Raw genomic sequence first — 144,179 nt, 5'->3', positions numbered from 1 at the left:
GTCAGTGGGGATGTTGCACTTTATCAGGGAGGCTTTGAGTGTGTCCTTGTAGAGTTTCTGCTGCACACCTTTGGATCGTTTGCCATGAAGGAGTTCCGAGTAGAGCACTTGCTTTGGGAGTCTCGTGTCTGGCATGAGGACAATGTGGCCTGCCCAGCGGAGCTGATCGAGTGTGGTCAGTGCTTCAAAGCTGGGGATGTTAGCCTGAATAAGGCTGTTGATGTTGGTGCGTCTGTCCTCCGAGGGGATTTGTAGGATCTTGCGGAGACATCGTTGGTGATATTTCTTCAGCAACTTGAGGTGTCGACTGTACATGGTCCATGTCTCTGAGCCTTACAGGAGGGCAAGTATTACTACAGCCCTGTAGACCATGAGCCTGGTGGCAGTTTTGAGGGCCTGGTCTTCAAACACTCTTTTCCTCAGGCGGCCGAAGGCTGCACTGGCACATGGAGGCCGTGTTGAATCTCATCATCGATGCCTGCTCTTGTTGATAGGAGGCTCCCGAGATATGGGAAGTGGTCCATGGTGTCCAGGGCCGCGCCGTGGATCTTGATGACTGGGGGGTAGTGCTGTGCGGTGAGGACAGGCTGGTGGAGGACCTTTGTCTTACGGATGTTTAGCGTAAGGCCCATGCTTTCATAGGCCTCAGTAAATACGTCGACTATGTCCTGGAATTCAACATCTGCATGTGCGCGGACGCAGGCCTTGGTGAGGCCTCACCTGGAATATTGTGTACAGTTTTGGTCTCCTAATCTGAGGAAGGACATTCTTGCTATTGAGGGAGTGCAGCGAAGGTTCACCAGACTGATTCCCGGGATGGCAGGACTGACATGTAAAGAAAGACTGGATCAACTAGACTTTTCTTCACTGGAATTTAGAAGAATGAGAAGGGATCGCAGAGAAACATATACAGGTCTGATGGGATTGGACAGGTGAGAGGCAGGAAGTATGTTCCCGATGTTGGGGAAGTCCAGAACCAGGGGTCAGAGTCTAAGGACAAGGGGTAAGCCATTTAGGACCGAGATGAGGAGAAACTTCTACACTCAGAGAATTCTGAACCTGTGGAATTCTCTACCACAGAAAGTTGTTGAGGCCAGTTCATTAGATATATTCAAAAGGGAGTTAAATGTGGCCATTACAGCTAAAGGTATCAAGTGTATGGAGAGAAAGCAGGAAAGGGGTACTGAGGTGAATGATCAGTCATGATCATATTGAATGGTTGTGCAGGCTCGAAGGGCCGAATGGCCTACTCCTGCACCTGTTTTCGATGTTTTTATGTTTCTATGTTTCTATGCAAAGCACAGAAAAAAATGGTTGAAGTATCGACTCTGCCTCAGTTAGCATTTCTTTCATTGTGCAAAAGAAGGTGAGGGGTTAATTAATGATTCAATCCTGTGAAAGTAACACAAAAGTTTAACAAAAAAACATACGGTGACTGGCAGGTGAGCACTGCTTCTGATACCCGGTGGGAATGGGCGGGGATTTTAAAGCCCCTTGTATTGTGAAACCTTCATATAGTCAAACATTTCCGATGTGCTGTATCGACCTCGTGGCGCAACGGTAGCGTGTCTGACCCCAGATCACGTCGAGGTCACTGTTCTTCAGGGTAATTCGGGAATTAATATTTTCTTTGCTGTTTGGCAATAACCAGACCCTTGCTCCAAGGTCTGTCTCACTGTTTCCCAGGTGTCAGGCAGAGAGACACCTGCTGCCCTCATTTATTTCATGTGACAGGACACAAAAGTTCAAAATAAACCTGTAGTTGGCCACATATTGCCCTAAATAGTCAGGATGGCCGAGCGGTCCAAGGTTCTGTGTTTAGGTCGCAGTCTCCTCTGGAGGTGTGGGTTCACATCACACTTCTGACACTTCCTGTTTTTAATCATTAAGCGAAACTCATTGTTTGACACCACGACCAACGCCTAAAAAGTGGGATTTTGCAGTCCACCTGCTCGTTTAACACTTCCGTCTGACCTGGTGCTGAAAGTGGAGATGTTTCCGCAGTGTCGCGGTTAACACATTCGCCTCACACGTGAAAGCTCAACAGGCGGGAATATTTTCTGGAGCTTTCTCCTCATGCATGCTCAGGGGCGAGTTTGTTCTCCTGTGAAATGTCATAAGATCATAAACATGTAAGGATTAGGGGCCAGAGTAGGCCATTCAGCCCCTCGAGCCTGGTCCACCATTCAAGAAGATCCTGGCAGTTCCTCGACAGCAAGTTTAAACATCTGGGGCGGAGCTGTATCAACGACAAAAAGGTGCATTTTGCAGAAGCCCAGTAGATCATGAGATTCTAAATCTCAGGGTCAGAGGTGCGAGCCCACGTTGGGTGATTATTTTTCATAGAATTATATAATCAGAAGTTTACAGCAGGGAAGGAGGCCATTTCGGCCCATCGTGACCGTGCCGGCCAATAACAGGCTCTCCAGCCTAATCCCACTTTCCAGCTCTCGGTCCATAACCCTGCAGGTTACGGCACTTCAGGTGCACATCCAAGCACTTTTTAAATGTGGTGAGAGTTTCTGCCTCTCCCACCCTTTCAAGGCAGTGAGTTCCAGACCCCCACAACCCTCTGCATGAAGAAATTTCCCCTCAAATCCCCCCTACACTTTCTACCAATGACTTAAAATGTATGCCCCATGGTTGTTGACCCCTCTGCTAAGGGAAATGGGCCCATTCTGTCCACTATATCAAGGCCCCTCATAATTGTATACACTTCAATGATGCCTCCCCTCAGCCCACTTTGTTCCAAGAAAAACAACCCCAGCCTAGCCAATCTGTCCTCATAGCTAAGATTCTCCACTCCCGATAACATCCTCGAAATCTCCTCTGTAAGTCTCCAGTGCAATCACAGTCTTCTTCCTGTAAAGTGGTGACGAGAACTGCACGCAGTACTCCAGCTGTGGCCTAGCCAGTGTTTTATATTCAAGCATAATCCACCTGCTCTCTTATTCTAGGCCTCGGCTAATAAAGGCCAGCATTCTGTATGTCTTCTTAACCAGCTAATCCACCTTGCCTGCTACCTTAAGGGATCTGTGGACATGCACTCCCAGGTCGCTTTGTTCCTCTACAATTCTCAATGTCCTACCATTTAATGTTTAATCTCTTTCTATTGTGTCTGTAAGCACTCAAGTAATGACTCCATGAGGCAAGGTATTGTACTTGAACTGTGGTGACCTTAGTCCATTTATTGCAGCTCCTGAGTGAGGGTACAGGATGGTGAGCTCCGTTTTATACCTGGTTACCTGTCGTGTACAGGTGATCCCGAGGTCTCCACCAGTTGCACCCTCTGGTGGTACAGGCATCGTATATACAGTGTGAAGGTACATCCAGTAGTCTTATGTAACTGTACATTGAGTGTACAGGGAGTATACTTATATTATACAGACACAACATCACTCTCCCCTCAGTCTTGTGCCACTTGCCTTTGCATTGTGTGCTCTGGCCCGAGACTTGAGTGCCCAAAGCCCTTGCACCTTGTCTATGCTTTGGCTTGGTTCTCTCCCTGTGGACCCCCAAGTCCTTATTACCACGACATTGGGAAATGTTCAGCAGTGGATGGTTGGAGGTTGCAGTGGGGGTTGAGTGGGTTCTGGGTGTGATCCATGTGTGTCCATGGCTACATACATCCATTCCCCCCCCCGCTCCCTCCCCCCCCCCACACATAGACCATGTGTGTGGCTCAACACCTGCATGTGCAGACCTGTACAGACAGAAAGAACAAAAAAACATCGGATTAGTTACATCACTGTTTGGGTTCTGCAGTAGTGGAACAAGTACATTTTACAGGTAAGGTACATACGTGGTATCACAGTCTTGCCCCTGGTTTGTGTAGGTGCAGGTGGGTGAGGACACTAGTTCCAGAGTCACCAGACTGCGTCCAGGTTGTCTGATGGCGGCGCTGTGTCCCCTGCCAGCTGGGAGGGCTCAGATCGCTCACCTGGCTGAGTCTCAGAGCCTTTGCCGTTGCTGAGTGATGGGCAGAGCCACAGGAGTGTGTGGCCTTCCTGTCCTCCTTTGAAGGGTGTGGTGTCTCCCTGCTGCTCTTCAGTGATAGTGGGAGCCTGGTCATCCCAGGTCCTGTTGGGAGGTCAGGAGGGTGATATCCGCTCGCTGCCAGTACTGGCCTGGTGGCCAGAGAGGTAGAGCTGATCGGGGGCAGGGTACCGGTCGTGGTGACTTTGCCGTCCGCTGATCACTGGCCCTGCAGCTGGTATGCTCCCTCTGTGTGTGGCCACACTCCCTGGGGTATCACATTGGTCCCGGAGGGGCAGGCTACATGGTCGCTGGACCTGGGTGCTGACGGGAGGTTGCCCTTGGTTTTGTCGGCATGCTTGTAAATCCCAGCATCGCACGTCATCACTTCGTTTACTCTCACAATACTTTGGTTCTGACCGCAAGTGCCCGACTTATCATGATTAGTTACATTTACAAACTTGAAATTTTCAGTTACATCTTTTACATTTGTATCACCATCATCGCTGTATAAAGAGTGGAACTGTCACTTTAATTGTGATGGGTTGCCGCTCTCCTTTAAGAGGGTCTTTCAATCTTTACCTCAATCCGGTTCGCCATTCGGCATCACGTGTTGCTCCCTTGTGGTCTGGCTGCCGCCATCTTGACTTCAGGCGCTTCACCTCGTGGTTCGGACGCCATCTTCTTTCTCTCCATGAGGTAGGCTGCGGTGATCCTTTTCTCCCCAGGTTCTGCCACGGAAGCCAGGAAGTTATCTTCTGCGTGAATTTTCTTCTCTGGAGTCCTGCCACTGGAGCCTGGAAGGTGAGGTCTGGTTGTTTGGCTGGATCATCTCGCCGTTGGGTTGAGCGGTCTGTGTCGTCGCCTCACAGTCGAGTTGGGCGGTTGGTTTTTCAGGTGTTGTGCTGGATCCAACTTCGGGGCCGCGGAGGACGTCGATCGCTGGAGGTTGGATCTTTTCCCAGCTCCAAGTGATCTTTTTCATCCACCTTCTTCCTAATAGCTTTGGACCATCCCCAGCAATGATCCACAAAGGTAACCTGTGCATCTCGCCGCCATGGGACACCTGGACATCCACGCTGCCAATGACTGGGATGTATCGTTTGTGTAGGTGAGCAGTTTCACTTCGATTGGGATCATTTTAGGTCGTTCGATTGGATTGTCCCAGAGTTTCTCAAAGGCCGCCTGATTCATCAGTGACTGGCTCGCCCCTGTGTCCACCTCCATCGTGACTGGAACATAGTTGGCTTCAACTTCCATTTTCACCGGGGAACTCTCGGTGGTGCAGGTAAACACTCCGTACACCTCATCGTCGCTGGACTCCGGATGATCAGCCAACTCTCCATCGACTCGGTGAGTATGATTTCTCTTGCATATTCGCTGGAGGTGGCCCTTCATGTTACAGCCTTTGCAAGTATAGTCTTTATAGCGGCACTAGTGGGCCCTGTGATTTCCTCCACAGCGCCAGCATGGGGTTGGCCGGTTGGCCACATGTGGCGGACTCAGGATTGTGGGACTCGGGGTTCTGTTCTCTCTTCCCTGAGAGAGACTGCTAGCAGCAGCCCTGCCTCTAAAAGGCACCAGTCGGTTCACAGTACTTGCTGGGTTAGAGTCCTGGGGGTGAGACATCCACTTAGAATCGCAGGCCAAGATCATGAACGCCTGGCTTACATTAATTGCCTTCTGCAGGGTGACCGTGGTGTCCGCAGAGAGCAGCCTGTGGAGAAGGCCCTCGTGACCGATTCCAATAACAAAGATGTCCCTTAGTGCTTCGGTGAGGTGATCGCTAAAATCACATGGTACGGCCAATCGTCTCAGGTCTGCAGCATATTTTGCGATTTCTTGGCCTTCGGATCCACCGGTGGGGAGAGAACCGGTGTCTGGCTGTGAGGATGCTCTCTTTAGGTTTGAGCTGTTCCTGTACCAGCGTTACAAGCTCCAGATATGTTATTGTCTTCTCTGGGACTAGCAGGTCCCTGACAAGGCCATAGACGGTGGGCCCACAACTGCTGAGCAGGATAGCTCTGCACTTATCAGCCAGCGAGGTTGGGTCATCTCCCCCCATGTCATTCGCAATAAAGAAGTGTTCGAGCCTTTCCACAAAGGCCTCCCAATCTTCCCCATCGGCGAATTGTTCAAACGTGCCAAGGTTAGCCATTGTCACATGGAAATTCGTATTCTCGTCACCAGTTATTGTGTCTGTAAGCACTCTCGTAATGACTCCATGAGGTAAGGTATTGTACTTGATCTGTGGTGACCTTAGTCCACTTATTGCAGCTCCTGAGTGAGGGTACAGTACTGTGAGCTCCCTTTTATACCTGGTTACCTGTTGTGTACAGGTGACCCCGAGATCTCCACCAGTTGCACCCTCTGGTGGTACAAGCATAGTGCATACAGTGTGAAGATACATCCAGTGGTCTTATGTAACTGTCCATTGAGTGTACAGGGTGTATACTTATTTTATACATGCACAACAAAGATCATCGGTTAATTAATGGTGTTTTCCCGTGAAAGCAGGATAAAATTTATCAATTATTTAATTTCTGCATTTAGAAAGACATGGGTTAATCACGGATAGTCAGCATGGATTTGTTCAGGGAAGGTCTTGTCTGACTCACTTGATTGAATTTTTTGAGGAGGTAACCAAGTGGATTGATGAGGGCAGTGCGTATGATGTCGTGTTTCAGGATTTTAGCAAAGCTTTCGCCAAGTTCCCACATGGAAGACTGGTCACGAAAGTAAAAGCCCATGGGACCAGGGCAAAGTGGCAAGTTGGATCCAAAATTGGCTCAGAGGCAGGAAGCAAAGGGTAATGTTTGATGGGAGTGTTTGGGACTGGAAGGATGGTTCCAGTGGGGTTCCACAGGGCTCAGTGCTAGGTCCCTGGCTTTTAGTGGCAACATCAATGATCTAAACTTAAATATAAAACGTTTTCAGGTGATACTAATTTAATCCAGAGAAGTGTGAGGCTGTGCATTTGGGGAGGGCAAACAAGGAAAGAAACACACATTAAATGGTCCGACATTGAGAAGTGTGGAACAACAAAGGGACCTTGGAGTGCATGTCCACAGATCCCTGAAGGTAGCAGGCCAGTTGGATAAGGTGGGTCAGAAGGCGCATGGAATGCTTACCTTTATTGGCTGAGGCATGGGATAGAAGAGCAGGTTGGTTATGCTTGAAATGTATAAAACACTGGTTCGGCCACAGCTGGAGTATTGCATGTAGTTCTGGTCACCGTATTACAGGAATTATGTGATTGTACGAGAGGGTACAGAGGAGATTTACGAGGATGTTGCCAGGCGTGGAGAATCTTAGCTATGAGGACAGATTGGATCGGCTGGGTTTGTTTTCATTGGAACAGAGGAGGCTGAGGGGAGACAACATTGAGATGTATAAAATTATGAGGGGCCTAGATATAGTGGATAGCAGAGGGGTCAACAATCAGGGGGCATATATTTAAAGCAATTGGTAGAAGGTTTAAAGAGGATTTGAAGGTAAAATTCTTCATGCAGAGGTTTGTGGGGGTCAGGAACTCGCTGCCTGAAAGAATGGCGGAGGTAGATACCACAAGTAAAAAGTATTTGGATGTGCACCTGAAGTGCCGTAACCTGCAGGGTTATGGACCCAGAGCTGGAAAGTGGGATGAAGCTGGATCGCCTCTTGTTGGCCGGGGCGGAAGTGATGGGCCAAAATGGCCTCCTTCTGTGCTGCAAACTTCTATCATTCTATAATTCTATGAAAAATGTAAATGTCTAATGTGGGTGTCGAAACCACGACCCTGAGATTAAAAGTCTGATATTCCAGCGAGTGAGCTCGCCAGGCTTCTGCCAAACATACCGTTCTCTCACTGATTGCAGACAGGCGCCTGTTGGCTCCGCCCCAGATGTTTAAACTTGCTGTCGAGGAACTGCCAGGATCTTCTTGAATGGTGGACCAGGCTCGAGGGGCCGAATGGCGTACTCCGGCCCCTAATTCTTACATGCTTATCATCTGATGAACTTTTCACAGGAGAACAAACTCGCCCCTGAGCATGCATGAGGAGAAAGCAACAGAAAATATTCCCGCCTGGTGAGCTTTCGCGTGTGAGGCGAACGTGTTAACCGCGACACTGCGGAAACATCTCCACTTTCAGCACCAGGTCAGAAGGAAATGTTAAGCGAGCAGGTGAACTGCTGAATCCCACTTTTAAGGAGTTGGTCGTGGTGTCAAACAATGAGTTTCGCTTAATGATTAAAAACAAGAAATGTCAGAAGTTGGATTCAAACCCACACCTCCAGATAAAACTGCGATCTAATCACAGCACCTCAGACCACTCGGCGGTGTGTGTGGCCACCTGCAAGTTGATTTTGAACTTTTGTGTCCTGTCACATGAAGTAAATGAGGACAGCAGGCGTATCTCTGCCTGACACCGGGGAAACAATGAGACAAACCTTGGAGCAAGGGTCTGGTTAGTGCCAAACAGCAAAGAAAATATTAATTCTGAAAGAACAGTGACCCTGACGTGATTTGAACACGCAACCTTCTGATCTGGAGTCAGACACGCTACCGTTGCGCCACGAGGCCTACACAATGTGTGTGAGATGTTCCTCTATATGAAGCTTTCACAATACAAGGGGCTTTAAATTCCCCGCCCATTCCCACCAGGTGTCAGAAGCAGTGCTCACCTGCCAGTCACCGTATGTTTTTTTCTTAAACTTTTGTATTGCGTTCATGGAAAAGCATCATTAATTAACCCGTCACCTTCATTTGTACAATGAAAGAAATGCTGACTGAGGGACAGTCGATACTTCAAACATTTCTTCTGTGTTTTGCATGTTAACTGTTAAACCAGGTCCCATTTTACACAATTTTTGTCAGGGATTGTTTCAAAATCTTCATTGCTGATGACACCGGGAATCTGGGGCAACTTTTGTCAAATTTAACAGCATCGGTTATTCCTTCCGTGCATAGAAAATAGAATCTGTAGTGAAGATAAAATCCCACGGTGCTCATTTTCAGATCCAACGCAGTAGGATTACAAATAAAGTGAAAGAATTTTACAGTGAAAAGATTTGGAAGTTTTACTTGTATTTGTATCTTTAATTAAACTTTGTGACGTCTGACTCCCGTTCATGCCTCTGCTGAATAAGAAAGGAGGGTTTGACGTTGACCAGACTGCACTGCCCCTGATATTTGTGAGCTCATCCTTTATATTCAGTGGTTTCTCGCCCTTTGATGGGCTGCAGTGTGGCGGATATCACGTTGGCCTCACACACGAAAGGTCCCCGGTGGATCCGTTTTCTCTCACTCAAAGTTATCTATTTATTGGTTAAATAAAGAGCAATTAAGGAATAAGGGAGCCCTTTTACCAGGAGAATAAATAGCAAATAAAAACAGCAAATGCTGGAAATCTCAGCAGGTCAGGCAGCATTTTCCAGGACACTAAACTCTCCTCCGATTGTTCCGAGATAGCAAGTTTAAACATAATGTTTCTACCCAGAATCAAACCGGGTACTTTTCACTTATAAAGCAAATGTGATAACCACTACACTACAGAAACCTCTGGCACAACAGCCCCAACAGAGGGGAGCTGACCAGTGAGCTCCCTCTGTGCTGATCAGGAATGTGTTGGCTCACCTGAAACAACTTCTGTCCCACACTGAAAGCTCTCAATCCTTCTCCTCCGCTGCCCTTTACAGAAATGTCACGGATCACCCAGCCACCGTGTTCACTTCCACATCCTCACAGTGGGGCCACAGAGGCTCCTACCGTCTCCCCGCGATCAGCGAACTCGCCCAGTTTACTAAATTAAACCCCGAACACGTGCCTGGCAAAGGGCAGGAGAAGCAAGATAGTCTGTAAGCTCGGTCTATCGCAGAAAGTATTGGTATTCATGGTGATTACAGCAATTATTAATCGTCTCACAGACCTCAATTATTTTTATCCGATGAATTGATCGAGAATTGAAACCAGTTTAGTGCGCCGGATCTTAACCCCTCGACCACCAGGGAACGGTTATGATACATATAGATATATTTATATATATTTATATATGAACCTGAATATCAATGGCGAGCTGCCTAGACCTCATGGGGAAGTGGTAGTGCGTCTAACTTTGATTGAGAGAAGTTGTTCCACAGAGACACCCATTTCATCTTTTGTTCCCTTTTAAACGCTAGAAACTGAGACAGGGGAAATAAATAGAGAAATAAAAGCACAGGGATAGAGACAAGAGGAAGAGAGAAGGGGAAAGATACTGTCCCCACCCAGAACTAATGCAGAAACCCCTCTGCTGCGCTCGGGGTGGCCACCCACAGCCTGGATACACTAACGGGAGAACACCAGCGGCAGGTCGGGGCCATAAAAGGAACGGCGAGCCGCCCTGGGAGCAGCTTGGAGGTCCCGGGAGACTACTCCAGGGAGCAGCGCGAGCTGGTGCAGGAGGGCGGCGGCAGCGAAGTGTGATGTCATCAAGGTCCAGGTCGGTGATTGGAGCGTGGGCAGGTACAGCAGGAGCGGCGAGATCGGGGCAAAGGAGCGGCGAGAGACTGTAGAGGGACGTGATCGGGGCCCAGCGGAGGCATGAGTTCGGGGCCAGGGGCCCAGGGTTAGCACGGGCCAGCCCACACTGCGATATGTGTGTGCACTAGGTCCATGCAGCAGAGCTGGTCGCCTGTCGTCTTGGATAACCCTTGTCACTGGACCAAGACCTCGCTCTGTCAAGCCCGTGTGATGGCTGGGGTGCAACGGCCACCACACGTTAAAAAAATCCACGCACAGGCATCTTCCACCCTTTGGGATGTCGTTCGGGTCCTTCATTGAAACACCTGTGAACTCATCCTTTTTCGGCGTGGAAGCAAGTCATCCTCGTTTCGAGGGACCGCCTATGATGATGATGATGATGGATACATTAACGTCCCAACAGCTCATTGGCTGAAGGAGTGGGACCGTGCGATGCTTCAGAAAACATGTCGAAAAGACAAAGTCACTGATTCCGTCTCATGTGCTCCGCCGATCAAGAACAGCAACACACACTAAAAATGCTTCACTAATGGTTACATCTTCTCTCCACATTTGCAAAGCAGGTGGTTTGTTGGTCTTGGGGTATGATTCTTGCTTTGCGGTTGTTACTTGAAATTTGCAGAAAAATCCTGGCTTCAAATCACAGACGAGGCTTGAGTTTGCATTGAAATTTTGCAAAGAAGGACTTGCATTTCTGCAGCGTCTGTCAGGAACTCATGATGCCCCAAAGCATTTTACAGCCGTTGAGTTGCCTTTGAAATGTTGTCATGTGAGGAAAGATGTGCCCAAATCACCTCAACTCTTTGCAAACGAGTTCATAGAATCAAAGAAGTTTACAGCACGGAAGGAGGCCATTTCGGTCCATCATGTCCACACCGGCCAACAAGAGGCTATCCATCCTAATCCCACTTTCCAGCTCGAGGTCCATAACCCTGCAGGTTACGGCACTTCAGGTGCACATCCAAGCACGTTTTAAATGTGGTGAGGGATTCTGCCTCTACCACCCTTTCAGGCAGTGAGTTCCAGACCCCCACAACCCTCTGCGTGAAGAAATATCCCCTCTAAACTTTCTCTCAATTACTTCAAATTTATGCCTCCTTGTTGTTGATCCCTCTGCTAAGGGAAAAAGGTCCTTTCTATCCACTATATCTCGGACCCTCATAATTTTATACACCTCAATGAGGCTCTGTTCCTTGGAAAACAAACTCAGCCTATCTAATCTGTCCTCATGGCTAAGATTCTCCACTCCCGGCAACATCCTCGTAAATCTCCTCTGTACCCTCTTCAGTGCAATCACGTCCTTCCTGTAATATGTCGACCAGAACTGCAAGCAGTACTCCAGCTGTGACCTAACCTGTCCCACCGACCCCATCTCTTGTATTCTATGCCTCGGCTAATAAAGGCAAGCATTCCATATTTCTTCTCAACCACCTGAGCTACCTGGCCTGCTACTTTCAGGAATCTGTGGACATGCACTCACTGGATTCTGGGGAGGACCCAGCAGATTGGAAAACTGCAAATGTAACGCCCCTATTTAAAAAAGGAGGCAGACAAAAATCAGGAAACTACAGACCAGTTAGCCTAACATCTGTGGTTGGGAAAATGTTGGAATCCATTATTAAAGAACAGTAGCAGGACATAGAAACATCGAAACATAGAAAATAGGTGCAGGAGTAGGCCATTCGGCCCTTCGAGCCTGCACCGCCCTTCAATAAGATCATGGATGATCATTCAGCTCAGTACTCCTTTCCTGCTTTCTCTCCATACTCCTTGATCCCTTTAGCTACAAGGGCCACATCTAACTCCCTCTTGAATATATCTAACAAACTGGCATCAACAACTCTCTGCGGCAGAGAATTCCACAGGTTAACAACTCTCTGAGCGAAGAAGTTTCTCCTCATCTCAGTCCTAAATGGCTTACCCCTTATCCCTTAGACTCTGACCCCTGGTTGTGGACTTCCCCAACATCGGGACCTGTCCAGTCCCGTCAGAATATTATATGTTTCCATGAGATCCCCTCTCATTCTTCCAAACTCCAGTGATCTCTCGATCCCTTGATTCCCCGAGACTCCAAAAATCTATCTAACGCAGCCTTGAATATATTCAGAGACTCAGCATCCACAGGCCTGTGGGGCAGAAAATTCCACAGATTCATAACCCTCTGAGTGAAGAAATTCCTCCTCATCTCTGTCTTAAATGGCCGACCCCTTAACCTGAGACTGTGGCCCCTGGTTCGAGACACTCCAGCCCGGGGGAAACAACCTCTCAGCATCTACCCTGTCAATCCCCTTCAGAATATTGTGTGTTTCAATGAGATCACTTCTCATTCTTCTAAACTCCGGAGAGTATCGGCCCATTCTACACAATCTCTCTCCTTAAGACAGTCCTCTCATCCCAGGAATCAATCTGGTGAACCTCTGTTGTACCACCTCCCAGGCAACTATTTCCTTCCTCAAATAAGGAGACCAAAACTGTGTGCAGTACTCCAGGTGTGGTCTCACCAGGGCCCTGTACAATTGTAACAAGACTTCCTTACTCTTGTACTGTGGGCTATATATTAGGTACTATGGGCCGAGTGCCCTGTTTTTTTGCTGATTCGATGGTTGTATAAAAAGTTATTAAAATTGACAGTTGCTCGGCAAACATATTTGTATTTCCTTCAGTGTACTCCTTACTCTTCAAGGGCTAGATTTTCCCCAAGCAGTTTTGTCGGCGCACTGACCTCAAGCGCACCGACATTGCGTGCTGGAAACGGCTCGGGGAAAAACTCGCCCCATCCTGGCCGCTGTGTACAGTCCCCGGAGTCCTGGCGTGGTGTCGATGGTGAAGTGGGGGGCGGAGCCAAATGCCTGCGCCGAAAACACTGCCGGCACCTTCGCACATGGGCAGTAGGGAGAGAAAACTTGGCACTCTGCCATTTTTAAACAGTGTCAAACCCGATGAAAAGCACAGCAGCTTCTCAGCTTCTCCGGTCGCTCGGCGGGCTCTCCCCCCGTCCCTCCCCGATAAAACGCACAGCTCCAGCAGCTGCAACTTCTCCGGTCCACAAGCTCACACTTCTCCGGTGTGTCTTCCCTCCCCTATCCCAGGGATATAGGGACCGAGTGTAATGGAGCCAAGTTTGCTGATGATACAAAGATGGGTGGGAAAGCAAATTGTGAGACAGCAAAGAAAATCTCAATTCCGGAAGCACAATATGGAAAAGTACAGTGACCCCGACGTGATATAAACACGCAGCCTTCTGATCTGGAGTCAGACACACTACGTTACACCACGAGGTCCACAGCGCAGAGCGCCCATGTTTATATACATGAAGGTTCCTGAAACACAGTTTCATTTACCCTGAATTGGGGCAATGAAAGGGCTTTAAAATCCCCGGCCACTCCCAGCGTGGGTCAGACAGCATCAGAAGCAGTGCCCACCTGTCACTCACCCTCTCACGCCCGCTTTCATCACCTGCTGCCCGCGGACTGCAGCAAATCCAGTTCATCATCATCATAGGCAGTCCCTCGAAGCGAGGATGACTTGCTTCCACGCCAAAAAAGGATGAGTTCACAGGTGTTTCAATGATGGACCTAATATTCCAGGTCCCGAACTGCATGTTGTAGTGTGGAAGATACCTGTGCGTGGATTTTTTTAACGTGTGGTGGCCGTTGCACCCCAGCCATCACACGGGCTTGACAGAGCGAGGTCTTGGTCCAGTGGCAAGGGTTAACCAAGACGACTGGAGACCAGCTCTGCTGCACGGACCCAGTGCCCACACATATCGCAGTGTGGGCTGGCTCGTGCTGCCCCTGGGCCCCTGGCCCCGAACTCACCCCGCCCCTGGGCCCCGATCACATCCCTCCACAGTCTCTCGCTGCTCCTGCTGTACCTGCCCACGCTCCAATCACCAACCTGGACTTTGATGACGTCACTCTTCGCTGCCGTCGCCCTCCTGCACCAGCTCGCGCTGTACCTTGCCGTGGTACACCACCACGCTGCTCCCAGGCCGCCGCTCACCGCTCCTTTTATGGCCCCAACCTGCCGCTGGTGTTCTCACGCAGGTCGGGGCCTCCACGCTGCTCCCAGCAAATCCAGTTACACGCCGTGTCACCGCACAATTCTCAGCTGTGATTGTAAGCTGACTATATTTAAAGCTATCACAGAGGCTGCAAGCAGTGTTACCTGGTAGTCTAGTGGTTAGGATTTGGTGTTCTCACTGCCGTGGTCTGGGTTTGATTCCTGGTCAGGGAAAGCATTTTTACAGAACAAGTTGACAAAAATAATTCAAGTCTGTGAGATACTGAATAATTGTTTCAATCTTCATTAATCCACCCACATGTGTTGCACACTGAAGGAAATACAAATATGTTTGCCGAGTGACTGTCGAATTTTAATAACTTTTTATACAACCGTAGAATCAGCAGAAAAACAGGATATTCGGCCCATAGTACCTAATAAACAGCCCATAGTACAAGACTAAGGAGGTCTTGCTCCAATTGTACAGGGCCCTGGTGAGATCACACCTGGAGTACTGCACACAGTTTTGGTCTCCTTATCTGAGGAAGGATACACTTGCCTTGGAGGTGGTACAACAGAGGTTCACCAGATTGATTCCTGGGATGAGAGGACTGTCTTCTGGTGAGAGATTGTGCAGAATATGCAGATACTCTCTGGAGTTTCGAAGAATGAGAGGTGATCTCATTGAAACGGACAATATTCTGAAGGGGATTGACAGAGCAAATTTTGTGAAGCCCGGCTAGCTCAGTCGGTATAGCATGAAACTCTTAATCTCAGGGTCGTGCGTTCGAGCCCCACGTTGGGCGATTACTTTTCATTAAACTTTTATGTTGCTTTCGCAGGTAAATATCATTAATGAACCCATGATCTTCTTTTGCACAATGATAAAAATGCGAACTGAGGGAGAATTGATAATTTAATCAAATAATGAAAGCAGTGCCTCAGACCGCTCGGCCGTCCTTACTGTTAGATGCTCCAGTTACAAGTTATTACTCTGGAAAGTTTCAGACCGGGCGCTTGTTCAGTGTTGCTGGAAGGCCCAGTGACCGGGATAACCTCTCCCCCGGGGTTTTCCTGAGCCTGTGCCCGGTGTACGGGGAGCTTTGGCCTGGGTCTGAGGTAGCTTGCATCCCAGGGATGGACAATAACCCTCTGAGCTCTGGAACTGGGGAAAAGCGAATAATTAATGAGTTGTTTGTGGTTTCAAATGCAGCTTAGATCTGCTGGTATAAACCGATCGTGTTGTTTCACAGAATGAATGAAATGCTAACAGGGACAGTCAAAACTTCAATAAGTGAACTTTAATAATTCATGAAACTTTAATCCTTGATGAAGTTTTATCCCCGATCTGATTTTACACAATCTGTATTTGAGGAGACTGGTTTTAAATGTTCATTGCTCATTCAACAATGTATCCAAAACAGCTTTTATTTAATTTTATTGCAGACAAGTTTTTGTTTGAGAAATAATGTTTCTGCGCAGGCTTGAACCGGGAACTTTTCACGTGTGAGGGAAATGTGATAACCACGACACGACAGAAACTGCTGCTTAGCTCAGTGCCCAGAGAGAAATGTTCAGGAACAAGCTGAAATGCTCAATCCCTCTCTCTGCAAAAAGTTCCTTTCACAAACATTTCTCTGACCAGAACGGCATCAAACAACAATGTCCTCCTTTCAAAGTCATTAAACTCCCCAATTTCCACGTCTGCAATTTTAAGGACAAGGACTGAAAGCGCTTTGCGATCAGAAAATTGCAGGAAACCTCTTGCGGTTAATGACAGGGCTTTTGATGGTTGATTTCTGTACACATCTTGTGTTATGTATTTAACCCTTGACAACCTGTACACACCACCACCAGAGGGCCTACCTGTCGGAGTCCCAAGGGATCCCAGTGTCCCTTGGGAGCATGGTATATAAGCAGGCCACCCACGAGGTACCTGTACCCTGGAGTCTTATTAAAGGAGCTAAGGTCACACTTACTCATTGTTCACAATACTAAGTTTCATCCTTTATTATGACCGTATCAATTGGTGACGAGAAAATGAACAACCATGCAAAAATGCAAGCAATAGTTGGTATCCTGGAGAAATTCTCAGAAGTGGACGATTGCGAAGCCTTTGTGGAGAGACTCGACCAATACTTCGTGGCCAACGAGCTGGAAGGGGACGAGAACGCTGCCAAATGAAGGGTGACCCTCCTTACCGTCTGTGGGGCAACAACCTATGGCGTCATGAAGAATCTTCTAGCTCTGGTGACACCAACAACTAAATCCTATGAAGAATTGTGTACGCTGGTCTGCGAGCATCTAAATCCTAAAGAAAGCGATCTGATGGCGAGGTATCGGTTCTACACAAGCCAACGGTCGGAGGGCCAGGAAGTGGTGAGCTATGTTGCCGAATTAAGGCGCCTCGCAGGACATTGCGAATTTAAGGGATTCCTAGAACAAATGCTGAGAGACATTTTCGTGCTTGGCATTGGGCATGAGATAATTCTTCGCAAACTGTTAACTCTCAGAATCTGAGCAAAGCCATAAGGATAGGTCAGACAATTTCCACCAGTTCCTTTAAACACAATAACGTAATTTATTTCTCGTGGACTGGATGGAGGACCATGGTCCATGTAAAAAATTGTTATCGTTTTCCATGAACTAAATGTTCATAAAAGTATTGGAGTGGGAAGTCACTGGATAACAGCACAGCTGGCAATGTTTGCGGAATATATTCGTGCAGCCAAAACGCACAATGACAACCTGGAACTGTGCGGCACCGAATCCTCGGGGAAAAAACAGTTAAAGGCATCGTCCCTGGGTGGGCTCAAACCACCAACCGTTCGGTTAACAGCCGAATGCACTAACCCATTGCGCCACAGAGACTAACTTAAATGTAAATTGCAAGACATCCCAAACCAGGGTGTCAGTCAGTTAAAGCTTCAGAATGCTCCGACCGGGATGGAACTTGTCCACTCTCAGTTGTACTTTTCCCAAATAAAGGGTGGGACATTCATTGTGGATGTGTGGAAGCAGTCTGGTCCCGCACACTGCAGACACTTCCATGTCACCACCAACCAGCTCTCCTGCAACCGGTGTGATCTACCTTCCAGCCTTCCAGTGCCTTGTCCGTGACAAAGTATTCTGATTGTCCCGAAGCCGGTCGTAGGTTTTAATTACTTTTCACCTCCTGACTGCAGATATTCCTGTGATTAAACCTGAACAAAAGGATTACAGGGACAGTTGGATTCATCATTTCTTTGCTTGGTGAAATTTCAAAGATTGAAAGTGACGTACATCAACCCCAAACCTCGTCACCTACTCGCTAACCGCTACACGCTGCTCCCGTGAGATGGAAGCCCAGTTGCTGTTTCAAGCTTGAATACAGGTCCAAGCAGAACTCATTCAAAGAAAGTCTAAGTCCCTGAGGCACCTGATTATTTGCACCGAACTCCTTCGCAAAGAGTTGAGGTTCGTGTGGGGTGATTTGGGCACATCTTTCCCCACACTACAACACTTCAAACATAACTCAACGACTGTAAAGTGCTTTGGGGCATCATGAGTTCCTGAAAGGCATTGCAGAAATGTAAGTCCTTCTTTGCAAAAGTTCGATGTAATTTCAAAATTCGCGGCAGAATAATGGGCTCGGCCGGGATCTCTCACAAATTTCAATTAACAAGCCAGAAACAAGAATCATACCCCTTGACCAACAAGCTAACTTTTTGACAAACCTGGAGATAAGGTGTAACTTTTATAAAAGCATTTTTTGTGTGTAGCTATTCTTGGCAGAAGGAGCACATGAGATCGATTCAGTGACTTTGCTTTTTAGACCTGTCTTCTGAAGCGCCGCATGGTCCCACTCCGACAGTCAATGAGCTGTTGGGATGTTAGTGTATCCAGGCTGTGGGTGGCCACCCCGAGCGCAGCAGAGGGGTTTCTGCATTAGTTCTGGGTGGGGACAGTGTTTCCCCTTCTCTCTTCCTCTTGTCTGTATCGTTGAGCTTTGGTTTCTCTATTTATTCCCCTGTCTCAGTTTCTAGTGTTTAAAAGGGAACAAAAGATGAAATGGGTGTCACTGTGGAACAATTTCTCTCGCTCAAAGTTAGATGCACGACCGTCGCGCCATGAGGTCTCGGCAGCTAGCCGTTGATATTCAGGTCCATAAATAAATATATATTTTTATATTTATACAAATTATCGAAGCTGTTCTCTGGTCGAGTGGTTAAGATCTCGAGCTTTAAACCTCTTTCCATTCTCAATCAGTTCATCGCAGAAACATAATTGAGGTGTGTGAGAGGATTAATGATTGCTGTAATCGCCGTTAATAACCCCACTACTATCTGTTACAGAACGAGCTTACACACTCTCCCGCTTCTCCTACCCTTTGCCGGACAGGTGTTCGGGGTTTAATTTTACAAACTGGGTGAGTTCGCTGATCGCGGGGAGACGGTAGGAGCCTCTGTGGCCCCACTGTGAGGATGTGGAAGTGAACACGGTGGCTGGGTGATCCGTGACATTTCTGTCAAGGCAGCAGAGGAGAAGGATTGAGAGCTTTGAGTGTGGGACAGAAGTTGTTTAAGGTGAGCCAGCACATTCCCGATCAGCACAGAGGGAGCTCACTGGTCAGCTCTGTTGGGGCTGCTTTGCCAGAGGTTTCCGCAGTGTAGTGGTTGTCACGTTTGCTCTATACGTGTAAGGTCCCTGGTTCGATCCCAAGTGGGAGAATTATGTTTAAACTTGCTGTGGATGAACAATCAGAGCCGAGTTGAGTCTCCGAGCAAATGCTGCCTGACCTGCTGAGATTTCCAGCATTTGCTGTATTTATTGATTAAAGTATCAACTCTCCCTCAGTTAGCATTTCTTTCATTGTGCAAAATAAGGTGATGGGTTAATTAATGATGCTTTCCCGTGAAAGCAACACAAAAGTTTAACAAATAAACATGTGGTGACTGGCAGGTGAGCACTGCCGGTGGGAATGGGCGGGGATTTTAAAGCCCCTTTTATTGCAGAACCTTCATTTTGACGAACATCTCAGACTCACTGTTTAGGTCTCGTGATGCAGCGGTGGTGTGTCTGCCTCTTGATCAGAAAGTTGCATGTTTAAATCATGTTGAGGTCCCTGTTCTTTTGGGTAATTCCAGAATTAATATTTTCTTTGCTGTTTCGCAATAACCAGACCCTTGCTCCAAGGTCTGTCTCACTGTTTCCCCGGTGTCAGGCAGAGATACGCCTGCTGTCCTCATTTACTTCATGTGACAGGACACAAAAGTTCAAAATCAAACTGCAGGTGGCCACACATAATATTGAGCAGTCAGGATGGCCGAGCGGTCTAAGTTGCTGCATTCAGGTTGCAGTCTGCTTTGAAAGCGTGTGTTCCGTAGTGTAGTGGTCATCACATTCGCTTAACACGCAAAAGGTTCCCGTTTCAAAACCAGCTGAAAACATGCTCAATTAAATATGAGAAGCATTGAATAATGTGCATTTCTGGTTCAGTATTAACAAAGCACAATGTCTCCCAGTCCTGCTATATTTGTTGAATACTCTGTACAGTTCGGTACACATTCAAACTCTACAGTTTCCAGCCCTGACGGTGCAGAAAGCCCCTCTCAAAGCTGCACATTCCGGCTGCTTTCAGTTGAGTTGTGAGAGATTATTGACGGATCCTGCAGCTGTGAAAAGGAAAGATGTGTTAGAGGGGTCATCAAACGAGGCCATGTGGGTTGAATGAAAGAACAAAAAAGGGGCGATCACACTACTGGGAGTGCACTATAGACCCCCGGGCAGTTAGAGGGAGATAGAAGAACAAGTATATGGGCAGATTGTTGAGAAGTGCAAAACCTATAGAGCTGTATTGGTGGAGGATTTTAACTACCCGAATATTAACTGGGAAAATGATAGTGTGAATGGTACAGATGGTGGAGAATTCCTGAAATGCATTCAGGAGAACTTCTTTATCCAGTATGTAACAAGCCCATCAAGGGAGGGGCGGTTCTGGACTGGGTCTTGTGATCGAAGAGGGGCAGGTAGAAGGGGTATCAGTGGGAGAGCATTTTGGTGCGAGTGATCATACTCAGTAAGGTTTAGGGTAGTTATGGAACAGGACAAAGGGGACCAGGAATAAAAGTTCTCAATTGGGGTAAAGCCAATTTTACTGAGCTGAGATGGAATTTCGCCAAAGTGGACTGAGAACGGCTACTTGCTTAAAATCAGTGTCAGAGCAGTGGGAGGTATTCAAGGAGGAGATCCTGAGGGTACAGAGCAAGTATGTTCCCTTAAAACAAAGGTGGGACTAACAAATCTAGAGCTCCCGGGATGTCAGGGGACATACAGGGAAAGTTAACGAAAAAAAGGGAAGCTTATGACAGATACCGATAACTCAATACTGCAGAAACTCTCGAGGTGCAGAGGTGCAATTAAAAAATATATCAGGAAAGCAAAGAGAGAGCATGAGAGAATGTTGGCAATTAAATCTGGGAAAACCCAAAGATGTTTTATAAATACATTAAGAGCATGATGATAACTAGAGAAAGAGTGGGGCCTATTAGAGTCCATTAAGGGAATCTGTACGCGGAGGCGGAAGGCTTGGGTAGGATTCTTTATGAAAACTTTGCATCTGTTTTCACAAAAGAGAGGGGCGATGTGGACTTTGCAATAAGGGTGGAGAAGTGTGAAATATTAGATGAAATAAACATAGTGAGAGAGGAAGTATTGGTGGCTTAGCAGCTTTGAAAGTGGATAAATCCCCAGGCCCGGATGAAATGTATCTCAGGCTGATAAGAGCAGCAAAAGAGGAAATAGCAGAGGCTCTGACCACCATTGTCCAATCCTCACTGGCGAGAGATGCGGGGCCAGAGGATTGGAGCACTGCTAATGTTGTACCTTTGTTTAAAAAGGGAGAAAGGGATTGAGTAAATACAGGCTGGCCAGCCGAACCTTTTGCAATTATTTGTAAAAATCCTGAGGGACAGGATAAATCTTCATTTGGAAAGACATGGATTAATCAAGGATAGTCAACATGAATTTGTCAAGGGAAGGTCGTGTCTGACTAAGTTGATTGCATTTTTCGAGGAGGTAACCAGGAGGGTTGATGAGGGCAGTGGTATGATGTAATGTATATGCACTTTAGCAAAGCTTTTGAGAAGGTCACACTTGGCAGACTGGTTACGAATGTAAAAGCTCATGGGATTCAAGGGCAAAGTGGCAAGTTGGGTCCAAAATTTGTTCAGAGGCAGGAATCAAAGCGTAATGGTTGATGGTTGATTTTGTGATCCAGTGGGGTTCCGCAGGGCTCAGTGCTGGGTCCCTTGCTTTTTGTGGTATACATCAATGACTTGGACTTAAATGTTGAGGGTATGAGTAAGAAGTTTGCAGATGACACTAAAATAGGCTGAGTGGTTGATAATGAAGAAGAAAGTGGCGGACTACAGGAAGATATCAATGGATATCTCAAGGCGCTTTGCAGCCAATGAAGTACTTTTTGAAGTGCGGTCACTCTTGTAGTGTGGGAGACACAGCCGCCAATTTGCACACGGCAGGCTCCTATAGGCAGCAGTGTGATGATGACCAGATCATCTGTCTCTGTGATGTTGATTGAGGGATAAATATTGACCAGGACACGAATCCTGGCCACATTGATCCTCCCACCACTTCACACTGTTCTCCGAGGGACCAGCGCGATGATACTAAAACAACAAGCGAAGTTGGTAAGCTATCCATGCAGTCCATCGGAATCCAGCCACACCACCTTATACCACGGGTAACATCTCTCCATGAATTCTGGAATCTGGATCAACAAACCATAATCCCATCTTGCAAGGAATTCCGGGAGGTGCTTCAAGCTTCATTCCATATATGTTAACATTTTTAAGGTATTTAAACAAATACCGACGTTTTTGAGATGGGCGTCTGGGTGACGTCATCAAAACCCTGGTCGTCATTTTGGAGCGTGAGCAAGAACATTGGCAGGGCCCAGGTACAGAAGAGTGGGAAGGTCGGGGTGGATGAGTGGTGAGTGTTTGTGGCGAGATGCGGTGAATGTTTATGGTGGAGGAGCGGTGACAGATCGTGGAGGAGGTGCGACAGATGAGGGGACGGGGCCCAGAAGAGCCAACGGCCCAGGGGCAGCATGGGCCCAGCCCACACTGCGATATGTGTGGGCACTGGGTCCATGCAGCAGAGCTGGTCTCCTGTCGTCTTGGTTAACCCTTTCCACTGGACCAAGACCCAGCTCTGTCAAGCCCGTGTGATTGCTGATGTGCAACAGTCACCTCACGTTAAAAAAATCCACACAAAGGGATCTTCCACCCACTCAATTGGATTCAGGACTGGAACATCGGGTCCTTCATCGAAACTCCTGTGAACTCATGGAAGCAAATCGTCCTCGATCGAGGGACCGCCTATGATGATGATGATCAATGTACTGGTCAGGTGGGCAGAACTGTGGCAAATGGAATTCAATCCAGATAAGTGTGAGGTAATACATTTGGGGAGGTTTAACAAGGCAAGGGAATACACATTAAATGGTACGACAATGAAAAGTGTAGAGGAACAAAGGGACCTTGGAGTACAGGTCCGCAGATCCCTGAAGGTAGCAGGCCAGGTAGTTAATGTGGTTAAGAAGGCATATGGAATACTTGCCTTTATTAGTCAAGGCATGGAATACAAGAGCAAGGAGGTTATGGCCTTTTGGCTAAGATCATGCGTAACTGACCTGACCAGCCACCATGACCTCCGGGTGGTTTCTCCCTGGTCAGGAAGGTATATGCTTGCCTTTTTGGAAACAGGAGGTGGGTGGGGTGGCTTGACCCATCCACCTTCACGGAGGTGTGTGGGGTGGCTTGACCCATCCACCTCCATGGCACGAACCTGGTATTGCAGTACTTCCAGGAACGGTGCAGTGGCTCTAGGCCTTTTGGCTAAGAGCATTGGCGCAGAGTGATCCTTGGCATGTGCAAGGTGACCTCTGGCGTTTGTGATTTGACAAAGAATTGGAACGATTGGCTACGAATTTCAAAAAAAAAAATTTAAAAAAAAAGGAGGTTATGGTTGAACTGTACAAAACACTGGCTACACCACAGCTGGAGTACTGCGTGCAGTTCTAGTCACCACATTACAGGAAAGATGTGATTTCACTGGAAAGGGTGCAGAGGAGATTTACTAGAATGTTGCCTGGTCTGGAGAATTTTGGCTATGAGGATAGTTTGGAGATGCTGAATCTGTTTTCTTTGCAACAGAGGCTCCTGAGCGGAGACCTGATTGAGGTGTATAAAATTGAGGGGCCTGGATAGAATGGATTGGAAGGTCCTGTTTCCCTTGGCAGAGGGGTCAACAACCAAGGGGCGTAGAATTAAAGTAATTGGGGGAAGTTTGGAGGAGATATGAGGGGACATTTCATCATCCAGAGGGTGGTGGGGTCTGGAACTCAATGCCTGAAAGGGTGGTAGAGGGAGGGACCCTCACCACATTTAAAAGATACGTGGATGTGCACTTAAAGTGCCGCAGCCTACAGAGCTCTGGACTGAGAGCTGGAAAGTGGGATTAGGCTGGATAGCTCTTGGTCGGCCGGTGCGGACACGATGGGCTGAAATGGCCTCACTCTGTGCTGAAACTTTCTGATTCTATGATTCTATTTGTATAGATATATATATATATATATAATATATACAATTATCGTAATTTTTCCTTGGTGGTCGAGTGGTTAAGATCTCGAGCACTAACCCTCTTTCTATTCTCAATCAGTTTATCACATGAAAATAATTGAGGTCTGTGAGAGGATGAATAATTGCATACCTCGGGAGCCTATTATCAGCGAGGGCAGGCATCGACGACGAGGTTCAACACTGCCTCCAGTGCGCCAGTGCAGCCTTCGGCCGCCTGAGGAGGAGAGTGTTCGAAGACCAGGCCCTCAAATCTGCCACTAAGCTCATGGTCTACAGGGCTGTAGTGATACCCGTCCTCCTGTATGGCTCAGAGACATGGACCTTATACAGTGGGCACCTCAAGTCACTGGAGAAATACCATCAATGATGTTTCTGCAAAATCCTGCAAATCCCCTCGGAGGACAGACGCACCAACGTTAGCGTCCTCAATCAGGCCAACATCCCCAGCATCGAAGCACTGACCACACTCGACCAGCTCTGTTGGATGGGCCTCATTGTTCGCATGCCTGACACAAGACTCCAAAAGCAAGCGCTCTACTCGGAACTCCTACACCGCAAGCGAGCCCCAGGTGAGCAGTGGAAACGTTTCAAGGACCCTCAAAGCCACTTCATAAAATGCAACATCCCCACCGACACCTGGGAGTCCCTGGATAAAGACCACCCTCAGTGGAGGAAGAGCATCTGGAGGGTGCTGAGCACCTCGAGTCTCATCGTCGAGAGCATGCAGAACACATGCACAGGCAGCGGAAGGAGCGTGTGGCAAACCAGTCCCACCCACCCTTTCCTTCAACCACGGTCTGTCCCACCTGTGACAGAGATTGTAATTCCTGTATTGGACGGTTCAGTCACCTGAGAACTCACTTTTAGAGTGGAAGCAAGTCTTCCTCGATTTCGAGGGACTGCCTATGATGAAGATGAATTGCTGTAATCACCGTTAATAACCCCGTTACTTTCTGTTACACACTGAGTTTACAGACTCTCTGGCTTCTCCAGCCCTTTGCGGGACACTTGTTCCGGTTGTAACTTTACAAACTGGGTGAGTTCGCTGATCGCGGGGAGACGGCAGGAGTCTCTGTGGCCAACTGTGAGGATATGGAAGTGAACATGGTGGGTGGTAATTACGTGACATTTCTGTAAAGGGCAGCGGAGGAGAAGGATTGAGAGCTTTCAGTGAGGGACAGAAGTTGTTTAAGGTGAGCCAACACATTCCTGATCCTCCTCTCTTCTTCTGAGGCAGTCCCCCGGAGTCGAGGATGACTTGCTTCCACATCAGCATCGGTCCCGATCAGCACCGAGGGAGCTCACTGTTCAGCTCCCCTCTGTTGTGCTTATTGTAACACATGTTTCTGGAGTGTGGTGGTTCTCATGTTTACTTTACATGTGAAAATTTCCTGGGCGGGAACATTATGTTTAAACTTGCTGTGGATGAACAATCGGAGGCGAGTTTAGTCTCCTGGCAAAAAAGCTGATGCTGCCTGTGCGGTACCAGAACTGAACACAGTCCACCAAGTGAGGTCTAACCAGGGCTTTGTGTAGCTGCACACAACATCTGTCCCCTTGTGTTCCAGTTATACGAAAAGAAATAGGAGCAGGAGTAAGCCACACCGTCCCTCGAGCCTGCTCCACCATTTAATAAGATCATGGCTGATCTGATCATTGACTCAGCTCCACTTCCCCGCCCGCTTCCAATAACCGCTTATCCCCTTATCATTTAAGAAATGATCGATTTCTGTCTTAAATATATTCAATGTCCCAGCTTCCACAGCTCTCTGAGGCAGCGAATTCCACAGATTTACAACCCTCTGAGGGAAGAAATTTCTCCCCATCTCAGTTTTAAATGGGCGGCCCCTTTTTCTAAGATCTAGTTCTAGTCTCCCCCACCGGTTTTCTCTCTCCCTCCTTTCTTGAATAGCGATGTTACATTTGCGACCTTCCGATCCGCTGGGACTGTTGTAGAATCTCGACATCGTGGTGCAAAGGTTACGGGTCTAACTCCCGATCAGGAGGCTGTGTGTTCAAATCAGTTAATTTAGCTGTTGTTCTTCCGGAATTGATATTGTGTTTGCTGTTTCACAATAACCAGACCCTTGCTCTAAATCCAGTCTCACTGTTTCCCCAGGGGCACATTCATGTTACAATGAACATTCTGAATCAGATGCCTGAAGTACAGTGTGTAAAATGGGATATGGTTTAACAGTTAACATGCAAAGCACAGAACCAATTATTCAATTGTCGACTTTCCCTCAGTTTACATTAACACTGTGCAAAAGAAGCTGATCGGTTAATTAATGAAGTTTGCCCGAGAAAGCGACATAAAATTTAACAATAATGATTCACCCAATGTGGGGCTTAAACCCACAACCCTGAGAATAAGAGCCTCATGCTGTATCTACTGAGCTCGCCAGGATTATGTAAATCACACGTCCCTGTCGGTGATTGCAGCCAGGTGCCTGTTGGTTTCGTCCCATTTCCCGGTGTTTCCCGATCCTGTCTGTCTCTCTGGCTCTGTTCAATCTGTGTGTGGCCACCTCCAGTTTGATTTTGAACGAATACCCGTGTTTGTGTATTCAGTAAAAACAGAAAATGCTGGAAACACTCAGCAGGTCGGGCAGTATCTGTGGAGGTGGGGAAGTGGGAATAATCGATGGGTTTGTTTGCGGCTTTGATCTGCTGCTGGGAAGTGAGGCAGCGCTGCAAGATGCTTTTTTTCGAGGTGTAAGCAGAGGTTTCCGTCGTGTAACGGTTATCACCTTCGCTGCACATGTGAAATATCTTCGGTTTGAGCACGGACAGAAACATTATTTAAGCAAATATTTTTCTGTGGGATACCTTTTAAAAAGTCGCCCCAGGTTCCTTGTATCATGAGCGATGGGCATTTTAACTCACTCTCCTAAAATACAGTGTGTGTAAAATCAGATAGGGGATAAAACTTCTTCAATGATTAAAGTTCCTTAACGCAGTAAAGTTCAGTTGTTGAAGTTTCCATCGATGCATTGCATAAACATAATTGAGGTGTGTGAGAGGATTAATAATGTGCTTTAATCGTTAATGAGCCCATTACTTTATGTTATAGACCCAGGTTACACACTCTCCTGCTTCGGAAAGAGTTCAGATGCGTGTGGGGTGATTGGGGCACATCTTTCCCCACATTACAAGGCTTCATCGGTACTTCATTGACTTTAAATCACTTGGGGATATCCTGAGTTGTTGAAAGGCCACGTAAAAATGCAGTCATTCTTTGCAAAAGTTCTAACCGCAAGTTCAAACTTCGCCGGCAAATGGAGGCTCACCCAGAATTTGTTCTGACACCACGACAAAGTCCTTAAAAGTGGGATTCAGCAGTTCAGCTGCTCGCTTAACATTTCTGTCTGACCTGGTGCTGCAAGTGGAGATGTGTCCACAGTGTAGCGTTTAACACGTTTGCCTCACACGGGAAAGCTCACCGGGTGGAAATATTTTGTTGGAACTTGCTCCTCATGCATGTTCAGGGGAGAGATTGTTCTCCAGTGAAAGGACATAAGATCATAAGAACGTAAGAATTAGGAACAGGAGTCGGCCATTCGGCCCTTTTTAATGTTTTCAAAATGATTCCACGCGGGGACCTTTGGTGTGTTTGTGGAACATGATAACCACGACACTACAGACACACAGTGGTAGATGTTGTCTAAGGAACATAACCAGAGCTCCAACCAACACAGTTGGCCGATACTTCAGGAGCTGGTTTTACGAGAATAGAATGACGGTGCTATATTTAGGAAGGCTGTGAGAGTGGCAGGAATTGATCTCGTGTTTCCCAGACTTTATACACAGGAACATAGGAACAGGAGGAGGCCATTTGGCAGCGAGTGGTTAGGATCCAGAATGCGCTGCCTGAAAGTGTGGCAGAGGCAGAATTAACCTTATCTTTCAAAATCAATTTGGATAAGTATCTGAAGGTACAATATCTCAGGGGTACGGGTAAAGGCCGGAGGAGTGGGACTAGCTGAGAGTCGGCACGGGCTCGACAGGCCGAACGGACTACTTCCGTGCTGTAACCGTTCCATGATTCTATATTATGTTTAAACTTGCTGTGGATGAACAATCGGAGGCGAGCTTAGTCTCCTGGTAAAAACGCTGATGCTGTCTGACCAGCTGAGATTGCCAGCAATTCTGTTTTTATTTTTTATTTATGGATTGAATCGGTACAACTAGAGCTTTCTGATTCAGAAGATTCGGGGGGCACGGAAATTTGGGAGTTTAACGACTTTGAAAGGAACATTTTTGACTTGTGCAGCTTCGGTCAGAGAAATGTTTGTGTAATGATTTTTTCACAGAAAGGGATTCAGAATTACACCTTCTGGCTTAACACTTCTCTCTGGGCAGGCAGTTAAGCAGGGGTTTCCGTAGTGTTGCAGTTATCATGTTAGTCTTTCACACACAAAAGGTCCCTGGTTCAAGCCCGGGCAGAAATATCATTTCAGAATATATTTGCTGTGAAATAAATTGAACATAAATACCCCAGGTTCCTTGTCTTTTGAGCAATGAACATTTTAAACCAATCTGATAAAATACAGAGTGTGTTAAGTCAGATAGGGTGTAAAATGTCATCGATGATTAAAGCTCCTGAAATTATTACAGTTCAGTTTTTGAAATATCGACTGTAAGTCTGCAAAACAATCCGGGTGGGAATATTGGCCCAAAAATTCCGGTTGGAGGCTTCCCACGGGCAATTCCCTTCCGACCGGAGATGTTTTACGAACCTACCTGGTGGTCTAGGAGGCACCGTGGATTCCACTGGGGTGGCCTTCTCTTCCCGCGCTGCGAAGCACGCTCCCGTCCGGAGGGATCCCACGTGTGACTGCTCAGCCAATCAGGTACGTATTCCACAGCTTTCCCATTAATAGCAATGAGACTCGCGTACCTACGAGTTCTCAGGGCTATTCATGGGAACAAAAAACACACACACACTAAGAAATAATAAAAAACAGACATCACATAATTAAAATTAATTGAAATTAAAGTTAATAAACGCATTAGAAAAAAACAAGATTGTTCCAATTTTTTTTAAGCTTTGTAATTCGGGTTAAAAATAAATTTACCTTAGTTGGCAGAGTTTTACACAATACATTGCATTTATTTTATTTTATTGTGGTTATGAGTGTTTTTAAACACTTGCGCCTGTAAAATTACGCTGTGCACTTGATTTTTCAGCTGCAAGGTTTTTGAGGATATTTGCTGGGCAAGATATGCGTAAATCCCGTAATCCGTAGAAACTTTGTACAGGCCCAGGACGTTGGAATTTCCCTAAACTTACTGTGGATGAAGAATCGGAGGCAAGTTTAGTCTCCTGGCAAATGATGCCTGACCTGATGAGATTTCCAGCATTTGCTGTTTTTATTTGCTATTTATTCTCCTGGCAAAAGGGCTCCTTTATTCCTTAATTGCTCTTTATTTAACTTCAATAAATAGATAACTTTCAGTGGGAGAAAACGGATCCACCGGGAACCTTTCGCGTGTGACGCCAACGTGATATCCGCTACACTGCAGCCCATCAAAGAGCGAGAAACCACTGAATATAAAGGATGAGCTCACAAATATCAGGGGCAGTGCAGTCTGGTCAACGTCAAACCCTCCTTTCTTATTCAGCAGAGGCAGGAACGGGAGTCAGACGCCACAAAGTTTAATTCAAGACACAAATACAAGTAACACTTCCAAATCTTTTCACTGTAAAATGCTTTCACTTTATTTCAAATCGTACTGTGTTGAATCTGAAAATGAGCACCGTGGGATTTTATCTTCACCACTGATTTCCTGCATTGTTTCACATTGCAACATTAAGTTGTGAAAATACTGGCAAAACTGAGCCCCTGATTATTTCACGTCGGGGTCACATTGCTTTTGGATAATTCCAGAATTAATATTTTCTTTGCTGTTTAACAATAACGAGACCCTTGCTCCAAGGTCTGTCTCACTGTTTCCCCGGTGTCAGGCAGAGATACGCCTGCTGCCCTCATTTATTTCATGTGACAGGATACAAAAGTTCAAAATCAACCTGCAGATGGCCACATACAGCATTAAATAGTCAGGATGGCCGAGCGGTCTCAGGTGCTGTGTTCAGTTTGCAGTTTTTTCTGGAAGTGTGGGTTCAAATCCCACTTTTTCATTATCGTCATTAAGCAAAACCCATTTGCTTGGCACCACGACCAACTCCTTAAACGTGGAATTCAGCAGTTCACCTGCTCGCTTAACATTTCCGTCTGACCTGGTGCTGAAAGTGGAGATGTTTCCGCAGTGTAGCGGTTAACACGTTCGCCTCACACGCGAAAGCTCACCGGATGGGAATATTGAATATTTTCTGGAGCTTTCTCCTCATACATGCTCAGGGGCGAGATTGTTCTCCTGTGACAGGTCATAAGATCATAAACATGTCAGGATCAGGAGCAGGTAAAAATACATCTCCTCACCCCACATCCCCCGCCCCGGATTTTTCCTTTTACCAATTATCTTATGTCTGTGTCCTCCGGTTACCGACACTCCTGCCCATGGAAACAGTTTCCCCATAATTCTGTAAATCTCTATTAAATCTCCCCTTAACTATGATTACTGGGGTTCAATGTGGGGAAGGGTCAGTTCATCCACTTTGCACCGAGGAATGATCAACCAATGCATGATCTAAAAACATTATGTTGGAGAATATTTTTTCTGTGAAATAGTTGGTCCTGTTAATTTTAACAAAAGTTGCACCGGGTTCCTGGAGTCATAAGTGATACGTCCTGACTGTACAGTATAAATGCACACGAGGCCCATGCTTGAGAGAAGGTCAGTCTGTGACCTGTCCTTTATTCCTTTGCATTCAAGTGATGAAATTGGGTGGAGCTTCCCCTTTTATCCCTGAAGGTCCAGGTTAGTAGTGTCTCCCACAAGTTCACCACCTAGTGGTCATTGTTCTCACAGTGTACAACTTGTCAGTTTAGACATGGGTTACAATGCTGGTTGAATACATGACATCACCTCCCACCCCAAAGTCTTATTGGGATCACAGGTTGAGTCTCTCTGGTGGTTTACGCTCTCTTGTAGAGCGCCTGAGTTGGGGCTCCGGTTGTTGGGCGCTGGCCTGTGTGTCTGCTGTTTGCGGTGCCTCAGGCCTATCCGGACTGCCCACAGTGACTGGGCTCTCCTCCCTTTGGTTCCGGTGTTCAGTCACCTGTGGTGGAGTGAACTCTATATCGTGTTCTTCCTCTGCTTCTTCTATGGGGTTGCTGAACCTCCTTTTTGTTTGATCCACGTGTTTGCGGCAGATTTGTCCATTGGTAAGTTTAACTATCAGAATCCTATTACCCTCTTTGGCAATCACAGTGCCTGCGAGCCATTTAGGCCCTGCAGTGTAATTGTGAACAACAACAGGGTCATTGACACCAATATATCGAAACCTCGCCGCCCTGCGGGTGGAACCCCTGTGAGCGAGTGTGGTCGGGATCTATTGGCCAACAGGAGGCGTGATAAGTGGCTTTGTTGGGAACCCCCTTGGATTCTGAGCATCCCCTGTTTGATTATCTGCACTTTTCGTTCTGCCTGGCCGTTTGAGGCTGGCTTGAACGGTGCCTTTCTGACATGGTTAATTCCATTGCCTGCCATGAAGTACTGGAATTCAGTGCTTGTGAAGCACGGGTCATTGTCGCTGACCAAGATGTCCGGTAGACCGTGGGCGGCGAACATTGCCCGTAGACTTTCTACCGTGGCAGAGGATGTGCTTGAATTTAAAATGTCACACTCGATCCATTTGGAGTGGGCGTCTACTACAACCAAAAACATTTTTCCGATGAAAGGACCTGCGTAGTCATCATGGATGCATGACCAAGGCTTGGCGGGCCATGGCCAGGGGCTAAGGGGGGCTTCCCTGGGCGCATTGCCCAGCTGGGCACACGTGTTGCACCTGCGAACACAAACTTCCAGATCTGCATCTATCCCTCGCCACCAAACATGTGACCTGGCAATTACCTTCATCATGACAATGCCCGGATGCTCATTGTGGAGTTCTCTGATGAACACCTCTCTGCCCATCTGGGGCATGACTACGCGGTTTCCCCAAAGTAGGCAATCAGTCTGAATCGAGAGCTCATCCCTGCGCCTGTGAAATGGTTTCAATTCCTCAGAGCATGCCCTGTACGTGGCTGCCCAGTCCCCATTCAGGACACATTTCTTGACTAGAGACAATAGCGGTTCTCTATTTGTCCAGACTTTAATCTGACCGGCTGTCACGGGTGAGCCTTCGCTTGCGAAAGCTTCAACAGCCATGACGATCTCAGCAGCATGCTCGGTAGCCCCCTCAGTGGTGGCTAGTGGGGCACCGAATCCTTGGGGAAAAACATTAAAAGGCTTCGCTCGGAGATGGGTTTGGATTACCCACCTTTCAGTTACCAGCCGAATGCACTAAACCATTGCGCCACAGATACACACTGCAAGACATGCAAAACCAGGGTGTCAGTCAGTTAAAGCTTCAGATTGCTCCGACCGGGATGGAACTTATCCACTCTCAGTTGTACTTTTCCCAAGTAAAGGGTGGGACAATATTGTGGATGTGTGGAAGCAGTCTGGTCCCGCACACTGCAGACACTTCCATGTCACCACCAACCAGCTCTCCCACAACCGGTGTGATCTACTTTCCAGCCTTCCAGTGCCTTGTCTGTGACGAAGTATGTTTCAAAAGTTTTGGAATAGTTGGTTCCATGGTGTAATGGTGAGCCCTCTTGATTTTAAATCTCGCGATCTGAGTTTAAATCTCGGTGAAACCTAAATTCTTGTTGTCCCAGCTGCTGAAAATTTGGGACAAACAAGTGAAAGACACCTGGTGCTGGTGGGCAGTTTTGTTGCCTTTGTCATTGATGCTTGATCTACAAGTCTAGTTGTCAAATCGTGTGTTCAACCGTCAGTTATCTGCTACAAATCAGCGGAGGACAAATCACTTCGTTGTCTAATGCTGCCTTTGCCTGCACAATGTGTGCTGAGATTATCTGTGCAATATGCATTCCGCAGGATCAATAAAAGCAATGCTTTTTGAAATGCAGGCACTGCATGTTTTGCACTCGACAAAACGTTGCATTTTCTTTTCATTAATTTTACATTAATGCATTGCAATGCCAACGCACTTTTTACGTGGCAAGATCGATAATTAGCAGAGCAGAATGAAGAGATCGCAAAGTTTCTGTTTAAAGAATGGACTCAGTCGAGAATATTTTGTGGATTTTATTTTTATGAGGCTATTTTCCCTGTGCTGGGAACACCCTGCGCAGATATGTGAAAAAGCTGGTTTTGTTAAAACTCCAGAGACCGCATGGCAGTTAGCTGGGACAAAAGAGCTGTCAGTCATCCATTGACAAAAGAGCTGTCGGCCAGGAAGGGGGGCCACTGACAAAGCCACTCTAATTTGTAAAAGCACTTCTCACCTCCATCTCAGAAGGAGACACAGAACAATGAACCCATCAGCCTGGCCAGCCAAGGAGGAGCTGGGTCTTTCCCAACACAAAGGCTCAGAGAGATGCCCAGACTAAGGGCCATCAGCCCAATGCATGGGTGGGATGGCCCATCACTGACTAAGTACCCGTGCTTAGAAACAAAAGGGTTTTAAAGATTGGCGGGAAAGATAGGGGTAGCAAGACTCCCAGAAAGACAGGATCCTTTCAACTTTATTTTTAGCTTGGAGCTTGGTGTGAAGTTTGGAGCTTGCAGCTTGTGTCTAGAGAGAGCCCTCTCTCCCTCTCGCTCTCGCTCCACCGATTGATGTACCAGAGGAAGGGGCCGCAGTACTGCAGAAGAAGCCACCGAGACTGAAGACCAGGCAGTGACTTCCCACAGCTGAGCTGAGCAAGGAAACGGGCTGCGGTGGTGGTGAACATGGTCGCGAGTGTCCCAAGCCAGTAACCAGATATCCCAGGCCAGCTGGGTAAGGGCTCAGGGTTTTCTCAGAAGTGAAGCTTTTCAGGGCTATTCTGGGGAGGGTAATTCATTGGTAGGGGTGGGGTTAGAATCCACCAGGGAATTACTGCGTGTTACTAGGTTCATTTCTGTACTGTATGTATGTTGTTTGTAACCGGGATTTTATTCTCCACAGAGACAGTGATTTCGTTTAGCAGTGCATGTTTTAGACAGTGTATGTTAGACCAAATAAATATGCTACGATTTATCACTGAAGCATCCCTTTCTGTGACTCATTTAATTTACACTCTGAATAATAATTCCCAGATCTAGAACTTTCGTAAGGTGGGGGCGATTCAAACCGTCCGTCTGGCAATTGGGCGAGGATCACAAACACTGACAATATTTACGAAAGGATATACTTGCTTTGGAGGCAGTTCAGAGAAGGTTCACTGGGTTGACTCCGGAGATGAGGGGTTGACATATGAGAAAAGGTTGAGTAGGTTGGGCCTCTACTCATTGGAATTCAGAAGAATGAGAAGTGATCTTATCGAAACGTATAAGGTAATGAGGGAGCTTGATAAGGTGGATGCAGAGAGGATGGTTCCACTGATAGGGGAGACTAGAACTAGGGGGCATAATCTCAGAATAAGGGGCCGCCCATTTAAATCTGTGATGAGGAGGAATTTCTTCTCTCAGAGGGTTGTAAATCTGTCGAACTCACTGCCTCAGAGAGCTGAGAAAGCCACGACATTTAATAAATTTAAGACAGAGATAGCTTCTTAACTGATAAGGGAATAAGGCTTATGGGGAACGGGCAGGGATGTGGACTTGAGTCCATGATCGGATCAGCCATGATCATATTAAATGGTGGAGCAGGCTCGAGGGGCCATATGGCCTACTCCTGCTCCTAGTTCTTAAGTTCTTCTGTTCTGAATAGCGACACACAAAAAAATGCTTTGATCATGGTTACACCTTATCTTCACGTTTGTCAAACAGTTGACTCGTTGGTCTCGGGCTGTGATTTCCCTTCGGGAAATTTACGAGGGGTCCCAGAGGAGACCGGATATTTCTCGCATATTTTGAAATTGCATTGAACTTTTACAAAGAAGGACTTGCATATCTGCAGCGCCTTTCAGGAACTCATGACGCCCCAAAGCGCTTTACAGCCATTGAGTTATGTTTGAAGTGTTGTAGTTTGGGGAAAGATGTGCCCAGATCACCAAACATGAACCTCAACTCTTTGCAAAGGAGTTCGGTGCAAACAATCAGGCGTCTCAGGGACTTGGACTTTCTTTGAATAAGTTCTGCTTGTACCTGCATTCAAGCTTGAAATAGCAACTGGGCTTCCATCTCACGGGAGGTTTGGGGTTGATGTGCGTGGCTCTCAATCTTTGAAATTTCACCAAGCAAAGAAATGGTGAATCCAACTGTCCCTGTCAGCATTTAGTTCCTGTTTAATCACAGGAATATCCGCAGTCAGGAGCTGAAAAGGAATTCAAACCGAATACCGGCTTCGGGACAAGCAGAATACTTTGTCACAGACAAGGCACCGGAAGGCTGGAAGGTAGATCACACCGGTTGTGGGAGAGCTGGTTGGGGGTGACATGGAAGTGTCTGCAGTGTGCGGGACCAGACTGCTTCCACGCATCCACAATGAATGTCCCTCCATTTATTTGGGAAAAGTACAACTGAGAGTGGACAAGTTCCATACCGGTCGGAGCAATCTGAAGCTTTAACTGACTGACACCCTGGTTTTGGATGTCTTGCACCTTCTACTTCCATCAGTCTCTGTGGCACAATGGGTTAGCGTTTTCGGTTGTTAACCGAAAGGTTGGTGGTTCGAGCCCACCCAGGGAGGAAGTGTTTAACTGTTTTTCGCCGAGTATTCGGTGCCGCACAGTCCCAGGTTTCATTGTGCGTTTTGGCTGCACGAATCTATTCCGCAAATGTTGCCAGCAGTGCTGATATCCAATTAATTCCCACTCCAATATTTTATGAGCATTCAGTTCAAGTAAAACGTTAACAATTTTTTACATGGATCATGTTCCTCCATCCAGCGCATTAGAAATAAATTATGTTATTGGGTTTAAAGAAACTGGTGGAAATTGATTCTATTGATACATATATAGAACTGGAACTTCGGTCTCAAGTGCTCCTCCTGTCAAGAATAGACACACACACAATCAATGGTTTTACAACTGAGTCATAAACACTTACAATTTGAAACCATTCTCATACAGCGTGTAAATGAGATAGGGATAAAACTTCATCACATGTAAAGAGAAAATGAATGATTGAGGATACTACTGTTCCTCAGTCATTATATAATTATTTATTTCATTCTGAAGAAGGTTATCGGCTAATTAACGGTGATTAAAAGAATTCTTACTTTTGCACGTTGGCTGCATGTCGTCAATTTTATAAGGTTTTGAATTTAAAAATGGGTTACAATGCTGGTTGAATACATGACCCCAAAGTCTTATTGGGATCACAGGTTAAGTCTCTCTGGTGGTTTACGCTCTCTTGTAGAGCGCCTGAGTTGAGGCTCTGGTTGTTGGGCGCTGGCCTGTGTGTCTGCTGTTTGCGGTGCCTCAGGCCGATCCGGACTGCCCACAGTGACTGGGCTCTCCTCCCTTCGGTTCCGGTGTTCGGTCACCTGTGATGGAGTGAACTCGAAATCGTGTTCTTCCTCTGCTTCTTCTATGGGGTTGCTGAACCTCCTTTTTGTTTGATCCACGTGTTTGCGGCAGATTTGTCCATTGGTAAGTTTAACTACCAGAATCCTATTGCCCTCTTTGGCAATCACAGTGCCTGTGAGCCATTTAGGCCCTGCAGTGTAGTTGTGGACAACAACAGGATCGTTTACACCAATATATCGTGCCCTCGCATTCCTGTCATGGTAGTTATATTGTGATTGGCGCCTGCTCTCAACAATTTCTTTCATGGTGAGGTGTATAAGGGATAATGGGATTTGAGCGTCCTTATCATTAGCAGCCCTGCGGGTGGAACCCCTGTGAGCGAGTGTGGTCGGGATCTATTGGCCAACAGGAGGCGTGATAAGTGGCTTTGTAGGGAACCCCCTTGGATTCTGAGCATCCCCTGTTTGATTATCTGCACTTTTCGTTCTGCCTGGTCGTTTGAGGCTGGCTTGAACGGTGCCTTTCTGACATGGTTAATTCCATTGCCTGCCATGAAGTCCTGGAATTCAGTGCTTGTGAAGCACGGGCCATTGTCGCTGACCAAGATGTCCGGTAGACCGTGGGCGGCGAACATTGCCCGTAGACTTTCTACCGTGGCAGAGGATGTGCTTGAATTTAAAATGTCACACTCGATCCATTTGGAGTGGGCGTCTACTACAACCAAAAACATTTTTCCGATGAAAGGACCTGCGTAGTCATCATGGATGCGTGACCAAGGCTTGGCGGGCCATGGCCAGGGGCTAAGGGGGGCTTCCCTGGGCGCATTGCCCAGATGGGCACACGTGTTGCACCTGCGAACACAAACTTCCAGATCTGCATCTATCCCTGGCCACCAAACGTGTAACCTGGCAATTGCCTTCATCATGACAATGCCCGGATGCTCATTGTGGAGTTCTCTGATGAACACCTCTCTGCCCATCTGGGGCATGACTACGCGGTTTCCCCACAGTAGGCAATCGGCCTGAATCGAGAGTTCATCCCTGCCCCTGTGAAATGGTTTAAATTCCTCAGGGCATGCCCTGTACGTGGCTGCCCAGTCCCCATTCAGGACACATTTCTTGACTAGAGACAATAGCGGGTCTCTATTTGTCCAGACTTTAGTCTGACGGGCTGTCACAGTTGAGCCATCGCTTGCGAAAGCTTCAACAGCCATGACCATCTCAGCGGCATGCTCGGTCGTCCCCTCAGTGGTGGCTAGTGGGAGCCTGCTGAGTGCATCGGCGCAGTTTTCAGTGCCCGGTCTGTGCCGAATTGTGTAGTCATAGGTGGCTAACGTGAGTGCCCACCTCTGTATGCGGACCGATGCGTCTGCATTTATGGCCTTGTTGTCGGCCAAAAGGGACGTTAGGGGTTTGTGATCTGTCTCCAGCTCAAATTTCCTGCCAAACAGGTACTGGTGCATTTTCTTTACCGAATATACACATGCGAGCGCCTCCTTTTCTATCATCCCGTAGCCCCTTTCTGCCTGGGACAGACTTCTGGAGGCATAAGCTACCGGCTGTAACTGACCCTTGGCATTGACATGCTGCAACACACACCCGACACCATAGGACGACGCATCGCACGTTAACACAAGTTTCTTACATGGGTCATATCGCGTTAACAGATTGTTGGAACATCACAAATTGTGTGCTCTATTAAAAGCCCTTTCCTGGCTGTCCCCCCAGACCCATTCGCGACCTTTGCTTAGGAGCACATGTAGCGGCTCAAGCAGCGTGCTCAATTTGGGATAAAAGTTACCAAATATTTCGGGAGCCCCAGGAACAAATGCAGCTCCGTCGTGTTACGGGGTCTGGGTGCTCTCTGGATCGCTTCCGTCTTGGACGCAGTAGGGCTCATCCCGTCTACTCCTCCCCTCATCCCCAGGAATTCTACCTCTAGAGCTAGGAAGATGCACTTCGCCTTTTTCAGTCGCAGCCCTACCCGGTCCAGTCTGCGAGCACCTCCTCCAGGTTGTGGAGGTGTTCTTCAGTATCATAACCCGTGATGAAGATGTCGTCCTAAAAAACCACTGCCCCTGGAATCGACTTGAGGAGGCGTTCCATATTTCGTTGAAAGATCGCGGCGGCCGAGCGAATCCCGAATGGACATCTGTTGTACTCAAACAACCCCTTGTGTGTCGTGATGTTGGTCAGCTTCTTCAACTCTCTCGCCAGCTCCTGGGTCATGTAAGCTGAGGTCAGGTCCAATTTTGAAAAAAGTTTGCCACCGGATAGCATCGCAAAGAGGTCCTCCGCTCTCGGTAGCGGGTACTGGTCTTGGAGTGACACCCGATTGATGGTGGCCTTGTAATCACCATATATCCTGACCGACCCATCCGCCTTGAACACCGGTACAATCGGGCTCGCCCAGTCACTGAATTCGACAGGCAAAATGATACCTTCCCTCAGCAGGCGGTTCAATTCACCTTCTATATTTTCCCGCATCACGTACGGCACCGCTCTGGCCTTGTGGTGTCCTGGCCTGGCTTCCGGGTTTATGTGAATCACTACCTTGGCCCCCATGAAAGTGCCAATGCCGGGTTGAAATAATGAGTCAAATTTGTGCGAGTTTCATGCTCACAGAGGAAATAGCATTAACATTGCCCCATTTCCAGTTCATGACAGCAGGCCAACTCCTCCCCAGTAGTGCGGGACCATCCCCCGGGACAACCCAGAGTGGCAACCTGTTCTCCGAATCTTTGTGGGTCACGATTACCGTGGCGCTGCCAAGCACCGGAATGATCTCCTTGGTGTATGTCCGTAGCTGTGCGTCAATCGGTGATCATTTTGGCCCTACTGGCCTTGGACGCCCACAACTTTTCAAACTATTTGATACCCATCAGGGACGGGCTAGCCCCCGTGTCGAGCTCCATTGATACTGGGATGCCACTGAGGAGCACTTTCATCATTATCGGTGGCGTCCTGGTGTATGAACTGTATACGTGCTCCACATGAACTCACTGAACTTCAGCTTCCAGCGATTTCCCCCAGCGTTCATTTCTGCAATTTCTGTAGGTATTTTGTTCATCTCTGCAAACTCCGGCTGAGTTTGTGCCTCCATGCCTCCAACATGAGCTGTTGTTGGAAACAAAAGGTCCCTTGCTAGTCAATCGTCCCTGACTACCCCTGTGACTGTCCTTGAGTGTGTCATTAACAGGTGTTGATGGCCCCATTACTGGCCACATTGTCCCTTGCAATGGTGTGAATCGCCATTCTGCTTGCCATTATCTCTATCGAACTCCCCCTCTGGGTTCGACTACATGTTGGGGCATGCCCAATTGCCCTTGTCTGCCTGGAGAACTGTGTGCTGCTTCAACAATGTTGATTCTCTGTCCCTACCATTCCTTTACACAGTATCTCTCGTCTATTCTGCTAGCGGCCATGCTCACGTGGTTTAAATCCCAGTTTCTCGTCACCATTGATACATCCTTACTATACAGTATAAATGCACACGAGGCCCATGCTTGAGAGAAGGTCAGTCTGTGGCCTGTCCTTTATTCCTTAGCACTCAAGTGATGAAAGTGTGTGGAGCTTCCCCTTTTCTACCTGAAGGTCCAGATTAGAAGTGTCTCCCACAAGTTCACCACCTAGTGGTCATTGTTCTCACAGTGCACAACTGAGGTCCGATTATATATGGGTTACAATGTTGGTTGAATACATGACAATAAGCACTTAAAATTTTAAACCATTCTCCTAAAATACAGTGTGTAAACGAGATAGGGATAAAAGTTCATCACATGTAAAGAGAAAATTAATGATTGAAGCTAGTAAAAGATCCTCTCGGATTAAGTGATCACAGTATGGTTGAATTTGTAATACAGATTGAGGGTGAGGAAGTAGTGTCTCAAACGAGCGTACTATGCTTAAACAAAGGGGACTACAGTGGGATGAGGGCAGAGTTGGCTAAAGTAGACTGGAAACACAGACTAAACGGTTGCACAATTGAGGAACAGTGGAGGACTTTTAAGGAGCTCTTTCATAGTGCTCAACAAAAATATATTCCAGTGAAAAAGAAGGGCGGTCAGAGAAGGGATAACCAGCCGTGGATAACCAAGGAAATAAAGGAGAGTATCAAATTAAAAACCAATGTGTATAAGGTGGCCAAGGTTAGTGGGAAAATAGAAGATTGGGAAAATTTTAAACGACAGCAAAGAATGACTAAGAAAGCAATAAAGAAAGGAAAGATAGATTATGAAGGTAAACTTGTGCAAAGCATAAAAACGGATAGTTAAAGCTTTTACCGATATATAAAACGGAAAAGAGTGACTAAAGGAAATGTTGGTCCTTTAGAAGATGAGAAGGGGGATTTAATAATGGGAAATGTGGAAATGGCTGAGACCTTAAACAATTATTTTGCTTCGGTCTTCACAATGGAAGACACAGAAACCATGCCAGAAATTGCTGGTCACAGGAAGGTGGGAAGAGGGGACTTTGAAACAATCACTATCACTAGGGGGTAGTGCTGGACAGGCTAATGGGACTCAAGGAAGACAAGTCCCCTGGTCCTGATGAAATGCCAGGGTATTAAAAGAGATGGCGGAAGTTATAGCAGATGCATTCGTTATAATCTAGCAAAATTCTCTGGACTCTGGGGAGGTACCAGCGGATTGGAAAGCAGCTAATGTAACGCCTCTGTTTAAAAAAGGGGGCAGACAAAAGGCAGGTAACTATAGGCTGGTTAGTTTAACATCTGTAGTAGGGAAAATGCTTGAAACTATCATGAAGGAAGAAATAGCGGGACATCAAGATAGGAATAGTGCAATCAAGCAGACGCAGCATGGATTCATGAAGGGGAAATCATGTTTAACTAATTTACTGGAATTCTTTGAGGATATAACGAGCATGTTGGATAGAGGTGTACCGATGGATGTGGTGTATTTAGATTTTCAAAAGGCATTCGATAAGGTACCACACAAAAGGTAACTGCAGAAGATAAAGGTACGCGGAGTCAGTGGAAATGTATTAGCATGGATAGAGAATTGGCTGGCTAACAGAAAGCAGAGAGTCGGGATAAATGGGCCCTTTTCGGGTTGGAAATCCGTGCCACAGGGATCGGTGCTGGGACCACAACTGTTTACAATATACATAGATAACCTGGAAGAGGGGACAGAGTGTAGTGCAACAAAATTTGCAGATGACACAAAGATTAGTGGGAAAGTGGGTTGTGCAGAGGACACAGAGAGGCTGCAAAGAGATTTAGATAGGTTAAGCGAATGGGCTAAGGTTTGGCAGATGGAATACAATGTCGGAAAATGTGAGGTTATCCACCTTGGGAAAAAAACAGTAAAAAGGGAATATTATTTGAATGGGGAGAAATTGCAACATGCTGCGGTGCAGAGGGACCTGGGGGTCCTTGTGCATGAATCCCAAAAAGTTAGTTTGCAGGTGCAACAGGTAATCAGGAAGGCGAATGGAATGTTGACCTTCATTGCGAGAGGCATGGAGTACAAAAGCAGGGAGGTCCTGCTGCAACTGTATAGGGTATTGGTGAGGCCACACCTGGAGTACTGCATGCAGTTTTGGTCACCTTACTTAAGGAAGGATATACTAGCTTTGGAGGGGGTACAGAGACAATTCACTCGGCTGATTCCGGAGATGAGGGGGTTACCTTATGATGATAGATTGAGTAGACTGGGTCTTTACTCGGAGTTCAGAAGGATGAGGGGTGATCTTGTCGAAACATTTAAAATAATGAAAGGGATAGACAAGATAGAGGCAGAGAGATTGTTTCCACTGGACGGGGAGACTAGAACTAGGGGGCACAGCCTCAAAATACGGGGGAGCCAATTTAAAACCAAGTTGAGAAAGAATTCCTTCTCCCAGAGGGTTGTGAATCTGTGGAATTCTCTGCCCAAGGAAGAAGTTGAGACTAGCGCATTGAATGTATTCAAGTCACAGATAGATAGATTTTTAACCAATAAGGGAATTAAGGTTTATGAGGAGCAGGCGGATAAGTGGAGCTGAGTCCACGGCCAGACCAGCCATGATCTTGTTGAATGGCGGAGCAGGCTCGAGGGGCTAGATGGCCGACTCCTGTTCCTAATTTTTATGTTCTTATGTTCTTATGTACCACTATCCCTCAGTAAGCATATTATCATTTCTTTAATTCTGTAAAAGAAAGTTATCGGTTAATTGAACGTGATTAAATGAATTCATTTTTTCACATGAGCTGCATGTTGACATTTATATAGGGCTATTAGTTTGAAAACTGTGTTGTAAATATTATCTCCCTGACCAAGAATCGAACCTGTGTTGCGGTGGTACAAGGGGTGGATTCAGTGAATCAGATCTCAAGTGGCGTTTACTGTAGTGAATGTCGGCACCTTTAGTAATGACTCCACGAGGCAGGGTATGATACTTAAACTGTGTAGACCTGTAGTCCTTTATTTGAAGCTCCTCGAGTGAGGACACCAAGCTGTGAGCTCCTTTATATACTGGGTTGCAGGTAACCTTTCGGTCTCAAGCAGCAGCATCCTCTGGTGTAGGTAAGGTGTGGACAGTGTAAGAGTACATTCAGTGTTGCATAACAGTGTTACAGACGTCACACAGTAAACAGGCATGCATACACAACAGTTACTATCTGTTTCGGTGTGAATCAAGTGAACTGAAAATGACAATAATGTCATGAACTATAAAGATGCAGCAGTAAAACGGTATATCGGACACTGAGGTCGGTGAGTCGGTCAGACCCTGAGGTCGGTGAGTCGGTAAGGCCCTGAGGTCGTTGGGTCGGTCAGACCCTGAGGTCGGTGAGTTGGTCAGACCCTGAGGTCGGTGAGTCGGTCAGACCCTGAGGTCGGTGAGTCGGTCAGACCCTGAGGTCGGTGAGTCGGTCAGACCCTGAGGTCGGTGAGTCGGTCAGACCCTGAGGTCGGTGAGTCGGTCAGACCCTGAGGTCGGTGAGTCGATCAGACCCTGAGGTCGGTGAGTCGGTCAGGCCCTGAGGTCGGTGAGTCGGTCAGACCCTGAGGTCGGTGAGTCGGTCAGACCCTGAGGTCGGTGAGTCGGTCAGACCCTGAGGTCGGTGAGTCGGTAAGGCCCTGAGGTCGGTGAGTCGGTAAGGCCCTGAGGTCGGTGAGTCGGTAAGGCCCTGAGGTCGGTGAGTCGGTCAGACCCTGAGGTCAGTGAGTCGCAAAGGCCCTGAGGTCGGTGAGTCGGTCAGATCCTGAGGTCGGTGAGTCGGTAAGGCCCTGAGGTCGGTGAGTCGGTCAGACCCTGAGGTCGGTGAGTCGGTCAGACCCTGAGGTCGGTGAGTCGGTCAGACCCTGAGGTCGGTGAGTCGGTCAGACCCTGAGGTCGGTGAGTCGGTAAGGCCCTGAGGTCAGTGAGTCGGAAAGGCCCTGAGGTCGGTGAGTCGGTCAGACCCCGACGTCAGTGAGTCGGTTATGACCTGAGGTCGGTGAGTCGGTCAGACCCTGAGGTCGGTGAGTCGGTAAGGCCCTGAGGTCAGTGAGTCGGTTATGACCTGAGGTCGGTGAGTCGGTCAGACCCTGAGGTCGGTGAGTCGGTCAGACCCTGAGGTCGGTGAGTCGGTCAGACCCTGAGGTCGATGAGTCGGTAAGGCCCTGAGGTCGGTGAGTCGGTCAGACCCTGAGGTCGGTGAGTCGGTAAGGCCCTGAGGTCGGTGAGTCGGTCAGACCCTGAGGTCGGTGAGTCGGTCAGACCCTGAGGTCGGTGAGTCGGTAAGGCCCTGAGGTCGGTGAGTCGGTCAGACCCTGAGGTCGGTGAGTCGGTAAGGCCCTGAGGTCGGTGAGTCGGTCAGACCCTGAGGTCGGTGAGTCGGTCAGACCCTGAGGTCGGTGAGTCGGTCAGACCCTGAGGTCGGTGAGTCGGTAAGGCCCTGAGGTCGGTGAGTCGGTAAGGCCCTGAGGTCGGTGAGTCGGTCAGACCCTGAGGTCGGTGAGTCGGTAAGGCCCTGAGGTCGGTGAGTCGGTCAGACCCTGAGGTCGGTGAGTCGGTCAGACCCTGAGGTCGGTGAGTCAGTCAGACCCTGAGGTCGGTGAGTCGGTAAGGCCCTGAGGTCGGTGAGTCGGTCAGACCCTGAGGTCGCTGAGTCGGTCAGACCCTGAGGTCGGTGAGTCGGTAAGGCCCCGAGGTCAGTGAGTCGGTCAGATCCTGAGGTCGGTGAGTCGGTAAGGCCCTGAGGTCGGTGCGTCGGTCAGACCCTGAGGTCGGTGAGTCGGTCAGACCCTGAGGTCGGTGAGTCGGTCAGACCCTGAGGTCGGTGAGTCGGTCAGACCCTGAGGTCGGTGAGTCGGTCAGACCCTGAGGTCGGTGAGTCGGTAAGGCCCTGAGGTCGGTGAGTCGGTCAGACCCTGAGGTCGGTGAGTCGGTAAGGCCCTGAGGTCGGTTTAGTGTAGCTGCAGTATAACTTCTGTTCCCTTGTACTCTAGGCCTCTAGATATAAAGGCCAGCATCCCATTAGCCTTGTTGATTATTTTCTGTACTGTCCATGACTCTCTAATGATCTGTATCTATGGACTCGCAGGTCTTTTTGGACTGCCACTATTCTCAGCTTTTCACCATTTAGAAAGTGCCCTTTTCTATCTTATTTAGGCCCAAAGTGGGTGGCCTCCTATTTGCCTACATTCAGATCCATTTGCCACAGTTTAGCACATTCACTTCATCTATCGATGGCCCCGAGCAATTTTATGCTTCCATCAACACTGCCAACAAAGTTGCCTAACTTTTTGCCAACAACACATTTGGAGATATGACTTGCTGTGCCATCCTTGAAGTTGTTAATAAATACGGTGAATAGTTTTGACACCTGGAATTTAGTTCCTTTGTTCCAGGACCATTGGAAGATGGTGACAAGAGCCTGTGGAACCTCCACCCTTACTTCACTGAGCAAACCCTGGGATGCAGCCCAGCCGATGATTGTTCCACATTGAAGGCTGACAAATGTTTTATCCCCTCCTTTTTATCTATTTTATCCGGTACAATGTCTCTACTACCTCAACAACTTGCATTTATACAGCGCCTTTAATGTAGTAAAACGTCCTAAGGCGCTTTGCGAGAGTGATTATCAAACAAGATTTGTCACCGAGCAATGTAAGGATAAAGTCGGAAAGCTTGGTAAAAGAGGTAGATTTGAAGGAGTACCTTAAATGAAGGGGGAGGAGTAGAGAGGCGGAGAGGTTTCCAGAGGGAATTCCAGAGCTTTCAGGCCTCGGCAGCCGAAGGCACGACCGCTAATGATGGGGCAACTGTAACCGGTGATGTGCAGGAGACCTGAATTGGAGAAGCACAGAGAGCTCGAAGCTATCTAGTATGAGGTGGTTAGAGAGTTGGGACAGACGCGGGATTGGAAAACAAGAAGGATCATTTTACAATTGACGTATACGTGTGGAAACTGAGGTTGTGTTTTCAGATGATGTCGCTGAGGGGCAGCATGCAGATGGGAAATAGCAGAGTGCCTCCTCCTTTAGTGTGACATGAAGCTGTTGGATTGCTGTAAAAGCCCAACTGGTTTACCATTAGGGAAGGTAATACACCATCTTTATATTCGGCTCGAGTACAGCCTGCTGCTGAACTGTGCTCTAAATTGGCCTGCGCAGCACTAAGTTGAAGTCCCACCATCACCTTACCAAGTGCCAGCTCTGGCTCAGTGCTAGAAATTGCACAACAGAGTCAAAAGGCTGCCGTTTCAAATATCCACATGTGGGAATTTTCACATCATCTCGGCTGACATTTAATTGCTGTACTGCGGCCTATGTTCTCTGAGGTGCTTTTTGGTTTTCGGACTGGGAGCCAATGTAGGTCGGCGAGCACAGAGGTGATGAGTGACCGGGACTTGGTGTGAGTTACACTACGGGCAGCAGAGTTTTGGATCAGTTCAAGTTGATGGAGGGTGGATGATGGGAGGCTGGGCAGGAGAGTGTTAGAATTGTCAAGTCTGGAGGTAACAAAGGCATGGATGAGAGTTTGGGCAGCAGACCAGCTGAGACAGGGTGGAGTCGAGCGATATTATGGAGATGGAAGTCGGCGGTCTGGTGAAGCAGTAGATATGTGGTCAGAAACCCATCTGGGGCCAAATACAACACCAAGGTTGTGAGCGGCCTGGTTCAGCCTTCGACAGTTGCCAGGGAGAGGGATGGAGTTGGTGGCGAGGGAACAGAGTTGGCGATGAAGACCGAAGACAATGGCTTCAGTCTTCCCAATATTTTGTTGCAGGAAATTTCTGCTCATTTTGTACTGGATGTGGGACAAGTAGTGTGACCAATCTGAGTCAGTGGGGGAGACGAAACAGATGGTGGTGAGGGAGAGCTGGGTGCCGTCAGCGTACATGTGGAACCTGGTATTGTGTTTTCGGAGGATATCGCCAAGGGGCAGCACGGAGATGAGAAAAACCGAGGCCTTATACCTCCGCTCAGCTGTCCCTGAAATATGACATTATTCAACAAGAGCTGGGAAGTTCTCCCAGGTGTCCCAGCCAATATTCTTCCCCCAACCAATACCTCAAATTGATTATTCTAGCAATTGTAATGCGAGTAAATCTTCCTCCCTCGGCGGACAGTTTAACAAGGAACACACAAAAGCAACTTTTGTATTTTATTTCAGCATAACTGAGTTTTAACAGTAACATTTTAAATAATTTGAAATTGAGCAAGTTTCTCAGCAGTATGGAGGAACTATTTCATCTCCACTGTGTGAAACAAAATCTCAAATGCCTTTTTCAATTGAACTTTAATTGAACCTTAAACCTAGCGCTCAGATAGAATGTTGAATCGAGCTGATTTGAATATGGAAAAACATCCCAGTGATTCAGCGAATTGGTAAAGAGGGAGAGCGAGGATGAAAGGTGAAATGTTCACGGAAACAAGCAATCTGCTTTCTCACTGGAAAGAATCATTTTGTGGTGCAAACAAATATCCCGTCATGAATTGGCAGCCCTTGCTGCGGGTTCATTGCATTGAGGCCCGGTTTCTCCAAGGCCGGTTTGTAAACATGCTAGGAATACAGGAATATGTATTAATAATGCTAATCGGTTGCTGGTATTATTATGCTCGACTATTTTTAAATTAACTGTTGCTATAATTTAAGACAAGACAGTAATGTAAAAGATATATTGTTGGCCCCGTTGCCGAGGTCCTTTTGTATATATAGATGGTAATTCTCATCTGGAGATGAGTTGTGATAATCGGGGAGTCAGGTCCGGTTTCACAGCAACCGTTTGCTTTATTTTACTAATTTACCAATTAGTGTAAAGGGATATTTGAGTGCATTGATCATCTCCTCCCTGAACTTACTCTGGGTCACGGTGTAAATGGCCGTGTTCGTGCAGGAACTCAGGAGCTGAAGCATAGTTCCCGCGTGTTCAAAGGTTGCCAAAGGGTTATAAAACGTTCTGTAATTAAAGATGCCTAGAATGCGATAATAGAAGAAATATACAACCGTTGTCAGCCAGAGCAGGATGAAACTGCCGGATATTGCCAATAGTAAAACGATGGACTTTCTGCGGTTCCTCATCTCAGGGTCCTGGTCATTCCCACCATCGCTGCCTTCCCGGAGGTTCCTTCGGGCCCGACTGGCCACTAAAATGCGTCTGACGGTGAGAGCATTCAACAATAAAATCACACAGAAGGGAAGCACTGGGGTTAACAGCTGTTCAAACCAAGAGAAAGCTCTCCATGTGGGTGCAGCATAAAACTGTACTGATACACGGCAACCCCGCGGTATGTTAACTGTAAAATAAGGAGCATACACGAAGGGCCAAGGGACATTCTTTAAACAGAACAGTGCACTCAAAGTCACTATAACCACAGCTGCGGTTCTCTCGGTGCAATATTTGATTTTCAGCTTCTGACAACAAATGGCTACAAACCGATCAAAGGTAAAAGCGACCGTTAACCAAACAGAACTGTCTGTGGCAGTCGGAGCCAGGAAGTGAATGAATCTGCACACAGGAGTGTAGTACAGGAAAGTGTTCCACCAATACAGCACAGACATCTGAAGTAATATCACATTAAAGACAATCACCGTCAGATCCGCCGTCGCCATGGCCACCAGGTAGCGAGTGATGCATTTGGAGAGACTGCACTTTCCCCGGGACAGGATCACAATCGCCATCAGGTTCACTGCGAGAAGGAGAGATAAAGAAACAGTGAAATCACTAACCAGGCTGAGAAACCACCGATCAGTTTAACCGATGTACACGGGCTGTGAGTGTCTTTATTTCGTTATTTCGCCCCTTGTCTCCTCATACGAAGGGGCTCATGCCGGGGTTTCATTTCTGGTAGCGTTGGCTCCGTGACCCCTCATCCAACAGCTGAGTCTTCACTTGGGTCCTCGAAATTACATTTATTTGTCGATTCTGACACTGCGAGGTCTGCGGGGCAGGACATCGCCAAATTTAAAAGCGAAAGGCTACAAGACCAGTTAAATCAGGAAGTACAGGTTAAGTGACACGAAATTTGACTTAAATGCTAATGTACTTAAAAAAGCGAATGACTTGACCCACACAATGCCAGAGATTTTGATTGCAGCAAATACATTGGGAACACGAGCCTGGTGTTGAGTTGTTGCCCGCCATCTATAAGTTATTAATAAGATTAGCTTTCCAGTGCAGCAATGTGAATACATTATGACACAATATGTCAAGGAATGTAATGCAGCACATGCTCCAGTTATAACCAGATACAGGCTTCATATCTCAGCACAAGGCTCGAGCAAAACACGGGGCAGTGGGCACCTGGGAATAAGATAAATCTCACATCCGCGCTGTGTAAGAATAGATCACCGTGAGTTCTCACTCATGTTCTCCAGATAAACCCCTCCCGAACCGTATTGCACAGACTGAGCCCCGTCTCCACAATAACACACATGGACTGAAGCAAGCCGTCATCTTTTTCCCACTGGTCCTCAACATACTTTAAACATCAAACACAAAACATGTCGACAAAAGCCATTTTCCAAAATCATAATAATGATCAGAATTGAACATTTGAGAGGTACCCACAAATTTACCTTTAAGTCAGGAAGACAGTTTCTGCTCCATGTTTTGCTCATCTGATGCGCCTTCTGTGTGTCGCCTGTGCTCCTGAAGGCACTGGCTCCTGCTGGGACACACAGACTCAATCCTCTCTCCCTGAGACACATGCTGGATACACAGACTCAATCCTCTCTCCCTGAGACACACGCTAGATACACAGACTCAATCCTCTCTACCTGAGACACATGCTGGATACACAGACTCAATCCTCTCTCCCTGAGACACACGCTGGATACACAGACTCAATCCTCTCTCCCTGAGACACATGCTGGGACACACAGACTCAATCCTCTCTCCCTGAGACACATGCTGGATACACAGACTCAATCCTCTCTCCCTGAGACACACGCTGGATACACAGACTCAATCCTCTCTACCTGAGACACATGCTGGATACACAGACTCAATCCTCTCTCCCTGAGACACACGCTGGATACACAGACTCAATTCTCTCTCCCTGAGACACACGTTGGGACACACAGACTCAATCCTCTCTTCCTGAGACACATGCTGGGACACACAGACTAAATCCTCTCTCCCTGAGACACATGCTGGATACACAGACTCAATCCTCTCTCCCTGAGACACATGCTGGATACACAGACTCAATCCTCTCTCCCTGAGACACATGCTGGATACACAGACTCAATCCTCTCTCCCTGAGACACATGCTAGACACACAGACTCAATCCTCTCTCCCTGAGACACACGCTGGATACACAGACTCAATCCTCTCTCCGTGAGACACATGCTGGATACACAGACTCAATCCTCTCTCCCTGAGACACACGCTGGGACAGACAACCACAATCCACTCTCCGGGACTGCAGGTTGTCTGACTTTGGGAAACACGACAATCCCACCCTGCCCTTCCTAACCCGATCTCCACAACAGGCGAGCTTTCCACCAGGAGTCAATGGATTACACCCAGCAGTGGCACCCTGCGTGTTTTACCCTGGCCTGGCCAGGGAGCACCAAGGACACATTTGGTGTCTGGACTCGACAGTTCAGCACAGAGCGAGGATGAGTTACTCCGTGCATTTACCATCCAGACAAGAATGGAAGGCTCTCAATGTAATTAAATTTGAAGAACAACATTCTACTTCTACCAGCCTCACAGCACAAACAGCAAATGTTCTGTTACTGACACCAGAGGTGCGGATAATGACCCACCAGGTACTCCAATTGCTGCCAGGATAGGGTAATACACCAATTCGATCTCCGTAATTCGATAAAAAAACATTTATTTTTGAAGATGACTTGTTTTTGTGCTGTAAAGAGCTGTTCAGATTCCAATAGTCAGTTCATGAAGATAACGTTTCAGGTTAATATCGTTCGAGCAAACCCCTAGTGGGACAATTAGATCACATCCCCACTGACATTACTTACAGACTCTTGAACAAACAGGTTTTGGTCCCATGTGACGTTTATCTACAACACTCATTAAGCTGATGCAACATTACACATTGTCCAACTGAGTATCTTTTGGAACAATGAAATGCACAATGACAGAACCACGATTGTTAAGTTTCATATATCCCATGGCAAATGTAACCAGAAGCACACGGCGTAAAATAAAAGGATATATTGCGGATTAAAGTGCCATTTTTACTTGAATCACGTGTACTGCAGATCCCAATCCAGCCCTGTTGTTCCTTCTATCGCCCGACTATGGCCTTTAGCAAAATCTCGGTCACATTGTTTCAGTCACTCCCCCTCGTACTGTCACTCTCATTGCCCAGACCCCTTTCACACAATCCCGAGTTCCTTGTCTGGTAGATTTCTCCATGTCAGTCTTCATCTTTAATGCCCTCTGCCTCTCTAACTCCATTTCCTTCCTGTTCTCCTCCCTTACCGGGTAACGAAGGTGACTCAAAATCATTTTCTATCCTGAGCTCGTTATAAGTTTGTTGGGTAAGGGTATCGCTTCACGTGTACCTGGGATTGCAAAGTCAGATATTGAATATTGAAGGAAAGAAACACCATGGGCGCTTCTAGAGGCCTCTACTGATTGGAATTCAGAAGAATGAGAGGTGATCTTATCGAAACGTATAAGATTATGAGGGGGATTGACAGGGTGGATGCAGAGAGGATGTTTCCACTGATGGGGGAGACTAGAACGAGAGGGCACCCAATAAGGGGCCACCCAATTAAAACAGAGATGAGGAGAAATTTCTTCTCTCAGAGGGTTGTAAATCTGTGGAATTCGCTGCCTCTGAGAGCTGTGGAAGCTGGGTCATTGAATAAATTTAAGACAGAAATCGACGGTTTTTTAATCGATAAGGGGATAAGGGGTTATGGGAAGCGGGCAGGGAAGTGGAGCTGAGTCCATGATCAGATCAGCCATGATCTTATTGAATGGCAGAGCAGGCTCGAGGGGCCGTATGGCCTACTCCTGTTCCTATTTCTTATGTTCTTATGTTCTTATGTTCTTATGTCCATGAGCATCTCCTCAGATACTGAAGCAGTCTAAGCCCGCATGCATCATATTCCCATGTGGATATTTGCACCTGCAGCTCACCAACATTATTTGAATCTAAAGGATAACTGGTTTAGTCATTCACCGCCAGATCTGGCTGGATCACATAAAGCATTATTGGGTCCTGCTCCCGTCTGCAAACATTGCTCACTATTCCACAATCATTCTGGAATGTCAATATAAAATGTGGCTTGTATTCTCCACAGTTAACCATCTTTTTAAACCCCTCTCTCATGTCTCCACCCTCCGACACTAATTGTGAGAAGCTCATGGACTTCTTTGTCTCTCAGATCGTGACCATCCGTTCAGCCACCTCTGCCTCTTCCCTTCCTTCCCCTCGCCCACCGGGACAAACTTATTCTAAAGTTCCAACTGCCCTAGCCCTGAGCTCACACCTTCTCCACTTTATCTCCCATCTCCCCCCATGACCTCTCTGAGCACATCCTGTCCATGAGACCCATTTCCTTCTCCCTTTACCCTACTCCCAACAAACTGTTGACCACCCAACTTCCTTTTCAGGCTCCCATGTTAGCTAATATTGTTAACGGTTGTCTCTCCTCATGTACGTTCCCCCTGTCCCTCTGATCAGCCGTCATCACCCCTCTGCTCAAAAATCAACCCTCGACCCCTCCGTCCATGTTAACTACTGTCCCATCTCCAACATCCCTCTTCTCTCGAAACCTCTTCAATGCGTTGTCGCCTCCCGAATCCGTGCCCATCTTTCCCACAATTCCATGTTTGAATCCCGCGAATCCGGTTTCCGCGCCTGCCACAGGACTGAAACTTCTCTCATCAAAGTTACAAATGGCATCCTTTGTGACTGTGCCAAAGGAGAACAATCCCTCCTGGTCCCTCTTGACCTGTCTGCAGCCCTTTGCTACGGTTGCCTACTCTATCCTTCTCCAACGTCTCTCCATCATAGTCCAGCTGGGTGGGACTGCGTGCGCCTGGTTCCATTCTTATCTAATCGTAGCCAAAGAATCAGCTGCATCGGCTTCTCTTCCCACCCCTGCATCGTTCCCCAAGGATCTCTCCTTGGCCCCCTCCTATTTCGTATCTACATGTTGCCCCTTGGCAACATCATCCAAAAACTCAGTCTCAGTTTCCACATGTCCGCTGATGACACCCAGCTTCACCTCTCCATGGTCTCGAATTGGTCAGACTCCTTGTCCCACATCCCATTCTGGATCGGCACAAATGTTCTCCAATTGAATATTGGGAAGACCGAAGCCAATGTTTTAGGACTTGCCACAAACTCTATTCCCTCTCACTGACTCCATCCCACTCCCTCACTTCTATCTGAGGCTGAACAAAATGTTCGCAAACTTGGTGTCATACTTGACCCAGAGTTGATCATTCGACCACCTATTGACAGCATAACTAAGACCGCTTATTACTACCTCTGTAACATCGCTCACTCCGCCCTTGCCTCAGCTCATCCACAGCCGAAGCCCTCACCCATGCCTTTGTTACCTCTAGACTTGACTGTTCCAACGTACTCCTCGCTGGCATCCCACATTCTACATAAACTAGGTGATCCAAATCTCAGCTCCCCGTGTCCTATCTCGCACCAAGTCCCACTCACCCATCACCCCCTGTGCTCGCTGACCTACATTGGCTCTCGCTTAAGCAGCGCCTTAATTTCAAAATTCTCATTCCTATTTTCAAATCCCTCCATGGCTTCGCCAACTATCTCTGTAAACTTCTCCAGCCCCACAATCCCCCAGGAGACATCTGCACTCCTCTAATTCTGTCCTCTTGACCATCGCTGATTATAATCGCTCAAAGGTTGCTGGCCTTGCCTTCTATTGCCTATGTCATAAGCTCTGGAATTCCCTGCCTAAATCTCTCCGCATCTCTACCTCTCTTTCCTCTTCAGGACACTCCTTAAAAAAAACCTCTGACCAAGCTTTTGGTCACCTGCCCTGATTTCTCCTTATGTGTTTCAGTGTCAAACTTTTTACTTATAGTTTGTTGATCAATATTGCCAGGATATAGAGTCCGAACATTCCATTTACTGATGTCATGAATCGAATTTTGTTCTAATTAATGGTTAGGCTTCCAGTGCCCACCTTCGTTTGTGAGCAAATTGGACAGCAACTTTCAGGGACCCTGCTGTTCAATGTGGAAATCTGGAAGTTGCTGTGTAAGATACCCAACTCCTCACAAAGCTTCCTCGTAAAACCATTTCACCATCTGACTCAGCATTTAAAGGGAGTAAATGGCGTCAAGTTGCTGTAATGACATTGTAGATAAGAAACTCACCGAAAATGCTTTACACATGCCCGTTCCAGTGTAAGTACCCTTGTAACGGCCGGGTAAATGTTAATTACCGCCAAACAAACTATCCGGCACTGAAAATTAACTTTTCCAATTGTGGAGTCTCATTCCTTCAGTTTTTAGTTATTGGTGGAGTTTTTTAATAAATATTTCTCTCTTAATCCAATGTTTCTTTCCCTCTCCTTATTTTTCTTTCAGTGCGTGGTTTCGGTCTGAATTTAATTTCCAACTGAGACTTCCTGGTCAGACTCTGCGCTGCTCATTAACGATGCTTCAGTCTGATTGGTTGAGGAGAGACAGTTGCTTCCCTGTTCACACAGGTCCCAGATGCCCTGTAGAGGGCGCTGTGATTTTTGGATGGGTGGCTGCAGGAGGTTGTCGAGCGAAGGCCTCCGACAAGTGTAAGTCTAATAAATGTCTGACGCCGTTCTCACATCCATGTGTTTCATGGCCAGTAAAAATGTTTCCATCCCAACTCGATTCTTGAAAGATGAGCGCAGCCCTGGGAGGAGTGGGACTGAACAAAGATTTGATCTCACCGTTAACGTTGGAAGGTAGTTACACATGTGTAATTCCATATTACTTGGGTATCAGAGGGGATAATGGCCTCAGAGAGAGTATCAGGGTGGCTAAGGGATTTTTTGCGGGGATTATAAGTGCATGGGGTTCGCAGAGGCTGTAACAGAATCCAAGGGATTCCCGGGGGTGGCAAGGAGTCCGGGCCTCTCAGAAGGTCTCAGCGAGGGCAGTGTGACCAAGAAGGTATGAGAGAGGGTAAGGGGCTCAGGAGGTACCACAGTTAAGGGGGATCAAGCAGAGAGAAGCAGTGGCAATTCTGAGGGCATCGGAGAGGGTGAAGTCAACGTATCATGGGGAAGGAGCTTTCAGGGGCACTGGAGAGCGTAATGAATACGGATCAGGCATCAAAGAGGATGAGAGATTTTCAGAGCATATCGGAGAAGGTAAGAGACAGAGTGCATCGGAGAAGATAGAAGAGCCCAGGGAGAATCAGTGAGGGTAAGGGAAGCTCCGATGATATCAGAGAGGCTAATGGACCCATGTTATATTCTAAACATTGCAGCTTCTAAACAATACTTGTTCTAAATAACAACTTAGTTATAACGGCAAAAAATAAAGGAATAATGGAATAAAGGCAATTCTCAGAATAAGAGGGTAAGAGACAGAGCACATCAGAGACAATAAGGTGTTCAGGGAGAATCAAACAGGGGACGGCTCGCTCAGGAGGTGTCAGATAGTCTAATGAGTTGGCAACATCTAAATATTATATTTTCTATATAACATCGTTAATAACAGCAACAAATCAAACTGAATTGAACAGCTAATGTGCCGTGTCACACGTGGAAGGAATGAGAGAGTACAATGGGAGTGGACTGGATATTCGACAGTGCTGGCGGGTTCCTTTCATGCCGCTCAGCGTTGTGGCCATTTTTATAACTGGGTTCCATGGACTGAAGCCAAGAGATTGCTCCTGGAACCATCTGTCCCCCAGTGTGAGAAGTGAAAGATAAACTGCTGGAACCCACAATGCTGAGATTCAGAGACTCCTGCTCTACTACCTGAGCTAGCCATGCCTGCCCCAATCACTCCTCCCTGTCTGTTATTGCAGGAAGGCAGCTCTTGGCGAAGCTGCAGGGGCTCAGCTTGGCATACAATCCCAGAAGTGCTCCTCTAGCACAAACACTTTTTATTGTGGAATCATTCTCAGGCCTTTCACTTGTCATCGTGCCCCATATTGAGCAGTATAGTACCATAGGGACAGGAGAAGACCATCCAGCCCCTCGGAAGGGAACGCAAGCCGAGGGCTAAGGGAAAGCTTGCATAGTGGTTATGTTACTGGCTGAGTAATCCCGAGGCCTGCATTAATCATTTGGAGACGTAAGTCCTTAATACCACCTGGGCAGCTGGGGAATTTAAATTTATTAACTAACTAAAGCTGCAGTAAAAGGCCAGTATCAGTATATGGTGACCATGGAACCACCGGATTGTCGTCAAAACCCATCCCGTGCACGACTGTCTCTTAGGGAAGGAAATCTGCCATCCTTACCTGATCTGGCCTACGTGTGACTCCAGACCCACAGCAATGTGGGTGACCCTTAACTGCCCTGTGAAATGGCCTATTAACATGCACAGTCCCTTGATGGAGAGAGTTACTGCTTTCTGCAATAATTTGTGTAATTGTGTCCTTCCTGATCTGACTCATGATCGAATGCAGCACAGAGGGAAGCCATTTGGCCCATAATCCCTGGACTGGCTCTTTGAAAGAGCGAGCCAATTAGTCCCATTCCCCGGCCTTTCCCTGTAGCCCTGAAAATTTCCCCCCTTCAAGTATTGATCAAATTCCCTTTGTGAATAATATTATTGAATCTGTATCCATCTCTCGTTCAGGCATCGCATTCCAGAATGTAACAACCTGCTGCGACAAACATGTCTCCTCGGCTCGCCTCTGGTTCTTTTGCCAATTATATTAAATGTGTCTCCCCTGGATACCGCCCCTGCAGCCAGTGGAAACACTTTCTCCCATTTTACTCAAAAGCCTCATAAACCCCGGTATTAATTCCCTCATTCCTGGCTCCATTCTAGGAAATCTCCTCGGCACCATTTCCAAAGCTCTGCCATGATTTGATGTGGTGCCCAGAATTGGACACAATACTCCATCTAATGCCGAACCAGTGATGTGTAATGATTGAGCACAACTTCCTTCCATTTGTATTCGACCTGTGTTTATAAATCCAAGGATAGTGTATGCTTTATTTAACAACCTGCTCAATGTGTCCGGCCACCTTCACTGATTTGTTATGTAAACGCCAGGTCTTTCTGATACTGTATCCCTTTAAAATTTAGTTCATATTGCCTCTCCTCATTCTGCCTTGCAAATTGTATCACTTCACACGTCCCTGCAATAAATTTCATCCGCCATGTGTCTGCCAATTTCTCCTGTCTGTCCTCCTGGAGTCTGTTACTATCCTCCTCATTGTTTACAACATTTCTGAGTTTGGTGAAGTCTGCCAATGTTGAAATTATTCCCAGTATACACAAGTTCACGTCATTATTATATATGGAAAAGAGCAGTGGTCCTAATGCAGATCCCACTTTATACTTTATACTTCCCTCCAGTCTGAGAAACAGCCGTTCACCACTACTTTCTGCTTTCTGTCCCTTGTGTGTACTTTATCAAACGCTTTTTGGAAGTCCAGATATACAACATCTACCACAATACCCTCATCAACCCTCTCCATTTCTTCACCAAAGATCTCCTTCAAGTTTGTCAGACAGGATTTTCCATTCACAATTCCATACTGGCTATCATTTATTAACCCCTCATTTTCTAATATTTTTTCAACAGCGGTGTAACGTTTGCAACCCTCCAGTGTTCGGGCACCTGTCCCAAATTAAGGAGGATTCAAAGATTCTGGCCAGAGCCTTTGCTATTTCTCCCCTTACTTCCCTCAGTAACCCAGGATGCATCCCATCTGGACCAGTTGACTTTTCTACTTTGAGCCAACCTTCTAAATATTCCCTCTTAATTTTTTTACCAATCGAATGTCTCCACTAACTCCAGCATTACTGTGACATTGGCAGCATTCTCTGCTTTTGTAACAACAGATGCAAAGTCATCATTTAGTGTCGCAGCCCTCTGCATTAACAAGTTTATTTCCTTTTTGGTCCATAATTGGCCCCACTCTTCCTCGGTCTATCCTTTTATTATTTGTACATTTATAAAATACTTTGTGTTCTCTTTTATGTTACCAGCTAATCTATTCTCATAGACTCGATATTCCCACCTTATTTCTTCTTTACATTTCCCCTCTGCACTTTCTGTATTCTGTTTCATTATCCTCTGTATTATGAATCTGCCATTCTTTGTGTCAGTCCTTCTCGGGTCCCCTCCCTCACCTCTTTTTCGGGGACATTGATGACTGTATTGGTGCAGGTTCCTGCTCTCGCCCTGAACTCGAAAATGTCATTCACTTTGCATCCAATGTCCACCCTTCTCTCACCTTCACATGATCCATCTCTGACTCTTCCCTTCACGTCCTCAACTTCTCTGTCTCCATTTCTAGCGATAGGCTTTCGGCCACTGACTCCCACAGCTCGCTGGACTATACTCCCTAACATCCCGCATCCTGTATGGACTCCATTCCATTCTCCCAATTTATCCATCTCCGTCGCATCTGCTCTTACGATGCCACCATTCACATGAGTGCCTCTGACGTGTCTTCCTTTTTCCTCACAGTGGATTTCCCCCCACCATAGTTAACATGGCCCACGACCGTGTCTGTTCTATTTCCTGCACCTCTGCTCTCACCCCTTCCCCTCCCTCTCAGAACCACAACAGGGTCCCCCTTGTCCTCACCTTCCAACCAACCAGCCTCCACATTTTACGGACATCCTCCGCCATTTCCTCCAGCTCCAGCCTGGTCCCACCACCAATCACATCTTCCTCTTCCCTCCCCTCTCAGCATTCCAAAGGGCCCACTCCCTCCCCGACAAGCTGGTGCCTTCTGCAGTCACCTCCAGCAGCCCCACTCCTTCCCACGGCACCTTCCCGTGCAAGGGCAGGAGAGGCAACACCCACCCTTTTACCTCCTCCCTTTCAGGTATTAAATGTGTGTTTGTATCTATCTTCACCAAGGGAGAGGATGCTGCCATAGACAAAGTGAAGGAGAGGGTAGTGGAGACAAATGGATAAACATTGATAAAGAGGCTTTAAGAAGGCTGGCTGTGCTTAAAGCAGATACATCACTAGGAGCGGATACTGAGGAAATTGAGGGTGGAAATGGTGGAGGTACTGGCCATAATATCCCAATCCTCCATAGCTACAGGGGTACTGCCAGAAGAATGGAGAATTGCAAATGTTACACCATTGTTCAGGAAAGGGAGTAACAATTAACCCAGCAACTACAGGCCAGTAAGTTTTACCTCGGTAGTGAGAAAGATGTGAGAAACCATAATCAGGGACATAATTAACAGTCACTTGGATAGGGGTAGATTAATTAAAGAAAGCATGCATGGATTTGTTAAAGGAAAATCGTGTTTAACCAACTTGATGGAGTATTTGTGATGAGGTAACAGAGAGGATTGATGAGGGTGATGCAGTTGACGTAGTGTACATGGATTTGCAAAAGGCATTTGAAAAAGTTCCACATAGTAGGCTTGCCAGAAAAATTGAAGCCCCTGGAATATAAGGATCAGTAGCCTGGATAGGAAATGGTCTCAGTTACAGGAAACAAAGAGGAATGGGGAATGGTTGTTCTTCAGTCTGGAGGAAGGTGGTCTTCCCCAGGGTCACTCTGGGACCACAGCTTTTCTTGGTATGTATTGATGTCTTGGACGTGGCTATCCAGCGCACAATTTCACATTGTTCAGTTGAGGAAACTGGAAGTGTAGTGAGGAGGAAGGTGATTATCTTCAGGAAGACAAAGATGGCAGCTGAAATTTAATGCAGAAATGTGTGAAGTGATGCATTTTGGTAGAAATAATGAGGGGAGCACATATAAACTAAATGGCACAACACTAAAGTGGGTGTTCAAACAGAAGATAGCTGGGGGTATGTGTGCGTAAATCGTTGAAGCTGGCAGGACAGATCGATATAGCGGTTATAAAGCGTACAGGATCATGGGCTTCATAAACAGAGGTATAGAGTGGAAAAGTGTGGAACTGATGATAAACCTATGTAAAATCCTGGTTCGGCCCCAACTGGAATACTGGGTCCAATTCTGGGCATCGCACTTCAGGAAAGATGTGACAGCCTCAGAGAGGGTCAGAAAATATTGGTGAGAGTTATTCCAGGGATGAGGGACTTCAGTTACATGGATAGACTGCAGAAGCTGGGCTTATTCTCCTTTTTACTATTATATCATAACCCCATGTGACAACCTCATTCAATACAGCCGTGCATTTACAGAGGGTGAACAGGTCCCACTGGTTCTGTAGTTTGGTTCCACTCCAGCGGGGAGCTTGTTGATTGTGAGGTGGAGCATGGTGGCGAGGAAGATTGAGAAGAGGGTTGGGGCAATGACACAGCCCTGTTTTACCCCAGTCCGGACATGGATTGGGTTTGTGATGGATCCGTTGGTCAGGATCACGGCCTGCATGTCGTCGTGGAGCAGGCGGAGGATGGTGATGAACATTTGGGGACATCCAAAACGGAGGAGGACGCTCCATAGACCCTTGTGGTTGACAGTGTCAAAGGCCTTTGTAAGGTAAGAGAAGGCCATGTATAAGGGCTGGCGCTGTTCCCGGCATTTTTCCTGCAGCTGCCGCGCTGCAAAGATCATGTCCGTTGTGCCCCGTAGGGGACTAAATCCGCACTGTGACTCCGGGAGGAGCTCCTCGGCCAAGGGAAGAAGGTGGTTGAGGAGGACTATAGCGATGACTTTCCCAGTGGCTAATAGCAAAGAGATTGCGCCGTCTCCAGGCCAGATCCAAGACCACCCCAACCTCTGTCGTTGAGATACAGTACACGGATGAGGCCTGCATCTGCGCACATCCAGAGGCTGAACTCCTGGACATAGTCGATGTATTTACTGAGGCGTACGAAAGCATGGGCCTTACGCTAAACATCCGTAAGGCAAAGGTCCTCCACCAGCCTGTCCTTATCGCACAGCACTGTCCCCCAGTCATCAAGGTCCACGGCGCGGCCCTGGACAACGTGGACCACTTCCCATATCTCGGGAGCCTCCTATCAACAAGAGCAGGCATTGATGACGAGACCCAACACCGCCTCCGGTGCGCCAGAGCAGCCTTCGGCCGCCTGAGGAAAAGAGTGTTTGAAGACCAGGTCCTCAAAACTGCCACCAAGCTCATGGTCTACAGGGCTGTAGTAATACCCGCCCTCCTGTATGGCTCAGAGACATCGACCATTTACAGTAGACACCTCAAGTTTCTGGAGAAATATCACCAACGATGTCTCCGCAAGATCCTACAAAACCCCTGGGAGGACAGACGCACCAACATCAACAGCCTTATTCAAGCTAACATCCCCAACATTGAAGCACTGACCACACTCGATCAGCTCCGCTGGGCAGGCCACATAGTCCGCACGCCAGACATGAGACACGAGACTCCCAAAGCAAGTGCTCTACTCGGAGCTACTTCACAGCAAATGAGTCAAAGGTGGGCAGAGGAAATGTTACATGGACACCCTCAAAGCCTCCCTGATAAAGTGTAACATCCTCACTGACACCTGGGAGTCCCTGGCCCAAGACCGCCCTAAGTGGAGGAAGTGCATCCTGAGAGGGCGCTGAGCATCTCGAGTCTCGTCGCCGAGAGCATGCAGAAATCAAGCACAGAGAGCGGACAGAGCATGCGGCAAACCTGTCCCACCCACCCCTTCCCTCAACGACTATCTGTCCCACCTCTGACAGGGACTGTGGCTCTCGTATTGGACTGTTCAGCCACCAAAGAACTCACTTCAGGAGTGGAAGCAAATCTTCCTCGATTCCGAGTGACTGTCTATGATGATGATGAATTTACGCACATGTTCTCCAAACTGGCCTTTGCATTTCTCCCCCGTCTGATCCCTCTTTTTGAACAACTTGTAATTCTGATGCTGCTTGTCACTCGCCGTCCTCTGTACACCTTGTGCCTCCTCTCTGATGCATCATCCTGATTCCCAACAACTGGCAAATTAGTTTCCACCCTCCCCCATAGCACGAGTTAACCTCCCTGTGAGGACATTTGCCTCAGCCCGGTCCATGTGCATCCCTCCATCTTGAACAGGTTTCTCCTGCCGCAGGATTGGTCCCAATGTTCCAGGAATGTAAAGCCTCCCTCTCGCACCATATCACCAGCCACGCATTAACCTGATTTATCTTGTACTGTACTATCGGTGTATTTAAGCCGATGAGGGGGGTGGATGTAGAGGGTTATGCTGATAGATTTAGATGAGGAAGGACAGGAGGAGGCTCCAGTTGAACATAACCGCCGACATGGACTGGTTGGCCGAATGGTCTGATTCTTTGCTGCATATTGTATGTAATCGATGTACTAGTGCGCGGCAGTGTCAATAATCCAGGGATTGTCACCTTCGAGGTCCTTCTCTTCCAGCCCCTCCCTAACTGGCCAAGTGTTGTCTGTAGGGCGCCAAGCCTTTTCCATCCGATATCATTAGTTCCAACATGGACCACGACTTCTGACTGTTCCCCTGCCCCACAGAATGTTTCTGTTCCACGTCATCTGTTAATCTGGCACCAGGGAGGGAACATTTCATGTGTGACTCACACCGAGAGTTACAGAAGCACATGTCTATCCCCCTCACTATTCAATCTCCTGTGAACTCGGCATTTCTACCCTTTCCTGTGCCCCCATGTAGTCCTTTGCCCCACTGTGCCGTCAATGTGCTCTCGACTGTAGTGCGCCCGAGGTGCTGCTACCCGCGAAGACAACCAGTTTCTGAGTGCCACACTCCCGGCAGATTGCTGCACTGCCTGCCTCGTATTCCTCCCATGTCGGATGGCCACCCACGTACTGTCCTCCTGAACTCTCTGTGCTGCACGCTGGCCACCTCCTGGAACGTGTGCTCCCGGGAAATCTCAGCCTCCCATATTCCCAGCGGTGACACCTGGTGCTCCACAAGCTCAGAGACCCTGAGCTCGAGCTCCAACAGCAGAGGCACTTCTTGTGCCCGTGGTAATCCAGGAGTCACGAAGTGTCCTCGAGTTCCCACATTGAACACAATGTGCAGGCAATGGGTCTCGGCTCTCCCATCATTTTACTGACATTAACCGTTAGTGATGTTAAAGTTCTTTTTACATCGAGTGCTTCACTCCTCCCTCCTGTATTTTGCTCTTGTCCCCCCCGCCCCTGTTTAAATTACTTCTCACCTCCTTCCCTCTCTGCACCTAATCCCCACTCTCACCAAATCCCCGTTTTAAAGACATTTTCCTGCTGGTAATTCACTGTGTTGAGCAGTTCACTCTCTCTATGCTCCATCCCTCGAGTTTCATTCCAGTTCCTGTCAGTAATTTAATGCTCCCCTTCTTTCTCTTCCTGACAATCCAGTGTTGTTTATTTCTCCAAAGTAGAAGTTTGTTCTTTGATTATCAATTCATCGTCACTGTAATTCTATCTTTTCAATTCAATATCTCAACAAACATCACCTTAAAAAAAACTACAACAGGGAAACATACATAGAAGTATAGAAAATAGGTGCAGGAGTAGACCATTCGGCCCTTCGAGCCTGCACCACCATTCAATAAGATCACGGCTGATCATTCACCTCAGTAGCCCACTCCTGCCTTCTCTCCATACCCCTTGATCCCTTTAGCCGTAAGGGTCACATCAAACTCCCTTTTGAATATATCCAACGAACTGGCCTCAACAACTTTCTGTGGTAGAGAATTCCACAGGTTCACAATTCTCTGAGTGAAGAAGTTTCTCCTCATCTCAGGTTTATATGTCTTACCCCTTATCCTTCGACTGAGACCCCGGTTCTGGACTTCCCCAATATCAGGAACATTCTTCCTGCATCTATCCTATCCAATCCCGTCAGAATTTTAAATGATTCTACGAGATCCCCTCTCATCCTTCTAAATTCCAGTGAATACAGGCTCAGTCGATCCAGTCCTTCTTCGTATGTCAGTCCTGCCATCCCGGAAATCCATCTGGTGAACCTTCGCTGCACTCAATAGCAAGAATGTCCATCCTCAGTTTCGGAGACCAAAACTGCACACTATACTCAAGGTGTGGTCTCATCGAGGCCCTGTACAACTGCAGCAAGACCTCCCTGTTCCTATATTCAAATCCTCCAGCTATGAAGGCCAACATACCATTTGCTTTCTTAACTGCCTGCTGTACCTGCATGTCTACTTTCAATGAATGATGTACCATGACACCCAGGTCTCGTTGCAGCTCCCATTTTACTAATCTGTCACCATTCTGATAATAATCTGCCTTCCTGTTTTTGCCACCAAAGTGGATAACCAAACACTTATCCACATTATGCTGCATCTACTATGCATTTCCCCACTCACCTAACCTGTCCAAGTCACCCTGCAGCCTCTTAGCTTCCTCCTCACAGCTCACACTGCCACCCAGCTTTGTGTCATCTGTAAACTTGGAGGTATTACATTTAATTCCTTTGTCTAAATCATTAATATATATTGTAAATAGCTGGGGTCCCAGCACTGAACCTTGCAGTACTCCACTAGTCACTGCCTGCCATTCTGAAAAGGACCCATTTATTCCCACTCTTTGCTTTTTGTCTGCCAACCAGTTCTCTATCCACGTCAATACATTACCCCCAATCCCATGTGCCTTAATCTTACACGCTAATTTCTGGTGTGGGACCTTGTCAAAAGCCTTTTGAAAGTCCAAATACACCACATTCACTGGTTCTCCCTTGTTCACTCTACTAGTTACAACTTCAAAAAATTCGAGAAGATTTGTCAAGAATGATTTCCCTTTCATAAATCCATGCTGACTTGGACCAATCCTGTCACTACTTTCCAAATGCGCTGCTATTATATCTTTAATAATTGATTCCAGCATTTTCCCCACTACTGATGCCAGGCTAACCAGTCGAGAATTCTCTGTTTTCTCTCTCTCTCCTTTTTTAAAAAGTGGGGTTACATTAGCAACCCTCGAATCCATAGGAACTGATCCAGAGTCTGTAGAATGTGAGAAAATGACCACAATGCATCTACTATTTCTGGGGCCACTTCCTTAAGTACTCTGGGATGCAGACTTTCAGGCCTTGCGGAATTATCGGCCTTCAATCCCATCAATTTCCCGAACACCATTTCCTGACGAAGAGGGATTTCCCTCAATTGCCCCTTCTCGCGAGACCCTCAGTCCCCTAGTATTTTCGGGAGGTTATTTGTGTCTTCCTGAGTGAAGACTGAACCAAAATATTTGTTCAATTGGTCTGCCATTTCCATTGTCCCCATTATGAATTCACCTCATTCTGACTGCAAGGCATCTACATTAGTCTTCACTAATATTTTTGTCTTTCCATATCTATAAAAGCTTTTGCAGTCAGTTTTTATGTTCCCTGCAAGCTTACTCTCATACTCTATTTTACCCGTTCTAATTAATCCCTTTGTCCACCTCTGCTGAATTGTAAATTTCTCCCAGTGTCGAAATCTCGACCTCAGAAAAGAATGACTCCGACACTTACAGCTCCGATGGAAGTTTCCCTTTTAATTTACTTGCTCGCAAGGGGTAGGTTTCACTCAGTCAAGGGCTAAACGAAACCTCCGCAATGGTACAGCTTCACAAGATATTTATACAGTAAAACCCAAGTTCTGGCCTCTCCCTGTGTATTGCTCTGTCTCACAGTCAGTGAATACAGATAAAGAGTTAATTACTATATCCTGGTACTGAAATGGTGTCAAGATATTTCCTTTTGTCAGGGTTATCAGAAAGCCAAACGGCCATTACTCCATGAGTCATAGGTAATGGGCTATCACCTGTCTTGTATTGTATCAGGATTATCCAATTTCCTGGTCAGTTTACCTGTTTGCTTCAAATGGATGAGGTAAAGGAAAGAGATAATGGCTAGAAGATAAGGGTGGGGTGACATGGAACTCCTGTAGTGTAGACAATAGGAGAGCACCATGGGGGGTTACTTGTCTCAGCATGACTTGTCTCCTAGCTGTCTGATAACCATCAGCCATCTAACAGCAGGTTTAGCTGTTCATAATAAGCTGGCTGCTAAAATGCAGAAAGTTCTGGAAGGGCCAGGACTCCATTTTAATCAAAAGGCACACAAATACCGTATGGTATCAGCTTAGATAAAAATACATTTCCACATTCCCCCATTTTGTCCTTCACAAGGACAACTCAATCCATTCTGATCTTGTACAGTCTCTCCATTATACCCTCAGGATTTCCTATTCTGGGAGTAATGCTTAGGAAGGGAGGCTGATGGTTATTATCATAATTGGGCTGGTACCATCCCTGGAAGGCTGTAAGATTATACCCTGCCGACCTCCATTCTGTTTGCTCCTTTGTTTCTGGCCCCTTAGTTAGTTTTGTCCTGTTTTGCACTGTCAACCATTCTACCATTTCTGATTCGTTAAAGGGGACAGATCTCAGGGGAATACCTCCCCTGGAGTGGACAGGTACATGGGAACATATCCAGCAACTCGACAAGTTTCTTTCTTGAGCATACCTATGACTCAGAGCCATAAATACGTTTACGTGCAATTCCCTTCGGTGGTGGGTCTGTACCCCTGGTGTAATCAATAATGTGAAGTAAAACCCTGTCAAGCCCAGCACCATCAGTCCCCATAGTCCATACAGTTCTTTATTCAGTCTTCCTTTTTCTGTTCCTCTGATTCCTTCGTCCCTTCCTCCTGGTCGGGTGCCCGTTTGCAATGGGATGCGTGGATCCATGTTGGTCTTTCCTTTACCTTGATTGCATATTGGTCGCCAGCAAGACCTGGTATGGTCCTTCGAATCTTGGCTGTAGATTGCTTTTCCTTTTAAAAATCTTGATGTAAACGAATTCCCCGGGCTCCAGGTTATGACACTTCCCTTCCGCTGGCTTGACTTGGGCTTCCTTTACCTGTGAATGAAAGCTGGAAATACATTTGGTTAGTGCAATACAATAATTCAACATATTTTCCTCCATTTTGTGGATGTCCATCTGTTTTGCAGTAAATGGTGCTGTAAAAGGTAGTCGTTGGGGACGTCCCATAACTATCTCATGTGGTGACAAGCCTGTTGTTCTGTTGGTTGCAGATCGCATTACCATCAAAGCTAAGGGCAGCAGTTCTGTCCATTTCAGTCCAGTGTCATTGCATAGTTTTGCCAGCTTATTTTTAAGCATTCCATTATATCTTTCAACAAGTCCAGCTGATTGTGGATGATAACTGCAATGAAAACGTTGATTAATCTGTAAAGCTTTACACATTTCTCTTATGACAGTTCCCGTGAAATGTGACCCGTTATCACTGGAAAGCTTAGCAGGGATTCCGAAGCGCGGTACAATTTCTTTTAACAAACATTTAGCAACAGTAGTGGCATCGGCCTTTTTACATGGAAAGGCTTCAATCCATCTAGAGAACACATCTACAATAACTAATACATACTTGAATCCCATACACATAGGTAATTCAATAAAATCCATTTGTAAATGTACAAAAGGCCCGACTGGATTTGGGTGGGAGGCAGATTCTACTTTTTCCGTCTTACCCGGATTCATTGTCTGACAGGTAACACAATTTTCACAGATTTGTTTTGCAATTGCCGAAATACCTGGTGCATACCAAGTTGCCAAAATATAATCTGCCAATCCCCCTTTGCCTGCATGTGTGAATGTATGAACACATCGGGCAATCCATGGAAGTAAGGATCTAGGGGCCACCACGCGGCCGTCATGGTGAACCCATATTCCTTCTGGATTTTTATAACATTGATCCTTCGTCCAGGTCACCACCTCCTCCGTACTGGCCTGTGTCTGAAAGGTCAGCACGTCATTAATAGTGGGTGGCGGGTCTGTCTCCTTCTCCGTACTGGCCTGTGTCTGAAAGGTCAGCACGTCATTAATAGTGGGTGGTGGGTCTGTCTCCACCTCCGTACTGGTCTGTGTCTGAAAGGTCAGCACGTCATTAATAGTGGGTGGTGGGTCTGTCTCCTCCTCCTCCGTACTGGCCTGTGTCTGAAAGGCCAGCACGTCATTAATAGTGGGTGGTGGGTCTGAGCAATTATTTTTCCTTAGTGGGAACAATGACACCTGCATCCCCCCTTTTGACAGAGCTGCTGACTTAGCTGCATTATCAGCTCTGGCATTCCCAAGTGCCACCTCATTCGACTGGCCTGTATGTGCCTGGCATTTGATAATGGCAAGTTTTAAGGGGCATTGAATGGCTCGCAGGAGATTTTCCACTTGTTCTGCATTTTTGATAGGGGTTCCTGAAGAAGTCAGGTACCCGCGAATCTTCCAAATTTGTCCATAGTCATGTGATACCCCAAAAGCATACCTGGAGTCAGTGTAGATATTAACTGTGTGTCCTTCAGCCAGAATACAGGCTCGAGTTAACGCAAACAATTCGGCTTGTTGGGCTGAAAAGGAGTCTGGAAGAGAGGCTGTTTCGACAACATTAAACTGAGTTACAATTGCATAAGCCGCTCTAGGTTGGCCCCTATCATTTCGTAAGGCTGATCCGTCAACATAGTACACTAGATCAGGGTTACACATTGGTACATCTGTTAGATTGATACGTGGTTTAGTCACTAATTCGGTTACCATTTCACATGAATGGGGTTCGCCGTCGTCTTCCGTGGGGAGTAGAGTGGCTGGATTTAAGGTAGTACATCTTTTGATGACAAGGTTCGGATTTGATAACAGTTCGACCTCGTATTTGGTGGTTCTTGCGGAGGTTAGGTGTTGGGTGGCACATTTAGTAAGTAAAATCTTGACAGAGTGTGGGATATATAAAATGGTCTGATGATTTAGAGTTATTGTCTGAGCCTGTTGCATAGCATAATAAGCTGCTGCCAACGAAGGAAGACATCCCGATAGTCCGCGTGCCACTGGGTCTAGTTGGGTACTGAAATGCCTGTCCCCATGTAACTGAGTCAAAACAGATTGCGCAAAACCCGACTTGTGATGCACAAATAAGTTGAATAGCTTAGTGTAATCTGGTAATCCCAAGGCTGGTGCTGAAGTGAGGGACTGCTTAAGGTTCTGGAAAGCATTCCGGGATACTTCATTCCACATCCTTTAAGCATTGTGAGAATATAGTAGATTCATTCACAGCTCGTAGGTCATGGACAAACCTCCATTTGTGTGGGCTTCTGAACTGGACGAATCTGTGTGTTACACGGACTTCTCATTTATGCTTATAGTGATTCACAGATCACAGAATGTAAAGTACTTGTTTTCTAATCTTATTAAAAGGCCTCCAAACCCAAGATTTTTCCAATACACTCAAAATGTTGATCAAGGAGATCACCTGAAATATCTCAAAATCCCAATTCAATTATTGTACTGCCACTCTTTATCCAAAAAAATTTCCTCTTACTGAGCTAGAAGCTTTTGTACCAAGAATTTACACCAAGGACAATGAGAGTGTACTCCCCCAGCCTGCACCTCGAGAGACCCACAAAGGTTTTTTAAAAAAAAGCATTACAACTTTTAACCACCATGTCTCAACAAACCTATCCTTTGTGCATTTCCTAGCTCCGTAACCTCTCATCCGAATAAATCCACACCTGCGCTTCTAACTTAAAATGTCTTAAACTTCCCACATACAGGACAACACTATGAAGGGTTAAAAAACTTCACTTTGTTTGAAAAAGTGGGCGGAGCTAAAACAAACAGGCAGCTCCACAACTTTTCCAAACAGGTTTCCAGACACAAGGAAAAAAGACAGAAGCACTCTCATTCAAAGACAAGACATTCACAAAGCTTTTTCTTTTACTAGCTTCATTTTTTTTTTCCATAAGTCACTATCAGGTTCTCTTTTTTTTTACATTTGATTTACTTCCTCTGTTAATTTTACATGGGCTTGAAGAATCGGAACCCAGGCCTTTTCTATTACTTTCCTTTTTTTTTTTTCTGGATCTCTGTTTATAAGACACTCCTGGAGACAAGTTGTTCTCTCTAAATTAAATGAACCATCGGGTGGAAATGGCCTGTTTTCACCCTTAGTCCACTTTACTGGTTTTTGTTTCTTTGGTCAATTGAAGACTGACCACAATTCTGGAGCATGACATAGGCTGGTGTGCCTTTTGTGGTGTTTTAACTTGCTCCGGCACCCATTCTGGATGATTAAGATTTTCCCACAGTTTCTGATCTCACAATCCTTTCGGCCAACCGAGTTCTCTACGCCCACTTCTCCTGGCCGTTACGTGGCCTGAAAAGGCTCTTAATTCGGGCTCAGTCTGGGTGTGTGAGATATGTTGGCACGAACCAACCGTAGTTGATCAATCAGTTACTGTTTCTTTTCTCAATCAATCCTTGTGGTTTTTTTTTTCCGAATCACAATTTTCCCTAGTGACTCTTCCCGTTTCTCTAATGGCAATGACTCACAAAGGTATTGCACACAACAGTAATACAAGGACAACAAACAATATTCCCGTGAGTACACAAATCATAACCTCTAAACAAATTCTCAGTCTGCGTTGTACGCCACTACAGACCGAGTCCTTAACTTATCCTAATAACAGCTGATAAAACTTAAGGTTCCGTACCCAAACTCTTTGATCGATTGCGCTCTTTTTTTTTAATAGTCTTGTCACATAAGAACCCCTTCCGAATTAAAAACAATAAAAATCTTATCACATAAGAACCTTCGATCGATTATTAGCGCTTTCTTTTTTTCTTTTCTTTTAATAGTCTTATCACATAAGAACCCCTTCCGAATTAAAAACAATAAAAATCTTATCATATAAGAACCTGGAACCCTTTTCGATCGACTAGCGCTTTCTTACCGACTGAAACCTTCCCCGGGCTGTCTCGAGATTTTTTTCAGAACCTGTTCTCTTCTGCTGGCGAGCTGAGAAAGAAATGGTTATAAAAAAAAATACCTTTAACTTTTAAATGCCGAGTCTTGTAGATGCAGTACCTCAGCTGTGGACAACAGATTACATCTGCGATTCAACAGTGAAGAAACCTCTTGTGAGCAAAGGCTCACCTTGTTTGGCCACCGAAGCCTTTCACTGGAGAGGCACTATGCCTGTATCCGTTTTACTCACAGAACAGAGAGTATGCATCTCGGTGGAACCTCCAATAACTGTCGAAATCTCGACCTCAGAAAAGAATGACTCCGACACTTACAGCTCCGATGGAAGTTTCCCTTTTAATTTACTTGCTCGCAAGGGGTAGGTTTCACTCAGTCAAGGGCTAAACGAAACCTCCGCAATGGTACAGCTTCACAAGATATTTATACAGTAAAACCCAAGTTCTGGCCTCTCCCTGTGTATTGCTCTGTCTCACAGTCAGTGAATACAGATAAAGAGTTAATTACTATATCCTGGTACTGAAATGGTGTCAAGATATTTCCTTTTGTCAGGGTTATCAGAAAGCCAAACGGCCATTACTCCATGAGTCATAGGTAATGGGCTATCACCTGTCTTGTATTGTATCAGGATTATCCAATTTCCTGGTCAGTTTACCTGTTTGCTTCAAATGGATGAGGTAAAGGAAAGAGATAATGGCTAGAAGATAAGGGTGGGGTGACATGGAACTCCTGTAGTGTAGACAATAGGAGAGCACCATGGGGGGTTACTTGTCTCAGCATGACTTGTCTCCTAGCTGTCTGATAACCATCAGCCATCGAACAGCAGGTTTAGCTGTTCATAATAAGCTGGCTGCTAAAATGCAGAAAGTTCTGGAAGGGCCAGGACTCCATTTTAATCAAAAGGCACACAAATACCGTATGGTATCAGCTTAGATAAAAATACGTTTCCACACCAGTCCTCAGGTTTGCTGCTTTTTCTGGAAAATTTATATGCCACGTGCATGGATTTAACACTATTCCTAATTTCCCTTGTTAGTCACGGTTGAGCCACCTTCTCCGTTTTATTTTTATGCCACACAGGGATGTACAATTGTTGAAGTACATCCATGTAATCTTTAAATGTCTGCCATTGTCTATCTACCGTCAACCCTTTAAGTAGCATTCGCCAGTCTATCCTTGCCAATTCACATCTTATACCATCGAAGTTACCTTTCTTTAAGTTCAGGACCCTAGTCTCTGAATTAACTGTGTCATTCTCCATCGTAATGACCCTATTATGGTCACTCTTCCCCAAGGGGCCTCGTACAACAAGATTGCTAATTAATCCTCTCTCATTACACAAGACCCAGCCTAGGATGGCCTACTCTCTAGTTGGTTCCTCGACATATTGGTCTTGAATACCATCCCTTATACACTCCAGGAAATCTTTCTCCACAGTATTGCTACCAGTTTGGTTCGCCCAATCTATATGTAGATTAAAGTCACCCATGATAACTGCTGTACCTTTATTGCACGCATCCCTAATTTCCTGTTTGATGCCATCCCCAACCTCACTACTACTGTTTGGTGGTCTGTACACAACCCCCACTTAAGGCTTCTGCCCTTTGGTGTTTCGCAGCTCCACCCATATATATTCCACATCAGCCAAGCTAATGTCCTTCCTTACTATTGTGTTAATCTCCTCTTTAACAAGCAACGCTACCACACCTCCTTTTCCTTTCTGTCTATCTTTCCTGAATGTTGAATACCCCTGGATGTTGAGTTCCCAGCCTTGGTCACCCTGGAACCATGTCTCCGTAATCCCAATTACATCATATCTGCTAACAGCTATCTGTGCAGTTAATTCATCCAGCTTATTACGAATGTTCCTCGCATTGAGACTCAGAGCCTTCAGACTTGTTTTTTTTAGAATTATGTTGGAATGTGGCCCTTTTTGATTTTTGCCCTTAATTTCTCTGCCCTCCATTTTTACTTTTCTCCTTCCTATCTTTTGCTTCTGCCCCCTTTTTACTTCCCTCTGCCTCCCTGCATAAATTCCCATCCCCCTGCCATATTAGTTTAAATCCTCCCCAACAGCACTTGCAAACACTCTGCCAAGGACATCAGTTTCAGTCCTGCCCAGGTGTAGACTGTCCAGTTTGTACTTGTCCCACCTCCCCCAGAACCGGTTCCAATGTCCCAGGAATTTAAATCCCTCCCCCTTGCACCATTCCTCAAACCAGGTATTTCTCGAAACTATCCTGCTATTCCTACTCTGACTAGCACGTGGCACTGGTAGAAATCCAGAGATTACCACCTTTGAGGTCCTACTTTTTAATTTAACTCCTAGCTCCCTAAATTCAGCTTGCAGGACCTCATCCCGTTTTTTACCTATATTGTTGGTACCTATATGCACCATGACAGCTGGCTGTTCACTCCACCCCTCCAGAATGCCCTGCAGCCGCTCCGAGACATCTTTTGATCCTTGCACCAGGGAGGCCACATATCATTCTGGAGTCTCCTTTGCGGCCGCAGAAATACCTAGCTATTCCCCTTACAATTGATTCCCCTACCACTATCACTCTCCCACTCTTTTTCCTGGCCTCCTGTGAAGCAGAGCCACCCACGGTGCCATGAACTTGGCTGCTGCTGCATTCCCCTCATGAGCCACCTCCCTCAACAGTATATCTCTTTTGGAGGGAGGTGACCGCAGGGGACCCCTGCACTACCTTCCTTCCACTGCTCTGCCTGCTGGTCACCCATTCCCTATCTGCCTGAGTAACCTTTACATGCGGTGTGACCAACTCACTAAATGTGCTATTCACGTTATCCTCAGCATCACGGATGCTCCAGAGTGAATTCATGCGCAGTTCCAGTGCTGCAATGCGGTCTGACAGGAGCTGCAGCTGAACAGATTTCCTGCACACATAGTAGCCAGGGATACTGGAAGTGTCCCTGATTTCCCACATAGCACAGGAGGAGCATGGCGTGGGTCTGGGCTCTCCTGTCATGACTTAACCCTTAGATTGACTTAATTTGGCAACAATGCCAAAGGTTTCCTACTGATAAGAAAAGAAGAAAAGAAGTAATTCGGTTGTGAACAGATTGCCTTTTGCAGACAATATCTCCTATTGATAAACTCAGAGTCTGCTCGAGCACAGAGCTCTCAGCTTTTAATCCGTGGTCTTCATAAGAGTTAATGAAGTTTTCTTGTTGATTTGTTCTCTGGTGTCGATTTACTCGTTTTCTTCGCCTGATTTCCCTGCGGTCCAATGAAATTCTCGCAGCAGATTTCTCAATAATAACTTGACTTTTCCGCACAGGAGTTCTAGTTTGATGGATTTGGAACTATTTCGTTGAAGGATTGAGTTGATTTTGTTCTGTAAATCTCTCGCTAGCGTCTTTATGGTCAACACAAGTTTAACTGTTGTGTTTTCAAGCAGCCAATAACTTTATTTCAAAAGCCCACTGTCCCAGCTGACGACATCACTGGTGCTGATGATGTAATCATTGACCCAGTCGTGTAGATGTGGGTTGATGTTTAAAATGGTTGAAAATTATTTTCCAGAAAGCCCATCAAAACTAATCAACATAAAAATGGAGATTAGATGGACATGTGCTCCCAGTGGGGATTTCTGCTGGTCTCCATATACGAACATAAGAAATAGGAGCAGGAGTCGGCCAATCGGCCCCTCGAGCCTGCTCTGCCATTCAATAAGATCATGGCTGATATGATCTTGGCCTCAACTCCAATTTTATGCCTGCTCCCCATAACCCTCTACTCCCCTATCATTGAAAACTCTGTCTATCTCCACCTTAAATATATTCAATGACCCTGCCTCAAAAGCTCTATGTGGTAGAGAATCCCGAAGACTCACGACCCTCTTGGAGAAGAAAATCCTTCTCACCTCTGTTTTAAATGTGCGACCCCTTATTTTGAAACTATGTCCCCTAGTTCTAGATTACTCCACTAGGGGATACATCCTCTCTGCATCAAACCTGTCAAGCCCCCATAGAATCTTCGGTTTCAATAAGATCACCTCTCATTCGTCTAAACTCCAGTGAGTATAGGCCCAACCTGCACAAGTTTTGTTCACTTCCCCATTCCCCACAGGCACTCTGTGCTCGAAGTCTGTAATGGACACATGATAATAAGAAATAGGAGCTGGAGTAGGCCAATCAGACCCTTGAGCCTGCTGCGCCATTCAATAACATCATGGCTGAACTTCTACCTCAACACTGTCCTGTGCTATCCCCATAGCCATTGTCCCTTAACATGCAAAAATCTATCGATCTCTATCTTGAATATACTCAATGACTGAGCAGGCACAGACCCCGGGGTAGGGAATTCAAATGATTCCCCACCCTCTGAATGAAGACATGTCTCCTCATCTTAATCCTAAGTGGCCAACACCTTATTCCAAGACTGCAACCCCTGGTTCTAGACTCCCCAACCAGGGGAAACATCCTCCCTGCATTTCCTTGTCAAGCCCTGTCAGAGTTTTGTATGTTTCAATGAGATCACCTCTCTACTCTAGGCCTATTCTACTCAATCTCTCCTAATAGGACCTAATCTCCCCTCCTGCCTCCATCCCAGGATTCAGTCTGGTGAACCTTCGTTGCATGCTCTCTGTGCCCTGTATATCCTTCCTTAGGTAAGACCAAAACTATACACAGGAGTCCAGGTTTGGTCTCAACAAGGCCCTACATAATTACAGTAAAACTTCTTTACCTCAAATCCTTTTATAATAAAGGACGACATTCCATTTGCTTTCCTAATTGCTTGCTGTCCCTGCATATTAACGTTCAGTGATTGGTGCACAGGGACACCCAGATCCGTCTAATCACCAACATTTCCCCATCTCTCACCATTTAAAAAATACTCTGCTTTTCTATTTTTCCTACCAAAGTGGATAACTTCACATTTCTCCACATGTTATTCCATTTGCCGTGGTTCTTGCCCTCTCACATAGCCTGTCTACATTCTCTTCAAGTCTCTTTGCATCCTCCTCACAATTTACATCCCCAACTAGCTTTGTGTCATCAGCAAACTTGGACATATCACACCTGGTCCCCTCATCCAAATCATTGATAGAGATTATGAATAGCTGGGGGCTAATGACAGATTATCGCATTTTCCATACTACTGATATCAGGCTAACTGGTCTGTAGTTCCCCATTTTCTCACTCCCTCATTTATTAAATAGCAGGGTTATATTCGCTACCTTCCAGTCTGCGGGAACCGTTATAGAATCTATGGAATTTTGGAAGATGACAACCAATGCATCCACTATCGCTATAGCCACCACTTTCGACACCCTAGGATGTAGGCCGTCAGGTCCAGGGGATTTATTGGATTTCAGTCCCATTAATTTCTCCAGTTCTTCTTTTTTTTACTAATACTAATTTCTTTCAGATCCTAATTCTCGCTAGACCCTTGGTACTCCATTATTTCCTGGAGGTTTTTTGTGTCTTCTTCCATGAAGACATACACAAAGTATTTCTTTAATTTCTCCTCCATTCCCTTATTCACCATTATAATTTCTCCTGTCTCAGCCTGTAGGGGGCCCACATTGACTTTGGCTAATCGTTTCCTTTTTACATACCTGTCGAAGCTTTTAGTCTCTCATTTTCTATTTTCCCTTTCCTTTTCAATTTCTTGGTCCTCCTTTGCTAAATTCTGAAATCCTCTCAATCCTCCGGCCTACTGCTCTATTTGGAAAAATTATAAGCCTCTTCCTTCGATTTAATACTAATTTAAACTTCTCTTGTTAGCCACGGTTGGAGCACTTTTCTTGTGGGGCTTGTGTGCCTTAAATGAATGTATGGTTATTGTAAATTATGTATTAATTCCTTAAATGCTGGCCATTGCTTGTCTATCGTCAGACATTTTAATGTAGTTTTCCAATCTAACTTAGCCATCTCTCCCCTCATGTATACATACATAGTTTCTTTGTTTAGATTCAAGACTCAAGTTTCAGATTTAAATAAATCACTTTCAAACTTAATGTAAAATTCTATCATATTATGGTCACTCTTCCCAAGGGCCGCTTTATTACAAGGTTATTAATTAACTCTTTCTCATTGCAAAATACTCGATCCAAAATGGCCTGTTCTCCAGTTGGTGCCATAACTTATGATTTCGAAAACCATCTTGTACACATTCCATGAATTCGTCCTTCACACTATTATTGCAAGTTTGGTTTGCTCAGCCTATATGTTGGTTAATCTCCCCCAGGATTTCTGTATTACCCTCGTTACATGCACCTCTAATTTTGTGGAGTTATACTGTGCCCTACATTACCACTTCTGTTCGAGGTCCTATAAACAACTCCCAGCAAAGGCTTCTGCCTCTTGCTGTTTCTTTGCACCACCCAAACTGATTCTACTTCTTGGTTTTTAGAGCTAAGATCCTTTCGCTAATGTCTTCATTATCAGATATCCCTCCTCCTTTTTCATTTCGCCTATCTCTTCTAAAAGTTAAATATCATGGAATATTTAGTTCCCAACCATGGTCACTTTGCAACCATGTCTCTGTAATGTCTGTTAGATCAAACCTATTAAGTTCTGTTTGCACTAGTAATTCATCTATTTTGTTTCTGCGACAGCACCTCCCAAATCTGCCACCTCTAACACCCAGAAGGTCAAGGGCAGCAGGTGCATAGTAATATCAGCACCTCAAGGTTCCCACCCAAGTCACACACCATTCTGACTTAGAAATATATCGGCATTCCTTCATTGTCGCTGGGTCAAAATCGTGGAACTCCCTCCCTAACAGCACTGTGGGAGGACCTTCACCACACGGACGGCAGAGGTTCAAGAATGTGGCTCACCATCACCTCCGAAAGGGCAATCCGTGATGGGCAATAAATGTCCAACTTACAGTGACACCCACATTCCGCGGATAAATAAAACAAGAATATCCTTAATTTGTGACTAACTGAGCAATATGATAACCATGAGCTGCCGTTTGATGACGTACCACATACGAGGCGTGTTAACAACATTGAATGACATGGGATAAAAGGGCAGCATGGATACATTATTGGCAAAGGGACAACAAGCAGAGAGCTGTGGTGAATGGCTGTGTTTCGGACTGGCGGAGGATGTACAGTGACGTTCAAGGTTCAGTCCTCGGACCACTGCTGGCTTTGATAGATATTAATGAATTGCACTTGGGGGAGCAGGGCGCAAGTTTACAATTTGCCGAAAGCACGAAACTTGGAAGCGTGGCGAAAAGTGAGGAAGGTAGCAATAGACTTCAAGAAGACATAGACCGGCTGGTGGCATGCGCGGACAAAGGGCCGATAGAATTCAGTGCAGAGAATTGTAAGGTGATATGTGTTGTAGCAAGAATGAAAAGAGACCGTACAAACTCAATGGTACAATTTTAAAGGGGGAGCAAGAACAGACAGATCTGGGAGTGTTTGTGCACAAATCTTTGAAGGTGTTGGATAAGCTAATAAAGCAGTTAGCAAAGCATATGGGACGCCGGGCTTTATACATGAGAACACAAGAAATCGGAGCAATTTTGCCCCTTGAGCCTACTCCGCCATTAAATAGTATCATGGCTGATCTGATCTTGGCCTCAACTCCACTTCCCTGCCCACTTTCCATATCCCTTGACTTGGTTATCATTCAAATATTCATCTACCTCCACCTTAAATATATTCAATGGCCCACCCGCCAGAGCTCTCTGGGTACAAGAGTTCCAAAGATTCATGACCATCTGAGAGAATAAATTCATCCTCATTACCATTTTAAATGGGCAACCCCTTATTCTGGAACTATGCCTCCGGGTTCGAGATTCCCCCTCGAGTGGAAACGTCCTAACTGCATCATCCGTGTCAAGCCCCCTCAGAATGTTATAATTTGCAGTAAGATCACATCTCATTCCTCCAAACGCCAATGAGTATATGCCCAACCAGCTCAATATTTCTTCATAAGGCAACCCCTTCATCTCAGCAATCAACCTCATGCACCTCCACTGAAATGCCTCCAATGCAATATATCCCTCCTTAAATAAGGAGACCAACCTGCACGCAATACTCCAGGTGTGGTCTCACCAACGCCCTGTACAGTTGTAGCAGGACTTCCCTACTTTTATACTCCATCCCCCTTGCAATAAAGACTAACATTCCATTTGCTTTCCTGCATGCTATGTTTTTTCCATGCATATTAACCCCCAGATCTTAACCTATCTATATAGTTTTGCATATTATTTGCATCCTCCTCACAACTTTTTTTCCCACCTATCTTTGTATCCTCAGCAAATTTGGCTACAGTACACCCGGTCCATTCATCAAAGTCATTTATATAGCTGGTAAATAATTGAGGACAAACACTGATCTCTGTGGCACCCCTCCAGTTACAGTTTGCCACCTCTCTGTTATTTGTTAGTTAACCAATCGTCTATCCATGCTAATATATGACCCCCAACCCCCGATCACTTATCATGTGCAGTAACCTTCTATGTGGCAGCTTATCGCATGTTCCCTGGAAATCCAAATACATTGCATCTACTTGTTCCCCGTTAACCACCCTGCTCGTTGCATCCTCAAAGAACTCTATAGCAAATTTGTCAAACACGATTTCACTTTTATAAAACCATGCTGACTCTGCTTGATTGTATTATGATTCTCTAAATGGCCTGATACTATTGGATTCCAGCATAACTGATCTATAGTTTACCGCTTTCTGTCTTCCTCCTTTATTTAATAGGGCCGTTACATTTGCCGTTAAAATCGGGGATGCTCAAGGGGCCAGTATGAGGAGCGCAGATATCTTGGGGAGTTGTGGGGCTGGAGGAAATGACAGAGATAGGGAGGAGCGCCACCATGGAGGGGTTTGAGAAATTAAGGAATGTAATTTTTAAATCAAGGCATTGCTTAAGCAGGAAACAGTGTCGGTCAGTGAGCACAGTGGTGATGGGTGAATGAGACTTATTCTGTGTTAGGACATGGGCAGCAGAGTCTTGGATGACCTCACGTTTACATAAGGTACACCGTGGAAGGCCAGCCACGGCAAGTCTAGAGGTAACAAATGCATGGATGAGGATTTCAGCAGCAGATGACCTGAAGCAGGAGCAGGGTCAGGTGATGTTATGGAGCTGGAAATAGGCAGTCTTAGTGATGCCACGGATATGTGGTCAGAAGCTCACCTCAGGGTCCAATATTGCACCAAGGTTGCAAACAGTTTGGTTCAGCCTCAGACATGTGGCAGGGAAAGGGAAGGAGTCGGTGGCTGCGAAATGCACAAGGTTCCACAAAAGAGACTGTTAGCTAAAATGAGTGAAATTGAAGGCAAATTATTGGAGTGGTTAGAAGATTGTTTAGATGGTCGAAGACAGGGAGTAGGGATAATGTGAATATATTCGAATTGGAATGTCGAACTAGTGGTGTCCCACAAGGATCTGTGCTGGAGGATCAACTATACACTCTATTTATTAATGACATGGACAACATTACAGAGAGCCAAATATCTAAGTTTGCCGATGGTACAAAGTATGTCGTGTATATATAGTAAGTAGTGTAGATATAGGCACAACATTACAAAGATAAATTGATAGATTAAGTGAGCGAACAAGGCTGTGGCAGATGGATTATAAAACACACAAGCGTGACTTCATCCATTTTGAACCTGAGAGAAATAGATCGAGTATTTTTTGAGTGGTATAAAGCTGGGAGCCGTGGGTAGATTTCGGGGCCCATGTACATACACTAAAATATAGTAGTCAGGTGCAAAATATATTCACAAAGGCTAAAATAATTTTAGTCTTTAGATCTACAGTGCTGGAATATAAAGAAGAGAATGTATTACTAAACTATAAAAAGCCCTGATTACATCATATCTGCAGTATTGTGCACAGTTCTGGGCACCGCACCTTAGAAATGATATATTGGCCGTGGAGAATGTTACCAGGGCTCCGTGTTAAACTGTGAGGATAGATTAAATAAACTAGGCTTCTGGTCCTTGGAATACAGCAGGTTAGGGAGCGATTTCATTGGGTGTATTGGACTTGGAAAGGAATTGAAGGGTAGATGGAGAGACACACTTTCCGCTGGCGGAGGACTCTAAGACAAGGGAACACAACCTTAAAATCCCAATCTGGCCATTCGGGAGAAACGTTGGGAAACACTTCTTCACTCAAAGGGTGGTAGAAGTGAGGAGCTCTCTCCCACAAAATGCAGCAGATGCTATCTCAATGAATTATTTTAAATCTGAGGTAGATGAAGGTTTTCTTGCCAAGGGTATTACAGGATATGGAGCCAAGGCGTGAGGACACAGATCAGCCACAATCTCATTGACTGGAGGAATAGGCTCGAGGGGTTGATACATATTAATGCTTGGGGGTCACCAGACACCAGAGGGCGCCGCAGTCGGAGGTCATGGGGGTTTACACATGTGGCATGCGTGCTTGGTCATCTGTTTCTAAGCTGGGTGTCTTTGTCACGCAGACACTCTCGGGCTGGAATAAAGATGGATCAGGTTGCACCTGAGTGAGTTTACAGCAACAAGACTCTTGAGTCATTACAATTGGCGACGAGGTAATTTAAGACCCTTCGCACGCACAACGGGCACATTGGAAATCCTGGAGAGATTTGTGAAGGGTGAGGATTGGACGGATTTTGTCGACCGCCTGGATCAGTATTTTGTGGCCAACGGCATGGAGGCAGAGACCTACACAGTTAAGCACAGGGCAGTTCTCCTCACCGTTTGTGGTCTGAAAATTTACGGCCTCAGAAAGAATCTTCTCTCGCCTATACTTTCGGTGGAAAAAGTGTATGAAGAATTGTGTACGTTGGTGGGTAACCATCTGAAGCCACAGAGGGGATCATCACATCACGCTACCGTTTCTACACACATGTTCGTGCTGAGGGTGAGGATGTGTTGGGATTAATTGCCGACCTGCGACGTCTTGCTGAGCCGTGTAAGTTCAGGAACATGCTGGAAGACATGCTGCGTGATGTCTTCGTGCTGGGCATCAGCCATGATGCGATCCTCAGGAAGCTGTTGGCTGCAGAGACGCTGGATTTGAAAAAGGCCATCGCGACTGCCCAGGCTTGCATGACGACGGATGATAATTTGAGGCAGATATTATCGATGAGTCAGAGTTCCACGGCAAGTACTGTAAACAAGATGGCGCCGTTTTCGGACAGAGCTGCTTACACGAAACCTGCCGCTGCTCAGAGCCCGCCAACTGCTTCGAACCAGATTTCACCCTGTTGGCATTGTGGGGGCAATCATCAGCATCATCAGTGTGAGTTTAGACAATATTCATCAAATGAATGTTCGAAAGTGGGGCATCTTCACAGGATGTGTCAGTTTCCCCTCTTTATGCTCTGCAGATAAAGGCAGCATTAGACAACAAACTCATTTCTCCTCCACTGGTTTGTAACAGGTAACTGTCGGTTGAGCACACGATTTGACAACTAGACTTGTTGATCAAGCCTCATTGACAAAGGCAACAAAACTGCCCACCAGCACCAGGTGTCTCTCACTTGTTGATCCCAAATTTTCAGCAGCTGGGACAACATGAATTCAGATCCACCGAGATTTGAACTTGAATCACTGGATTCAGAATCCAAAGTGCTGACCATTACACCATGGAACCAACCATGGCAAAAAATTGGAAACATTTCCCAAAACAACAAAACCATCTCCAACATTACACTTTGGCTCGGCCTTTTCTCATCCACACCGTCAGTTTCCCCACTTTACGCTCTGCTAATTATCGATGCAGAGCAATTCACACAGGTGCCGTCGAGGCTATGGGTTCTCAAGTAGCTGTTTCTGTTTCACACTGTTCATCACAGCTTGTACTTCAGTCTTGCCAGGTAAAAAGTGCGTTGGCATTGCAATGCATTAATGTAAAATGCTTGGCATGAAAAGAAAATGCAACGTTTTGTCGAGTGCATATTCATCCTGCTGATTGCATATTGCACAGATAATCTCAGCACACACTCTGCAGGCAAAAGCAGCATTAGACGACAAACTGATTTCTCCTCCGCTGACTTGTAACAGGTGTAGGGGGTGGTCTCGGAGGTCACGTTCACCTCTGACCTTCTGAGCGGTTCGAATTGCTCCCATTCCCTGAGTTCTCGACTTTGGATTTTTTGGGGATGTGACAAAGTGTAAGAGACAACTGGTTTGGTGCAAGAAACTTTAATTTTATTCAGGAAAGATAAGTACAATGTCAAAACATACAATCTCTAGAATAAGGAACACTTTATTACACATGCAAAAGGGGTTACAGAAAATAATACACCTCCCTCCTCCCAATACCTAAATCTGACTCGGTTAAACTCTAGGGCAACGGGGATAATGCTCACCAATCCTCTTATTGACAGTTAGCGGTGGATCACGGTTTCAGGGTTCGCTGGACTCTGTAGGTTCTGCTTGTCGAACCCCGAACATCGTGGAAGATTTCTTACTGCATAGTCTTCAGTTGGGTGGAGTCCGCTGATGCAGTAGGGCATGTTTTGGATTTATGGGGTGAGTATCCACTTTGCTCTGGTAGGAGTGGGTTGTAAAGTTCCTTTCGGTAATGTTTTACCAGTTGGCTGCTCAGGGATAGCTTGTAGAGTGAAAACAGCTTGCGAATATTCGGGTTTTCGTCGAGTTGACTTCAGTTTGGAAGTCGTTGTTCACAGTGGCTCAATATTGCCAATTTGGTTGCTGGTAATATCTTGTTGGTTGTTTCTTGAGCCTCTTGCTGCCGCGGCATGCTTGGTGTCCTGGTTGTTAAAAATAAGATAACATAAGAATTAGAAACAGGAGTAGGCCATCTAGCCCCTTGAGCCTGCTCCGCCATTCAAAAAGAACATGGCTGATCTGTTTGCGATGCTGTCTTGGTCAATGTTCTGAAGATACCAGGTTAATGAAAGCTGGTGTGCTGATCTTGAAGTCTGCCAGGTCTGAAGTATATGAAGCTGGTGTAGGAGCAAAGGTGGCTACTTCACTGTAAAACAGGGCCTCAATTATACCTTGAGAGCCTTGCGAATGTGCGCGCCAAATCAAACCCAATTCTTTGTCTTAATTTTGGATTGGTAATTCTTTGTTGGATTTTGGCGGGCTCGTTAACAGTAACGTGTTTTAGGATGTGTCGATCGGTTGAATTCGAATCGTAATTATATGAATTATATTCGGTGTTTACGTTGTCTGCCTAGGCCTGGGTTTTCCATGCAGGCCGGAAGGTGATTAACATTATGCATGTGTGGATGGGTTTCATTCTTGGAGCTATCGCTGGCTATCTCTGGGTCAATTGTTGCTATGTTAATGTCTCCTCGGGAGCAGAGTTTTGGAGTTTACACAGTTCCGCATACAATTTGTTTTAGCTCGAATATCCCAGACAGCTCCAATACCCAAAGACTGGTCTTTTAAGAGATTACTGTTCCCCTGGAACATTTGCAGTCCTTTTCCCTTGCAGACTCATGCAACCTTTAAAATCCCAAAGTTCATTTTAAGCGATTCCAAAATGAGCCTTCCTTAGAGTTTCTTTGTACAGAGGGGGAATCTGTGAATTTTGAGAGAACTCGAGTTTTACACAGGTAACTGACGGTTGAGCACACGATTTGACAACGAGACTTGTAGATCAAGCAACAATGACAAAGGCAACAAAACTGCCCACCAGCACCAGGTGTCTTTCATTTGTTTGTCTCAAAATTTCAGCAGCTGGGACAACAAGATCTGAACTCGGATCACTGTATTCAGAGGCTAGAGTGCTGAACATTACACCATGGAACTGACCATACCAAAGTCTTTGAAACAGTTCTCAAAAAGAACAAAATCATCTCCAACATTACACTTTGGCTCGGCCTTTTCTCATCCACAGCGTCAGTTTCCCCTCTTTAGGCTCTGCTAAATATCGATTTAGAGCAATTCACACAGATGCCGTCAGGTTTCTGGTCAATAGTGACCCCCAGGATGTTGATGGTGCGGGGTTCGGTGATGGCAATGACGTTGATAGCCGGGCCTGCTTAAGTTGCATGTTCCTGTCACTGATTGCTGCCAGGCTCCTGTTGGCTCCGCCCCGTGGGTTTATCTCGAACTTTAAACCACGAAACAGGTTCTCCTGAATTCCAAGGTGTGTACGGAAATCAACCACCAAAAGTCCTGTCATTAACCACAGGGGTTCCGGCAATTTTCTGATCGCAAAGCACTTTCAGTCCTTGTCCTTGTCCAGAAAATTGCAGAGGCGGAAAATGGGGAGCTTAATGACATTGAAAGGAGAACATTGTTGTTTGGTGCAGTTCCGTTCAGAGAAATGTTTCTAAAAGGAACTTTTTGCAGAGAGAGGGATTGAGCATTTCAGCTTGTTGCTGAACACTTCTCTCTGGGCACTGAGCTAAGCAGTAGTTTCTGTAGTGTAGTGGTTATCACGTTTGTCTCACATGCGAAATGACCTTAGTTTGATCCCAGGCAGAAATATTGTTTTTGAAACAAAAACTTGTGTGCGATAAAATTGAACAAAAGCAGTCCGGGTCACATTGTCGCATGATGCAAGCAACCTCGGACCCGGGCCAAAGCTCCCCGTACACCGAGCACACGCTCAGGAAAACCCCGGAGGAGAGGATATCCCGGGCACTGGGCTTTCCAGCAGCACTGGGCTTTCCAGCAACACTGAACAAGCGCCCGGTCTGAAACTTTCCAGAGCAATAACTTGCAACTGGCGCATTCACCAGTCAGGATGGCCGAGCGGTCTAAGGTGCTGCGTTCAGGTTACAGTTTCCTCTTGAGGCATGGGTTTGAAACCCACTCCTACCATTAATTGTATTTAATTACAAACTCATTTGTTTTGACACCACTCTGAAGTGCATTGGGACATCCATCTAACTTCATAAAATTATTCCACTTCAATTCCAAACGGTAATATCAAAGTTACTTCAGAAACAGCCTCGATCCCGGGTGGCTGTCGCGAAAGCAATGGTTTTGTGAAGTATTGAAAGGTGCCCTCGAAATATCTGGCACTGCTAATTTAAAAACACGGTTATAAGTTGTTTCAGTGCAAAAGAAGGCAGGCTCGAAGGGCCAAATGTCCGACTCCTGCTCCTGGTTCTTGTGTTCTTATGCAGAGCACAGAACAAATGATTAAATTATCAACTCTCCCTCAGTTCGCATTTCTTTCATTGTGCAAAAGAAGATTATGGGTTCATCAATAATGTTTTCCCGTGAAAACAACATAAGATTTAAGGAAAATTAATCACCCAACGTGGGGCTCGAACCCACGAGCGTGAGATTAAGAGTCTCATGCTCTACCGACTGAGCTAGCCGGGCTTCTCAACAGCTATCCTGTCAATCCCCTTCAGAATATTGTCCGTTTCAATGAGATCACCTCTCTTTCTTCTGAACTCCAGAGAGTATTGGCATATTCTACACAATCTCTCATCATAGGACAGTCCTCACATCCCAGGAATCAATCTGGTGAACCTCCGTTGCACCACCTCCAAGGCAAGTGTATCCTTCCTCAGATAAGGAGACCAAAACTGTGCGCAGTACTCCAGGTGTGGTCTCACCAGAGCCCTGTACAATTGTAGCAAGACTTCCTTACTCTTGTACTATGGGCTATTTATTAGGTACTATGGGCTGAATATCCTGTTTTTCTGCTGATTCTACGGTTGTATAAAAATTTATTAAAATTTGACAGTCACTTATTTGTATTTCCTTCAGTGTGCAACACATGTGGGTGGATTAATGATGATTGAAACAATTATTCAGTATCTCACAGACTTCAATTATTTTTGTCAACTTGCTCTGTAAAAATGCTTTCTGTGACCGAGAATCAAACCCAGACCACGGCAGTGAGAGCACCAGACCCGAAACCACTAGACTACCAGGGAACACTGCTTACAGACGCTGCGATAGCTTTAAATATAGTCAGCTTACAATCACAGCTGAGAATTGTGCGGTGACACGGCGTGTAACTGGATTTGCTGGGAGCAGCGTGGAGGACCCGACCTGCGTGAGAACACCAGCGGCAGGTCGGGGCCATAAAAGGAGCGGTGAGCGGCGGCCTGGGAGCAGCGTGGTGGTGTACCACGGCAAGGTACAGCGCGAGCTGGTGCAGGAGGGCGACGGCAGCGAAGAGTGATGTCATCAAAGTCCAGGTCGGTGATTGGAGCGTGGGCAGGTACAGCAGGAGCAGTGAGAGACTGTGGAGGGATGTGATCGGGGCCCAGGGGTGGTGTGAGTTCAGGGCCAGGGGCCCAGGGACAGCACGGGCCAGCCCACACTGCGATATGTGTGTACACCAGATCCGTGCAGCAGAGCTGGTCTCCAGTTGTCTGGGCGTTCGAGCGGCGGGGAGGTGGAGCGAGCAGGGCCCTATAAAGGCCCAGCAGGAGTCGGGGATCGGCGGCAGTCGGAGGTGTAGCTGGAGGAGGAGCAGCGAGCAGCGAGCTACAGCTGGTGCAGGATCAAAAGTAAGAAAGAAGTTTAAAGTAATCGAAGGGTGACGTCACAACCAAGAGGGCAAGTGATTGGCTGGTTGAGTAGTGTGTAGTTTTCCTTTCGTTTTTCTTTCTTCTTGTTCTTAGCAGTAAGAAACCTTGTCATTGTTGAAAAATTAACTAATTTAAGGGTTCATTCATGGCAGGAGAGGCCAGACCTGTGTCATGCTCCACCCGAGCTATGTGGGAAGACAGCGACGCTTCCAGCATCCCTGACGACTGCATGTGCAGGGAGTGTATCCAGCTGCAGCTCCTGACAGACCACATTGTGGCACTGGAGCTGCACATGGATTCACTCTGGAGCATCCGCGATGCTGAGGAAGTCGTGAAGAGTACGTTTAGTGAGTTGGTCATACCACAGGTAAAGGTTACTCAGGCAGATAGGGAATGGATGACCAAAAGGAAGAGCAGTGGAAGGAAGGTACTGCAGGTGTCCCCTGCAGCCATCTCCCTCCAAAACAGATACACCACCTTGGGTACTGTTGGGGGAGATGACTCATCAGGGAAAGGCAGCAGCAGCCATCCATGGCACCAGGGTTGGCTCTGCTGCACAGGAGGGCAGGAAAAAGAGTGGGAGAGCTATAGTGATACGGGATTCTATTGTAAGGGGAATAGTTCGGCGTTTCTGCGGGCGCAAACGAGACTCCAGGATGGTATGTTGCCTCCCTGGTGCAAAAGTCAAGTATGTCTTGGAGCAGCCAAAGAGCATTCTGGAGGGGCAGGGCGAACAGCCAGCTGTCGTGGTGCATATAGGTACCCACGATATAGACAAAAAATGGGATGAGGTCCTACAAGCTCAGTTTAGGGATCTAGGAGTTAAATTAAAGAGTAGGACATCAAAGGTAGTAATGTCACGATTGCTACCAGTGCCATGTGCTAGTCAGAGTAGGAATTGCAGGATAGCTCAGATGAATACGTGGCTTGAGGAGTGGTGCAGAAGAGAGGGATTCAAATTCCTAGGACATTGGAGCTGGTTCTGGGGGAGGTAGGACCAGTACAAACCAGACAGTCTGCACCTGGGCAGGATTGGAACCAATGTCCTTGGGGCAGTTTTTGATAGTGCTATTGGGAAGAGTTTAAACTAATATGGCAGGGGGATGGGAACCTTTGGAGGGAGACAGAGGGAAGTAAAATGGGGCAGAAGCAAAAGATAGAAAGAAGAAAAGTAAAAGTGGAGGACAGAGAAACCCAAGACAAAAATCAAAAAGGGCTACATTACAGTAAAAGTCTAAAGAGACAAAGTGTATTAAAACGATAACCTGAAGGCTCTGTGCCTCAATGCGAGGAGTATTCGTAATAAGGTGGGCGAATTAACTGCGCAGGCAGCTATTAATGAATATGATATAATTGAGATTATGGAGACATGATTCCAGGTTGATCAAGGTTGGGAGCTCAACATCCAGAGGTATTCAATATTCAGGAAGGATAGACAGAAAGGAAAAGGAGGTGGGGTAGCGTTGCTGGTTAAAGAGGAAATTAATGCAGTAGTAAGGAAGGACATTAACTTGGATGATGTGGAATCTGTATAGGTAGAGCTACGGAATACCAAAGGGCAGAAAACGCGAGTGGGAGTTGTGTACAGACCAGCAAACAGCAGTAGTGAGGTTGGGGACAGCATCAAACAAGAAATTAGGGATGCGTGCAATCATGGGCGACTTTAATCTGCATATAGATTGGACAAACCAAACTGGTAGAAATACGGTGGAGGAGCATTTCGTGGAGTGTATTAGAGATGGTTTTCTAGATTAATATGTCGAGGAACCAACTCGAGGGCTGGCCATCCTCGACTGGGTGATGTGTTATGAGAAAGGACTAATTAGCAATCTTGTTGTGCGAGGCCCCTTGGGGAAGAGTGATCATAATATGGTAGAATTTTTATTAAGATGGAGAGTGACACAGTTAATTCAGAGACTCAGGTCCTGAACTTAAGGAAAGGTAACTTCGATGGTATGAGGCATGAATTGGCTAGAATAGACTGGCGAATGATACTTAAAGAGTTGACAGTGGATAGACAATGGCAAACATTTAAAGATCACATGGATGAATTTCAACAATTGTACATCCCTGTCTGGAGTAAAAATAAAATGGAGAAGGTGGCTCAACCGTGACTAACAAGGGAAATTAGGAATAGTGTTAAATCCACGGAAGGGGCATATAAGTTGGCCAGAAAAAGCAGCAAACCTGAGAACTGAGAGAAATTTAGAATTCCGCAGAGGAGGACAAGGATTTAATTAGGAAGGGGAAAATAAGAGTATGAGAGGAAGCTTGCTGGGAACATAAAAACTGACTGCAAAAGCTTCTATAGATATGTGAAGCGAAAAAGATTAGTGAAGTCAAGACGGAGTTAGATATGGCCCTTGCGGCTAAAGGGATCAAGGGGTATTGAGAAATGATCAGCCAAGATCTTATTGAATGGTGGTGCAGGCTTGAAGGGCCGGATGGCCTACTCCTGCACCTATTTTCAATGTTTCTATGATTTTATGTTTCTATGTCCCTTGCAATCAGAATAATGTGAATTTATAATGGAGAACAAGGAAATGGCAGACCAATTGAACAAATACTTTGGTTCCGTCTTCATGAAGGAAGACACATATAACCTTCCGGAAATACTAGAGGACCGAGCGTCTTGCGAGAAGGAGGAACTGAAGGAAATCCTTATTAGTCAGGAAATTGTGTTAGCAAAATAAATGCGATTGAAGGCCAATAAATCCCCAGGGCCTGATAGTCTGCACCCAGAGTACTTAAGGAAGTGGCCCTAGAAATAGTGGATGCATTGATGATCATTTTCCAACATTATATAGACTCTGGATCAGTTCCTATGAATTAGAGGGTAGCTGATATAACCCCACTTTTTAAGAAAGGAGGGAGAGAGAAAACGGAATTATAGACTGGTTAGCCTGACATCGGTAGTGGGGAAAATGCTGGAATCAATTATTAAAGATGTAATAGCAGCGCATCGGGAAGGCAGTGACAGGATCCATCCAAGTCAGCATGGATTTATGAACTGGAAATCATGCTTGACAAATCTTCGAGAATTTTTTGAGGATGTAACCTTTAGAGTGGACAAGGGAGAACCAGTGGATATGGATGTGGACTTTCAAACAGCTTTTGACAAGGTCCCACACAAGAGATTAATGTGCAAAATTAAATAAATGGTATTGGGGTAATGTATTGACGTCGATAGAGAACTGGTTGGCAGACAGGAAGCAAAGAGCAGGAATAAACAGGTTCTTTTCAAAATGGCAGGCAGTGATTAGTGGGGTATCGCAAGGTTTAGTTCTGGGACCCCAGCTCTTTAAAATATACATTAAGAATTTAGACGAAGGAATTGAATGTAATATCTCCAAGTTTGCAGATGACACTAAGCTGGGTGGCAGTGTGAGCTGTGAGGAGGAAACTAAGAGGCGGCAGGGTGAATTGGACAGGTTAGGTGAGTCGGCAAATGCATGGCAGATGCAGTATAATGTGGATAAATGTGAGGTTATCCACTTTGGTGGCAAAAACAGGAAGGCAGAATATTACCTGGATTGTGAGAGATTAGGAAAAGGGGAGGTGCAATGAGACCTGGGTGTCATGGTACATCAGTCATTGAAAGTTGGCATGCAGGTATAGCAGGCAGTGAAGAAGTTAAATGGCATGTTGGCCTTCAGAGCGAGAGGATTTGAGTACAGGAGCAGGGAGGTCTTACTGCAGTTGTACAGGGCCTTTGTGAGGACACACCTTTGATCTCTTAATACACCTTTGATCTCCTAATCTGATGAAGGGCTGTTGAGAGAGTGCAGCGAAGGTTCACCGGACTGATTCCCGAGATGGCAGGAGGGAGATGGGGAAACAATTAACGTGTGCCTATTCCAGAGACTTCAGACTGGATCGACTAGGCTTATATTCACTGGAATTTAGAAGAATGAGAGGGGATCTCATAGAAACATATAAAATTCTGATGGGATTGGACAGGTTAGATGCAGGAAGAATATTCCCAATGTTGGGGAAGTCCAGAACTAGGAGACACAATCTAAGGATAAGGGGTAAGCCAGTTAGGACTGAGATGAGGAGAGACTTCTTCACTTAGAGAATTGTGAACCTATGGAATTCTCCACCACAGAAAGTTGTTGAGGCCAGTTCATTCGATGTGTTCAAAAGGGAATTAGATGCGGCCGTTACGGCTAAAGGGATCAAGTGGTGTGGAGAGAAAGCAGGAATGGGGAACTGAAGTTGCATGATCAGCCATGATCATATTGGATGGTGGTGAAGGCTCGAAGGGCCTGCACCTGCACCTATTTTCTATGTTTCTATGTTTCTATTATGCTTGAACTGTTTAAAACTGTAGTTAGGCCAAAGCGAGAGTACTGAGCACTGTTCTGGTCACCAAATCACAGGAAATGTTAATTGAACTGCAAAGTGTACAACGGAGATTCACAAGGATGTTGCCAGGACCGGACAATTTTAGCCATGAGTCAAGATTGGATAGCCCGCGGTTGTTTACTGTGGAACAGAGAATGCGGAGGGGGAGACTTGATTGCAGTGCATGAAATGATGTGGGGCCCAGATAGAGTGGATTAGGATGGAACTAATTCCCTCAGCAGAGATGGAAATTACCAAGCGGGAGAGAATTAAATAAAGATTTGAAGGATTAGAGAGGATTAGTGAAGAACACTTCTGAACCCAAACACTAGTGTGGGTTTGGAGGTCACTGCCTGAATGGTGGTAAATGCAGAAAGCCGCATCGTATTTACAAAGTGTTTGGTTATGCACGAGAAGTGCTGTAACTGACACGGCTACGGACCAAGAGCTGGAAAGTGGGATTAGGCTGGAGAGCTCCTTTTCAGCCCACATAGACACGGTGGGCCCAATGGCTGCTCTCTGTGCTGTAACTTTCTATGATTCTACCATTCCCAGTATTTCCTTATAAGTTTTTTAAGAAAAGGAAATTATGTCATTCTTTTAGGAATGTGAGACTTTTGTCTCCGGGTCTTCTGGGCTTTATCTGATTGGGAATTGTGCTCATGTTATTAAAAGTCTTGCTGTGAAAGTTGTTGATATCATCTGTTTGTTCAGTAACTGTAACTAAACCCAGTCAGCAGGGGCGATGTTATAACTGGATGGATTCTCTCGCCTATAAATAAGAGGAATCTTCTCATTGTCTCAATCGGTGAATTGCTCCCAGCGTTAATACCAACCATCGATTCATCGATTCTAATCGCAAGGGAAAATGTCTCTTGGTTTTCTCATCAAGCTCCAGATTTTATGGGCAATTTTTGATGTCCAAAAGATTTATGATCCTCTGCTGGCTGCAGTGGGTGTCCCTGGTATGTTCCTCCTTTCAGCCGGTATTTCAACAACCCGAGATTAACAGTAAATGGCTTCTTAGTCCCTGTGTCCAGCTTTTTATTCAATTACTTTCCTTGCAGTATAGCAACGAATAAACTTCAAAAATGCATCGATGTCTGAAAACACTTTGGGGCATCCTGTGGTCATGAAAGGTGCTGCACTCCGGCAATTCATTCATTCATTCATTGATAGAAACATAGAAACATAGAAAATAGATGCAGGAGTAGGCCATTCGGCCCTTCGAGTCTGCACCGCCATTCAATGAGATCATGGCTGATCATTCCCTCAGTACCCTTTCCTGCTTTCTCCCCATATCCCTTGATCCCTTTAGCCGTAAGGGCCATATCTAACTCCCTCTTGAATATATCCAATGAACTGGCCTCAACAACTCTCTGCGATACAGAATTCCACAGGTTAACAACTCTCTGAGTGAACAAGTTTCTCCTCATCTCAGTGCTAAATGTCCTACCCCTTATCCTAAGATTGTGTCCCCTGGTTCTGGACTTCCCCAACATCGGGACCATTCTTCCCGCATCTAACCTGCCCAGTCCCGTCAGAATCTTATATGTTTCTATGAGATCCCCTCTCATCCTTCTAAACTCCAGTGTATAAAGGCCCAGTTGATCTTGTCTCTCCTCATATGTCAGTCCAGCCATCCTGGGAATCAGTCTGCAGAACCTTCGCTGCACTCCCTCAATAGCAAGAACGTCCTTCCTTAGGTTAGGAGACCAAAATTGAAGACAATATTCCAGTTGAGGCTTCACCAAGACCCTGTACAAGTGCAGTAAGACCTTCCTGCTCCTGTACTCAAATCCCCTAGCTATGAGGGCCAACATACCATTTGCCTTCTTCACCGCCTGCTGTACCTGCATGCCAACTTTCAATGACTGATGAACTATGACACCCAGGTCTCATTACACCTCCCCTTTTCCTAATCTGCTGCCATTCAGATAATATTCTGCCTTCGTGTTTTTACCCCCAAAGTGGATAACCTCACATTTATCCACATTATACTGCATCTGCCATGCATTTGCCCACTCACCTAACCTGTCCAAGTCACCCTGCAGCCTTTAAGCATCCCCCTCACAGCTCACACCGCCACCCAGTTTAGTGTCATCTGCAAACTTGGAGATATTACACTCAATTCCTTCATCTAAATCGTTGATGTATATTGTAATGAGCTGGGGTCCCAGCACTGAGCCCTGCGGCACTCCATTCGTCACTGCCTGCCATTCTGAAAAGGACCCGTTTATCCCTACTCTCTGCTTCCTGTCTGCCAACGAGTTCTCTATCCACATCAGTGCATTACCCCCAATACCATGATCTTTGATTTTGCACACCAATCTCTTGGGTGGGACCTTGTGAAAAGTCTTTTGAAAGTCCAAATACACCACATCCACTGGTTCTCCCTTGTCCACTCTGCGAGTTACTTCCTCAAAAAATTCCAGAAGATTCGTCATTCATCATTAATCCATGCTGACTTGGACCGATCCTATCACTGCTTTCCAGATGCGTTGCTATTTCGTCCTTAATGATTGATTCCAACATTTTCCCCATGACTGATGTCAGGCTAACCGGTCTATAATTACCTGTTTTCTCTCTCCCTCCTTTTTAAAAAAGTGGTGTTACATTAGCTCCCCTCCAGTCCATAGGAACTGATCCAGAGTCGATAGACTGTTGGAAAATGACCACCAATGCATCCACTATTTCTAGGACCACTTCCTTCAGTACTCTTTTTTCCTTCCTTTCTCCTGCCTCTCTGTTGTTTTGTGAATCGCTCCTGTGTGTGTTTGATTCTGGTCCATGCTGCACTGATGTGAACTCCCATTCATTGCTAGCAGTTCAATGATTGCTGTGTCTTTCATTTGTCATTATTAGTTCCATTTCAGCAGTCATATTTAGATCTGACTCTTCTGTCAGGCGATGGGACCAGCCATACTACTTATTCTCTCACTTTAAAGGGGATACTTTGTTGTAAATTCTGAGTCCGAGTTTCGGCTGAGAAACTGTTCCATGATCTCACACAAATTAGACAATTTCTGCATTGTACAGTTGATTATTTAATTATACAAATGAGTCAGAACAGTTAACTGACAGAAGCATTGATAATACAATCTGATTCAGCTGCCGCACTTTCCATCATTTCCCGTTTTAAGTTATGAATGGTTAAATTAGAGTTCGAATTTTGATCCCGGTTTATTATTATGCAGCACATTTAATGGTTTGATTACTGAGACTGAATCTGCATTATCAATTGAATCCCGTGCCTGCCTGATACAGTTCACCATATCGCTGATCGAATGTATAGTCATTGCAGCGCAGTGTTTTGTTAGTGACACCATTCGTTGTTGGATTGTGATTTATTCATTTCATGAATTAAAAGCCGAGTGCACTCCTGCCACTTGAGGAAAAGACCAAGAGTCACAGTGTTTGAATAGAATGGAAATATTTGCCGGCACAGATCCGATGCACCGATTGGCCTCCTCCTGTTCTCTACTATTCTACGATTCTACGATTCTCACTTCTGAAACCCAGTTTTGGTGTAATGGCCCGGTATTTGCTCTCAGCATTTGCCATCATTACAACTGTGAATCTGAGAGCAATGTCCGGAGTAAGCAATACACAGTTACAGGCGGAAATCCAGGAGTTGCTGCCAGTCATTTCCTGTTCCTCCCCAGGACTCGCTGTTAAACTCCCCACAGCCGGCAATCAATTCAACTCGCTGACAGAAATTAAACTTTTTTGCTGTTATATCTCTCTTAAAAGCCCCGGAAATAGTCAAGCTTTGTTGAAAGAGACGTAACTGTGTTTTTGATGGTGTATTACATTCTAATTACTGCTGAACCGTCGTCCTGGCACTAAACATCTAATTTTATACCGACGTTATGTCAAAATCTTCCACAATGATAAAAATTCCGTGGTTATTTATAACTGAAAAAACATGTTTCCTTATATTATTTTAGTTTCTACATTATTCCTGTAAATGTCCCAATCTTTATTTCGCTCTCTGTAAAATAATTAAAACGTGAAGGATAATCAGTGCGTTTTACTTCCCAATTTGCAATCTGTGAATTGTTCAATGTGATTGGCTGCTGAGCCAGCTTCATGACATCACTGTTGCTGGAGTCTGGAGATCCCCTATACTTGCCCTCAAATGCAAGTTACGATCAGCGGGGTGATATTGATGCCACAGGAATCACTGGATCTTTGTGGGCAGCATTGTTCGAGGACAGCGGTGAGCACTGACCGCAAAATCTGGGCGATTATAGTTTGAATCATATTATTCCACTATTTACAGTAAGAGCAGCATTGTTCCAACTGTAACCTGTAAGGTAATTGAGAAATTGTGGGGTAAAATGAATGATATTAAGGGGACATTCTCTGCCGTTGTATTCTTGGTGCAGTACATGACACGTGAACATGAATTTCCAATTGCCGAGTATAGAATCAGAGAATGGTTACAGCACAGAAGGAGGACATGCGGCCAGTCTAGCCTGTGCCAGATCTCTGCAAGGGCACTTCAGCTATTCCCACTCCCCACCCTTTCCCATGAGCCCGAGATGTTGTTTCCTTCAGAAGAGCATAGGATGTCAGTTACTCGGCTCCTCGAATGTTAATCCATCGGGAATCCAAGGGCAAAGCATCAGAATTGGAATCACATCTAATATCCAAAATAAACATTAATTCAGAATTGAACATTTTGTATTAGGAGCACAAATGTGGAACAATATTTCTACATGAGATGATGTAAACTAGTTGTAATTTTAAATGTATATGCGACAGGCTCGCTGGGGAGATGGTGGAAGCAGTGAGAGTTGACTCATTCAGAGGTAAGTTCGATAAATATGCTTCAAAAATTACCTTTCCAGGAGAGAGTATCTGTGTCTTTCCCCTAGCCCCACACTAACCCTACGTCCTTCTGTGACCGCCCTGGAACACTCTCTCTCCCGACTCTCTTACAACTGCACTTACGAGATCCCAACTGTCCAGCCTTCGGCCCTCCATTCACCACGATATTTCTGCAGCTACCGATCTGCTCAACTACACCCTCACCACCACATTTGTTGGCCAAGTCCCGATTAAAACAATCAGTCTCTCTCTCACACTGGCTGTTCCCCCTGGTGCAGTACCCAACTTCACTCCCTTAAGTCCAAGAGACACAGACTTAAACGGATATGGCGGACAACTGGTTTAGCTATTCACCGCCAATAATAATGTATTATTGGGTCCTGCTCCTGTCTGACAAAATTGCTCCCGACTCCAGAATCATTCTGGAATGCAAAGATCAACCCGGCTTCCATTGTCTAGTGCTAACCATCTTCTTAAACCCTCTCCCCAGTCTCCTTCATCCTCACCTCCCACAACAATATTAGGCGCTCATGCACTTCTTTGTCTCTAAGATTGAGACCATCCAATCAGCTGCCTCTGCCACTTTGCTTCCTTCCCCTAGGCCACCGTGACAAACTTCCTCTAAGGATCGCCCTGCCCTAGCCCGGGACTTGCATATGTTTCCACTTTCTCTCCAATCTCCCCTCATGACTTATCTGTGCTGAAATTGTTCATGTATCACTTCCTGCTCCCTCGACCCTATTACCACCAAACTGCTCACCACCCAACATTCCTTCCTGCCTCCCATGTTAATGGACACAGTTAATGGTTCTCTCTCCTCGCGCTCTATCCCCCTCTCCTTCAAACCTGCTGTGATCAACCCTCGCCTCAAAAAAGCAAACCGCTTGACCACTCTGTCCTTGGAAACTGCCGCCCCGTGTCCATCCGCCCTTTCCTCGCCAATGTCCTTCAATGTGTTGTCGCCTCACAAATCCGTGTGCATCTTTCCCACCTCCATGTTCGATTCTGTCCACTCAGGTTTCTGCCCATGCCACATTACCGAAACAGCTTATCATGGCCAGAAATGTCATCCTACATGACTGTGACAAAGATAAGCTATCCTTCCTCGTCCTTCTTGACATATCTGCATTCTTTCACACTGCTGACCACTCCATTCTCCTTCAACGCCACTCCAAAGTCATCCAGCTGGGGGGGACTGCACTCAGCTTGTTCATTCTTATCTTTCTAATCTTAGCCAAAGAATCACCTGCAAAGGCTTCTCTTCCCACTCCTGCATTGTTACATCTGGTGTCCTCCATGGATTTATCCTTGGCCGCCTCCTATTTCTCATCTGCATGCTACCCCTTGGCGATATCATCCGAAAACACAGCGTCAGTTTCCCCATGTACGCTGATGACACTCAGCTCGAAGTCACCACCACTTCCCTTGACCCCTCCAAAGACTCTAAATTTTCAGACTGTGGTCTGACATCCAGTTCTGGATGAGCAGACAATTTCTCCCATAAAATATTGGGAAGCTGTTGCCTTTGGTCCCTGCCACAAACTGCGTTCTCCAGCCACTTACACCATCACTCTCCCCACCTTCTGTCTGAGGCTCAATCACAATGTTTGCAACCTTGCTGGTATATGTGACCCTGAGATGAGCTTCTGAACATATACCGTTCCATAACTAATACTGCTTTTTTCCACCTCCATAACATCGCCCGTCTCCACTCCTGCCTCAGCTCAACTGCTGCTGAAACCCTCACTCATTCCTTTGTTACCTGTAGAATTGACTGTTCCAATGCACCCCTGCCCAGCCACATTCTACCCTACGTAAATTTGAGCTGATCCAAAACTCGGCTGCCCTGTCAGAACTCGCACCAAGTTCACCCATCCCCCTGTACTTGCTGACCTACATTGTCTCCCCGTTAAGTAACGCCTCTATTTCAAAATATTGTTGTTAAATCCATGCAAGGCTTCGCCCCTCCCTATCTCTGTAAACTTCCCCAGCCCTACAACCCCCCAAGATATGTGCACTCCTCTAATTCTGCACTCTTGAGCATCCCTGATTTTAATCGCTCAAACATTGGTGGCCGTGCCTTCTGTTACCTGGGCCCTAAGCTCTGGAATTCCCTGCCGAACTCTCTCCGCCTCTCGACCTCGATTTCCACCTTTAAGACGCTCCTTCAAACCAACCTTTTTGACTAAGCTTTGGTCGTCTGCCGCACTTTATCCTTATGTGTCTGGGCATTAATTTTTGTATTATAATACACCTGCGGAGCACCTTGGAAAGCTTCACTGTGTTAAAGACGAGATATAAATACCTTGTTGCTGCAGTTGTAATTGGAGACATGTCATGTGGTAAAAGTAGCTGCTGAGAGGGGACACATGACGTTGGATCTGTACTTCCCAATGCTCGCCACCAGGGGGCTTCTCTTCCACTCATGCCTGGCTCTATTGTACACTGTTGGCAGCGATTGATTGCTCTGATTAGACAACGACGCAATCATCATTACATCGTGCGACAACCCGGAAGCTACAAGGTAAATTAGATGAACTGTAGTATTTTTATTCATCCAGTAACTCCTATGATGCTATTGCGTAGATTACAAACATTTGATAGCCAGGTTTGGGTTGTGACATTGTACAGGTGCGTTCAATGCCTTGAACCAATGACCATTGTTGATCTATGAGCACAGAGAGTGGGTGTTGTTAGCTTACAATCCCATCCTAAGGGCACCATCAATTGTCCCATTCCTCTTACTGCCAGGCCTCTTCTATCCCATCCCCACCTCGGGACAGTAAGTTCAGCTGTATCACTCCAACAACTAACTCGTACACTCTGCAATTCAATCCTGCAAATACCCTCCCATTTCATTCTCCCGCTGGCTCACGTATAGGTGAAGCTCACACTTCTCCATTCATTATTTTAGGGTTTGTTCTAAAATCAGGTTCTGGTTTGAACCGTGTTTCATTTGGTCCCATTGTGTCTCGTATTTTGCGATAATTTACCGATTCCTCTGATTACAAATCTCCACGTATCTCCATCACCGATAATATGAAATGGTTCCATCACTTGATGAAATGCCAAGCAGCAAAATTCTTGGTGCATCTCATGTTATTGTGAAGAACGATATTATCCCTGTTATAGATCCGACTCTGTCATGTCTTTGAAAACACAGCAAACTACTGTATGTATCCGCTGTTTGTGAATAATGTTCCTATTTTCCTCTTGCTCACAGTTAATGTGGTGACGATTGTGATCCTGTCTCGGGGAAAGTGTGGTCTCTCCAAATGTGTCACTCACTACCTGGTGGCCATGGCAGCGGTGGATCTACTGGTCGTGATCATCGATCTGATACTGAGGCAGATTCCTATTGTTTATCGGGATCAATTTCTTTTTCTGTTGCACGTTAGAATGTGTAATATCCATGCTATCCTGCTTTATGTAGCCACAGATTGTTCTGTCTGGTTCACGGTCACTTTCACCTTCGATCGGTTTGTGGCCATTTGTTGCCAGAAGCTGAAATTGAAATATTGCACGGAGCAAACAGCGACTGTGGTTCTAGGAACAGTGACAGTGCTGAGCTGTCTGAGGAACATTTTCTGGTATTTTCTGTATACAAGTGAATATTGGCTGTCCAACAGTCCATGGTTTTGCAGTGTGACAATTGGTGTATCTCGTTCGCTGGTCTGGACTATCATTGAATTAATGCATTACATTTTACAACTTTTATTCTATTTATTTTGATTCTACTGTTCAATGCTTTAACGGTCAGACATATTTTAGTGTCCAGCAGAGCCCGCAGTAGACTCCGGGGTCGGAGCAGTGGCGAGAGCCCCAGTGACCCAGAGATGGAGACTGTAGGAAATCGATGATTGTACTGTTTGTTATATCGGGGAATTTCATACTGTTATGGGTGGTGTTCATGGTCTGTTCTATATTGAGACGATTGGATGACTTGGGATACTCTGTTTCTCTGCCCATGTTTGTATCGGAAATCAGCTTCATGCTCCAGCTCCTGAGTTGCTGCACAAACACTTTTATTTACGCAGTGACCCAGAAGAAATTCAGAGAGGATTTGAGGAATGTAGTCACATATCCTTTCACAATGATGCTCAAGTTAATTCGATGAGAAGGTTTCATATTTTTTCATATCATATATTGTTATGTCATATTCTGTTAATTTCACTGTCGGCTTTATGTAATTTATATTTTATGAAACATATCTCAAGCTGTTTGAATCTTAACAGTAAGTTAATATCATAGTAGGGTCCTTGCAGACATGTGTTCCCCCAGGGCAGCACGTTACCCAAGAGCGGATTGATGCCTCAGACAGTCAGGGGCTGAGCTCGGTATCCAGGGGTATATTGGCAATGGGAGCCTTGTGCCATTATTTTACACATTAGACCATTAGTTCACCATTTCCCCTCAGTCAGGGGGAATACAGTTTCTCAGTGTTGAAAACTTTCTCGGATCTCTGCTGATCTTTGAAGAAAGACTTTTTTGAAAATCAGGTCATACACCAGAAAAAAATCAAGGTGGAAGAAGACTGTGCAGGAGATTAATCTCTGCATCCTCACTGGGATAGATACAGAAACAGAATCAATGTTTGTACTTCAACTTGTAATCAAAAGTTTTTGTTAGATCTTTATTTTAGTGACAGTTTCCAAACTGATGTTGAACTGCTTACACTGGACTCTATCGCTCTCAGTGTTCTGTATGTTTTACCTATTGTGCAATAAAGCAGATTGTACATCGAACAAAAAAACACTTTGCACAGTGATACATTCGTCCAGCGTTGGATAGTCCCTAAAGCTTCTCGGCCCGATCAGAAGGTAATGTCATTGCTGCAATCCTGCTCCCGGTACAGCACTCTCCCGTCTCCCGGTACAGCTCACTCACTGATCCTAATACAGCTCTCTCACTGATCCCAGTACAGCTCGCTCACTGATCCCGGTACAGCTCACTCACTGATCCTGGTACAGCTCACTCACTGATCCCGGTACAGTTCACTCACTGATCCCAGTACAGCTCACTCACTGATCCCGGTACAGCTCACTCACTGATCCTGGTACAGTTCACTCACTGATCCCAGTACAGCTCACTCACTGATCCTGGTACAGCTCACTCACTGATCCTGGTACAGCACACTCACTGATCCTGGTACAGCTCACTCACTGATTCCAGTACAGCTCACTCACTGATCCTGGTGCAGCTCACTCACTGATCCCGGTACAGCTCACTCACTGATACTGGTACAGCACACTCACTGATCCCGGTACAGCACACTCACTGATCCTGGTACAGCTCACTCACTGATCCTGGTACAGCTCACTCACTGATCCTGGTACAGCTCACTCACTGATCCTGGTACAGCTCACTCACTGATCCTGGTACAGCTCACTCACTGATCCTGGTACAGCACACTCACTGATCCCAGTACAGCTCACTCACTGATCCTGGTACAGCTCACTCATTAGTCCCGGTACAGCTCACTCACTGATCCCGGTACAGCACACTCACTGATCCCGGTACAGCTCACTCACTGATCCCGGTACAGCTCACTCACTGATCCTGGTACAGCACACTCACTGATCCCGGTACAGCTCACTCACTGATCCCGGTACAGTTCACTCACTGATCCTGGTACAGTTCACTCACTGATCCCAGTACAGCTCACTCACTGATCCTGGTACAGCTCACTCACTGATCCTGGTACAGTTCACTCACTGATCCCAGTACAGCTCACTCACTGATCCTGGTACAGCTCACTCACTGATCCTGGTACAGCACACTCACTGATCCTGGTACAGCTCACTCACTGATCCCAGTACAGCTCACTCACTGATCCTGGTACAGCTCACTCATTAGTCCCGGTACAGCTCACTCACTGATACTGGTACAGCACACTCACTGATCCCGGTACAGCACACTCACTGATCCTGGTACAGCTCACTCACTGATCCTGGTACAGCTCACTCACTGATCCTGGTACAGCTCACTCACTGATCCTGGTACAGCTCACTCACTGATCCTGGTACAGCTCACTCACTGATCCCGATACAGCTCACTCACTGATCCTGGTACAGCTCACCCATTCGTCCCGGTACAGCTCACTCACTGATCCCGGTACAGCACACTCACTGATCCCGGTACAGCACACTCACTGATCCCGGTACAGCTCACTCACTGATCCCGGTACAGCTCACTCACTGATCCTGGTACAGCACACTCACTGATCCCGGTACAGCTCACTCACTGATCCCGGTACAGCTCACTCACTGATCCTGGTACAGCTCACTCACTGATCCCGATACAGCTCACTCACTGATCACGGGACAGCTCACTCACTGATCCCGGTACAGCTCACTCACTGATCCTGGTACAGCTCACTCACTGATCCTGGTACAGCTCACTCACTGATCCTGGTACAGCTCACTCACTGATCCCAGTACAGCTCACTCACTGATCCCGGTACAGCTCACTCACTGATCCTGGTACAGCTCATTCACTGATCCCGATACAGCTCACTCACTGATCCCGATACAGCTCACTCACTGATCCCAGTACAACTCACTCACTGATCCTGGTACAGCTCACTCACTGATCCCGATACAGCTCACTCACTGATCCCGATACAGCTCACTCACTGATCCCGGTACAGCTCACTCACTGATCCTGGTACATCACTCACTGATCCTGGTACAGCTCACTCACTGATCCTCGTACAGCTCACTCACTGATCCCGGTACAGCTCACTCACTGATCCCGATACAGCACACTCACTGATCCTGATACAGCTCACTCACTGATCCCGATACAGCTCACTCACTGATCCCGGTACAGCTCACTCACTGATCCCGGTACAGCTCACTCACTGATCCCGGTACAGCTCACTCACTGATCCTGGTACAGTTCACTCACTGATCCCAGTACAGCTCACTCACTGATCCTGGTACAGCTCACTCACTGATCCTGGTACAGCACACTCACTGATCCTGGTACAGCTCACTCACTGATCCCAGTACAGCTCACTCACTGATCCTGGTACAGCTCACTCATTAGTCCCGGTACAGCTCACTCACTGATACTGGTACAGCTCACTCACTGATCCCGGTACAGCTCACTCACTGATCCTGGTACAGCTCACTCACTGATCCTGGTACAGCTCACTCACTGATCCTGGTACAGCTCACTCACTGATCCTGGTACAGCACACTCACTGATCCTGGTACAGCACACTCACTGATCCCGGTACAGCACACTCACTGATCCTGGTACAGCTCACTCACTGATCCTGGTACAGCACACTCACTGATCCCGGTACAGCACACTCACTGATCCTGGTACAGCTCACTCACTGATCCTGGTACAGCTCACTCACTGATCCTGGTACAGCTCACTCACTGATCCTGGTACAGCTCACTCACTGATCCTGGTACAGCTCACTCACTGATCCCGATACAGCTCACTCACTGATCCTGGTACAGCTCACTCACTGATCCTGGTACAGCTCACTCACTGATCCTGGTACAGCTCACTCACTGATCCTGGTACAGCTCACTCACTGATCCTGGTACAGCTCACTCACTGATCCTGGTACAGCTCACTCACTGATCCCGATACAGCTCACTCACTGATCCTGGTACAGCTCACTCACTGATCCTGGTACAGCTCACTCACTGATCCTGGTACAGCTCACTCACTGATCCTGGTACAGCTCACTCACTGATCCTGGTACAGCTCACTCACTGATCCCGATACAGCTCACTCACTGATCCTGGTACAGCTCACTCACTGATCCTGGTACAGCTCACTCACTGATCCTGGTACAGCTCACTCACTGATCCTGGTACAGCTCACTCACTGATCCTGGTACAGCTCACTCACTGATCCCGGTACAGCTCACTCACTGATCCTGGTACAGCTCACTCATTCGTCCCGGTACAGCTCGCTCACTGATCCTCGTACAGCTCACTCACTGATCCTGGTACAGCTCACTCACTGATCCTGGTACAGCTCACTCACTGATCCTGGTACAGCTCACTCACTGATCCTGGTACAGCACACTCACTGATCCCAGTACAGCTCACTCACTGATCCTGGTACAGCTCACTCACTGATCCCGGTACAGCTCACTCACTGATCCTGGTACAGCTCACTCACTGATCCCGGTACAGCTCACTCACTGATCCTGGTACAGCTCACTCATTAGTCCCGGTACAGCTCACTCACTGATCCCGGTACAGCACACTCACTGATCCCGGTACAGCTCACTCACTGATCCCGGTACAGCTCACTCACTGATCCTGGTACAGCACACTCACTGATCCCGGTACAGCTCACTCACTGATCCCGGTACAGCTCACTCACTGATCCTGGTACAGCTCACTCACTGATCCCGATACAGCTCACTCACTGATCACGGGACAGCTCACTCACTGATCCCGGTACAGCTCACTCACTGATCCCGGTACAGCTCACTCACTGATCCTGGTACAGCTCACTCACTGATCCTGGTACAGCTCACTCACTGATCCTGGTACAGCTCACTCACTGATCCTGGTACAGCTCACTCACTGATCCCAGTACAGCTCACTCACTGATCCCGGTACAGCTCACTCACTGATCCTGGTACAGCTCACTCACTGATCCCGATACAGCTCACTCACTGATCCCGATACAGCTCACTCACTGATCCCAGTACAACTCACTCACTGATCCTGGTACAGCTCACTCACTGATCCCGATACAGCTCACTCACTGATCCCGATACAGCTCACTCACTGATCCCGGTACAGCTCACTCACTGATCCTGGTACATCACTCACTGATCCTGGTACAGCTCACTCACTGATCCTCGTACAGCTCACTCACTGATCCCGGTACAGCTCACTCACTGATCCCGATACAGCACACTCACTGATCCTGATACAGCTCACTCACTGATCCCGATACAGCTCACTCACTGATCCAGGTACAGCTCACTCACTGATCCCGGTACAGCTCACTCACTGGTCCCGATTCAGCTCACTCACTGATTCCGATACAACTCACTCACTGATCCTGGTACAGCACACTCACTGATACTGGTACAACTCACTCACTGATCCTGGTACATCACTCTCCCCTGTCCCAGTACATCACACTCCCGTGTCCCGATACAGCACAATCCCATGTGTGAATGTTTAAAAATGTATAGAGACATTGAAGTTGAGAACGTGGGAATTGTATAGGGACAGTATAAGCTAACAAAGAATTCATGGAGGAATAGCCATGACATCTCAGACTCGAGACTGCGAAATGTTACAACACTAACATGTATTGAAACAAAACCCACAGCTTGCAGAAAAACCTCAAGGTCTTATTAAATCATGTTATTAACCTGAAACATTAACAGAAGGTCTTTGTTTAAAATCAGACCATACTTAGGTCGGCTTATGAGTGGACAAAGGGAAAGAGGGATCAAAAGAGATAGGCTGGACTAGGATGTCACTCTAGCCCTATCTTGTTATCTTTTGCCGAAAATGTATAACCATCGTCCCTTTACAATGTAACGTCACTTTGTCCGTAGGAAGTGGGTGCGTTCGAACAGACTTGCATTCCTTCTGTCTGATAAAGTCCCCGATCGGGATTTGTTTTTTAAATAAAAGCTTGCTTTGTTTAAAGCACAAACGGTATTCGTTTCAGTAATTTTGCTGAACCAGATTGAGGTAAAAGAATCCAGAAATCAGCACATGTACCATGAAACCTCACTCACTAGTTTGTTATATCGGGGAATTTCATATTGTTATGGGTGGTGTTCATGGTCTGTTCTATATTGAGATGATTGGATATTCTGTTTCTCTGCCGTGTACCATGAAACCTCACTCACTCGTCCTGGTACATCACACTCCCGTGTACCATGAAAGCACACTCACTGGTCCTGGTACAGCGCACTCCCGTGTACCATGAAAGCACACTCACTGGTCCTGGTACATCACACTCCCGTGTACCATGAAACCTCACTCACTCGTCCTGGTACATCACACTCCCGTGTACCATGAAAGCACACTCACTGGTCCTGGTACATCACACTCCCGTGTACCATGAAAGAACACTCACTGGTCCTGGTACATCACACTCCCATGTACCGTGAAAGCTCACTCACTGGGCCTGGTATATCACACTCCCGTCTACCATGAAAGCACACTCATTGGTCCTGGTACATCACACTCCCGTGTACCATGAAAGCACACTCACTGATCCTGGTACAGCACAATCCTGGCTCCAGTTACAGGACATTCCCGAGTCCCGGTCCAGCAGAATCCCGGATCCACGTACAGTACGGATAATAAGAAAACCGCTGGGAATCCACATCTGGAAGAAAGCGGGGACCAGACGCTTATGGGAGTGTTTGCTTGAACTGAACCGGAGTAGACATGCTCAGCAGTTTCTAATTGTTCATATTTTACTGTGTTTGATAAGGGTTATACTTTATATAAACCCATCGTGGCATATCGACCAAACTAATGATAAACCACGATTATGGTCATTTTAAGTTCTCATCAATTTAACCCAACCTGGGAGACAAGCATTCTACCATTGATGTTATTATTGGTGCAAAAACTGAACCATTGCTGCTGTTGTCAATAGTCCAGTAACACATGATCCTCGGCCGGTTATTTAAAACCACATGCCTTTCAAAGCTTGTGTTAAATTGGTGAATAACCGGAGTGTTCAATGTGCGAATATCCAGCCTTTAAATGGGGCAATACCCGGATTGTTAAATGGGTCCGTGCCATTAAACAGCAGCGGGTTGTGGAAAGTAAATCAAACAGATTAGAGGATCACCTCATAATTCCCCAAACAGTGATCACGGGTTTACCACCGTAATCATCCACTTTCATTCATCTTGTTCTTCCAGGAAACATCCAAGTGCTGGCGACTAATGTAGTGATTATTGTATTGGGTTCGTCATTCAAAGACCATGACCAATTAGGCAGAGCGCATTAATCCATCGGGATGAAGAATCCTCTATTCAAGTTTCTGTTCAGTTGCTGGTTTTATCAGTAATCGGCCCCTCCATTGGTTCTCGCTGCGTCCGCAACAGATAGAAAGAAAGTGAGAGAAAGAGCGAGAGAGAGAGACCGGGGGAAAATCTGTTCCATTTCTGTCCCTTCCCTGTCGACCAACAATCCAAAGCCGGATGATTCCTCTTATCCCCACGTGTGGTTCCTGTGTTTGGGCAGAGGATGAAATTTAAAGCAGCCATTGCCAGGATATTACTGCCAGAGTTGGTGCAGTCCATGGATATTGCTGCCAGAGTTGGTGCAGTCCATGGATATTACTGCCAGAGTTGGTGCAGTCCATGGATATTACTGCCAGAGTTGGTGCAGTCCATGGATATTACTGCCAGAGTTGGTGCAGTCCATGGATATTGCTGCCAGAGTTGGTGCAGTCCATGGATATTACTGCCAGAGTTGGTGCAGTCCATGGATATTACTGCCAGAGTTGGTGGAGTCCATGGATATTACTGCCAGAGTTGGTGCAGTCCGTGGATATTGCTGCCAGAGTTGGTGCAGTCCATGGATATTACTGCCAGAGTTGGTGCAGTCCGTGGATATTACTGCCAGAGTTGGTACAGTCCATGGATATTGCTGCCAGAGTTGGTACAGTCCATGGATATTGCTGCCAGAGTTGGTACAGTCCATGGATATTACTGTCAGAGTTGGTGCAGTCCATGGATATTGCTGCAAGAGTTGGTGCAGTCCATGGATATGACTGCCAGAGTTGGTGCAGTCCATGGATATTACTGCCAGAGTTGGTGCAGTCCATGGATATTACTGCCAGAGTTGGTGGAGTCCATGGATATTACTGCCAGAGTTGGTACAGTCCATGGATATTACTGCCAGAGTTGGTGCAGTCCGTGGATATTACTGCCAGAGTTGGTGCAGTCCGTGGATATTGCTGCCAGAGTTGGTGCAGTTCATGGATATTACTGCCAGAGTTGGTGCAGTCCGTGGATATTACTGCCAGAGTTGGTACAGTCCGTGGATATTACTGCCAGAGTTGGTGCAGTCCGTGGATATTACTGCCAGAGTTGGTACAGTCCATGGATATTGCTGCCAGAGTTGGTACAGTCCATGGATATTGCTGCCAGAGTTGGTACAGTCCATGGATATTACTGTCAGAGTTGGTGCAGTCCATGGATATTGCTGCAAGAGTTGGTGCAGTCCATGGATATGACTGCCAGAGTTGGTGCAGTCCATGGATATTACTGCCAGAGTTGGTGCAGTCCATGGATATTACTGCCAGAGTTGGTGGAGTCCATGGATATTACTGCCAGAGTTGGTACAGTCCATGGATATTACTGCCAGAGTTGGTGCAGTCCGTGGATATTACTGCCAGAGTTGGTGCAGTCCGTGGATATTGCTGCCAGAGTTGGTGCAGTCCGTGGATATTACTGCCAGAGTTGGTACAGTCCGTGGATATTACTGCCAGAGTTGGTGCAGTCCGTGGATATTACTGTCAGAGTTGGTGCAGTCCATGGATATTTCTGCCAGAGTTGGTGCAGTCCATGGATATTACTGTCAGAGTTGGTGCAGTCCATGGATCTTACTGTCAGAGTTGGTACAGTCCATGGATATTGCTGCCAGAGTTGGTGCAGTCCATGGATATTGCTGCCAAAGTTGGTACAGTCCATGGATATTACTGCCAAAGTTGGTACAGTCCATGGATATTACTGTCTGAGTTGGTACAGTCCATGGATATTACTGCCAGAGTTGGTGCAGTCCAGGGCTCCAGAAGATGAGGCAGAGGATGTGAAAGAAGTGAAACTGAAAGTGCAGATATTAGTTTCATCGTGGGACAGGACCCATTACTGCGGCATGAACCTCTCACCTGAAGATTATTCCCACCAGAGTTCGCCCTGTGCGGCTTTAACGGTGCAAGTGGGCAGTGCGTGGGACATATATGGCAGCACAGCCTCGGGAAATGCCGGGCGGTGAGATTCGACCCTGACTTAGAGAAACTCATCCTTATACTTCTGATGGTTTGGACTGAAGTTTCAGGTACAATTATTACGCTGCAGAATGCATCCACTTATCTCTGTTACCTTTTGTCATTGGATACCTCCAACCCACCGTCTTACAGCAGCAGATGGGAGTTTTAAGGCAAAGCTTTAGTCGTACGTGTTCATCGGAGGCATGTGGGCGAGAATGTGAGTGTTGACTGGGTGAAAGGACCGGCAAGATAACTGTCATGTATTCAACCAGCATTGTAACCCATGTAGAAACTGACAAGTTGTACACTGAGAACAATGACCACTAGGTGATGAACTTATGGGAGACACTCCTAACCTGGACATTCAGGTCTAAAAGGGGAAGCTCCACCCACCTCCATCACTTGAGTGCTGTGGAATAAAGGACAGGTCACAGACTGATCTTCTCTCGATACTATACTGTATAGTAAGGATGTATCAATGGCGACGAGAAACTAGGATTTAAACCACGTGAGCATGGCCACGAGCAGAACGAGAGTGTTGTGGAATGGTTGGGACAGAGAATCAACATTGTCAAAGCAGCACGCAGTTCTCCAGGCAGACAAGGGCAATTGGGCATGCCCCAACATGTAGTCGAGCCCAGAGGGAGAGTTTGACAGAGACAATGGCTCACCGAACGGCGATTCAAGCCATTGCAAGGGACAATGCGGCCAGTAATGGAGCCATCAACACCTGTTAATGGCGCACTTAAGGACAGTCACAGAGGCAGTCAGAGACGATCGACTGGCAAGGAGCCTTTTGTTTCCAACAACAGCTCATGTTGGAGGTGTGGAGGCACACACTCAGCCGGAGTTTGCAGAGATGAGCAAAATACCTGCAGAAATGAATGCTGGGGGAAATCGGTGGAAGCTGAAGTTCAGCAAGTTCATGTGGAGCACATATACAGTTCATACAGCAGGACGCCACCGATAATGATAAAAGTGCTCCTCCATTGGCATCCCAGTATCAATGGAGCTAGACACGGGGGCCAGCCAGTCCCTGATGAGTATCAAACAGTTCGAAAAATTGTGGGCATCCAAGGCCAGGAGGCCAAAATTATCGCCGATTGACGCATAGCTACGGACTTACACAAAGGAGATCATTCAGGTGCTAGGCAGTGCCACGGTAGTCATGACCCACAAAGGTTCGGAGAACAGGTTGCCACTCTGGATTGTCCTGGGGGTCGGTCCCGCACTACTGGGGAGGAGTTGGCTTGCTGTCACGAACTGGAAATGGGACGATGTCTCTGCAATTTCCTCTGTGGATCGCGTTTCATGCTCACAGATCCTGGACAAATTTGACTCACTGTTTCAACCCGGCATTGGCACTTCCATGGGGGCCACGGTAGTGATTCACATAAACCCGGACGCCAGGCCAGTACACCACAAGGCCCGAGTGGTGCCATACGTGATGCAGGAAAAGATAGAAGGTGAATAGGGTCGCCTGCTGAGGGAAGACATCATCTCGCCAGTCGAATTCAGTGACTGGGCGAGCCCGATTGTGCCGGTGCTCAAGGCGGATGGGTCGGACACGCTATGTGGTGATTACAAGGCCATCATCAATCGGGTGTCACTCCAAGACCAGTACCCACTACCGAGAGAGGAGGACCTCTTTGCGACGCTATCCGGTGGCAAACCTTTTTCAAAATTGGACCTGATCTCAGCTTACATGACCCAGGAGCTGGCGAGTGAGTCGAAGAAGCTGACCACCATCACGACACACAAGGGGTTGTTTGAGTACAACAGATGTCCGTTCGGGATTCGCTCCACCGCCGCGATCTTCCAACGAAATATGGAAAGCCTCCTCAAGTCGATTCCAGGGACGATGGTTTTTCAGGACGACATCCTCATCACGGGTTACGAGACTGAAGAACACCTCCACAACCTGGAGGAGGTGCTACGCAGACTGGACCGGGTAGGGCTGCGACTGAAAAAGGCGAAGTGCATCTTCCTAGCTCCAGAGGTAGAATTCCTGGGGATGAGGCTAGGAGTAGACGGGATGAGCCCTACTGCGTCCAAGACGGAAGCGATCCAGAGAGCACCCAGACCCCGTAACACGACGGAGCTGCGTTTATTCCTGGGGCTCCCGAACTATTTGGTAACTTTCTTCCCAAATTGAGCACGCTGCTAGAGCCGCTACACGTGCTCCTAAGCAAAGGTCGCGAATGGGTCTGGGGGGACAGCCAGGAAAGGGCTTTTAATAGAGCACACAATTTGTTATGTTCCAACAATCTGTTAACGCGATATGACCCATGTAAGAAACTTGTGTTAACGTGCGATGCGTCGTCCTATGGTGTCGGGTGTGTGTTGCAGCAGGTCAATGCCAAGGGTCAGTTACAGCCGATAGCTTAGGCCTCCAGAAGTCTGTCCCAGGCAGAAAGGGGCTACGGGATGGCAGAAAAGGAGGTGCTTGCATGTGTATATGTGGTAAAGAAAATGCACCAGTACCTGTTTGGCAGGAAATTTGAGCTGGAGACAGATCACAAACCCCGAACGTCCCTTTTGGCCGACAACAAGGCCATAAATGCAATCGCATCGGCCCGCATACAGAGGTGGACACTCACGTTAGCCGCCTGTGACTATACAATTCGGCTCAGACCGGGCACTGAAAACTGCGCCGATGCACTAAGCAGGCTTCCACTAGCCACCACTGAGGGGGCCACCGAGCATGCTGCTGAGATGGTCATGGCTGTTGAAGCTTTCGGATGCGAAGGCTCACCTGTGACAGCCCGTCAGATTAAACCCGCTATTACCTTTATTCAAGAAATGTGTCCTGAATGGGGACTGGGCAGCCACGTACAGGACATGCCCTGAGGAATTTAAACTATTTCACAGGTGCAGGAATGAACCTTCGATTCAGGCCGATTGCCTACTGTGGGGAAACCGCGTAGTCATGCCCCAGATGGGCAGAGAGGTGTTCATCAGAGAACTCCACAATAAGCACCCGGGCATTGTCATGATGAAGGCAATTGCCAGGTTCACATGTTTGGTGGCCAGGGATAGACGCAGATCTGGAACTTTGTGTTTGCAGGTGCAACACGTGTGCCCAGCTGGGCAATGCGCCCAGGGAAGCCTCCCTTAGCCCCTGCTGCTGGCCCGTCAAGCCTTGGTCATGCATCCATGTGGATTACGCAGGTCCTTTCATGGGAAAAATGTTTTTGGTTGCAGTAGACGCCTACTCCAAATGGATCAAGTGTTACATTTTAAATTCAAGCACATCATCTGCCACACTAGAAAGTCTATGGTCAATGTTCGCCGCCCATGGTCTACTGGATGTCTTGGTCAGCAACAATGGCTCGTGCTTCACAAGCACTGAATTCCAGAACTTCATGGCAGGCAATGGAATTAACCATGTCAGAATGGCACCATTCAAACCGGCCTCAAACGGCCAGGCAGAACGAGCAGTGCAGATAATCAAACAGGGGATACTCGGAATCCAAGAGGGTTCCCGATAAAGCCGCTTATCATGCTTCCTGTTGGCCTACAGATCCCGAACACACTCGCTCACAGGGGTTCCAGCCACAGAGCTGCTAATAAAAAGGACGCTCAAAACCAGGTTATCCCTTATACACCCGACCATGAAAGAAATTGTCGAGAGCAGGCGCCAGTCACAATGCGACTACCATGACAGGAATGCGAGGGCGCGATGTATTGATGTAATTGACCCTGTCTTTATCCTCAACTACCCTGCAGGGCCCAAATGGATCGCAGGCACTGTGATTGCAAAATGGGGAGAATAGGATTCTGGTAGTTAAACTTACAAACGGACAAATCTGCCGCAAACACGTGGATCAAACAAAAATGAGGTTCAGCAACCCCATAGAAGAAGCAGAGGAAGAACACGATATAGAGTTCACTCCACCACAGGTGACCGAACACGGGAACCAAAGGGAGGAGAGCCCAGTCACTGTGGGCAGTCGGGACAGGGCTCAGGCACTGCAAACAGCAGACACTCAGGCCAGCGCCCAACAACCGGAGCCCCAACTCAGGCGCTCTACAAGAGAGCGTAAACCACCAGCGAGACTCAACCTGTGATCCCAATAAGACTTTCGGCGGGGGAGGTGATGTCATGTATTCAACCAGCATTGTAACCCATGTATAAACTGACAAGTTGTACACTGTGAGAACAATGACCACTAGGTGGCGAACTTGTGGGAGACACTCCTAACCTGGACCTTCAGGTATAAAAGGGGAAGCTCCACCCACCTTCATCACTTGAGTGCTATGGAATAAAGGACAGGTCACAGACTGACCTTCTCTCAAGCATGGGCCTCGTTTGCATTTTTAATGTAGAGTAAGGACATAGCAATAACTTTACTCTGAAGGATCAAACACACCGTTCTGGTTTTGGTGAAGAAGATAATCATTGATCTGAAGTGTGGGGTTGAAGACGTGGAAAATGCTGCCTGGTGTCATGGTCTAACAGGTCATTTGATTCAGCTTACAGTTTCTAAACCTTCCTGCTGTGTTGTTGGTGGCAAAACGGGAGCATGTGGATTAGTGAACTGTGGGCGAATGTCACCATGTGTACACCGACTTGCCGTCTGGTGTGATATTGGCTATTTGGGCAGAAATGCGGCGTTGTAAGCTCCGCGTCCCCTGTGTTAATCCTTCTAAAGGGCCCCGCAACTTCCGTGTGCAGGAAAACCCGGAGCTTGTGATCTGTCAAGGTATGCCTTGGTTATTATAGATCAGAATTTAAAAACAAAATGACGTGCAAATACTTAATATTTGTTTAATAAAATATTGGCACGGCTTAAAATGTTTCATATAATTTTTCAAAATATTAACTTTTATTGTATTTGTTTTCAGAAAGTGGTTTTTAATTAAATTTGAAAATCAGAACATTTATGCTCAGTAACATTTGTAGTTTAATTATTTGGGGGATTCGATTCGGAAACGGCTGTAATGGAATTCTCCATTTTGATAGGAGGACCATTCCCACGTGATCTCAGAGACGCTCCCAAACTGTCTGCATCCCTGGGATCAGTGGGTCTTTACATAGGCGACAGCTGTAGGCCCCAGACCAGAACTCTGTGCGGCCTGGGAACCTGGAGGTCTGCTTGGGAATATTTTGTGTGTCTGAGGTGTACTCCAGAGGTTCGCCTCCGACCGCAATTTCAGGACATTGCTTCACTGAAATGAAGATATCTCTGTGGGGTGGAGAATTGACATTGTAATTCATGCAATAATGAACATGCACCGCTGATAATACAAAGACTCATCTCATTGGATGACCAGAACTCCCTTCTCCATATAACCATAAACTCCCTTTAACTGCAGCTAGCAGCGATCTTCTAATTCTGGAACAGGCAACATTCCCCAACCTTTGATCATACACATGGCAAAGCTTCAGCAGCAATCAGCGATCTTCCTCCCTGATAGTGACAACCCAGAGTTGTTGTCATTTAACGGTGTGTTTTACCACTCAAACCTTAACAGGAAAATGTACTGGGGAAATATTCTGTTCTTCTCGAGATGAATATCGGCCATGTGGAGCAAAGGACGTCGGATAAGATAACTAACCCTCCATGTGTCTGTTGTGATGTCTACAACCCCACAATGCATTCTTCAATACACACATTTAGGACGTGCATCTTTGCCCTTTGTCCATCACTCACAGATTGCAAAGATTTCAGATCACCTTCCTGTAAATAATAATCTCAGCACAAAGGACTGGAGATCAGCTTGTGCGCTGGTTTCCCTCCCAGGGTTGAAATCAGCATTGTCTTCTCTATCCCTGCCCCAGTAACACAATTTTTCTCTCTATCCCTGCCCCAGTAACACAGGCACAAATGGCTGTCCTGTGGACTACCCTTTGGTTCTGTGTAGGTTCTGTAAAATTGGAGTTTCTTTGGCGAACACTGTGAATGGGAGAGCTGGTATGACTTGTATATGAAGCTCCTGTACTGAATTAAAACATAACGTGTTGCTAAAGAAGAAAATTAATGACTTAACATGTTACCATTCAGAAGAATGAGAGGTGACCTTATTGAAACAGATAAGATAATGAGGGGGCTCGACAAGGTGGATGCAGAGAGGATGTTTCCACTAATAGGGGAAACTAAAACTAGGTGACATAGATAGAATAAGGGGCTGCCCATTTAAAACTAAGATGAGGAGAAATTTTTTCTCTCAGAGGGTTGTAAATCTGTGGAATTCTCTGCCCCACAGAGCTGTGGAAGCTGGGTCATTGAATATATTTAAGGCGGAGATTGACAGAGTTTTGAGTAATAAGGGAGGGAAGGACACGGAAGTGGAGCTGAGTCCATGATCAGATCAGCCATGATCTTATTGAATGGTGGAGCAGGTTCGAGGGGCTGAATGGCTGCCTCCTGCTCCTATTTCTTATGTTCTTGTGACTAGAAAGGTTAAGTAAAGCTGACCCACCGCACATCAAGTTGGATCTGTTATTGAGCACGCGTTCCGTATATTCTCTGGGTTACAGCTTCACTGCTTATGAGGCAAAATACCGAATAAGTGCATAAGAACGCGAGAAATAAGAGCAGGAGTCGGCCATTCATCCCTTCGAGCTTGCTCCGTCGTACAATGAGAACATGGCTGATCTTCTGCCTCAACTCCACTTTCCCACACTATCCCCATATCCCACGATTCCCTTAAGATCCAAAAATCTGTTGATCTCTGTATTGAATATGCACAACGACTGAGCTGCCACTGCCATTTGTGGAATATAATCGCAAAGATTCACAACCCTCTGAGTGAAGAAATGTTTTCTCATCTCAGTAACTCGTGGGGTGCCCCAGGGATCAGTGCTGGGACTCCAACTATTTACAATCTATATTAACGACTTGGAAGAAGGGACCGAGTGTAACATTGCCACATTGACTGACGATACAAAGATGGGAGGAAAAGCAACGTGTGAGCTAGCAAAAAATCTGCAAAAGGACATAGACAGGCTAAGTGAGTGGGCAAACATTTGGCAGATGGAGTATAATGTTGGAAAGTGTGAAGTCATGCACTTTGGCAGAAAAAAATCAAAGAGCAAGTTATTATTTAAATGGAGAAAGATTGCAAAGTGCTGCAGTACAGCGGGACCTGGGGGTACTTGTGCATGAAACACAAAAGGTTAGTATGCAGGTACAGCAAGTGATCAGGAAGGCCAATGGAATCTTGGCCTTTATTGCAAAGGGGATGGAGTATAAAAGCAGGGAAATCTTGCTACAGTTATACAGGGTATTGGTGAGGCCACACCTGGAATACTGCGTGCAGTTTTGGTTTCCATATTTGCAAAAGGATATACCTGCTTTGTAGGCAGTTCAGTTAATGTTCACTAGGTTGATTACGGCAATGAGGGGGTTGACTTATGAGGAAAGGTTGAGTAGATTGGGCCTCTACTCATTGCAATTCAGAAAAATGAGAGGTGATCTTATCGAAACGTATAAGATCATGTTGGGGCTTGACAAGGTGAATGCAGAAAGGATGTTTCCACTGATGTGGGAGACTAGAACTAGGGGGCATAATCTTAGAATAAGGGGCCCCCCATTTAAAACTGAGATGATGAGAAATTTCTTCTCTCAGTTGGTTGTAAATCTTGGAATTCGCTGCCTCAGAGAGCTGTGGAAGCTGGGACATTGAATAAATTTAAGCCAGAAATAGATAGTTTCTTAAACGATAAGGAAATAATGGGTTATGGGGAGTGTGCAGGGAAGTATAATTGAGTCCATGATCGGATCAGCCATGATCCTATTCAATGGTGGAGCAGGTTCGAGGGGCAGTATGGCCATCCAATAAAGGTACTGCAGTTATCATGCGTGACTTTAATCTACATATTGATTGTGCTAGCCAAACTGGTAGCAATGAGATGGAGGAGGATTTCCTGGAGTGTATTAGGGATGGTCTTCTCGACCAATGTCTTGAGGAACCAACTAGAGTGATGGCCATCCTAGACTGGGTGATGTGTAATGAGAGAGGACTAATTAGCAATCTTGATGTGCGAGGCCCCTTGGGAAAGGGTGACCATAATATGATAGAATTCTTTATTAAGATGGAGAGTGTCACAGTTAATTCAGAGACTAGGGTCCTGAACTTCAGGAAAGGTAACTTCGATGGTATGAGATGTGAATTGGCTAGAATAGACAGGTGAGTGATACTTAAAGGGTTGATGGTGAATCAGCAAGGGCAAACATTTAAAGATCACATGGATGAACTTCAACAATTATACGTCCCTGTCTGGAGTAAAAATAAAACGGGGAAGGTGGCTCAACCGTGGCAAACAAAGGAAATTAAAGATAGTGTTAAATCCAAGGAAGAGGCATATAAATTCGCCAGAAAAAGCAGCAAACCTGAGGACTGGGAGAAATTTAGAATTCAGCAGAGGAGGACAAAGGGTTTAATTAGGAGGGGGAAAATAGAGTATAAAAGGAAGCTTGCTGGGTACATAAAAACTGACTGCAAAAGCTTCTATAGATATGTGAAGAGAAAAAGATTAGTGAAGACAAATGTAGGTCCCTTGCAGTCAGATTCAGGTGAATTTATAATGGAGATAAAAGAATTGGCGGACCAGTTGAACAAATACTTTGGTTCTGTCTTCATGAAGGAAGACACAAATAACCTTCCGGAAATACTAGGGGACCGAGGATCTAGTGAGAAAGAAGAACTGAAGGAAATCCTTATTAAGCGGGAAATTGTGTTAGGGAAATTGATGGGATTGAAGGCCGATAAATCCCCGGGGCCAGATAGTCTGCATCCCAGAGTACTTAAGGAAGTGGCCCCAGAAATAGTGAGGATGTTTTTTGAAGATGTAACGAGTAGAGTGGACAAGGGAGAACCAGTGGATGTGGTGTATTTGGACTTTCAAAAGGCTTTTGGCAAGGTCCCACACAAGAGATTGATGTGCAAAATTAAAGCACATGGTATTGGGGGTAATGTACTGATATGGATAGAGAACTGGTTGGCAGACAGGAAGCAGAGAGTCGGGATAAAGGGGTCCTTTTCAGAATGGTAGGCAGTGACTAGTGGGGTGCCGCAGGGCTCAGTGCTGGGACCCCAGCTCTTTACAATATACATTAACGATTTAGCTGAAGGAATTGACTGTAATATCTCCAAGTTTGCAGATCACTCTCAACTGGGTGGCGATGTGAGCTGTGAGGAGGATGCTTAGAGGCTGCAGGGTGAATTGGACAGGTTAGATGAGTGGGCAAACGCATGGCAGATGCAGGAGAATGTGGATAAATGTGAGGTTATCCACTTGGGTGGCAAAAACTCGAAGGCAGAATATTATCTGAATGGTGGAAGATTAGGAAAAGGGGAGGTGCAACGAGACCTGGGTGTCATGGTACATCAGTCATTGAAAGTTGGCATGCAGGTACAGCAGGTGGAGATGAAGTCAAATGCTGTGTTGGCCTTCATAGCTAGGGGATTTGAGTATAGGAGCAGGGTGGTCTTACTGCAGTTGTGCAGGGCCTTAGTGAGGCCTCACCTGGAGTATTGTGTTAAGTTTTGGTCTCCTAATCTGAGGAAGGATGTTCTTGCTATTGAGGGAGTGCAGCGAAGGTTCACCAGACTAATTTCCAGGATGGCAGGACTGACATATGAGAAGAGATTGGATCGACTGGGCCTGTATTCACTGGAGTTTGGAAGGATGAGAGGGGATCTCATCGAAACATTTAAAATTCTGACAGGTTAGATGCAGGAAGAATGTTCCCGATGTTGGGGCAGTCCAGTACCAGGGAACATAGTCTAAGGATAATGGGTAAGTCATTTAGGACTGAGATGAGGAGAAACCTCTTCACTCAGAGAATTGTTAACCTGTGGAATTCCCGACCGCAGAGTGTTGTTGATGCCAGTTCATTGGATGTATTCAAGAGGGAGTGAGATGTGGCACTTACGGCTAAAAGGATCAAGGGGTATGGAGAGAAAGCAGGAAAGGGGTACTGAGGTGAATGATCAGCCATGATCTTATTGAATGATGGTGCAGGCTCAAAGGGCCGAATGGCCTACTCCTGCACCTGTTTTCCATGTTTCTATGTTTCTATACTTAATATAGGGTGGCCAGTTCACATCAGGGCAGCATGGACCGTTGGTCACAGACCAACTGATGAAAAGTGCAAATGATAAAGGAGAAAACTACTGAAACTCTCGTTGACACAGGCATGTCTTTCAAATCCTCAGCTGGGGATGAGTTTTGCTCTTGGTACTTATATTCCACTTTGTCAAATGCTGTTCTTTACTCGATCTGAACTTCACGTCTTCCTGCCCTTTCATTTTTTCATTGAGGTGTTCAATCCCACCCTTTCCCTTTCCCTTTGCTCTCCTTGAACCTTTGTTGGTTTCTCTCTGTTCCATCACCATTCCAGGTGTTACTGCGTCGGTTCGTAGTGCATAAAATGGTCATGTGACCAAATGCTCTCAGAACTCAACAGGAGCCCGATAATTTCAGCCGAACATCACGCACTGCTTGTAGCGCAAGATTGTGTGTGTGAGAGCGGTTATATCTTCAGATCCTCAGTGGGATTACTTATGGAGTGCACAGCTCGCAGTCTGGACGCAAACCGCTCATATTTCCGCTCATATTGCCCTGTCAATATCCACCGTGAGGCTCGGTAATTGCAAACGGAACATTCCTGAAAGCAAAGAGCTGTTTCCAAAACCGAAAAACGTGCAGACCGAATGCACTATTTCCTCTTCACACTTCAGACTGCACTTCCTCAGCGGGGACAATGCAAGAAATACACAGCCATCAACAATTGAATAATCGGTGTTTGTAACACAGTAGGAGGCCATTCTGTCCAGCACATATCTGCCAGCGGTTTGTTGGAGTAATCGAACACTACTCCCTCTGCTCTGCCCTCTCCCTCCATAGTCTTGTGTCTTCATCTGAGTCAAATATTGCTCACTTTTGCCTCAGAAGTTGCAGTGGTGTCTGCCTCAAGTACTTCCTGTCGACAATCATTCCCTTCCCCAAAAACTCCTCCTGTACAAACATCATTTATTATCTCCTCTTACTCTCTTAATGTTTGTATAAACAGTGGAATAGTGTTTCCAGATTATACAACATAAGAACATAAGAAATAGGAGCAGGAGTAGGCCATACGGCCCTCAATAAGATCATGGCTGATCCGATCATGGACTCAGCTCCACTTCCCCGCCCGCTCCCCATAACCCCTTATCCCCTTATCGTTTAAGAAACTATTTCTGTCTTAAATTTATTCAACGCCCCAGCTTCCACAGCTCTCTGAGTCAGCGAATTCCACAGATTTACAACCCTCTGAGAGAAGAAATTTTTCCTCAGCTCTGTTTTAGATGGGCGGCCCCTTATTCTAAGATCATGCCCTCTAGTTCTAGTCTCCCCCATCAGTGGAAACATCCTCTCTGCATCCACCTTGTCAAGTCCCCTCATAATCTTATACGTTTCAATAAGATTACCTCTCATTCTTCTGAACTCCAATGAGTAAAGGCCCAACCAACTCAACCTTTCCTCATAAGTCAACATAGAAACATAGAAACATAGAAAATAGATGCAGGTGTAGGCCATTCGGCCCTTCGAACTTGCACCACTATTCAATATGATCATGGCTGATCATTCACCTCAGTACCCCTTTCCTGCTTTCTCTCCAAACCCTTTGATCCCTTTAGCCGTGAGGGCCATATCTAACTCCCACTTGAATATATCGAATGAACTGGCATCAACAACTATCTGCAGTAGGGAATTCCACAGGTTCACAACTCTCTGAATGAGGAAATTTCTCTTCATCTCTGTCCTAAATGGCTTACCCCTTATCCTTAGACTATGTCCCCTGGTTCTGGACTTTCCAAACATTGGGAACATTCTTCCTGCATTTAAACTGTCCAGTCCCATCAACCCGCTCCTCTCCGGAATCAACCTAGTGAACCTTCTCCGAACTGCCTCCAAAGCAAGTATATCCTTTCATAAATATAAAAACCAAAACTGCATGCAGTATTCCAGGTGTGGCCTCACCAATACCCTGTATAATTGTAGCAAGACTTCCCTGCTTTTATACTCCATTCCCTTTGTAATAATGGCCAAGATTCCATTGGTCTTCCTGATCACTTGCTGTATTTGCATACTATTCTTTTGTGTTTCATGCACAAGTACCCCCAGGTCCCGCTGCATTGCAACATTTTGCAACCTTTCTCCATTTAAATAATAACTTGCTCTTTGATTTTTCAGCCAAAGTGCATGACCTCACACTTTCCAACATTATACCCCATCTGCCAAATTTTTGCCCACTCACTTAGCTTGGGGCAACTGTGCGACCAGACTGCTTCCAGGCATCCACAATGAAGCACTCTTTATTTTGGAAAAGTAAAACTGAGAGTGGACAAGTTCCAACCTGGTCAGAGCAATCTGAAGCTTTAATTCATTGACACCCTAGTTAAAGATGTCTTGTAACATGTGCCTGCGTCAGTCTCTGTGGCACAATGGGTTAGTGTGTTCTGCTATTAACCGAAAGGTTGGTGGTTAGAGCCCACCCTGGGACAAAGCCTTTAACTGTTAATTTTCCCTCTGAGGATTCAGTGCCCCACAGTTCCAGGTTGTCAATGTGCATTTTGGCTGCGCGAATATATTCCGCAAACATTGCCAGCTGCGCTGTTATCCAGTGAGTTCCCACTCCAATACATTTGGGAGCATTCAGTTCAAGTAAAACGATTAAAAAAATAGACTGATCATGTTCCTGCAGCAAACGCATTGGAAATAAATGTCGTCATTGGGTTTGAAGATACTGTTGGAAATTGATTCTATGGATACATATAAATAACTGGAACATGCCATCGCACCATGTGACACGATATTTAATTTCTGGCTATTGCACAGATGGTATTAGGAGAAACAATTCAGAACACGCTGGATAATTTGAATTATATTTTACCTGCATCTAATAATGAATATTTGTTGAAGAGAAATGCACCATCTCCGTTTTGTCATTTGATCTCTCCTGCCTTCCACCCTGCTCTCCCCCATTTCCCTGCACTTACTTAAAACATGTTGCAACTCGAACATTTCCCAGTTCTGGAATTGAACTCGGGACCTCCAGCGGGAGTTTAAAGACTCTGTAGTGGATATTTATCTCCGTGTGACTTCTGCCATTTGGAACGGTAAATGTTTGTTAAAGAGAGTCAGTGCAGAAGATTCAACATTTCACTTTATTCCTGAACACTGCCTTCTTACTTGAGGACAAAACGTTTCAAACAGTGCATTCCAGATCGTAACACCTCGCTGAGTAAAAATATACCTCCTCTCCCTACATCCACCGCCCCGGATTTTTCCTTTTACCAATTATCTTATGTCTGTGTCCTCTGGTTACCGACACTCCTGCCCGTGGAAACAGTTTCCCCATAATTCTGAAAACCTCTATTAAATTTCCCCTTAACTGTGATTACTGGGGTTCAATGTGGGGAAGGGTCAGTTCATCCACTTTGCACCGAAGAATGATCGGCCGGGGCATGATCTAAAAACATTATGTTCGAGAATATTTTTTCTGTGCAGTAGCCGGTCCTGTTAATTTCAACAAAAGTTGCACCGGATTCCTGGAGTCATAAGCACTTAAAATTTAAACCATTTTCCTAAAATACAGTGTGTAAATGAGATAGGGATAAAAGTTCATCACATGAAAAGAAAAAATAAATGATTGAAGCCACCACTGTCCCTCAGTAACCACATTATTATTTTTTTCATTCTGCAAAAGAAAGTTATCAGTCAATTGATGGTGATTAAATGAATTCTTATTTTTCACATTAGCTGCATGTCATCAATTATATACGGGTTTTAGTTTGATAATCGTGTTGTAAATATTATCTCCCTGACAAAGAATCGAACCTGTGTTGCAATGGTGCAAGGGGTGGATTCAGCAAATCATTTGAATATGATCTCAAAGTTGCGTGAATTTATGATCACGGTTACAATTTGTTTTGGTGTGAATCAAGTGGATTGAAAATGACAATAATGTCACCAACTATAACGATGCAGCAATAAAACAATTTATAATTTGCTGGTGGTCTAGTGGTAAGGGCTTGGTGATCCCACTGCTCTGTCCTGGGTTTGATTCCCACCTGGGAAGTTGCACTTTTAATTCAAAACCTTACAAAAACAAGAATTCATCTATTTCACAAATCTATATGCAAATCATGTATTACAAAAAGAATGATTGATTTAAACATTATTATGTTCTATGAAATTATTATAATCTATGAAATTCTTTTGTAAAACTTCAACCATTTATTATGCCCTGAGCATGTTTTTATCCCTATCTCATTGGGGTTAATTTGGTGCAAATGATGAACCAGGGCACTGGGTGAGGCAAAGGTTTCCGTAGTGTAGCGGTAATCACGTTTGCCTCACACATGAAATGTCCCCGGCGCGTGCTTTATTTTAGAATATATTTGCTGTAAAATAAATTGAACAGAAGTAGCCCCAGGTTCCCTGTCTGATGAGCAATGAACATTTTAAATCTCCGAAAATACAGAGTGTGTAAATTCAGATCGGGAATAACATTTCATCCTGCAATTATTAAAGTTCAGTTATTGAAGTTTCGACTATCCTTCAGTCACATTCCGAACTCGAGCTCCCTCTGTGAGCGCCTAACCATTAAACGAGCAGGACACACGTTATAGAGTTTAATTCTGGACTTAATATTTTCTTTGCTGTTTCACAATAACCAGATCTATGCTCCAAAACCCATCTCACTGTTTCCCGGTGTCAAGCAGAGAAACACATGGGACCGAATCAGTGACTTTGCTTTTTCGACCCTGTCTTCTGAAGCGCCGCACGGTCCCACTCCGACAGTCAATGAGCTGTTGGGACGTTAGTGTATCCAGGCTGTGGGTGACCACTCCGAGCGCAGCAGAGGGGTTTCTGCATTCGTTCTGGGTTGGGACAGTATTTCCCCTTCTCTCTTCCTCTTGTCTGTATCCCTGTGCTTTGGTTTCTGCAGTTATTCCCCGGCCTTATTTTATGTGTTTAAAGCGGAACAAAAGATGAAGTGACGACACTCTGGACCAATTTCGTGAAGTGAAATAAGGAGCAATTAAAGAATAAGGGAGAAGCCACTGTCGCCCTTTTGACAGGAGAATAACCTCGCCCATGGCTGTTCATCCACAGCAAGTTTAAACATAATCTTCCTGCCCGGGATCCTTTCGCGTAGAAAGCAAACGTGATAAGGGCTCCACTGCGGAAACCGCTCTGACCAGAAGTACAGCAGAGGGCAGCTGACCAGTGAATGCCTTCTGTGCTGATCGGGAATGTGTTGGCTCACCTTAAACAACTTCTGTCCCTCACTGACAGCTGTGAATCCTTCTCCTCCGCTGCCCTTTACACAAACATGTCACTGATCCCCACCCACCACCCCACATCCCCATCGTGTTATCTTCCATGTTAGCACAGTGGGTTCGCGGAGACACCTACTCTCTCCTCGCGGTTAGTGAACTCAGTCAGTCTGTAAAATTAAAGGGAAACAAGTGTCCCGCAAAGGGCAGGGGAAGGAAGAGAGTCTGTAACCTGGGTTTAATTGTTTGTCAAAGGCTACCCGTCCTGTTGTCTATTTCCAGCAGTTTCCAACTTTCACAGGTGGAGATACCGGTCCTGGACCATGCTCCTAAAATACAATGAGGTCGGGATAAAAGTTCCTCACGTACTCAGGGCAAAATCAATGATTGAAGTTCTACAATGGATTAATGAATGATGTTTAAATCAATGAATCTTTTTTTCCACATGCGATGCACATAACTCTTTCTTATAAGGTTTTAATTTTGATGGAAGTGCAATTTCCCTGGCCGGAAATTGACCCAGTGCCGCGGTGGTGAGAGCGCCGAATCCTAATCACTGGACCACCAGGGAACGCTGCATTGCTGCATCGCTGCATCGTAATGCTTGGTGTCATTATTGTCCTTTTCTTTAAACATAATAACTTAATTTATTTCTAGTCGGCTGGATGGCAGAACATGATCCAAAAATGTAATTGTTTTACTTGAGCTGAATGCTCAGTAAAGTATTGGAGTGGGAACTCACTGGATAACAGCACAGCTGGCAATGTTTGCAGAATATATTCGTGCAGCCAAAACGCACAATGACAACCTGGATCTGTGCGGCACCGAATCCTCGGGGAAAAACAGTTAAAGGCTTCACCCCTGGGTGGGCTCAAACCACCAACCTTTCGGATAAAAACCGAATGCACTAACCCATTACATCACAGAGACTGATGGAAGAACATGTTGCAAGACATGCAAAACCAGGGTGTCAGTCAGTTAAAGCTTTGGATTGCTCCGACCGGGATGGAACTTGTCCACTCTCAGTTGTACTTTTCACAAATAAAGTGTGGGACATTCATTGTGGATGCGTGGAAGCAGTCTGGTCCCGCACACTGCAGACACTTCCATGTCACCGCCAACCAGCTCTCCCACAACCGGTGTGATCTACCTTCCAGCCTTCCGGTGCCTTGTCTGTGACGAAGTATTCTGATTGTCCCGAAGCCGGTAGTAGGTTTTAATTCCTTTTCAGCTTCTGACTGCGGATATTGCTGTGATTAAATGCAAACAAAATGCTTACAGGGACAGTTGGATTCACCGTTTCTTTGCTTGGTGAAATTTCAAAGATTGAAAGCGACGCACATCAACCCCAAACCTCGTCACCTACTCGCTAACCGCTACACGCTGCTCCCGTGAGATGGAAGCCCAGTTGCTGTTTCAAGCTTGAATAGAGGTACAAGCAGAACTCATTCAAAGAAAGTCCAAGTCCCTGAGGCACCTGATTATTTGCACCGAACTCCTTCGCAAAGAGTTGAGGTTCGTGTGGGGTGATTTGGGCACATCTTTCCCCACACTACAACACTTCAAACATAACTCAACGGCTGTAAAGCGCTTTGGGGCGTCATGAGTTCCTGAAAGGCGCTGCAGATATGCAAGTCCTTCTTTGCAAAAGAATGGGCTCGTCCGGGATTTGAACCCGGAATCTCTCGCGAATTTACAATATCAACCCCGAAGCGAAAATCATACCCCTAGACCAACGAGCCAACTATTTGATTAGCACGGCGATAAGGTGTAACTATTATAAAAGCATATTTTGTGTATGTTGCTATTCTTGGTTGGAGGAGCAGTTGAGACGGAATCAGTGACTTTGACTTTTCAACCTGTGTTCTGAAGCGCCGCACGGTCCCACTCCGACAGTCAATGAGCTGTTGGGACGTTAGTGTATCCAGGCTGCGGGTGGCCACCCCGAGCGCAGCAGAGGGGTTTCTGCATTAGTTCTGGGTGGGGACAGTATCTTTCCCCTTCTCTCTAGCTCTTGCCGATATCCCTGTGCTTTTATTTCTCTATTTATTCCCGCTCGCTCAGTTTCTAGTGTTTAAAAGGGAACAAAAGATGAAATGGGCATCACTGTGGAACAATTTCTCTCACTCAAAGTGCTACCGTTGCGCCATGAGGTCTCGGTAGCTCGCCGTTGATATTCAGGTTCATCTATAAATATATCTAAATATATTGACAAGTATGGAAGCTGTTCCCTGGTGGTCGACTGGTTAAGTCCGGCGCACTTGTAGAATTTACCAATATCTCGCAAAGATTCCAGGTACCTTTCCCCTAGAGAGGAGAAGAATCCCTTTCTGGGCTTTTAAAATGAGTTTAAAGGGGCAGACGAAGCCTGCGGGGGGTAAAAGGGGATGCATTCATGGAGACCCCCCCCCCTCCCCCACCACAGTGTTTGGACTCATAGGAAAGGGAATTCAAAATGGACCTAAATTACAGAAGCTTGAGATCCCCTAAACATCTGTGGGAAGGAGTGTTAGATCTCTTAATTTCCAATGAAATATGAACTCCGATTGTCGTTTTAACTTCTTTATTTTTGGCAGACAGCAGTAACAAGTTCTTGGCTTTAAGCCAGGTCTTTGTTCTTCTGGGACCACATGGTCAAAATGGCTGTACTTATACCTGGATCAATTTACAGAAAAGAACTCACCTTCTTTGACCTTATTGGCTCAATTAATAGTCTTTTAACCTTTTAATTGGCTCGCTACCCAAGGTCCTAAAATGTCAAGTTGATGAATGACTTAATGCAACATGCTGAACTGCACATAGTCATTGGAGTCTGTGTTTTCTCCACTTGTCTAAATGCAGCCTGTTTGAATTCTCTATCAATCCCCCACTTTGATTCTTTCACAAACTGAATCATAAAACATCAGGTATCTCTGGTTAAACATTCTACAAAATAATTTCATACATGCTAATAGAGTTTCCTTCGAAAATTTGTTGATGTGTTTCGCCACATGTCCGGACTAGTAGCTTCCACACAAATTTACACCAACCCGAGTTCCATCGTGGCCACACTGGAAGTCTGATTTTAGTAGGTTAATTAACCTTATTCCAATTTAATCCAAATCAATATCTAAGTTCAACCAGTAAACAACCTTCCGTTAAGCACAACATACCCCTGTGCCACGTACAGACGGTCTGCTGGGACCTGCAAGGTGTCTCACCTGCGGGACAGCAGCTACAGCCACCTGGTCGCAACAACATTTAATCAACATAAACAAACAATATAAAAGTAAAACAATTACAATGAATAGAATTAAACCTTCCACCAATGAAGTTCCTATTGAACCTAGCCATTCAGTGGCTCCACTCCACAAAGTGAATGATGGGGGTTGCTTAAGTTTTTCTACCTCCTTTTGGATATGCTCCGCTAAGTGGGTAATTTCTTCGGAGCTATCTGGGATATATGTGCAACACTCAGTTCCGAGTCGGGTGCAAGTACCTCCCTTTTCAGCCAGGATGTAATCAAGGGTCAGTCTATTCTGTAGGGCTACTGTGCAGATTGCTACCATTTCTGCATTGATTTTAACTAGGGCCTCTGAGGTATCATTGGCTACTCGTTCCACAACGGATGCCATGTTCATGGATTCCCTTGCCAGTTTGGCGGTCCCATACCCAGGGATCAGAATGGCAAAGAACCTCTCTGTTTCTGTGATAGCTCTCTTAGGACGGTGTAAATGTTCCGACAGTGACTTTATATGATACATACAAGGCACAATGTAGGCTAAATAGCAGGATCCCATCCAATTCTGGGGCAGCCAAGGGTAGGCCTTGTGCCACACACCCAATAGGTGCCATTATATGCAATGAATGTTAGCTGTTTCTTTGTCAGCAACACTCCGGGGCCTGTCCAGGCTTTTCCATCTGTTTTATTCAGAATCCCCGTTATGTTAAAAATTCCCAAATCAGCCCAGTTTGGACGGTTCCGTGGCTTGATTATGTTATAATTCCGGGAGCAGTTACTATACCCCATATTTTGGCCTCCTTTGATGTTTCTAATCAGACAGACCGATTCCCCCGGTCTTCCTATTCCCGTTGTATTAGTGATAACAAAAAATGGGGGCCGTTTGGAATTATTGTCGCACGGTTGGTATCCCCCTTCAAAGGTAGTCAGATTGTAACCTGCTGACTTCCATTTACGTGCCCAGTTTTCCGTATCCTGAAACGCATTGCCTGTTTTATTTTGATTAATTATCCACTCAGCCATTTCCGAGATATTCAAGGGAACTGGCCTCAAGGAAATCCCTCCCTTTGAGTGAATAGAAATATGCGCACACACCCAACAACTCGAAATGTTACCTTGTTTGGCATAAATGTATGACATATATAAAAAGGTATTTACATGTAATTCCCTTGCTACCCTACTATTTCCCTTTGGTGCAGAGGGTCGGCTAGTAAGAAGTAGGCCTATGCCTAGAATACCTACAATCAATAATACAGTAAATTTATACATTTTCGCAAAAAGTAATTGTCCTTATTAGATTTCAGCTTCAGTTATGGGTGCTCGTTTAACGTGTGAAGCGTGGATCCAGGCTTTCTTTCCTTGGACTTTAACAGCTGCCTGGGTGGTCAATAACACTTGATAAGGTCCCTCCCACTTGGCACCCAAAGGTTCTTTATGCAACTTATTCACATACACCCAGACTCCCGGGATGATGTCGTGTCCTCTTTCGGTTGGATTACCCCAAGCTGCCGATACCTGTCGGGAAACAGAACTAATAGCATTGGTTAAGTTTTGACAGTATGATAACAAAGTGTCACTCATTAAGTGAACATCAGCTTTCCATAAATCGACAGTTCCTGGCAGCAACATGGGTCTTCCTGTTATAATTTCAAATGGACTGAGACCTGTAGTTCTGTTAGGGGTTGCCCTAATGCTACATAGCACGATTGATAGTGCCTGGGGCCATGGTGTTCCTTCTTGGTGATATTTGGCAAGCCGTTGTTTCAGAGTTCGATTCATTCACTCTACTTGTCCTGATGATTGTGAATGATAAGGACAGTGTAAATCCCACGTAATGTTCAGTAACCTACAGACTTCTTGGCAGACAGCATCTTTGAAGTGTGCTCCCTGATCTGAGTCAATGCTACTCGGGACTCCCCATCGGGGAATGTAATCCTTACACAAGACCTTTGCAGTGAGATTGGCTGTGGCTCTTTTAGTTGGGACAGCTTCTACCCATCTAGAGAATCTGTGTATCCTTGGCATGAAGGAAGAGATATATAATCAACCTGCAGATGCTGGAATGGTCTGACAGGGGCAGGGGGCCTCAATTGGGGCAATACCGTGATGGGTCCAGAATTATTTTTCTGGCAGACCAAACAGCGGTCTGTTACCAGCTGGGCATGTTTTTTAAATCCCCGACCCCACCAGATTTTCTGGAAACGTGTCGTCATCTGTTGTGAGGCCAAGTGTCCCCACGAGTGGATCTGTTGGGCTAAAAAAGGCATAAGCGCTTGTAGCGCGACTGGCTTGTCGGTAACTCTTTGTCTCCAGACACCATCTTCGCACAGCTTAATTCCTGCCTCAATCCATGTCCATTTTTCCTCTCGGGAGCACTCACCTTGCATTGTTTGAAGGTCTCGTGTTAGAGTCCTGAGTGCTTTCAATCTGCACATCTGTGTTGGTTCTTCTGGAGGAACGCCCTGTGAGGCGGCATCTTTAGCTGCCTGGTCGGCTAGGGCATTTCCCTGTGCTTCTGTGGTATTTTCCTTGGTATGGGCCTTACATTTCAGGATGGACACTTCCTGAGGTAATTGTATGGCCTCCAGTCAGTCTCTGACTTCTTTTCCATTTCGGATAGGTGTACCAGCAGCAGTGATGAATCCGCCATAACATACCAAAGTCGTGAGCGACTCCAAAAGCATAATGCGAATCTGTGTAGACATTAGCTGTCTGTCCTTCTGCTATTCGACATGCCTCTGACAGGGCCAGTAACTCGGCCTGTTGTGCTGACGTTCCTGAGGGTAAATATCCTTTTGCCACTACCTCATATAAGATTGTAACTGCCCATCCTGCTTTTCTGGTACCATTGTCAACAAAGGAGGAACCATCTGTAAACAGGATGAGGTCTGGGTTGTGCAGAGGCTCCTCTGCTGCTAAGGCTGCTTCTTCTGTTTCTTTTAAAATCTCCACGCAGTCATGCTCTTCACATTCTCCCCCCTCTTGCTCCCTCGATTCTGACATCGGGAGCATAGTTGCGAGATTAACAGGGCTGGCCCGGACGATATGGAGATTAGGAGCTTCCAAAACTGCTGTCCAGTGGGTCCATCTTGCTGCTGTCACCTGAGACATTCTATTCATAGACAGCAAATCGTGTACGGTGTGGGGACACTTGACAATCAGCTTTTGGTCGAGGACTAGACCCGCAGTGATCATTACCGCTCGACATGTAGCTTCCATGGCCCATAGGCAACTTCCCCATCCGAGGACTACCGCATCCAATTTTGCCGAATAATAGCCAATAGGTCTTTGCTGATCCCCATGTTCTTGTGTCAGTATAGCTGTCATATATCCTTCTTTCTCATGGACAAACAGGGTAAATGGCTTACCACTGTCGGGGATTCCCAGAGCCGGTACCGAACACAAAGCCTTTTTCAAACTCAGGAAGGCCTCTTGCTGTTCTTTTGTGAGGGTGATGGCTTCTTTAGAGGCACGTTTCCCCTTTAAAATATCATTCAGTGGCTGAGCAAGCTGTGTGAAGGAGTCAATCCAATTTCTGTTAAAGTTACACAATCCCAAAAAAGACCTTAGTTCCTGAATAGTGGTGGGTTTTTTAGCAGCCCAAATAGCTGCAGTTCTATCCTGGGTAAGTTCTCTTTTTCCTTGTGAAATCTTTGGTCCCAGGTATACAACCTCTTCTTGTGATATTTGTGCTTTGTTGATGCTGGCTTTATGTCCTTTCAGCCGAAGGTGATCCAGCAAAGCTCGTAAATCTTGTTAATGCTGTTCTTCCGTGTTTGAAGCTAGCAGGATATCGTCTACATATTGGATGACTGTGGATGACAGGGGAGGTAATTCTCGCAAATGACTTTGTAAAGCCATGTGGAATACCGTAGGGCTGTTGTGAAAACCCTGCGGTAACCGGGTCCAAGTATACTGTTGTCCTTGGACCGTGAAAGTAAACCACTGTTGAACCTCTCGTGCCAGAGGCGCCGACTAAAATCCGTTGGCCATATCTATAACCGAGAAACATTTATGTTCCGGTTTGAGGGCATTAAAAATGGTGGAGGGATCTGCGACCAAAGGAGCTTTTTGATCAATACACTGGTTAGCTTTCCTATAATCGACAGTCAAACGCCAAGTCTCATTAGATTTCTGTACCGGCCACACAGGGCTATTGGAGGAGCTACGCATTTTAATAAGCACCCCTTGTTTCTCCAATTGCTGAATAACCGGTAAGATTCCCGCGATGGCAGTTGGACTGATGGGATACTGTTTCGTGCATGGAGGCTTGGTCCTTGTAAATGACGCAGGCTCCATCTGGAGTAGGCCACAATCGTTCTTATCTTTAGCCCATATCGGGTGTTCCTTCAATTCTTCTTTCTTCAAAGTTCTAATTGACCATGTCACCCGACCATCCTCGAAATGCAACGATGAATCTACTTGGATTAGAACGTCCATTCCCAAAAGGGGTTGATCTACTGGGCCTATCCAGACCGGCGTGGTTAGTTCATGTGGACCCAGCCCGATAAGTACCGGTGTTGTCCTTTTAATTTCCATTTTATGACCCCCAACTCCATAGGCTGTACGTGCCCTACCATCCAATGGCAAAAAGTCTCCATATTGTAGGGATAAGCATGTTAAATCCGCCCCTGTGTCTAAAAGACAGTCCACATCCTTATCACCCACCCTCACAGTTATATATAGCCCATCTCCCCTTTGTTGTATTAGTGCGAGGAGGGGGGCCAGGGTGGGCTCTAATCGTTTTTTGCTATCCCAAGTAACTCCTTCTGTTGTTGTATTGTCAGTCGCTTAAATGCTTCTATGAGGTCGTTATCTTGTGACAAGCCTGGCTTGTTGGCTGAATTGTATCCCTGGCTGCGTCCTCTTCCCCAGCCACGATCTTTCTGTTTGGCCCTGCAGGTCTTGGCCCAGTGACCTTCTTTCCCACAATAATGACATTTTCCGGGTAATTTTCCTACTAACTGTTTATCGGAATCCTGGGATTTCCATCCCATAGCCTGTACAGCTCGGACTTTAGCTCCCATATCCCCATCTAATTGGTTACATCGATCCACCAATGCTTCAAAGGTAGTTCCTCTACCTTCCCAGTCCGGTAACACCACCTTAAGCATTTTTGACAGTTCTGGCTTTAGACCTGCCACGAAAGCTGCTTTCAGGGGTCCAAAAGGGTTCGTCCATTTCCTCATCCGTATTATTCATACCCAAATGTTCTAGCCACGTGCATCTAAACCGCTCGTCATACTCCAGGACATCCTCTGTTCCTTTCTGTTGGCAGGCTGCAATTTTTCCCCAGTCTGTCTTAGCTGGACTGAAGGCTTGCAGCTAGTGTTTAATCGCCTCCCATCCTGCGTCTAATTCTTGATCATTCTGCCCCAAAGCTTCTTCTACCTTGTCGTGCAATTTTCTTCCCTGTGTTTTTGGCACCATTATGGTCAAAATTTGCACTCCGTCCCAGGGATGAAGTTGATATATATTTCTTAAGCGGTCCAATTGGTCCCACGTTTGTACTCCCCCTTTCTTTGGATTGGGCAATTCCTTGGACCATTTATCAATTTTCTCTGGGTCTGCCGGATCATGAACTAAATATTCTTCGTACACCCTTTTCTTTGTTTTTTTGGTTCCGCCCTCATCCGCAGTCTCTTCTGATTTGACTACAACTCGTCTTTTTTTAAACGGGGCAAAGCGCACCCCTAATTCGTCATCCTCCGATCCTGTATCGTCGGAGGATTCAGAATTCGTATCTATTCCTCGGTCGTGTCTTCGGGTTTGTGCTTTTAATTTATCCAAACATGGGTACCCTGGGAATTGATCAATACATTTTCCTTTTCCTATTACTGTCTCTTGACCTAATGATTTTTTCCATTCTTTAATTTCACCTTTAAGATCTTTAACTTCCACTTCCAGCTTTTCAAGTTCAAGCTTTTTCTGTCGCAGCTGTGCACAAACTGCTTGCAATTGATCCTTTGTACTGGTCAGTTCTCGATCATGTTGGGAACACATTATAATTTCGTTCCGCTTTCGAATCTGGCCCATAACCGCTAGGGACCATCTAGTTCGCTCTTTATTTTTCATACGGGTTGTTTTTCCCCAGACGCTTTTAATCTCGTCCAAGGACCATTGTCCTTTGGAGGTTCTGTACTTTTGTGCGATCTTAATACAGGTTTTAGATAAGTTGAATTGTTGCTCTATTTATTCTTTCAATTGTTCGAGGATTTCATCTATCGAAACCTCAGGTGGTGCCTGCCTACCTTTAACAGTTGTAGGCAATTCTTTGCTCTTATCTCCTGTTGCCATCATTTCTTTACTGGGGTCTCGAGTCGTAGGCTTTCCAGCCGATCAATAGGTCGGTGATTAATTAACTAACACACCGCCGAAGTTTAGACGTCTATGGGACCTCGAGCCGACTACCAACCGGAGGGTTCGCAAACCGGAGGCTTTCGGAATCGCGTAGAAGGAGAGGCGAATTTAGACTTTTGACCGAGGACTTTTAAAAAGAGGTGTCCTTACCTCAATATGTAAGTCCGATGTCCAAAATTCAATTTCTTTAATCAGCGATCATGTTCGTGATGCCAAAATTGTTAGATCTCTTAATTTCCAATGAAATACGAATTCCGATTGTCGTTTTAACTTCTTTATTTTTGGCAGACAGCAGTAACAAGTTCTTGGCTTTAAGCCAGGTCTTTGTTCTTCTGGGACCACATGGTCAAAATGGCTGTACTTATACCTGTATCAATTTACAGAAAAGAACTCGCCTTCTTTGACATTATTGGCTCAATTAATAGTCTTTTAACCTTTTAATTGGCTCGCTACCCAAGGTCCTAAAATGTCAAGTTGATGGATGACTTAATGCAACATGCTGAACTGCACGTAGTCATTGGAGTCTGTGTTTTCTCAACTTGTCTAAATGCAGCCTGTTTGAATTCTCTATCAGGAGCATATCAATTTTAAGATTCTATAACATTTTGGCTGCAAACTGCAAAAAAGAGTTACAAAATACAGGAGGTGGGGCCAAATTCATGCATTAAGGACCCCAGGCTATGCACCCTCGAAGAGATAATCGAATTACCCAATCAAGCACAATGGAAATCATGGTCAAGAAACTGGACAATCCTAAAACAATGCAAAACCAGTGGCAGCACATTCTCACATCCTAATCGAGTTACTGCTGACAAAGGAGACATTTGAAAATCAATGGACAGAACAGTGTAAACAGAGCCCAAGAGATTTGATGGGAGATAACGGAGCCTTTTTTTGGGTTATATCTATCCCCCAGTTTTACAAGGCAAGACCAGCAAGGAGCAGCACGCAGACTAGCAGAACACAGAAACTAGCAGAAGACAGGAGAGAAGCAGAGCACAGACTGGAACAAAGACACAGACACAAGCAGCCGGAGTGAAGAAATGGAGTCGTGAAGGAACCTACAAGAACTCATCAAGAACTGACCGAGCACGAGGCCCACGAAACGGAAGGTTGTCAGCAACAAAATTGACAATCACCCTACAATCTACTTCTGAACGACCCAATGGGGGGAGAAATTACCAAAAGGGACCAACTAAAACTATTCCGGACCAAAGAAAGTGGGTATTTACCCCATACATCCAAAATGCAACTTACCACATCAACGGACGCCTACATCAACCGAAGACTACGCAGTCCGAAGTCCTCTCCTCCGTCCAGGGTACGGCTCGCCTAGAAGGCCAAGTGCAGCGAACCCTGAAACTGCGATTCACCGGCAACTGTCTAAAGGGATTGGTGAGTATAGCCCCTGAACCCTCAGAGCTATAACTTAGTTAGTTAGTGGAATTGGGAGCGGGGAGACTGGGATAACTTGTGTAAATGTATCTGCATTCTCCTCTTTACCCCATTTAGAGTTTAAGCTGTATTCTTTTACCCACAGGCTGTAATTTGACACTTTATTCAATGTGTTGTACCCTTCAGTGTGTATTGGTCTGTGTGTGTTATTAAAGGTGTGCCTTTTACTTCTTTTTAAACACAATAAAGCCATACCTGCTTCCTACCTTGAAACCGATTGTCTGTCCAAGTCTGTCACAGTCCCTTCATAATTCCAGTGTCGAGAACCAAGGGTGTGGGAGCGATTCGGAACCGCTCATATAAGGTTAGAAAGGAAAGCTGACCCCCTGCAAACCATCCCTTACATAATGGCGACGCAGATGGGACACTGGTACAAGGGACGTGATAAGAGAGAGACTGGTTTCAGGAAACGAAGCAAAATGGAAGAGGGGATTTCCTCATCTGTGTTTAAGAGGGTAAATGTGGCTAAGGAGTGGGTACTCGATCTATTGTATGCTGAGCGTCCAGAAGATGCTGCAGCTCAATGGACCGAGAGCAAGGACCATAAAAAGTCGATAGAGAAGGCCATTTGGCTAATTTGCCTTCAGCAACAGATCCGGCATCTAAATGAGGAGAATGAGAAATTAAAGAGAATATTGAGACAGGCAGAAGAGAGGTTCAGCGCAAGGGCCACAGTCGGGGAAAGGCTGTGGACTGAGGTGGGACAGTTAAAGGAAAGTAGAGAGCTCACTAAAGAAAGGCACAAAACCCAACTGGACCTTTGACAGTGTCAGAGTATTGAAGCCAAGAATAGCGAACCGGCATTGCGGGAAGAGAATTCCTGCCTCGCCAAGCAAGTTAAAGAGTACGGGGAGAGGGTGAGAGACATTCAGGTAGCCTATAAGGTAGCCCGTACCAGGGAATTTGAGGCAGGAGACCATGGCCCCTGCCAGCAGCAGATCCAAAGCTTGAACCTTGCTCTATCCCGATCTAAAGGCATGGTGTGCCTGATAAACCCGGGTTTAGCCCAGGAACACCTGGTTGAGCAAGGAGAAACCACTCAGTCACTGCCTGCAGCTCCCAGGAATGGCCCGGGGCAGCAGGGGTGTCAGCCAGAGTGCGGAGCAGGCAAGGATTGCGAAATACCAGGGCCAATGCACCCGGTCCGGCAGCAGAAGTTTGGCCCGCCTGATGCTAATGGGGCAGCAGGACCCCGAGAAAACAACTTCGTAGTTCCCCACGACACCCAAAAACTGAGGGCTATGATAGGCCACCTAAGTAAGCTCACCCAACAGGGGGATCCCTCGGTACACTTCCTGGAAGTGGAACACACAGGGGATATTAACGGGTGCAATGATTCAGAGCAGGCTAAGCTGTTGCTCTTCTCGCTAGACACCAAGCTGTGCCATTCCCTCTCTGCAGACAGCAGAAAGGGGCGAAACACGTACGCTACGTTTAAGGAGGAGGTTCTAGAGGCCATGGGTATGAACGACGGGAGTCCTTTCTCCCGAGTGGAGAAGACAGTGCAGCTCGATGGGGAGACTCCACAGGCTTTCGCCGACAGGTTGTGGCCGGTCTACGAAAGGGCCTGTAGTGGGGTTCTTGACCGGGCCCACCTGGCCCCTAACGAGCTGGCTCACTGGCTCCGCAGCCTGGTGGCAAACAGCTTACCTGGAGTGAAGGCAAAAGTCCAGGTCTGGTTCGATCCAAGAGATCCCAGAACCACCGAGGAGACAGTGATCAGACAGTTGACACTGGCTTACCGGAACAGTAGAGGGACAGAGGAACCCTCCTCTAAAGGGAGGGTCCATGAGATTAAACGCAGCTAAAGCAAGAGAGAGTCGCATCAGGAAGGTGGTTATCCTCCCCACAAAGGGGGCGAGTGTTTTGGGTGTGGGAAAAGTGGGCACTGGAGGAAGGACTGTAGGAACCCATGGAAAGAGACCAAGGGAAGGACCACTCCAGCCCCAGCCCGTAAGGCCGGGGCAGGAACACCTGACTCATATGAGACACTCGTAGCTGCTCTACAGACACTCATAAACGGAGAGGGAGCAGTAACTATCACAACCGGTGCAGTCGCCGGTTCGGTAAAACCCTCTGCTCCAACCCACCCAGATGCAGGACTAGAGCCAGCGCAGCCTGTGTACCTGTGTTCCCTCAAGTACGATGCCTGGAAGAGACCGTGCGTTACGAGGAGGTGGAGAAAGTGAAAGGGACCTACCTGCTACATACTGGTGCTTCCAGCACTCTTGTATATGCAGATAACCCGGCTACCTCACCTCTATCGAACGGGGTCCCGTACAGTCTAGTGGGGTTCACAGGCAATGAGCAAACTGGTTCGTTTTCCATCCCGCTCACCATTCAGTTGGGGACACTCAAAACCAAATGGAAGTGTGTCCTGATGAAATGGGAGCAGAAGGGAAAAGGGATCCTGGGGGCTGATTTTATCATTGGCCACCAGATCCTAGTGGATCTCAGGAACCACTGTCTATGGGGAGCCATAGTGACTGACAGGGAAGGTGAGGTGGCGGTGATCCCAGAAAAAGGGGCCAAGGTAACATTGTGTACCGTGAAGCCAAAGGAGGGTTACGACTTGGAATTACTGGTCAGTAACACCCCAGTGGAGTACCAGGCATATGTACGGGCACATCTTGCAGCATTTGCCACCCACAAACATGACTGTTAGTATAGTAGGGGACCCCATGACCCGATCACAAAAGCAATATAACTTCCCCAGGGAGGCAGAGTCAGACCTGACAACGGCACTGGGATCACTGGTAGAGCAAGGGGTGTTAAGACCGATAGCTACCCATGTGAACTCTTCACTGTGGCCGGTTAAGAAACCGGACAACTCATGGAGGGCCACCGTGAAATATCGAGTACTAAATAAGAATATCCCTGCCTGTGCACCCACTGCAGCAGCCATAGCGGATCTCATTGGGAGTATTCCAGCATCCGCGACCACTTTCACAGTGCTGGATATTTCAAATGGGTTCTGGTCCATTCCTTTAAAACGGGAGGACCAGTACAAGTTCGCCTTTACCTTTAAGGGCCAACAATACACGTGGAACTGTCTTCCCCAAGGCTTCCACAACAGTCCCAGCATTTTTCACCAATGCATGGCGAACTGTTTAAAGGGCTTTATCAGACCCCAGCAGTTGGTGCAGTATGTGGATGACCTGCTCCTGTTCACCGATCAGGGGGAGGAGCATGGCCCACTGCTGGCTGAGCTGCTGGAGCTGCTAAAAGAAGAAGGGTTTAAAGTAAACCCGAATAAGGCACAGATCGGCCAGAAGGAAGTCAAATTCCTGGGGCTGACTGTGCGCGCTGGGGAAAGGGCCATAGACAAGGCTAGAAGGGAGGCAGTACAGGAGTTACCAGCCCCTAACACAGTGACAGGGGTAAGATCCTTTCTAGGGCTCACTGGGCACTGCAGAGACTTCATTGAGGATTATGCAGCCACCGCAGCCCCTCTGCTCAGGATCCTACACAAGGGGGTAGAGTGGGACTGGGATGAGGGTTGCGAGGCAGCATTTAATCAGCTCAAGAAGGACTTGCAGACCGCGCCAGCCTTAGGAGCGATAGATGTAGGAAAGGAGTTTTTCCTGGAGGTGGCAGCCAGCGGGGACAGTTTGAGCTCAGTGCTGCTTCAAGAGCGGCACGGCCAGCTGAGACCGGTGGTTTACTCCTCCAGGATCCTCACAGATGTAGAGAAGGGGACGTGTTCTCAAAATGGGTTGAAGCCTTCCCCTGCCGAACAGCCACCGCACTAGGGACAGCTAAGATTCTAGTGAAGGAAGTATTCTCCCGGTGGGGACTCCCACAGTATGTGGAGTCGGACCAGGGGAGCCATTTCACCGGGCAGGTAATGCAGGCAACCCTTAAGGTGCTCGGCATTGAGGGGAAATGGCACATTGCCCACAATCCACAGTCAACGGGTAATGTGGAGCGTTTAAACCGCACCATTAAAGAAAGGCTGCGGAAGGAGACAGGAGACTCACCCCAAAAGTGGGTAGAGGTCTTACCATTGGTCCGAATGGGGATCCGAGCTAGCCAGTCAAAGAGCACGGGGTATTCCCCATATGAGCTCATGACTGGCCGGATCATGCGGACCCCCACCCATGTCCTAGCCCCGGTGCTCACAGAAGGTCAGCTCAGAGAGGTGAACCGGGACCGGTTTGTCAGGAACCTGTTTGAACACCTCAAACAGATTCACTAGCAGGCTGCTAGTAACATGGGCAGACAGCATCAGAGTAACCGATTGCTGCTAGAACGCAGCAAACACCACGAATGGGAGATAGGGGACCAGGTCATGGTGAGGAACCATGCTCGGGTCGGGGTTTGTGAAGCATTATATATGGGGCCATACAGCATTGTGGACAAGGCAAGCCCGATGGTCTATGCCATAAAGCTACCCCGCCGTACTAAGTGGTTCCACATCAACCAGTGCAAGCTGTACAACCCAGGGTCAGCCAACCACAGAGGGCAGCCGGGAGAGGTGAACCGTCCTCAGGACAGGGATCCTCCGTTGGCCGCCCCCGACGGTGGAGGGCCCACAGGGAATGTGGCAGGCTCAGAAACCGTGCCTATAGGGGCGGTGAATTGCAGTACTGGAGGGGCTATCTCACCCATCGTTTGGGATTCGGACGCACCCCCAGTAACCCAAGCCCTGAGAAGGACCCTCCGTAAACCACGGCCTAAAATACCGTGGTCACCGGCAGCTGAACCTCAGCAATTCTATCCTAGGAGAAGGGCAGCCCGACAGGAAAGGCCGAAGGTCAGAAGTACAGAGGCCGCTCAGAGTAGGGACCACCAGCCAGCCGCCTCCAGCGGTGAGGGACTCACAGGAGCAGTAGCATCGAGCTGTCCCAGAGACAAGGGTCTCCAGCTCACCGGCTGCGGGGAAACCCTAGCATCCAGGCGGCTATCAGGCCGCACAAGGCATGGGCCTGACAGGGACTAACCAGGCTACCCGGAGACGGGTGGCGGTTGTACATAGCTCTAATTTTAGTTTAAGGCAGCTGACTGCACCATTTTACATTTTAAGGTTTAGTTTGTCTTGTGTGTCAGCCAGCCTGAGAGCAGTTCTCAAGGGCAGGATCTAGACATTACCGGGTGATGGACAAACCTCAGGAAACCAATTGATGTTGTTTAGTTTTAATCTCTGTTTTTTTCCCTTCTGTAATGTGGTTGTACGTTGCCTACATGCTGGTGAATATAATGTAACTGCAATGAAATGTAACTGTGCTGAAATGCAATTGTAGTGATTGAACCCCCTCCAAGCTGGGAGGGTATAAATGTAAAATGTTTGTACCTGTAAAGGGAAAAATGTGCATCTATGGTGATGTTGCATAAGTGTAATGCATTTTGGGTATTAGTTTAGCTAATTTACGGGGAAGATTATCTCTTGGGAGTCAGGAACTTTGCTCAGCTCGAAGAATGATACCATAAGTGATATGGTATCACAGCGGGGAATGTAGAATTTACCAATATCTCGCAAAGATTCCAGGTACCTTTCCCCTGCAGAGGAGAAGAATCCCTTTCTGGACTTTTAAAATGGAAGGAAAACTTTGGGACACAAATGAATTTTAAAGGGGCAGACGAGGCCTGCAGGGGATAAAAGGAGGTGCATTCATGGAGACCCCCCTCCCCCCTACCCCCAGTGTTTGGACTCATAGGAAAGGGAATTTAATTTGGAACTATCTACCAGAAAGTTTGAAATCCTAAAGTGCACATGGAAGAAACTACGAACTTTAATCGAATTTGGAATTTTTAAAAGGTGCAACCCATGAAAAATCTAACAAGTTGTGCACTGTGAGAACAATGACCACTAGGTGGTGAACTTGTGGGAGACACTCCTAACCTGGACCTTCAGGTATAAAAGGGGAAGCTCCACCTACTTCCATCACTTGAGTGCTAAGGAATAAAGGACAGGCCACAGACTGACCTTCTCTCAAGCATGGGCCTCGTGTGCATTTATACTGTACAGTAAGGACGTATCACTTATGACTCCAGGAACCCAGTGCAACTTTTGTTCAAATTAACAGGACCGGTTATTTCACAGAAAAAATCTTCTCCAACATAATGTTTTTAGATCATGCACTGGTCGATCATTCTTCGGTGCAAAGTGGATGAACTGACTCTTCCCCACATTGAACCCCAGTAATCACAGTCAAGGGGAGATTCAATAGAGGTTTTCAGAATTATGGGGAAACTGTTTCCATGGGCAGGAGTGTTGGTAACCAGAGGATACAGACATAAGATAATTGGTAAAAGGAAAAATCCGGGACGGGGGATGTGGGGTGAGGAGATGTATTTTTACCTGCTCCTGATCCTTACATGTTGATGATCTTATGGCCTTCCACAGGAGAACAATCTCGGCCCTGAGCATGTATGAGGAGAAAGCTCCAGAAAATATTCAATATTCCCACCCGGTGAGCTTTCGCGTGTGAGGCAAACATGTTAACCGCTACACTGCGGAAACATCCCCACTTTCAGCACCAGGTCAGACGGAAATGTTAAGCGAGCAGGTGGACTGCTGAATCCTACTTTTAAGGAGCTGATCGTGGTGCCAAGCAAATGGGTTTTGCTTAATGACTGTAATGAAGAAGTGGGATTTGAACCCACGCTTCCAGAAAAACTGCAAACTAAACACAGCACCTGAGACCGCTCGGCCATCCTGACTATTTAATGCTGTATGTGGCCATCTGCAGGTTGATTTTGAACTTTTGTGTCCTGTCACATGAAATAAATGAGGACAGCAGGCCTATCTCCACCTGACCCCGGGGAAACAATGAGACAGACCTTGGAGCAAGGATCTGGTTATTGCCAAACAGCAAAGAAAATATTAATTCTAGAATTATCCAAAAGCAATGTGACCCCGACGTGAAATAATCAGGGGTTCAGTTTTGCCAGTATTTTCACAACTTAATGTTGCAATGTGAAACAATGCAGGAAATCAGTGGTGAAGATAAAATCCCACGTTGCTCATTTTCAGATTCAACACAGTGTAGAATTTACCAATATCTCACAAAGATTCCAGGTACCTTTCCCCTGCAGAGGAGAAGAATCCCTTTCTGGACTTTTAAAATGGAAGGAAAACTTTGGGACACAAATGAATTTTAAAGGGCAGACGAGGCCTGCAGGGGATAAAAGGGGGTGCATTCATGGAGACCCCCCACACCCCAGTGGACTCATAGGAAAGGGAATTTAATTTGGAACTATCTACCAGAAAGTTTGAAATCCTAAAGTGCACATGGAAGAAACTACGAACTTTAATCGAATTTGGGGTTTTTAAAAGGTGTATGTTGGGTTTGCAAGAAAAGGGGTGGGGTCAATATCTAAAGGGCCAGTTTGGACATTGGAACTAATCAAATTGTCTGGGAACTGTATACCCTCGAAACTTGCCCCTTGTAAACATTAGCATTTAAACAATCAACGATGGAAGAAACATTTATCACCGCACCCGGAGGACCCAAATGTCACATCCATATTCCAACACCTTTTCAACAGGCATAGAAATATCTGGCTCAGGCCAGACTAGCACAATGGAGAGCTCACCAACTTCGAAAAGCCTATTAACGCCAGATTAAAACCACTTAATCAAGTTTCAGTTAGCTGGCTGAAAAATCGAAACAAAGAACTGAGCTAGATTTGATGGAAGATAAAGAAGCCTTTTTTAGTATAATTGAAGTCTGTTCTGGCAGTTAGGTGTGCTTCAAGAGACACTATTAAGTCAGCAGTCTCGTTGCATAAGTTCTACACCAGCCTCAAACAGTGGGATCCCGAAACATCGGCGAAAGGAATCTCTAAAACCCAGAAGGACAGCACCACAACAGCAAACAGGCTGTCAAAATGACGATTGGAAAGTTGCGGGCCATCGTGACCAACCCAACAGTCAACCGGAACCAACCCGACAAAACCGAAGAAAAAACGAAGATTTTTCCACTCTACAAGCTGGTCCTACGCTACCAAGGGGTACAGACTACAGAACGTGGACAACTAAGGCGAACCCCAGGGACAACTAAGGCGAACCCTGGAGTTGGAACTGTCAAAAAGGGGATTGGTGAGTATAGCCCCTGAACCCCCCAGAGCTATAACTTCGTTAGTTAGGGGAATTGGGAGGAAGGAGGCTGGGATAACTTGTGTAAATGTATCTCCATTCTCCTTTTTGCCCCATTTAGAGTTTAAGCTGTATTCTTTTCCCCACAGGCTGTAATTTGACAATTTATTCAATGTGTTGTACCCCTCAGTGTGTATTGGTCTGTGTGTGTTATTAAAGGTGTGCCTTTTACTTCTTTTAAACACAATAAAGCCATACCTGCTTCCTACCTTGAAACCGATTGTCTGTCCAAGTCTGTCACAGTACCTTCATAATTCCAGTGTCTAGAACCAAGGGTGTGGGAGCAATTCGGAACCGCTCATATAAGGT

General features: G+C 46.4%; 1 protein-coding gene and 6 non-coding genes across 7 annotated transcripts; 2 read left to right on the top strand and 5 right to left on the bottom strand.

Annotated features, from left to right (window-relative positions):
* Nucleotides 1-8,466: 8,466 nt before the first annotated feature.
* On the bottom strand, nucleotides 8,467-8,538 carry trnaw-cca (transfer RNA tryptophan (anticodon CCA)). The gene has a single exon. It is a non-coding gene; the product is annotated as a tRNA-Trp (tRNA).
* Nucleotides 8,539-15,211: 6,673 nt separating this feature from the next.
* Nucleotides 15,212-15,284, top strand: trnak-cuu (transfer RNA lysine (anticodon CUU)). The gene has a single exon. It is a non-coding gene; the product is annotated as a tRNA-Lys (tRNA).
* A 1,991-nt stretch (nucleotides 15,285-17,275) lies between these two features.
* Nucleotides 17,276-17,349, bottom strand: trnan-guu (transfer RNA asparagine (anticodon GUU)). Its single transcript has one exon. It is a non-coding gene; the product is annotated as a tRNA-Asn (tRNA).
* Nucleotides 17,350-35,800: 18,451 nt separating this feature from the next.
* trnan-guu (transfer RNA asparagine (anticodon GUU)) lies at nucleotides 35,801-35,874 on the top strand. The gene has a single exon. It is a non-coding gene; the product is annotated as a tRNA-Asn (tRNA).
* Nucleotides 35,875-47,826: 11,952 nt separating this feature from the next.
* LOC139248812 (probable G-protein coupled receptor 139) lies at nucleotides 47,827-125,945 on the bottom strand (the record flags this gene model as incomplete). Its single annotated transcript, XM_070872191.1, has 2 exons — nucleotides 47,827-48,776; nucleotides 125,885-125,945. Coding segments are annotated over 2 exons (960 nt in total), but the record flags the coding sequence as incomplete, so codon positions are not given.
* trnak-cuu (transfer RNA lysine (anticodon CUU)) lies at nucleotides 86,065-86,137 on the bottom strand. Its single transcript has one exon. It is a non-coding gene; the product is annotated as a tRNA-Lys (tRNA).
* Nucleotides 125,946-126,388: 443 nt separating the features above from the next.
* On the bottom strand, nucleotides 126,389-126,476 carry trnap-cgg (transfer RNA proline (anticodon CGG)). Its single transcript is given in 2 exon segments — nucleotides 126,389-126,424; nucleotides 126,441-126,476. It is a non-coding gene; the product is annotated as a tRNA-Pro (tRNA).
* Nucleotides 126,477-144,179: the final 17,703 nt, after the last annotated feature.

Source organism: Pristiophorus japonicus, unplaced genomic scaffold (assembly GCF_044704955.1).
Source record: "Pristiophorus japonicus isolate sPriJap1 unplaced genomic scaffold, sPriJap1.hap1 HAP1_SCAFFOLD_296, whole genome shotgun sequence".
Classification (NCBI taxonomy): Eukaryota; Metazoa; Chordata; class Chondrichthyes; family Pristiophoridae; genus Pristiophorus; species Pristiophorus japonicus.
The sequence above is the reverse complement of the archived record's forward strand: the minus strand, read 5'-3'. Positions and strand labels throughout refer to the sequence as shown.